This window comes from Phacochoerus africanus, chromosome X (genome assembly GCF_016906955.1).
Source record: "Phacochoerus africanus isolate WHEZ1 chromosome X, ROS_Pafr_v1, whole genome shotgun sequence".
In the NCBI taxonomy this organism is placed as follows: Eukaryota; Metazoa; Chordata; class Mammalia; order Artiodactyla; family Suidae; genus Phacochoerus; species Phacochoerus africanus.
Window position 1 is genome coordinate 96,532,551 of NC_062560.1, and position 144,179 is coordinate 96,676,729.

At 40.1% G+C, this 144,179-nt stretch overlaps 1 protein-coding gene across 3 annotated transcripts; it reads right to left on the reverse strand.

The window, feature by feature from the left end:
• Positions 1-25,314: 25,314 nt before the first annotated feature.
• On the reverse strand, positions 25,315-87,885 carry LHFPL1 (LHFPL tetraspan subfamily member 1). 3 transcript variants are annotated; one of them, XM_047764830.1, is made up of 4 exons: positions 87,659-87,885; positions 77,687-78,082; positions 64,755-64,853; positions 25,315-26,276 (listed from the first exon to the last, which is right to left on the reverse strand). In XM_047764830.1, exons 2-4 carry the CDS (start codon positions 78,066-78,068, stop codon positions 26,095-26,097), a joined length of 663 nt encoding a protein of 220 aa, XP_047620786.1. In that variant the 5' UTR covers positions 78,069-78,082; positions 87,659-87,885; the 3' UTR covers positions 25,315-26,094. The 3 variants fall into 3 exon arrangements, with proteins under 3 accessions (XP_047620786.1, XP_047620785.1, XP_047620788.1); XM_047764829.1 differs by having other exon boundaries at positions 77,687-78,325; XM_047764832.1 differs by lacking the exon at positions 64,755-64,853 and having other exon boundaries at positions 77,687-78,325.
• Between the last annotated feature and the right edge of the window lie 56,294 nt (positions 87,886-144,179).

The window sequence follows — 144,179 nt, forward strand, 5'->3', positions numbered from 1 at the left end:
AACAATACATACACGCACATATACTCACACATGTGGTAAGTATGATGAAGGAAACAAATCGGGTGCCATGACGGAGAAAAATGGAGTTGGGTTTATTTTAAATTATCAGGGAAATTCACTCTGAGGTGGTCAGCTGGAAAGATAGAAAGGAACAAGCCATGTGAAAAGCTGGAGAAAGAGTACAGCAGACAGAGGGAAGAGAAATGGCAAAGGGCAGGAGGGAAAGGGCTTGGTTAATTCATTCAATAGAAAGGAGACCAGTGTGGAGTAGAATGAGAGGGGAATCAAAATGGAGGAGCAGGAGGATGTGGAGCTCACCTCTTCCCAAAAACACATCAAAAATACATCTACATATGGAACAATTCTTATAGAAAATCAACTAGAAACTGACAGAAGAATTCATATACAATCAAAGCTGCATGAATGATCTCCATGTAACCAAGTAGGATGGGGGAAAAAATCATCCTGATGGGACCAGCAACTCTGGAACATACATACAAAGGGCAAAAAGTCCACATGGGCTGACCCACACACTGGGGAGCCCTCTTGATTCCCAAGAAATATGCTGGAACAGACAGAGGGGCTGGAAAAGCTTAGCGTCTACTCAAGAGGAGTGTACACATGCTGGCTTGCTAAAAATCAGGAAACAGAGCCCAGCACTGGCTACCACCTCCCCACACCTCCCAGTCCAAAGTACACACCAGGCAGGGCTACACATATGCAGAGCTGCTAAATACTGAATCTTGGGCAGACAGGCTCTAGAAGAGGACTAATCTAGCTATGTGGAAACAGCATGGAGGACCTGGAGTTTGGTCTGGGCAGAACCAGAAAACCCTTTTTGTCAGCCTGCACATGGTAGAGGTGGGTCTGGCTATGCAGTTCACTGTCAACCAGTGCATGGCAAGGACAGGTCTAGTTGCAGTGGATTTTGGCATATGCATTGGTGGTGCCACAGAAACATACATCCAGGCAGACTGCCCCTGGGGAAGAGTACATAGTGGTTCATTTTTTGACAGGAAAGCTTTGGCTCTGCTCACCCTATACTGCAGCTTGGAGCTGGATCTGGGGCAGACAAATCTTGTGAGAAGTCTGCCCAGAGGCCATCCAAGTCCCAGGCAGCAGCACAAACACCTTGATACCTAAGGCCAGTACTCCAGCCATCAACATCAGCCCACTCCACACCACAACCTCACACTAGGTCTGGGATGAATAACAGAGAAAGAGATATGACTTTGGGCTGTTTCTGGGTAGAAGTATGGATGCCTTCTTGGGTGGTGAATAGTTTTGCTGTGACCACATAGGCTTCACTTGCTTCAGCAGTCACCTCTTTTGGGGAAAAGCATGCACTTGAGGGTAATGGGGACTGATAAAATATGACCTTCAGAGATTTTACTCCAACAACTGGGGAGCAGACCCTGCCCCTGACAGGCCTGTGACAGCCACAAAGCAAAGAGGAGGCCCCACCCAACATCTCACACAGGCTCCGGACACTGCAACACCAAACATAACCCCTAACAAGAGGATACAGACAGAACACTCTGAAGAAAGACAAAGCTGGCACCCACACCAAAACCAGCCCTTGCACCAAAAATACTGGATTCACACAGTCTACACAGAGATGCTCGCACATAAAAATACCCTTTTAAGACCACAGTAGATAACCATTTCTTCTAAATTCAGAGACAGGGAGAGTTAAGTAAGGGAGAGTTAAGTAAAATAAAAAAGCAGAACTACTCCTAATTAAAAGAACAGAAGAACCCCCCCCCCCCCGAAAGAACAAATAATAAAACAGGCCTCACCAGTATACTAGAATCCAAATTCAAAAAGGAGGTAATAAAAATATGAAAGGAATTAAGAAAGTTATAAAAAGAAATGCAGATCACTCTAAGAAGGAAAGGAAACTATAAAAGATGAGCTAATCAAAATTAGACAACTCAATTGCTGAGATAAAAACCAATCTAGAAGAAATGAATAGTATACTAGATAACATACAAGAACAAATAAGTGGCACTTGAATAAATTATGGCTGAAAATATCACAAAACTAAAGAAGGAAATAATCCAGGTATAGGAAGCACAGAGGGTCCCAAACAAGATGAATTCAAACTGACACACATGAAGACCTTTCATAATTAAAGTGGCAAAAGTTAAAATTAAAACAGAGGATTCTAAGGAATGCAAGAGAAAAGTGGAGTCAGTTACAAGAAAACCCCCCAAAGGCTATCAGCTGATTCCTCTATAGAAACTTTGCAGGCCAGAAGGGAGTGGCATAATCAAATTCCTGAAAGGGAAAAACATGCAACCTATGATATTCTACCCAGCAAGATTATCATTTAGAATACAAGGAGAAAGAATTTCTTAGACAAGCAAAAACTAAAAGAACTCATAAATACTAAACACACCCTTAAAGAAACAATAAAGGGTCCTCTTTAAATAGAAAGGTAGCAACAATCTATAGGAAAGGGAAAATCACAATAGGAAAGGCAAATAAGTAAAAGGATTGAAGGCCACTTAAATAAGCCAGTACGTAAACTAAAAAACAATTAAAAATTGTAAAAGCTATTATAGCTAAAATAAACAGTAAAACAATTAAGAATGAAGTTGTAAAATAGGACATTAAAATCACAAAATGTAGGAGAGGGAAGCGTTAAAAATCTTTTAAATATGTTTGAATTTCAGTGACTAACAGTTTAAAGGAAATAGATATACTTATGGATCAACATACTTGAACTCCATGGTAACCAAAAACCAAAAAGACACAATAGATTCACGAAAACCAAAAAGAAAGGATCTCAGCTTGCTACAAAAGAAAATCATCAAACCGCAAAAGGAAAAACAAAAAGAAAGGAACAAAGAAAACCTACCCAAAATACTGGAAAACAAGGACTAAATTGTCAATAAGTACATTCCTATCAATAACTACTTTAAACATCAATGGACTAAATGCTCTGATCAAATTACACAAGCAGATGTGATTTAAAAAAAAAAACAAACAAGAACCTGTAATATGCTGCCTTACAAGAGCTCACTTCAGGGTCAAAGACACACAGAGATTGAAAGTGAGGGTTTGGAAAAATATATTTCATGCAAGTGGAAATTACAAGAAAGCAGGGATAGAAACAGTCATATCAGACCAAGTGGACTTTAAAATAAAGTCCATATAAAAGACAAAAGACATTATATAACAAAAGGGGGATCAATACAAGAAGAGGATATTACATTTGTTAACATACACACCTAACATAAGAGCATCTAAATATATAAAACAAATATTAATGGACATAAAGGAGGAAACTGACAGGAATAAAAAAATAGTAGGAGATTTTAACACCTTACTGACAGCAATGGACAGATCCTCCAAACAGAAAATCAATAAAGCAATAGAGGTCCTAAATGACACAACAGACCAGTTGTATTTAATTTACACCTGCAGGACACTATATCCAAAAAACAGATTACACATTCTTTTCAAGTGTACATGGAATGTTCTCTAGGATAGACAATATACTGTGTCACAAAACAAGCCCCAACAAATTTAAGAGGGTAGATTATTTCAAGCATCTTTTCTAACAACAACAGTATGAAACTAGAAATCAAACACAGAAATAAAAACAGGAAAAGAACACATGGAGACTAATCAATATCCTATGAAGAAAGCAATGGGAAATGACAAAATCAAAGAAGAAATCAGAAAATACCTTAGGACAAATGGCAAAGACATACAACCTTATAAAATCTATGGGATGCATCAAAAGCATTTCTAAGAGGGAAGTTCATAGCAATACAGACCTTTCACAAAAAAAGTTTAAATCTCAAACAACCTAACCTATCACCAAAAGGAATCAAGAAGGACAAACAAAACGAAGTCAATTTTTTTTTCCTACTGTACAGTATAGTGACCCAGTTACACATACATGCTTACATTCTTTTTTCTCTCATTATCATGCTCTGCCGTAAGTGACTAGACATAGTTCTCAATGCTTAACAACAGGATCTCATTGCTAATCCACTCCAAAATCAATAGTGTGCATCCATTAACCCCAAGCTCCCAATCCATCCCACTACCTCCCCTCCCCCTAGGCAACCACAGGTCTGTTCTCCAAATCCATGATTTTCTTTTCTGTGGAAAGGTTCATTTGTACTGTATGTTCGATTCCAGTTATCAGTGATATTGAAAAAATAAAAATAAAAAAAATTTTTAAATTAAAAAAACCCCATAAACTCAGCAGAAGGAAAGAAATAATAAAGATCATAGAGGAAATAAATAAAACAGAGATCAGAAAGCAACAGAAAGATCAATGAAACCAAGATTTATTTTTTTGAAAAAATAAACAAATAGACAAACCTCTAGCCAGGCTAAGAAAAAAGAGAGGACCCAAATAAGAAATGAAAGAGGAAAGAAAATAACTGATATCACAGAAATACAAAAATAAATCACAAGAGAATACTATGAACATTTATATGCCAGCAAATTGGGTGACCTAGAAGAAACAGACAAGTTTCTAGAAACATGCATCCTGCCAAAATTGAGTCAAGAATAAATAGGTAATTTTAACAGATCAGTCATCAAAAGTTAAATAAAATCTGTAATTAAAAAAAGACTCCCTACAAAAAAAAGTCCAGGACCAGACAGATTCACTAGGGAATTTTACCTAACACACAAAACAAAACTCATACCTATCCTTTTCAAAATATTCTAAAAGATTTAAGAGGAGAGAACACTGCCAAGTTAACTCTATAAAGCCACCATCACCTTGATATCTATACCAGAAAAAAGACACTACAAAAATAAATTACAAGCCAATATCTTTGATGAATATAGACACAAAAACCCTCAACAAAAATTAGCAAACCAAATTCAACAATATATAAAAAGAATGATACACCACGATCAAGTTGGATTTATTCCAGGATCACGAGTATATTTCAATATAAAGAAATCAAATAGATGTGATACACCACATTAACAAAATAAAGACAAACCACAGGGTCATCTCAAAATATGTAGAAAAAGCATTTGACAAAATTCAATATCCATTTATGATAAAAAAAACTCTCACCAAAGTGGCTATAGAAGGAATATATTTCAACATAATAAAATCCATTTACAACAAACCCATAGCCAAAATAATACTCAATGGCGAAAAGCTGAAAGCCTTTCAGGAACAAGACAAGGATGCCCACTCCCATCACTTCTATTCAACACAGTACTGGAAGTCCTAGCCACAACAATCATACAAGAAAAAGAAAGGTATCCAAATTGGAAGAGAAGACATTAAACTGCCACAATTTGCAGATGACTCCATATAGAGAACCCTAAAATCTCCACAGAAAAATTATTAGAATAAATGAATTCAGCAAGATGGCATGATACAAGGTTAATATAAAAAAATCTGTTGCATTTATTTACACTAGCAATGAAATATCATGGAAACTCCAACCAAAATTGTGTGATAATATATGGGGAAAGAATCTGAAAAAGAATAGCTGTGTGTATATGTATAGCTGAATCACTTTGCTGTACAGAAGAAATTATCACAACATTGTAAATCAACTACAATAAAATTTTTAAAAATGAAAAAAATTACTATGTTGTACACCTGAAACTAATACAATATGGTATATCAACTATACTTCAATAAAATTATTTTTAAAATATCAGAAAGTTAAAGTAAAAAACATCCCATTTAAAATTGAGTCAAGAAGTTCTCACTGTGCATCAGGTTAAGGACCTTGTGTTGTCTCTGTGGCAGTGTAAGTTTGGTCCCTGTTCCAGGCCAGTGGGCTAAGCATCTGGCATTGCTGCAGCTGTGGTGTAAATTGCAGCTGTGGCTTGAAACTGGCCCCTGGCCTGGGAAACTCCATGTGCTGTGGGTGCAGCCAAAAAAAGAAAAAAAGTGAAACAAAAAATACCTAGGAATAAACTTAACCAAGGAAGTGAAAGGCCTATATGCTTAAACCTATAAAACACGGATAAAGAAAACTGAAGCTGAATCAAAGAAATGGAAAAAATCTCATACTCTTGGATTGGAATAATTAATATTGTTAAAATGGTCATATTACCCAAAGAAATCTATAGAGTTAATGTCATCCCTATTAAAATACCCATTACATTGTAACTAGAACCAAAACAAATAATCCAAAACTCATATGGAACTACAAAAGACCAAGAATTGCCAAAGCAATCTTGAAAGAAAAGAACAAACCTGGAAGTATCCCCCTCCCAGATTTCAAACTATACAACAAAGCTATAGTAATGGGAATTGCATGTTGTTGGCACACATATAGACATATAGATCAATGGAACAGAATAGAGAACCCAGGGAAAAAAACCTACACACCTAGTCAATCTACAGCAAATGAGGCAAGAATATACAGTGAAGAAAAGACAGTCTCATCAACAAGTAGTATATTGGACAGCTACATGTAAATCATGAAATTAGAACATTCCCTCACACCAAATATAAAAATAAACTCAAATTGGTTTAAAGCCTGAAATATAAGACATGATACCATAAAACTCTTAGAAAAGAACACAGGCAAAAATTTTTGGATGTAAATCATAGCAGTATTTTCTTACATCAGTCTCCCAAGGCAAAAGAAATAAAAGCAAATATAAACAATTGGGACCTAACCAAACTTAATTTTTGCATAGCAAAGCAAACCATCATCAACAAAGCAAAAAGACAACATATGGAATGGAAGAAAACATTTGCAAACAATGCATCTGACAAGGGGTTAATATCCAAAATATACAAACAGCTCATAAAAATATCAAAAATAAACCCAACCCAATAAAAATATGTACAGATGACCTAAATAGATATTTCTCCAAAGAAGACATAGAGATGGCCAGTAGGCACATGAAAACATGCTCAACATCACTAATTACTGGAGAAATGCAAATCATAACCACAATGAGGTATCACCTCACACCAGTCAGAATGGCCATCATCAAAAGGTCTGCAAATAGTAAACACTGGACAGGGTATGGAGAAAAAGGGACCGTCCTATACTGTTGGTAGGAATGTAAATTGGTGTAGTCACTATGGAAAACAGTCAAGGGTTTCCTTCAAAAAAAACTAAAAATTGACATACCATATGATTCAGATATACCACTCCTGAGCATATATCCAGAAAAGATGAAAAATCTACTTGAAAAGATACACATACCCAGATGTTCATAGCAGCATTATTTATAACAGCCAAGACATGGAAGCATCATGTCTTGAAGGAACCTAAATATCTATCAATAGACAATTGGATTAAGAAGACATGGAGTTCTTGTTGTGGCTCAGTGGGTAAAGGACCCAATGTTGTGTCTGTGAGGATGCAGGTTTGATCCCTGGCCTCAACTCAGTGAGTGGGTTAAATACTGAATATTGCCATGGCTGTGGCATAGGCCACAGCTGCAGTTCTGATTCATCCTCTGGCCTGGGAACTTCCATATGCTGTAGGTACAGTTGTAAAAAGAAAAAAAAAAAGATGTGGTATATATTATACAATGGAATATTAGTCATAAAAATGAAATATTGTCATTTATAGCAACATGGATGAATCTAGAGAACAGTATGTGTGAAGTCAGTCACACAGAAAAAGACAAATATTATATCACTTATATGTGTAATCTAAAAAATAATACAAATTAATCTATATACAAAACAGAAACAGACCCTGACATAGAAAACAAACTTATGATTACCAAAGGGGAAAGGGAATGGGGGGAGGGATAAATTAGGAATATGAGATTAACAGATATAAACTACTATACAGAAAATAGATAAGCATCAAATAATTACTACATCCAATGTCTTATAACAACCTATAATAGGAAATAATCTGAAATATTTATTTATTGCTATAGACCTATATTATAAATCAACTATAATTCACAATATTATAAATCAACTATACTTCAATATTTAAAAAAAGAAAGGCGACTAGGGTACCAGACTTTGTATCAGATTTTGTTGGTGGTCTTGAAAAAGAATTTTTATTTACTTTAGGTTCATGAGAAGTCATTAGTTTTTAGGTGCCAGAGTGATCTGATGTAAATATTAGTATGCAGGATCATTTTGACTATTGTGTGGAAAATTAATTAGGTGAAGATAAAAGTGGACACAGAGTGACTACTTAGTAGTCACTTGCAGTTATTCTAGTGATAGAAAATAACAGCTTAGCTTTGGGCAATAATCATGGAAGTGATGAGAGATGGTCAGATTCAGCATGGATTTTCATGGTAGGACTTAGAAATTTGCCAATGGATTGGAGGGTGACGAAAAGAGAGCAATCAAGAATGACTCAAGGAGTTCCCGCTGTGGCACAGAGGTATCAGTGGCATCTCTGGAGCGCTGGGATGCAGGTTCGATCACTGGCCTTGCACAGTGGGTTAAGGATCTGGTGTTTCCAGGCTGCAGCATAGGTCGCAACTGTGGCTCAGACCTAATCCCTGGCCCAGGAATGGCAAAAAAAAAAAAAAAAAAAAAAAAAAAGACTCTTAGGTCTTGGTCTGAGCAATTGTAAGAATTGTGAGGCCATTTACTGAGATGGAGTATGCTGTTGGAGTAACAGATTTGCAGAGAAAGTATCAAGAAGAGTTCTATTTAGGTCATGTTCTACTTGAGAGGCCCAGAAGACCTAAAGGGAGACACTGAATTGGCAATCTGCTAAATGAATCTGGAGTCCCAAGGAGACAGCAGGGCTAGATATGTAAATTTAGAAGTCAGAATACAGATAGTAAATAAAACAAAGGAGCTGGATGAACTCACTTAGGAAAAGAGTCTGTTTATTTTGTTTCTTACCTGCTCCTGTCCCACACTAGAATATAAGCTTTATGAGGACAGGCATTTCTATTTACTGGTGATTCTTTAGTCCCTATAATGGTTCACTTATAAAAATTCATTGAATCTGTAGAATTAGCGATTTTAAGTTTATCATTAAACACCTCTCAATAAATGGCACATGGACCGGCCCTAACCTCCTATACTTGGTTTCTTCCTCTTCTTTTTTTAACTATATAAGTTTCAGGTAACTGCATTATAATTTGACATCTGTATACACTACTAAGTGATCACCACCACAAGTCTAGTTACCATCTATCACCATATTGTTGACCCACTACCTCAATTTCTCTTACCCCCAACCCCCTTCTTCTCTGGTAAACACTAATCTCTTCTCTATGAATTTTTGTTTTATTTGTTCATTCCTTTTGTTTTAGATTCCACATGAGTGAAATCATACAGTACTTGTCGTTCTCCATCTGACTCATTTCGCTTAGCATAATACCTTCAAGATCCATCCATGTTGTCAAAAATGGCAGGAATTCATTCTTTTTTAATGACTGAGTAGTATTTCATTATGTATATTATACCACATCTTTATTCATTCATCCATCATTGGACACTTATGTTGTTTCCATACACTGGCTATTGTGAATAATGCTATAATGAGCATAGGCTACATATTTTTTCAAATTATTGTTTTTGTGTTCTTTGTGTAAATACCCAGAAGTAGGATATCTGGGTCATGTGGTAGTTATATTCTTAATTTTTTGAGAAATATCCATACTGCTTTCCACAGTGGCTTGAGCAATTTACATTCCCACCAACAGTGCACAAGTTTCCCCTTTTCCCACAACCTCTCCAACATTTTTTATTCCTTTTCTTTTTGATAATAACCATTTTGACAGGGGTGAGGTGATATCTCATTGTGGTTTTGATTTGCATTTCCATGATAATTAATTAGTGATATTGAGTATCTTTTCATGTGCCTATTGGCTATCTACTTATCCTCTTTGGAAAAATGTTTATTCAAGTTCTCGGTCCATTTTTCAATTGGTTGGTTTTTGTTGATGTTGATTTGCACAAGTTCTTTATATATTTTGGATATTAACCCCTCATCAAATATGATTTTCAAATATCTTCTCCTATTCAGTATGTTTCTTTATTCTTTCTTGTTTCTCTCATAAAGTCATATTCACTCATAATAATAATAGTCATCACATTTCCAAGTTCCAGGGAGAGTTATTATCTGGTCATATTTGCTTATCCTAATATGTTCTTCTCCATGAACTTCCTTTGCCTAAGCTTTGTGACTTTTTTGCTTGCTACCACTCCCACTTCTTTATCCTAGTACCCAATAGAGGGGACTCATAAAATTGAACTCCTCATGGGGGTATCTGAGTCATGGTCATGTTGAAAATTGGCATAGTCTACCTGGAGAGGCAAAATGGGATAAATGCAGTAATGCCAGATTTTATCACACTCCTCAAGGCAAATCCAGCTCACTGCTTAGATTTATTATCTAGAACATGTAACTCTAGTAAATGCTCCCAGGATCCTTGTAACCCAATTGTAGTGTAATTTTCTTCAGAAACTTTAAAACAAACCCTTACTGCATGTGCAATCTGAGTGCCACCAAACATGATGTGACATTAAGTTAATTCTTCAAAGCAGACGACTCGTGTTCATTCAAGACAGTACTCAATGACAGTACCATTAGAAGGTGACTTCCCTGAGCTCTTCTCTTTATCAGAAACACACTGAACAAGCTGAAAAGTCAGATGACTGGTGTTACTGTAGAGTAAGGATATTGTTTGCTTTAAAAATTGATAACAGTTTAGCAGGCCATACAGCCTGCAATGGAGCACAGTCATTTCCTAAATCAGTCGGTCCAACCCAGCTCAGAGACTAAGTCACAGGTAGAAAAGAAGAGAAACATGCTTCTGACCTGGGTTGATGCGGTAACTTTTTATATGATCTTATGGACTCTCATTTCTTCCATGAATGCGTTCTCTAGGTCACTATCAGAGAAATTTCTCCCTAGGCTATTCGCATACTTAAAAACCTCTAGTGGCTTCCCAATAGCCTACCACCTCCTGAATTCCTCTGGCAGCTTTTCAAGACCACCATCATTTGACTCCACCTTACGGTCTAGTAAATCCTACCCCTCTCACCAGATAACGCCCCCCAAAAAAACACACACACACACACACACATATACACAGACTTGTTCTGCTTATCTAGTCACACTGCTCCACCACCAGCCCCTTTCCTCCATCCTTGGGTCACTGCTATACTCATTCCCACTTCTATGCCTTTGCTTAAACTGTAGCTTCAATCTGGAACACTTTCCTTTCTTTGAATAAACTGAAATCTTGCATTTCCTTCAAGGTCAAGGTTAAAGCCAACCTTTTCTGTAAAATATAGTCCCTCGTGATATTTTCCTTCCTTATGGTTCTCTAGTTCTCTCATATATCTTTCATGTATATCTTTTTTTTTTTGTCTTTTTGCCTTTTCTAGGGCCACTCCCGAGGCATATGGAGATTCCTAGGCTAGGGGTCTAATTGGAGCCATAGCCACCGGCCTGTGCCAGAGCCACAGCAACGCAGGATTCAAGCCATGTCTGCAACCTACACCACAGCTCACGCAGCGCAGGATCCTTAACCCACTGAGCAAGGCCAGGGATCGAACCCGCAACCTCATGGTTTCTAGTCGGATTCATTAACCACTGAGCCATGATGGGAACTCCTTTCATGTATATCTTTATTATCCATCTTAAAATCTGCCCTACCCATTATAAAACTTTCTATTCTTTTTAGATCTTCCAGAATATGTATGAGGCTGGGCAAGCCATAGATACTTAATGAATCCTTGCTGCAGGAATCTTAGCATTCTTAACTCTTTCCTATAGTAAATAGTGAAGGGAAGACAGATGCATAGCTCTGCCTCCCTCCCACCAGTGCCAGTATCATAGTGAGGTTCTCCTTTTATCCATTCTATGTATTGAGTTTCAAACTAAGATCATATTTGAAAAAAAAAGGGTTCCATTTTTTTAAGTACAAAACCTACTAATATAGACCATCCATTAATTTAACACTTGAATGAATGCCAATATGGCCAGCACTGTGCTAAGCATTCCTATGTGCAACTGGGAAAGGGTTGGAATTTTTAAGGAATTATACACACCAAGGATTTGGAAATATAGAGCCAATGGGGAAGGACTTTCTGGGAACCAGATTAACTTATCACCTAGTGTTTGAGGTACTAAGAAGGCATAGATGATGGCTGTCCATCTCTGTTCTCTCAGAGGGAGAAACACAAAAAGAGTAGTGTATTCTTTCCCTAGTGCATTTCACCAGCCCTTCTCCCACTGCCCGGTTCCTTGCCATTCTTGCCACATCAGAATGATGGGGGCCTTAGCTTCTTGCATCTCAGAATCAGGCCAGACATCTTATGGTGCCAAGCTAGTTATTTTCTGTTTAAAGCATCAGGCTCCCCTGTGGGCACTAGCATTTCTGCGTCTGCTCACATTGCAGGATGTCTACATGAAATCTTCCTCCTGACCCTCAAGGTCTACTGGGAGACTGAGTTGGCATCAGGAAACTGTTTTTCCTATAATTCATTCCTGTAATACTGCATGCCAGGCACCTGAAGCAAAGTGTCCTGCTGCCACCACCACCAGGCAAAACTGAATCATGTGCAGACACCAACGCCCCAGGCTGCTGGCTAAGAATAATATAAGCTCAAAATAACCTGCAGTATCCCCAGTGGACTTTGTCGCCTCCCAGCCTCCTCTTTACCACTGCCTATGATTGGCTGAAGAGCCAGGTAGACGACTAGTTCCTGAGCCCTGAAATAACATTGACAACAGAAATAAATCTCCTTCCCAGGTTAGAGGCTCATCTAAGCTGAAGGAAAAGATGTTCAATCATTCTGCCACTTACTCAGCTGTACTCAGGATTTCTAGTACAGGCTTCAGGAGATTTTAGACCTCCCCAGGCCAAATGGGAGGTGTGTGTGTTTGAGTAGTGGAGGTTCCAACAGGGTGGGAGAGATAATTAGGCTCATGGCAGAGGAGAACAAGGAGGTCTGTGCCTATGAGCTCAAACTTCTGGTACCCAGGGCCCTGGTCTTTACAAATAGACTGGTGTTTAGGGGGTCTGAATGACAACTACAGCTGTGTCTGGTTAGTGAGAAGCCAAGGTTGCTAAAGATGGGGGTTCATCTCTGACCAGGAGAAGTCACACTACTCCATACCACTTCTTCCAGAGCTGAGAGCACCTTTTCTAAGAGTGAGCATAAAGCAGGAGGTGAAAGCATTGGTGATTCCTAATCTGAATCCCACTTACCAAACAATCTGAGAGCTGAGAGTTCCCAAGGTCCTGACTCACTATTCTCATGGTTCCCCTCAACTTTCACCACAGAAAATGCATTTTCCTGTCACCTTAGCACCTAATGGTAGTACCATAGGATGGATTAAGTACTTGATTCTACCAGCCAAAACCAGAAGATACAGGTCCTTTTAGGAGTAGAAGACTTAACAATAACAAGAATTAGGGATGTGTGGGTATGTAAGACTGCAGGTCTTATTGACCTTCAGTGACCTGTGATATCAAAACCAGGGATTCTAAGAGGAGGGAACAAAGCAGTAGAGCATGAATATCATGAAAAACATACCAAGCCAGAAAGACAAAGATAAATACCATATGATATCACTCATAACTGGAATCTAATATCCAGCACAAATGAACATCTCCTCAGAAAAGAAAATCATGGACTTGGAAAATAGACTTGTGGCTGCCTGATGGGAGGGGGAGGGAGTGGGAGGGATCGGGAGCCTGGGCTTATCAGATACAACTTAGAATAGATTTACAAGGAGATCCTGCTGAGTAGTATTGAGAACTTTGTCTAGATACTCATGTTGCAGCAGAACAAAGGGTGGGGAAAAAATGTAATGTATACTTGTAAGGATAACTTGATCCCCTTGCTGTACAGTGGGAAAATTAAAAAAAAGATACCAAAGTTGTTATGATCCTCACCTTGAATTTTATATCCATTCAATTATAGCAAGTTACCCTTATTAATTTCCTAATTCACTGAAGAGACGAAAATGGCCCAGATAAGTAACATGACCTACAAAAGGCCACCTAGCGGAGAGTCATGCCAGAATCTGCCTGTATCCTCAAGTGTACATACCCATCACTGTTAACCCACTTTGACCATGAGAATAAGTGACTTAGAGCAACTGTCATCCAGCACTGAGAATCAGGGCTTGAAAATAATCTTCCTTCACATGCATATTCATCAGCTCAGGCTACCACAACAAAATACCACAGCTTGGGTGGCTTAAACAATAGAAATTGATTTTCTCATTTTTATGGAGTCTAGAAGTCAAGATTAAGGTATCAGCAAGATTGATTTTTTCCTGAGGCCCTTCCCTTTGGCTTGCAGATGGACACTTTCTCACTCTGTTCTCACATGGCCTATTCTTTTGTACATGCTTCTTGGTGTCTCTTCCTCTTTTTTATAAGGACACTAGTCCTATTTGATTAGGGCCCCACCCCATGACCTTATTTATCCTTAGTTATCTCTCTAAAGTCTCTATATATGTACTGCACGCTAACCCATTGCGCCACTGGAGCTCTAGCTTGCTAAAGTCTCTAGTTCCAGACAGAGACACATTGGGAGTTAGGGTTTCAACATATGAATTGGGAGCACAGTTCACTCCATAACATGAAAACTCTGTGACAACTGGGTACAAAGCATGTTTATCCCCAGTCACCCTGCATCTATGAAAATACTTTTCAACATTTCTTCCCAACCCCATGCCACAAAGTCCTTCCTCCGCAAGAACCATCACTGCTGCTTCCACAAATCACATCTCTTCCGCTCTTCTCCAGCCCCAAAACATCCTGTCCCCAGTTCTTCTGCCTAGCCTGTGGCGTCTGTCTTTCACATGTATTTTTCATATATGAGTTCTATGTTCCCCCAGAAAACCTGTTAGTTCCTTAAAGGCATAGCTCAAATCTCCTGTTTCTTTTTCTCTCTTTGTTTTTGTGTGCGTGTCTTTTTAGGGCCGCACCCGCAACATACAGAGGTTCCCAGGCTAGGGGTCGAATTGGAACTGCAGGTGGCTGCCACCTCCCAGCCACATCTGCAACCCACACCACAGCTCACGGCAATGTTGGATCCTTAACCCACTGAGCAAGGCCAGGGATCAAACCTGCGTCCTCATGGATGTTAGTCAGATTCGTTTCTGCTGAGCCACGATGGGAACTCCAAAAGAACAGGGAAATCTCATGTTTCTTTTGGAGCCCAAGAACAGGTAGCTAATGCCTGAGCACACAGGGGGCACGTGTACTAAAACCACATCATGCCCCATTTAATGACATGACATGAAATGACAGTAAATGTCAGAGCCATCCAGAAATGTTGACTGAGTGACTACCGAGGGACAGGAACAGGGTCACCACATCCTTATTTCTGCTCCCTTTTTTAATCTTTTCCAAACACCATGGAAAAGGTCTTGCTCTCTGCTTCTGTTAGACAGTTCTATTTTCTACCCTTACACTCTAGGCAGTGAGAAACTCAAATAAGAATAAAGGGCATTTATCTCACTCTGAGAGGCTGAAGGTTTTTTTTTTTTTTTCCTGCTGTTGCTTCTCTGAAGCTCTCACTCTCCCAACAAAACAGCTCAATAGCAAAAAATGAAATTAAGAGTAGGAGGCAGGGGAAGGATGGAAGGAGGAAGAAAAGAAAGGAATGGAAGTGGAAGGGAAAGCCAAGCCAACATTACAGTGCCATTCTGCCCAGCTGCCCAGCTGCCAAGAACAGAAAAGAGACTATATTTTGCAAAGCATTTGTAAATACAGCCTTTGTCTGGACCAAGACCCTAATGAGAACTGAAAGAGGAGTGAGCCCTTTTCCATTCTCATGATTATGTTAAAACTGTAACTTCATCACCTGGTTCCTCATCAACCCAAGAATGAGGGCAGCAAAGTGCCTGGTGGTTTATTTTTATCTCTTATATCATCTCCACTATCCCAGAGGGAGCCCAGCCTGGCTTATTTAAGACCACACAACATTGCTATTAAAAACTCGTGTGTGCCTGAGGGACCCTTCCTTTGGGTTGTAGGGGAAGAGAGAACCTAAGCTAAACGCCTTGGCTGGCTGGACCTTGTTTTCGAGCCTTTTGCTGAAGAGTAACAGTGAACCAGAGAAGCAACTCAATGACACTCAAAGTTCAGTAGGCACACTGAGCAACTGCACCTGGCCCAGGGAGCTGATTTGTTACCAGTTCACAGTTTTGGAGTACTTACTCTACTTCACATTAGGTTATAGTGGGAGTTTTACATAAAGATGACAGGATCCACACCTTCAAGAGCTCCATGATCGCGGGACAAAATTAATTCAGTAGTATATTAGTTTTTATTGCTGCCTAACAAATTACCATAAACCTTGTGGCTTAAAATAATACCCATTTATTAGTTCACAGTTCCGTGGGTCAGAAGTGCAGCGTGGTGTGACAGGAACTTCTGCTCAGGGTCTTACAAGTTGTCAGCTGAGCTGCATTCTCATCTGGAAGCCCGGAGCTCTCTTCCAAGCTTGTGTGGGTTGTGGCAGAATTTAATCCTTTGCAATTATAAGACCTTGGTCCCTATCTCCCTGCTGACTGTCAGCCAGGGGCCACTGGGCTCCCAGAGGCCCCCTGCATGTTTTCTTAGGTGGCCCCCTTCATATTCAAGCTGGCAACAGCATTTCACATCCTTCTCCTGCCTCAAATCTCTCCAGCTTCCCCTTCTGCCTTTTCTGTCTGCCCCAGCTGGAAAAAGTTTTCTGCTTATATGGGCTCGTGTGAGTAGATTAAGCCCAGCGGGCTAATCGCCCCATCTAAAGGTCAGCTGTGCTATATAACAATTTAATCCCAGGAGTGATAGCTCGTTATATTAGGAGGTTCAAACTGGATGTATTTTTAGAATGATTCCTACAACAAGTAATAAAAAGAAACATGTATATGTGTGTGTACCCACTTATACTCTTTTCCCCTCCTCTTCATTATTCACAGGTTTACAAACCTGAGTCCATAAATCAATACACTTCCAGGATCTAGCAATAGTCAGAATTTTCTCCAATGCCTCCTCCTTTGTCATGATTCTAGAAATATAACAGATCCTACTGTTCCCATCATTTCAGATACTAGCATAGTCCTTGAGTTTAAACCACAAAGGAGTGAATTTACAGTTGTGGTAGAACACTACCTTGAGAACACATTCTCCCTTAAGGTTGGCCAGAAGAAAAGATTGTTTCATTGTTGTTGTCATTGGTTTTACAAGAGCGCTCAACGGTGTGCTGCAGTGCGTGGTGGCCATTTATATTTCATGAGCTCCCCCAAACCCCAAATCTCTTTGTGTTGCTGATTTTTAAAGTACTTTAGTTCAGCTAAATGCTCATGATCTATCATTTAGAAATGAAATGGTGGAGTTCCCGTTGTACCACAGTGGTTAACAAACCCAACTAGTATTCATGAGGATGTCGGTTAAGGAGCTGGCATTGCCGTGAGCTGTGGTGTAGGTCACAGATGCGTCTTGGATCCGCATTGCTGTGGCAGTGGTGTAGGCCAATGGCTACAGCTCTGATTCGACCCCTAGCCTGGGAACCTCCACATGCCACTGGTGCGGCCCTAAAAAAAGACAGAAAAAAAGAAAGAAAGAAAAAAAAATGGGTTTCTGGCTATTGTCACATTTGATAGTCTGATTTAAACTCAAAGAGAAGATTGCAAGTGAAGTCCTGAAAGCAGGATATGTTACAGTTATGGTACAACAGGGGGTATAGCAGGGAATCAGTTTGGCTAGAGGGCTACTGCCCACACATTGCTGTGACTTACAGAAGTAAAGATATGTGTGGTATTTTTCAGAACCCAGTAGAGATGGAAAAGAAAAATGATTAAGTTTGCAGAATTTTGTCTTTTTAGGGCCACTCCCATGGCATATGGAAGTTCCCAGGCTAGGGGTAGAATCAGAGCTGAAGCTGCCAGACTATGCCACAGGCACAGCAGTGGCAGACCCGAGCCTTGTCTTCAACCTACACCACAGCTCAAAGCAATGCCAGATCCTTAACCCACTGAGAGAGGCCAGGGTTCAAACCCACATCCTCATGGATACTAGTTGGGTTCATTACTGCTGAGCCACAGTGGGAACTCCCGAAAAATGGTTATGTTTGAATGGTAGTAGATCAGTCATGCAAACGCTAATAGTCCTTGGAATTTAATGTATATAGGACTCTAGCCTTTTTCTTTCTAAAAGCGACCAGGGAACAATAATATTACTGAGGATGACCCTCATAGATATCTACACCCTCTGAGTTATGCTTTATTACCTATCATACATACATATACCATGTATATTTACATGGATTCTTTTGAGTTCCCTACTACCCTGTAAAAACAATTGCTGTGCAAAAAGAAAAAAAAATCTCTCTTCATATTTGCTAATTGAAAACAATCTTAGTCTGGCAAGAGTCTAAAGTAAGGAAAGGCAATTTTGCTGTTAATGAGTTAATGTTCTACACTACTGCTGACTCCAGCCTAAAAGTATGTTGTGGAGATGTGCCGGTCCTGGCTAAGAAAGCAGAACTGTGAAAGAGCTTAGAGATCTGTTGGGAAGTATAGTGTCAGAGAAAGGAGGAAAGCTTGTATAACAATGAAAAAGTCCTCTTCCCCAAGTTGTAGCCCAAAGAGTTTAGAGTTTGGTTCAGGATTCTGGAATGCTACTGGGTCAGAATTTTGTATAAATGAGAGCATGTCTGACCTAGAAAAGAGAGATGAAGTATATAGAGTTTAGCCAAAAAGGGATTTACATTTGGGGACAGGGGCAAGGAAGCTGAGACAGAAATGTGGCATTAGACTGGGGGAAATAGTGACTTTACTCTTAAAGGGTGCACACAAAAATCTCACAGACTCTGGGACCCAGGGCAAAATCAGTAATTTGATAGGAGCCTGGGTCAGACTTACCTGCTGGTCTTGGAGAGCTTCCCGGAGAGGCAGGAGGTAACTGCAGCTCACCCTGGGCACATAGACACTGGGAGCAGCCATTATTGGGAGTGCCTTCTACCATAGGGATACTGATGCTCCTCCCTCTAGCTTATTAGCCCAGGGCCCACCTCTTCCAGGACCAACAGCCCATAGGCGCCAGTGCTGGGATGCCTCAGGCCAACCAACTAATTGGGCAGGGACACCGCCCCACCCAGCAGCAGACAAGTTGCCTTAAGGACCCCTGAGCCCACAGCTGCCTCTGGACGTGGTCCTGCCCACCAGAGGGCTCAGGATCCAGCTCCACCCACCAGTCAGCAGGCACTAGCCCCAGACTCCCCTCGGCACTGGCCCTGCCCTCCAGGAAGGCTGCTCTAGCCTTTGGACCAGCCTCATCCACCAGATAGCAAATACCAGGTGTAAGAAAACCTCAATCCTGCAGCCTGGGCACCCAACTTGCTTACCAGCAGGCCAGACCCTCTCAGACCAGTTGGGCCTGGGCCCTGCCTATTAGCAGGCCAACACAAGCTTCAGGAGACCCTGAAAGTAGATCTAGGTATTAGCAGAGTTTTAAGTCTCCAGCTGATTCCAATTTGCAATTAGAGCTGTGATCCACTGGCATAGATCAATGCTTTTCAAACTTTAATGAATATGAATCACCTGGGGATCTTGCTAAACTGCAGATTCAGTAGGTCTGAGGTGGGACCCAAGATTCTAAATCTCTAATGTACTGCCATGCTTTTGGATTATAGCCCACATTTTGTGTAGCAAGAATATAGAGAGTATTTAAAGCCATGAGATTGGATGAACTCGTCAAGGGAGTGGGTATAGATAAAGAAAAGGCAAGAAAACTTATTGTTTTTCTTTGTCATTGGTTGGAACCAGGCAAGATTAAGATTGTCAGACAAATATATTACAGGTGAGGAGGGGGCAAAAGATGGGAACATTTATTCGAGGTGATTACATTGATGAACTATGGGCTCTAGATTAGGTAAGTAGGATGGAATCAAAGAGCTAATGGAGTAGGGATATTAAAGAACATGAGCTGAAAGGATAAGAAGTGATGGCCAGGAATGGGAGGCTTGAAATCTGGATTTTGGTGATGGCACATTTATTGCCAATACCAAGACTGGGAGCAGCAGAGCTTGGATGGAAGAAAAATATCATTGGACGTTAAGGAAGTCAAAGAACTTAGAGGTCAAGAAGGTGGCAGAGTGGTTCTTGTGGATGTTAAAGGTGCTAAAAGGATGACAGAAACAGGAATAGAAAAAAGAAAGTGACCCAGGTCCTGAAGTCTTCAATGAATGCAGAGATGACGAGGAGGTCAGCAGATTGTCAAAAATGAAGATGGGATACCACGGTCCAGGGGCCCCCAGAGATTCTGACTCAGTGGGACTGGGGTAGGATATAAGCATAAATTTTTTAAAATACTTCTCAGAGCATTCTAATGGTATCCAGGATTCAAAATTACTGTGTTAGGGTAATCAGCGCAAACTGAAAAGTATGGGGCCATCGGATAATAAATGCCTTCTATAGCTCCTGCAGAGTATGGAGGCTAACAGCAGATAGGAGATGCTGTCTTAGAAAGTTTTCTAGGAGTTTCTGTTGCGGCTCAGTGTTAATGAACCTGACTAGTATCCAAGAGGACACAGGTTCGATCCCTGGCCTTGCTCAGTGTGTTAAGGATCTGGTGTTACATTCAGCTCAGAACTGTTTGGGCTGGGATTCAAACCTCAATCTATTTGACTCCAAAACCTGAACTGTCTTCACTTTACCTCGTTGTCTGGCATGGGGCTGGGGGGGGGGGGCAGTATTTCAGCTCAGAATATACAAAGAGATATCTCAGAAAAAAAATGCAAAGTTCTCCCAAATGAGATTCTAATAGGCCACCATGGGAGGAGGCAGTGTGTCTCTGGAATGATTCCCATGTTGACCTTGTCATCCATCCCTCTTTATTCCCCTTGCTCTTTCTACCTGCTTTGTTTCCTCTCTGTAGTTGCCACTACCTCTTCAGGAAGTAGGGGCACTACAGGAAAGGGAGCTGACATCTCGGGCTGCCTTCATGAATGCCAGTTGACCTTGATGCCCTCCTCACCCAAGGACTGTTCTCTGGATCTTCTTTTCTGGACAGGGAGGAAGAAGCAGGAGACAGTGCTGCAGTCAAAACCAAGCATTTTGTCTCCCCCTACTTCTGCCTCCTGGCATATCAACAGCTCTATATAATGAAAATCGAAATCATTTGTGTGCACACATAGCAACTGTTTGTTTGCTGTTAGCTTTGAGGACTCAGTGGGGGTTCGATGCATTTAGAGAAGAGATCAACACTGGGAGGGTCTAATCTCATAAGTAGATGAAATGAAAATTGAAGCCAAAAGGTACTTCTCTCTCTATCTGAAAGTGAGGCCCGTAATACATACCCTTCAAGTTCAGCCCCCATCCAGCTCAGAAAATGCTTCTAAACCAAGGACACAGGGCAGAGAGCACTTCTTGTAACGGTCCTGCCTTCTATCTGCTGAAAAAGCTTTACTAGGTCTGGTTGGAGATTGATCATGAGCTCTAGAAATAGCACCCCTTTCCCCCCAAGCCACCAAGTGTGTTGCCTTCCATCTTTTACAAGATGCATTCAATGTTGGTTTTCTTTCAATTTCCATCTTTTCTCACCATGAAGCTGCCTTGGGACTGAACACAATCCTGAAGCTTCTCCACATTAGTATTTCCACCAAGAATGAATGTCCACTTGAAGGAAGTGTCCTTATCACACTTTGAAGAGGCCAGACCTCCCTCTTAGTGCAACTTGTTGGACAGTTTGTAGAGCCTCTGCCTGCCAGCATCTTCCTCATCCCCTCATCCTCCCAGGGCTTCTCATCCAACCCTAATCTCGTATCAGCACCTACTCTTGCAGAAGCCAGAACTCCCTTTCCCAGAGGCCAGAGCCCATCCATTTTGGTTCACAGCACATGTTTCTGCCTACAGGAACTCTCTGCCTGGAAGTCACCAGCATCTGGAAGTCAGTGGAGACAGCTACTGCCCTGGGAGGAGGGATAATGCAGGGTGACCTTATGCAGAGGGCATCACTTAAGACAGACCTGAGTAACTTGACATCTGTGATATACCAAGGGCCACCCAAGGTGGAGAAATCATCTCTCTACAGACATAGAGGCATGTCAATTGGGCAGCTGCTTCCATCTTACATTCTTTCCTAAAGGAATGTCCTACTAAGTAGACCCAAGAAATATTCTGTTGGTTTTGAGCTCGCCCATGTGAACATCCTCCCACCTCTTACCCCTCTCTACACACAAGATCTTAGTGGTTCCGAGGGTCAGAAAGGACCCATGGTTAGGCATTCATCTGTGTGCACAGGCAGGGAGAATGCCAGCCAGCGAGGCGTAGGGCAATCCACTCTGTCCCTGAGCTCCTCACTTCGCTCCTCCAAGCCTTCCCCTGAACCCTGACCCTGACCCAGACCCCTGGGGTCATCTCCCTCCCTGCTTAACAGCAGCCAGGGCAGACAGGCTTAGCTTCCAAGAGTCTGCTCTAGGCCATGGTGGGGTGGGGGTGGGGGACAGAGTAGTCAGACATCTATGCAAAAACAAGGCTTGGCAGGAAAGAAACCAGACACAGGCAGGGAGGAATTTAAATTCAAATTGAACAAGGGGCTGGATCCCTCTTTGAATATAAGCCCCTGCGGGCCTGGTTTCTTCACAGGAAAAAAATCCCTTTTAAATCCTATCCCCTTTCCTTGGTAAAGGAAAGAAAACATTCCGGCTAACGCATACCTTATACAAGGTGACAGTCGTTTCAAATGGTTCTTTTGAATTAACCCCTTGCTGCTCAGTCTCCTCTCTAGGGTGTGAGTACAGTACAGTGTGTTAAGGTATCTGGGCCACAGAGGGCAGCAAAGCATTGACTTCCTGGGAAGCAATGTGTAAGAGAATGAGAGCATCAGGAGATAAGAAAACTCACTGAGCTGTTTTTTTCCACTTGCCACTCACACCCCCAAGGTCCATTCTCTGCCTTTCTCTGTTATACCCTGTGCCAAAGGAGGCTGACCTCAAGGGACTGGCGACAGTCTTTTTTTGCCAGCTAGCCTCTGGCTGGGGTCTGGTTTATGGCGGCCACTGGTAGGAGATCAAAGGGTGGGAAAAGAGGAAGATAAAGATTTTATGTGCCTGTCTCCCTCCCAGCTGCAATGCATTTAAGTAGAGTTCACTGTGTGATACCTAAAGACACAGCTCCTATTAGGCAGCCCCTGTTGCACCATTGCAGTTCTTGCTGGGTTCCAGTAACATGATTTCTTCCCCTTGCTCCTTCAGTCTTGGGGGAAGATAATAGCTGCCCACCATTCATAGTCTCTGTATGCCTCACCATCACTGTATATTCCCTGAATTCTACCCACACCACCATAGTCCCTTCATTAATCCCATCTAGCTAAGTTCCTTGAGTCTGCCATCCATTTCCTGCCAATACCATGACATAAACACTTATATCACTTTCACAAATTCCATCCCAGAGAATTCCAGAAAGTTTCCTAGCCTGAGAAGAAAGATAACCTGATCTGACTACCTTTTCTAAAGAGACCAACTTAGGAGTTGTCCAGTGGCCTAGTGATTAAAGGATCTGGCATTGTCATTGCTGTGACTTGGGTCGATGTAATGGTTTGATCCCTGGCTGGAGCGTAGAACAAAAAAAAAAAAAAAATGAATGAATGAATGAATAAAAATAGAGACTGATCTGCCTTTTCTCAAGTTTGACATATGCTCCATACACCGAGCTCCTAAATTGTTTGCATTATTGTGTCTACGCAATGAAAATGAAACGTAAGCCTGTTCTATTTTTACTTTGCTTATTCTAAGTCATCTTTCTCGGGGAAAGGGGCTACTGCAAACCTAATTACATTGCTTCCCTCCCAATGAGGTATGTTCAACTTGCTTTACCTTAAACACTTAATCCAGTTCCATGGGGAAATAATACTTGACATGAATTCAATCATCGATTCCTTACTATCTGCTATTCCTATTCCCTATTTGGTGATAGCCCACATCCCAGAGTGATCATCCCAAAATTTTCACTTCTCCTTACTTGCACATATCCATTAGACACCAAGTGCTGTGGGAGCTACTTCCTAGTTATCTTTTTAAAAATTTTAATATGCTCTATTTAACCCAATATATCCAAAATATTATCATTTCAACATTTACTCATTATAAAATTAACAAGATATTTTAATTATGGTATGTAACAAAATGTTCTAAATATCTTCTTTCAAATCCATCCATCTGCTCCAGCCCCACAGTCAGTCCCTTAGTTCAGAACTTGATCTTCTCATACCTAGATCATTGAAATATCTATAGTCTCTCTCTATTATCTTTCATTTTCCTCACATTAGTCAAGCTGATCTTTGAAAATACAAATATGTTCATGTCACTTCCCTTTCAATGGCCCTCCTTTAGGATAAAATCCGAACTGCTTATCCTGGTGTAGAAGATCCCATTCTTATTTCCCTTTTTAGCTTCATCTTGTGATGGTACCTTGTTTTTTTTCATGTCTCCATGCCCTGCTTTCCACGTTCCCTTGTCTAGTACACACTTAGCCTTTGCTGACTAACACCCCCTATTCATCTCTCAGACTTCAGCATCATCTTTTCTAAAAATATTTCCCATGAACCCCTCCACCCCAAGTTGGTTTAATAGTCCCTCTATGTGATCCTTTACCCTGCATTCACTTAGTAGTGCTTAACACACTGGCAATTATTTAACTACATGTCTGTCAATACCTTTTCACTTTTAGAGTGAGAAACTGTATCTTTATCTTCTTTCCCCAGTACTTAGCATAGAATACAGCATACAGGAGGATACTCAAAATAGTGTGTCCTGGGTGAGTGACTAAGTGAATCAATGAGCTCATGAATGGAGTATATGCTTGAATTTGCTTACCTACATAAGACTGATATATGGACCCTAACCCTTCTTGGGTTGGCATATAATTAATGAGAGACGTTTTTTTGCCATTTTTCTCCTTCCAGGTAGGGCTGTACTGGGCTATACCCAAACCACTCTGGAGTGATTAATAATAGAAACAGATGAGCTGGCCTTTTGAGTCACAGGCCCTCCCTAGTCCCTAAAGCTATAGTTATGGAAGAATAGAGCTAGGCTGGAATTAATTAGGGAGGAGAGGGGAGACAAATTCTGTCCCTGAGAGACACCAAGTTCTTCTACACCATCCGTCAGCCTTCAGCACAGATGGGATGGAGGCCATGCCTAAAAATATGTCAGCCCTAGGTGACATCAGGACTGTGTTCTTTTATGTCTAACTCACCCCAGATGGAAGGGAAAGCACTTGATGAGTAGTAGTGTTTGAAACTGGCAGAGAAACGTATTGTGCTAGGAATTACTATAGGGGCAAAAGGCCACTGTGGATTTCCTTGTCAGTAAAAATAAACTCTAATAGAAATTTCAATAAGGAGCCAGCAGAAACATCTTTTTCATCATCATTTTGAATTTGTGTTTATTGAGTGCACAATATATTCTAGTCTCTGCTCAGAACACTTGATGAACACTATTTTTTGGTATCAATAAAGGACTAGAGAATACTTGCCACTATTTTGAAGCCAGTCACCCAGCCAGAACACAAAATGAACTCTTATGAATATTCTAAAGCATTTAGTAAGGAAGAGATCTTAGGCTTTATGTAAGCATTCCTGATTCGTGTTTTCCCCACTAGGAGTTGCCCTCCCCACAAGTTTCCTCACAACTGGAAAGGAAGAGAAGCAGGGAAAAAAAACAGGAAGAATTGAGGTATGGTCCTGAGAAAGTCACAAAAATTTAGGCAATGGCACTCCACAGATGTTTAGAGATGGCAATAAACATCATGGAAGGGCCAAAGGAATGGAGTGGTAGGAACCAGCCTTGTCCATTTCCTAGCCCCTCCCTATACAAGTGTTTTTACCCATCCTTTGAGCTTTGGGGCAAGTGAAGAGCTCCTTGATTGTACAGTTACCTTTCAGTTGAGGATCTTTTTTTCTTATTTTATATGAAGGATGAGGTTGGGGCTTGGGTAGTCCATCAGCTAGGTTAACATTTGAGAGTATCATTGTTCTTAATGAATTTTGTAAAGAGTCACTGACCCACTGGCCTAAGGGAAAGTGAAAATGAATGACTGGTGAGTTGAAAAGCATACAAACTCTGGGTTATACTACTGTCAAGTGATTAGCAACTGGCTTAGTCTTGGTAGCTCTTTTCAAGGCTCCCTTCTCTCCTCTTCCCCACTCTCTCCAATCTTCTGCCAAAGCTCAAGGTTTGAGGCAGTGGTCAAGCTCCATGGCATAAGAATTGGTGTTCCTCATGATGCTCTCCACCAACATGACAGGCTTGGGGTTCCTTCCAGCAAAGCAAGAGAGCCAGGTGCAGATCAACATGGCTGCAGCTGCTCCACCTCCAGCACAGTAATAGGCCCAGCCAAGCCTACAGGTACCTATGGAAACAGGGACAGAGAGTTAGATTACCTTCTCTTATATTCTCTTTGAGATGTTAGGGTTAAACTGAGAGTAAGAAACAAGATGCAACCAGGCTTACTCTTTTCTCCTTTCCTCCTTTGCTGATAGCTGGTATTAGTTTTAGCAAAAGATTATAAAATTTTATTCTGTTAAAGTAGGAGCCTGGGGATGGTGTGGGTGGTGGTGGTGGTGGTGGTGGTGATGATGCTAATGACAATGATGACAAGAACAACTCGATCAAGTGTCAAGAACAAAGGTTAGCTCCTTAGACACATATCTCATTGATCATTGCAGTAACTATACAAGATTGGTACACTTATGATCCCTGCTTTATACAAGATGAAGCAACCAAGGCACAGGTTAAGTTAATTGTGAAAAATCACACAGATAGAAAATGGTAGAGTCAGGATATAAACCCTGGCTCAGCTTGACTCTATAGCGCCACATTATTATTATTATTGCTGTTTTAGGAATGCACCCGTGGCCTATGGAAGTTCCCAGGCTAGGGATCAAAGCTTCTGGCCTTCAGCCACGGCAAAGCCAGATCCAAGCTGCATCTGTGACCTACACCGCAACTCATAGCAACACTAGGTCCTTACCCCACTGAGAAGGGCCAGGGATGGAATCTGCATCCTCATGGATACTAGCTGGGTTCATTTCCGCTGCACCACAAAGGGAACTCATGAAGTGCCACATTATTAACCACATTTATATAATACAGTGCATGGACTGTTTTAAAAGAACTATGTTCTACAACATAAGGAAATTTGCAGGCAAAATCAAATTTCTTGCTCCTTACTACATGTCTCTATCCTAACCTAATTTTTCAACATCCAGGAAGGAAATATGCATTGGAATCAAAGCCAAGTTTCTAAGGGCTAGTTTCAGTTTGAAGGATAATGGGAAAGGTCACCTGACCAAAAACATCTACTGCGCCATTTATCATTCATTCTACCAGAGGTAGTTTCTTTCCTTTGAAATATTTGAGTTTTTTCTGTCTATGGCCATAGCACCCTGAACATGCCCGACCTCATCTGAAGTATTTGAGTTTTTTCAGAGATCCGTCAGAAAAAGTCAATGCCCCCAAAAAGAAAAAGAGCTACTATATTACAAGGGATCAGAATAACAAATGCTAAAATCAAGTGCTTAAGCAAAAAGGACTGCAGAAATTTAAGCAGATGCTCAGTGATAGAAAATTGCAAATGACTTCTGAGGAAAAAGCTGGGCAGTGACCCTCACCTATCTCACAGATATATATTTTCACATATATACCCAGGGATAGAATTCCTGCATCACATAGTACTTCTATTTTTCATTTTTGAGGTATCTCCATGCTGTTTTCCATAGTGGCTATAGCAATTTACATTCCCACCAGCAGTGTATGAAGGTTCCCTTTCTTTCATATCCTTTCCAACATTTGTTATTTGCAGACTTTTTGATTCTGACAGGTGTGAGGTTATGTCTCATTGTTCATTTGAATTTCTCTGACAATTAGTGATGCTGGGCATCTTTTTATGTTCCCGTTGGCCATCTGTATATCTTCTTTGGTAAAAAAGCCTATTCATACCCTCTGTGCAACTTTGATTGGGTTGTTTGTGTTTTTGATATTGACTTGTATGAACTATTTGCATATTTTGGATATTAACCACTTATAGGTCATATCATTTGTGAATATTTTCTTCCATTCCACAGGTTGTCTTTTGTCAATAGTTCGCTTCTTGTTTTTTGTTTGTTGTTGTTGTTGTTGTTGTTGTTTTGCTGTGCAAAAGTTTTAAAGTTCAGTTAGGTCCCATTTGTTTATTTTTGCTTTTATATCTTTTGCCTTGGGAGGAAGATACAAAAAAAAAAAAACTGTTGCTACAATTTATGTCAAAGAGTGTTGTGCCTATGTTCTCTCCTAGGAGTTTTATGGTTTCAGGTCTTATATTTAGATCTTTAACCAATTTTGTGCTTATTTTTGTTATATGGTGGAGGAAATCATTGTTTTACATGTAGCTGTCCAGGTTTCCCAGCACCACTTATGGAAGAAATTATCTTTTCCCCATTGTATATTCTTGCCTTCTTTGTCATGGACTGATTGACCATAAGGGTATAGGTTTATTTCTGTGCAATATATTCTGTTCCATTGATCTATGTGTCTGTTTTTTTGGGGGGAGGGATATTTGTCTGGGGATTTTTTGTTTGTTTTTTTGCCAATACCATGCTGTTCTGATTACTGTAGATTTATAGTACTGTTTTAATTACTACAGCTTTGTAGTATAGTTTGAAATCTGGGAGGGTTATACTTTCAGGTTTTTTTATTTTTTTGCAAGATTTATTTGGCAATCTTTGGAGTCTTTTGTGGTTCCATGTGGATTTTAGGATAATTTCTTCTAACTTAGTGAAAAAAGCCATAGGTATTTTAATAGGAATTGCATTAAATCGGTAGATTGCTTTGGGTAGCATTCCAGTTTTGCAATATTAATTCTTCCCATCCAAGAACATGAGATAGCTTTCCATTTCTTCATATCACTTTCAATTTCCTTCATCAATGTTTTATAGTTTTCAGAGTATAGGTCTTTCACCTCTTTGGTTAAATTTATTCCTAAATATTTTGTTCTTTTGATGCAATGTTAACATAGATTTTTAAACTTTTTGGATGGTTCATTAACAACCTATAAAAAAGCAATAGATTTCTGTACATTAATCTGATATCCTGATATCACTTACTAGTTCTAATAGTTTTTTTTTTATGGAGAAGTTAGGGTTTTTTACATATAGTATGATGCCATTTGTAAATAGTAATAGTTTAACTTCATTCCAATTTTGATGCTTTTTATTTCTTTTGTCTCATTGCTGTGGCTAGGATTTCCAATACTCTGTTAAATTGAAGTGGCAAGAGCAGGCATCCTTGTCTTGTTCCTAAATTTAGAAGAAAAGATTTCAGGTTTTTACTGCTAAATATGATGTTAGTGTGGGTTTGCCTAAATGGTCTTTATTATGTTGAGATATGTTCCCTCTATACCCATTTTGATGAGGTTTATTTTTTATCATGAATGGATATTGAATTTTGTCAAATTTTTTTCTGAATCTATTGAGATCATAATGTAATTTTTATCCTTCCTTTTATCAACTTCTTTATCACATTGATTTTCATCCTTGCATCCCTGGAATAAACCCCACTTGATCACAATGTATGATCCTTCTCATATATTGCTCATACATTTGGTTTGATAATATTTTGTTGGGGACTTTTGCGTCTATATTCATCAAAGATATTTGCCTTCAGTTTTCAGGTTTTTTTGTAGTATCTTTGTCTGCTTTTGGTATCACAGTAATGGTGGCCTCATATAATGAATCTGGGAGTCTTCCCTACTCTTCAGTTTTTTTTTTTTTTGAACAGTCCAGAAGGCTATGTATCAGCTTTTCTTTATGTTTGGTAGAATTCCCATGTGAGGTCATCTGATCCTGGGCTTTTGTTTGCAGAGAAGGTTTTTTAAAAATTTTTATTACAAATTCAATTTTACTACTAGTGGTCATTGTATTCAAATTATCTGCTGCTTCTTGATTCAGTAATGGAAAATTGTATGTTCTCTTTCTTCTTAAGCTATCTAATTTGTTGGCATGTAATCATTAGTATTCTCATTATTTTTTGCATCTCTGTGGTATCAGTTGTCATTTCTCCTCTTTTGTTTCTTATTTTTCTTATTTGAGGACTCTCTCTTTTCTTCTTGGTGAGCCTGGGTAAAAGTTTATCCATTTTGTTTATCTTTAAAAAAAACACATCTTGGTTTCATTGATCTTTTTTATTTTTTAAATATCTCTTTTATTTATTTCCTCTCAGATTTAGTATTTCTTTATTTCTGCTAACTTTGGCCATTCTTTGATCTTCTTTTTCTTTTTTTTTTTTTATTTTCCCACTGTACTGATCTACTTTTTCTAATTCCTTTAGGTGGTTGATTAGATTTTTATTTGAGATTTTCTTTTTTCCTGAGGAAAGCCTGTGTTGCTATCATCTTCCATTTTAGAACTGCTTTTGCTCATAGATTTTGGAGTGCTGAGTTTCCATTTTCATTTTTTTTCAATTTTTCTATTTGATTTCTTCATTGACCTTTTGTTTTTTAGTAGCATGCTGTTCTAACTCAACATGTTCATTATGTTCCTATTTTTATTTCTATAGCTGATTTTGAGTATTATACCATTATGGTCAGAAAAGATGCTTGATGTAGGAGTTCCTGTCATGGCTCAGTGTTTAGCTAACCTGATTAGCGTCCATGAGGATGCAGGTTTGATCCCTGGCCTCACTCAGCAGGTTAAGGATCTGGCATTGCCATGAGCTATGGTGTAGGTCACAGATGTAGCTCAGATCCAGCATTGCTGTGGCTGTGGCGTAGGCTGGCAGCTATAGTTCCAACTGGACCCCTAGCCTTGGAACCTCCGAGTGCCACAGCTGCAGCCCTAAAATACAAAAAGACGAAAAAAAAAAAGATGCTTGATATAATTTATAATCCCTTAAATTTGTTGGAGCTTTTTTGTGATATAGTATGTGATCTATCCTGGAGAACATTCCATATGCACTTAAAAAGAATGTATATTCTACTGTTTTTGAATGTAGTGTTCTATACATATAAATTAAGTCAAACTGGTCTATTATGTTATTTAGGATCTCTGCTGCCTTATTGATTTTCATCCTTGTGCTTATGATTATTACAGACAAGACCACAAGACTGGTGGACTGGATGATCTGTCTAGATGATCTGTCCATTGATGTCAGAGGGGTGTTAAAGTCTTCTAATATCATTGTATTATTGTCAACTTTTCCATTAATGTCTGCTAGTATTTGCTTAATAAATTTAGGCACTCCTGTATTTGGTGTATATATGTTAATGAGCATAATGTCCACTTCTTATAGTGATCCTTTCATCAATATATAATGCCCTTCTTTGTGCTCATTATAGCCTTGTTTTAAAGTGTTTTGTCTGAGAGGTGTTTTGCAACCCCTGCTTTCTTATCATTTTCATTGGCATGAAATGTCATTTTTTATCTTCCCTTTCAGTCTGTGTCTTTCCCTGAAATGAATCTCTTGTAGGAAACATACTGAAGGGTCTTGTTTTTTTTTTAATCCTATCAGCCACCATATCTCTTGATCAGAGCACTTAGTTCATCGATATTTAAGGTAATTACTATAAGTATGCACTTGTTGCTATTTTATTCCTCATTTTCCAGTTATTTTTGTAGTTATTCTTTTATCATTTATTTTTGGTTTTCTCATTGTGGTTTAATGATTTTCTTTTGTAGTATGCTTGAGCCTTGAGTTCCTTTTTTTTTTTTTTTTGGTTTTTGTGTATCATAGGTTTTTGATTTGTGGTTATCATGGGTTCATATATATTGACCTATAATGATATCTACTTGTTTTAAATTAGTAGTCATTTAAATTCAAACACATCTTAAAAGATATACATTGTTTACTCCCTTCCCCTACATTCTGGGGTTTTGATATATTTTACATCCTCATGTTTATCATTTAACTATTTCTTGTAGTTATAGTTGCTTTTTATATTTTTTTTTATCTTCATACTGGCTTATTTAAGTTGCTGATCCTTTCCTGGTGAGAGTTTTCCCTTTCCTATAGATTCAAACTTCTCTTCCACTTGGAGAATTCCCCTTAACATTTATTTTCAGGTAGGTTTAGTTTTAATGAACTTTTAGTTTTTGCTTGTCTGAGTTCTTTATCCCTCCTTCTATTCTAAGTGATAATCTTGTGGGTAGGATATCCTAGATTGCAGGTTTTTCCTTTTTAGCACTTTGAATATATCATGCTACTTCATTCTTTCTTGCTAAGTTTCTGCAAACAAATTAAAAAACTTTGGGGATATCCTTACGGGGATTCCCTTGTGTATGACTCTGATTTTTTTTCTTTCTGCCTTAAGAATTCTCTCTTTAATTTTCACTTCTGCCATTTTTTGTCTTTTTTTGAGGGGGACACAGCCATAGCATATGGAACTTCTCAGGCTAGGGGTCAAATTGGATCTGCAGCCACTGGCCTACACTGCAGCCACAGTAATGCCAGATCTGAGCCATATCGGCAACCTATGCTGCAGCTCGTGGAAATGCTGGATCCTTAACCCACTGAGCAAGGCCAGGGATTGAACCTGCATCCTCATGGATACTAGTCAGGTTCTTAACCTGCTGAGCCACAATGGGAACACCCACTTTTGCCACTTTAATGTATGTCTTCATGTGGGTTTGGGATGTTCACCCTGTTTGGAATCATCCATGCTTCCTGTACTTGAATTTCTGTTTCCTTCTTCAGGTTGAGAAGTTTTTAGCCATAATTTCCTCAGATACATTTTTGATGCCCTTCTCTCTCTTATCTCTTTCTGGGACTCCTATAATGTGAATGTTGGTATGCTAAATGTTATCCTAGAACTCTCTTAAGCTGATTTAAATGTTTTTAATTTATTTTTCTTTTTGCTGTTCTGCTTGGGTGATTTCCATTATTTAACCTTCCAGATCACTTATGCATTCTTCTGTATCACTTAGGTATTGATTCCTTCTAGGTGTGTTTTTATTTGAGCTATTGAATTCTTCATTTCTGATTGGTTCCATTGTCTTTTTTTTTTCCTCTTTTTATGGCTGGCTGCAGCTACATATGGAAGTTCCTGGGACAGGGGTCGAATTGGAACTGCAGTTGAGACCTCTGCCGCAGCTTGCAGGAATGCCAGATCTTTAGCCCACTGAATGAGGCCAGGGATCAAACCTGCATCCTTACAGAGGCAATGTCTGGTCCTTAATCTGCTGAGCCACAACAGAAACTCCTGATTGGTTCTCTTATATTTTATAGTTTCTTTCTAAAATTTTCATGGTGCAGTATTTTTTTCCCTAATTCAGTTAACATTTTTATTACCAATGCTTTTAATTTCTTTATCTGGTAAACTGTTTATTTCTATTTCATTATTTTTGTTGGGGGTTTTCTCTTGCTCTTTCAATTGACAGCAGTTCTTTTGCATTTTATTTTGCTTAACTTTCTTTATTTTATAATGATTTTTATTTTTTCCATTACAGCTGGTTTACAGTGTTCTGTCAATTTTCTACTGTTACAGCAAGATGACTGAGTTACACATACATGTATACATTCTTTTTTCTCACATTATCATGCTCCATCATCATTTTGCTTAACTCTCTATGCCACTATGAGTTTAGGTGAAATAGTTATCTACTGCAGTCTTGAAGTGGTATTTTTATGTGGGAATGTCCCTATACAGACTGCGTGTGCACAATACCTTTGTTGGGAGAGTTGGATTTGATGTGGATACAAGTCATGTTTTTCCTCAAGGTGTGCTGACAGCTATCACTTGCTAGTGGGTGGGATGGATATTGAGGGGCTACAGCTGGAGCTGGTATGAAGAAGACTTCCCCTCTGCTCAGTGCCCATCACCATCCTAACAGGCAAGGGATCTGATCACATGTTGCTAGAGCAGAAGCTCCATAAGTTCAAGCCCAAGCTGGCTCTGTTGCCTTTATTTGCATTTTACTCTCTCCCCATTTCAGGACCCTTGCCCCAGAGGTGGGGAATGCTGAAGCAAGGGGGCCCCATGCAGGCTCTCTGCTCATGTCAGCAGCAGATAGAAATCTGAGTTGTCTCTGATAAACTTCCCGTGCAGGCACTCACAAATGTTTCTCTGCTCAGATACAGCCTGATATGTAAGTCCCCTTTGTTCCTTACAGCTGATCACTACCCCAGCCTCTGCACCCCTGCCCTGAGGTGGAGCTTACCCACACCACAGGGCAGAAAAGGGCTGTGTGGAATCTCAGTGTGTATTGGAGGGTGAGCTATGGTGGAGTGGTCACTGGCAGAGTTCTGGGCTGCTTCTGATGCATTGCTTGAATAAGCACCGACCATAGCTACTGCTGCTCCACCCAGGGTCTGCCTCAGGACCTGGTCACCCCTGCCTCCCATGGTTGAGTCTTCTCCTCAGTCATGGCTGTCCCACATACAGCGCTGCACTGTTACTTGGAGTGAGTGGGGCTGCAGTGTTTGCTTGGCTCAGGTTGTGGCTCTACAAGGCAGTCGTGGGAAGCTCAACAGCCATTAGAGCAGATCTCTCTCTTCTCTGCCTAGAAAGCAAGCACGCATGCATGCATGAACACATGTTCCTCACGAGTGGAGTCCAGCCTTCCCACAGCTGTCTTGTTAGTTCCAAGGGTTCTCCAACCAGCCAAGGTGTTTTGTCTCCTATATGTAGTGCCCCAGGACTAGGGAATCCAATATTTGGCTCTCACCACTCACTTCTCATGTCAGGAGAGCTTTGCATTCTCCTTTTTCCTCTGAATCCCTTCCCAGAGGCATAGGTCTTGACTCGATCACTTTTCTTCCTTCTACCCCTACACAGATATCATTCATACAGCCTTAGTTGTACAGGAATCCTTCTGCCAGTTTCCCGATAGTTTTAAGTAAGAATTGTTCCAAATATATATGTACTCTTGATGTTTATGTAGGGGGAAATGAGCCTCATGTCCTCTCACTCCACCATCTTGGCTGATCTCTCCCCATGACAATTTACTTGTCAATAACCAGTCTTTTTTTTTTCACTTGGTTCACAGTGAACCTTAATTTTCCTTCTTATAATTGTCTGGATGGCATGTTATATTAAGAGTCTGATTTAACCCCAAGATAGGCTTCTTTTCTTTTCCATTAGGATCAAGCTAATTTATCCCAAATTTTCTACCTCAAAAATAGTCTTTCTACCACCAAGTTATCACACACACTGCCTCTCCATGCCACAAAGTTTCTTTCCTCTTATTCACCAATTCATATCTTCCTCAGAACATTCTTCAGGACTCAGAACCTCCAGGAAGCCTTCCCTGAATAACTCAGTGGGCTCAAGTCACCTCAACCAAGTAGGCCACCAGGAATTCATGTATATACCCTTTACATGGGTGTACTTGTTAGGCAAAATGCTGGAAGGAAGATTTTCATATATGTATTTTTTGTCTGTCCTTTATCCCCTTCCAGACTGTTGGCTCAACAGTATAAATGTATTTGTTTCTTTCTTGATAATGCCTCCAATGCTCTGTCAACAGTGGGTGCTCAGTATGATTTAGCCTAACAATACTTCAAAGATAGCCATACTTGCATTTTAAACACCCAGATCCATGACTTTCATTTTGAATTAAAATTTAAAACCATCCATAGTAGTAGTCTGTCTGTTTCTGGAATGTGCTATAAGGTCATGCGCATTATGTTCCCTTTGCCTAAAATGCTTACTGCATGTGCACATGTATACATACACTTCCCACCACTCCCTTTGCCTAGTCAATGTTTAATCACTTTTCAGAGCTCAACTCAATCATTCGTTCCTTAATGAATTTTCCCCAGACCTCCCTAAAGCCAAATTCCGTCATCAGAGGCCCTCATTAGTACTGTGCACCTTTCTTTCTGTACTTGAATTGATGAATATATCCCTTATACCCTCCCATGGCAAGTGTCAAATCAGTTCTTCAGAGAAGATGGTACTTTACCAGTAGACTTATACAGTCATATGATTTCCTGAACTCCCACAGCCCCACCCAAAATCGTGGTGATAGCCAGACTATAATAACTATCAAAACAATGTCATCATCAGAGTAGGGGCTGAATTTGAAAAAGAAGTCTTCTTAAAGAAAGGAATCTAACTATCTACAAAGTAACCTCAACATGAGCAATAATGGTTGAACTCTAGGAAGAGTAAACTGAAGAATGCCATATTGAGGCAAATAGCCAATAGATCTGGATCCCTCCTACAACCTTGTCACACCTACCCTTAGACACTCATTCATTCACTCACTCATTCACTCATTCAGTAAAAACAGGAGGTTTTATACAATGTTTTGGGTTTTCTAGTGAAAACTCTAGAGATGGGCAAACCTTCAACTTTTGCCATTCTTGGGAGGAAGGCTACAGGCTCTACTACACCCATTTCACAGACAAGAATGTGAGGCTCAGTCAACAGCTCCAGGAATGCTCTCAGAGGCAGAGATAGAGGCAGGGATCCAGATCAAGTCTCTTTACTTTCAATCTGGTTCTCTGCTCTCTACTGTTTTTCTCATCCTCCTGAAAGTCAGTTTCCTCTTACAGGACCTGTAACCTGTAGGCCCCAAAGAGGGGGCTCCTAAATCAATTTGCAAGAGATTCAGTTGAACTTCTCTCCTAGCCCTGCCAACCAAAATCTCCTGTGCTTACATGGCAGAGTAGACAGGAGCCAGCACTGGTGTGGGCCTGCTGTCAGGAAGCTTGCTCCTCTCTGACATACTCTCAATCTAGTCTAGACAAGGCATCTGAAGTCTCATTCTATTTTTTCAGTTGCCTCTCATGTCACCGCCCCCCCCCATTGGAGTAGCAGGGCTTTTTTTTCTATTAGATACATGCACCCTGGGAGTAGGAAAAGACTTGTTTCTATAACTGAAAGGAATAAATATACAGCATACCATTACCCCCAAAGCCTTAAGCAGGAAGAAAGCTGCCAAGGTGGGCAGCTCTGGAGTGACGAGTTAGCAGGAAAGGCCTTAATAAACTTTATTTAAGTCAAGTCGGAACCAGGTATCATTGGGCTAGGAGCCAACACCAAAATGCCTCCTTTGCCACCCCAGTGCAGACACCTATGAGGTTACTGAACAGCATCTAACCCCAAGGCTGCTGCTACACAGGAAACAAAAGAGAAATAGAGGAAATATAGCTTTTATTCAATCCTCCCTCCACAAACCTACCTGTTACCTGCTTGAGGGAACAGAGAGGTTACATTACTAGCATTGCAAAAGGGTAAAAAGGAGAAACCTTTTAAGAACTACATTTCCAAGTTGAGAGCTGCTGTCATTACTTATCTACTCCACAGAAAGCTTGGACACAGATCTGATGGCCTACAGAAGAACTCATGTTTTCTATGGAAGGATGCAAAAGTAGGGAGCAGTGGCAATTAGCTACCCTACATTACCTCCAATCACCTTTTAGTGAAGTCTCGTGGACCATAACCAATCCCTAAATCCTATTCCTTGAAGTAAAGTTGATCCTTCTATTTATCTGAGAAATATTTATTAAATACCTACTACATGCCAGACATTTTGAATACACCATTTCATTTGATTCTCACAACAGCCGTGATTAGTTACATTTACAGCTAAAGAAACTGAGTCTCAGAAAGGTAAATTACTTTACCAATTTATGAGTATCAGAGTTAAGATTTGAATGTCATAGTCACAAGTCCGTGGTCATTCATTTCAACCACGCCAGGAGAGTGGAGTCAAGGATACAAATTACTATGTTTCAAGTTTTATGAGAAAGCATGATATTTTCAACTAATCACTTCACCTTTCTGGATGTCAATTTCCTTTTCTTAAAGTGAAGGGAATTTTACTGGAGAGATGTCTAAGTACCTTCCAATTCAAATTTTACATTCTACTATGAATGTGATAAATGCTTTAAGAGACATATGATTAAAGCATTACATTAACATCCAGGGAAGGAATTATTTGTGGCTGGGAGAATTCAGGCTCAGGTAGGGTTTTATAAAGAAGATAACATTTCAACTAGACTTTAGTAGTGGAAAGTGGGCCTTCTAGGCGGTGGGAGTGGCTGGTGTAAGCAAAGTTACATAAGTGAGAAAGTAGACCACATGTTTCAGAAACAGCATTACATTCAGAGTTGTTTCAGAAAAGAAGCTGTATATGGCAAATAATAATCTGAATCTAGATCAGGAAGGACTATGAAATTTGTCATATTTCCAACAAGGAGTAGGAAACAAAGGAAAATTTCTGATCAGAGGATGATATGATAGAGCATAGCTTCTCAACCTGGGTATAATTGACATTTTGGGCCCCCAAATTATTTGCTATAATGAGGGCAGTGGTTTGTGGGGAGGATTGTTTGTGCATTGTAGTACCCTGGCCTCAATCTACTTGGTGTCTGAAACATACCCCCGCCCCCATAAACACACTGAACTGCGGAAACTAAAAATAACAACAGATATTGCCAAATATCCCTTGGGGTAGAAGTGGTGAGGTGGATTACTTTCCATTAAAAATCAGTGAGTTAGAGGTACGGTCTGGGAAGTTTAACCTAAAAATTCTGTGTGAAAGGGACTGGAGACAGAGACTGGTTAACCAGAGGTCAGGGATGCATAAAGCAGCCTCCCACAACAACAAAAAATTATCTGGCCAAAAAGTCAGTATTTTCAGGGTTGAGAAACCATCAAATTAATCTTGATTACTGAAAGATTATCCCCAACAGAATGGATTATTCTCTCTTAAGAATAGCTGTGCATGGTTCCTTATTGACCTGGGAAGCTGGTTGGAACTAGGGCATGGTCAGCCTTGAGCATTCTAGTGTGCTAACCCAGGGAAGCTGGGGAAGGTCAAGGACAGAGAACTCATGAGGTATTGAGAAGGATTTATTGACTGTTTGGGAGTCAAAAAACTAGAGTTTTTAAAGAAATCTCTTAACCCCACTGGATCTAAGCTCTCTCACTCCTAAAATGAAAGAAAACAATGAAATACCTGGGTAAAATAGAACGATAGGATCAAAGAAGTTTTTGTGATCCCCTTCATAAATAGCCAGGCTCACTGATATCTTGTCTTTCAGATTGAATGCACTGATTCTGAGGCTCCATGCTAGAATTGTTCCAGGGCCTGTGTCTTCAGAAAATACTTCAGTGAGCTGACATTACCCCTGGGCACTATGTCTACATATATGCAAAGGTATTTGTGAAGAGAAAGATTAGGTGGCAGGATGGGGGTAGAGAAGAGGTCCTAACTGCAAATTAGCTTTAAGCAAAGCTTCTGGATAAGCCCTGAGATAAGCCTGTTCCTTTTTATGCTCTTCTGTATCATTTCTAACACCCTATCTGTGAGTCATTCTATTCCAGTGTTGAATTTGCTGTGACAAGATCCTTCATAAAAGTTATTAAATCATCACTCAGCAGTGGGCCTGACATTTAAATCAAGACATGTTGCTTTTATTCCAAGTTGCAAATCAAATTGTTTTGGAGTTTGACTCTGTTTCCTTTGATTCAGCATTAAGTTATGTTACTATATTTCTGCTGTTTAGAGAACAAACTGTCACTGTCTGCTACTTAAATTGACCCCCTCCCAGTCCTGTGCCCTTCTGGGACGTGGTATCTGGCCAGATGTCAATGGTTTGTGGTGAGCTACTGGGAAGAGTTAGCAACAAGCTGATGTTTTGGTGGGGCCCAACACTGGTGTGAGGGTCAGAGTTGGGAATCAGAGTAGGAAAGAGTCTGACAGAATATTTCTTTGCAGGTAGGCATGGTCATAGTTCCAGCTTAGAAGCCAAAAATACCAGAGAAGTAATCCAAAAAAAGAGTCTTCATTGGAGGAAGAAATAAAAGGCATAAAAAGAGAGTGTGGCCACTTTGGAAGAAAGTTTGTTTCTTAGAAAACTAAACATGCTCTTAGCATATGATTCAGGAATCATGCTATTTTGTATTTATCCAAAGGAGTTGAAAACTTAATGCCCACACAAAGACCTGCACACATATATTTACAGCAACTTTATTCATCATTGCCAAAACTTGGAAGCAACCAAGATGTCCTTCATTAGGTAAATGGATAAATAAACTGTGGTACATCCAGACAGTGGAATATTATGCAGTGCTGAAAAATAAGCTATCAAGCCATGAAAAGACATGGAGGGACTCGAAATGTATATTACTAAGTAAAATAAATCATTCTGAAAAGTCCACATACTATACAGTTTCAACTATATGACATTCTGGAAAAGGAAAAACCACAGAGGCAGTAAAAGGATCAGTGGTCACCATGAGTTAGGAGCGTGGGGTGGGGAATGAACAGGCAGAGCACAGAGGATTGTTAGAGCAGTGAAAATACTCTGCCATAAAAAAGAAAAAATAATGGCATTTACAGGAACATGGACGAAACTAGAGATTCTCGTACTAAGTGAAGTAAGTCAGAAAGAGAAAGACAAATACCATACAATAACACTTATATGTGGAATCTAAAATATGGCACAAATGAACCTATATATAAAACAGAAACAGACTCACAGACATAGAGAACAGACATGGTTTCCATGGGGAAGAGGGGAGGGAGTGAGATGGATAGGGAGTTTGGGGTTGGTAGATGCAAACTATTACATTTAGAATGGATGAGCCATGAGGCCCTACTGTATATCACAGGGAACTATATCCAATCTCTTGGGTTAGAACATGATGGAAGATAGTATGAGAAAAAGAACATACATATAGATATGTACAGCTGGGTCACTATGCTGTACAGGAGAAACTGGCACAACACTGTAAATCAACTATTCTTTAATAAAAAATAAACAAAAACCACAAAAAAGGAAAAAATACTCTGTACAGTACTATAATGATGGATGCATGTCATTACATATTTGAGTGAGATAAGTCTGTCTTTTGTCCAAAGCTATAGAATGTACAACACCAAGAATAAACGCTAAAGTAAACTATGGACTTCAGGTGGTTATGATGTGTCAGTGTGTGTTCATCAGTTGTAACAAATCTACCCCTCTGGTGGGGGATGTTGATAATGGGGGAAGCTATGCATGTGTGGGGATAGGTGGTATATGGAAAAATCTATATACCTTCCCTACGTTTTTGCTGTGAACCTTAAAATGTTTACCAAAGTCTTAATTTAAAAAAGGAGAGTGAGCTAAGTCTGTCTTTTAGGTTTCTCAAGTCTTCTCTTTTAGAGAATCATCTGATGGAATTCTAGATCCTGAAAGGTTGGAGAAGACAGAGAAGCAAGGATATAGCAAGCACATAGCAACCATTAACACCTTGAAACTGACTAGGGCTAGATGAAATGTAATGAAATTTTCAGATACACAAAGTTTCAATTTGATGAAAGCATTGACAAAAGTCAGGTTCCAAGAGATAATACTCTAGAAAAAGATTTGCTTATAACTTTGGGATCAGTGGTAAGATGCCCTGAATATTAGTGTGGTAGGGGAGAGGCTGATGGAGGCAAGCCTTGGAGTTGGGCAAGAAGGAATAAAGATGTTTTAAGAATGTAAACTCCTCAAGGGTGTAGAGAGGGGACTGAATTCCTACACAAATATGAGATTCAAATTCTAGGAACTCGTGGAGATAGGCTGTTGGAGGGTGGTACACTAGACTACAAAGAGAACAATATTAACACCTGGGTATTTTGTTTAATATATTCCAATAACCAGGGAATTTGAGACTCTGTTCTTGCCTTAGATAGGCAAAATAAGGGGAGGAGTGACTGACTGCAAGGATGGAAGAAGACCTCCAACAGGAACCAGCATATTGCCCTCAACCTCACCACCCAGAGCAGAAGGACTGGACAGATATGTAGAGATATCTCTCTGGGAGCCACCTGAAGGGCCTTCACAGCCATAATCATATTAACTCAGGCTTCTTGCACTTGCCCTGAGGGCAAGACCCTCAGCTACAGAGAGACACCAAGTTTCCTTTGGAATTCTATGGAGTGGGTGGGGAGGACTATAGAGAGATAAAGGAAACAAAGAAGCTAAAGGAGGATCAATGCAGTAGGTGGAAGAGCATGGGAAGAAAGGCAGGGGGAGCTTGTTTAGATAACATTAGGAGAAGATTAGAACTCTTGAGAACACTCATGATGCACAGGGACTGTGGAGTGGAGAGATTGAGATGTTTAGCAGACCTCTTCCTAGTGAGGCTCTTATTTTTTCCAAAGCAGACCCAGCTCAGGAAAACCAGGTGCTTCTCCCATCACTGTGGGATCATCTAGTCTTATGAAACCAGGGCTGCAACCCACCTCCCCGGTTGCTATTTGGTGTGTGTGGTTGATGTGGGAGTGGAGGGCAGGACAGTGAGGTAGAGGGCAGATTAGTATCTGTTTACTCAACATATTTTTGCCACGAGGACCTGAATTTAGTGCTAAGAAGACAACAGGGTTTTGGAAGAGGCTTGCGGTCCCATCTGTTCAGAGAGATACTGCTGACTTTAGGGTCTCTATAGGTAGCAGCATAAAATACATTTTCAATGCAGCCAAGACCAAGGCAAATGAGCAGAGAACCTTCTCTGCTAGATTCAGCACAGATGAATAATTGTCAAAGATAAAGCAAAGTCAATGAATTCCAAAGCAATTGCCAAATACTCTTCCCCCTACCACACTCTCCACAGCCCCAGTAAAAAGATAGTCTAAGCCATGAGACTAGGTGAGTGGGCTGGGTGTGAGTGTCAGTAGAGCTCAGATGGGAGGCCCAGAACCTACTGAAGATTACAGGGGCCTATCAGGCTTCCCTGTCAGAGAAGAGGCCAAAAACAACAACTAAATCAAACCAAACCAACAAATAAAAAAAATCTCTGAAAATTTCAGGAGTTCAGGTAACTGTGTTATTGCTAGTAGCCACTACTAGCCTCAGTCAGGTCTGTTAGGGAGGTAAGAGAGTCTGAGTTGCCAATTCTCTCTTGGTCCATCCCAATGCTCTAAAGACCGGGGCACCTGCTGGAAAGACAGGGTAGCACTCAGTAAAGAGCCAGATTCTCATGGTGACAGAGATGCCCTAATTTGGTTGATTTTTTTTCTCTCTCTTATACAAACTTCTACTAAACAAATTGAGTCCTTCTATTGAAGTCTTCTCAGCCACGACTGAGCATTTGCTTCTGACCTATCCTCATGCTTTGTCAGCCTGTCTTTCCTATTTATATCATTTCTTACACAGCTAGCCTGAGTTTTAACTACTTTGTTCATATTTTTATTCCATTGGGGGTGAGGGAGAAAAAGTTAGTCTCAGGCCAGTTTAAACTATGCTACTGGGTCTTTCCCAAGATTGACCCCACCCCCCCCACCAGCCTGCCCCTGAAAAAACCTCCACGTCACTCTGTCCTTTGAACAGTCCATCAACTACACTTGGAGCAGCTTCTCAGAAGAGCTCTGGGAACTGCTGCAGACTAAATGTCTCTGTCCCTGCCCCCCCCAATTCATATGTTAAATGCTAATGCCCAGTGTGATGGTATTTGGAGGTGGAGCCTTTGGGAGGTGATTAGGTCATGAGGCCAGAGCCTTAATTAATGGGATTAGAGCCCTTATAAAAGAGTCCCAGAAGGCTCCTTTGCCCCCTTCTGCCATGTGAGGCCATAGCAAGAAGAGGGTCATGAATGAAATTAGGAAGCATTTCCTCACTAGACATTGAATCTGCTGGCACACTGATCTTGGATTGCCCAGCCTCACAAGTGTGAGAAGAACATTCTATTGTTTATAAGCCATCAGTCTTTGGTCTCTCTCATAGCAGCCCAGACAGACTAAGACCGGTACTCGCCACAAAGAGATAGGTTAAAAAAAAAAAAAAAACAGCTAAGCAAGTATCAGACCTATTTGACTCAGCATGAGCTCTCTAGGACACTTGGCCTCAAAAAATTTGGCCCTTGTCCTTTAACGTCTGCTCAATAGACCTCTTCTTGTATCTACTTGAACTTTCTCAGCTAAGTAAATATGTAACTGGAATAGAAATAGCAAATATTGGTCAAATGCATCCATGTACCAGGCACTGTGTTAAGCTCTTTAAACATTTTATTCTCATGTAAGATCAAAAAATCAGAAGAGTGAAAGGGTGCCATAGAGAGATGTGGAATGAGTAAAAAGACCATTAGTATGACAAGTGTTATGATATAAGCGATAGAAGGATACATATGAGGGGCATTAAATCCAGTTTAAGGGCAGGGGGAGTTTTCAAGAGAAAGTAGAAAGTTAGGAAGGTGAGGAAGTTGAGAAGGGTATTTCTATCAAAGGTATTTTCAGAGGGGCTGGGCAAGACAAGCTTGAGCGATGATGGAAGTAATGACCAAGGTCCCTATAGACCATGCTAAGGAATCTGGAGTTTATCCTGAGCACAATGGGGAATCATTGATAAAGAAAGAGAGGGGAGTTCCCGTTGTGGCGCAGTGGTTAACGAATCCCAGAACCATGAGGTTACGGGTTCGATCCCTGGCCTTGCTCAGTGGGTTAAGGATCTGGCGTTGCCGTGAGCTGTGGTGTAGGTTGCAGACGCAGCTCGGATCCCGCGTTGCTGTGGCTCTGGTGTAGGCCAGTGGCTACAGCTCCGATTGGACCCCTAGCCTGGGAACCTCCATATGCTGCGGGAGCGGCCCAAGAAATGGCAAAAAAAAAAAAAAAAAAAAAAAAGACAAAAAAAATTACAAAAAAAAAAAGAAAGAAAGAGAAAGACATCAGATTTGCATTTCTGAAATATCACTTTGGCCACAAAATGGGAGACAGATGAAGGTGGTAGTGTGCAGTATTTTAAGGAATAGGGGGGAGAGAGAGAGAGTCAGGGGCTATTTTCTGTAGTCCAGATGATAGTGATACTAAGGGAAAGGAGATAGATTATAGAGTTCTCATCATATGCCTTTGCTAGGAGCATTTATGCCTTATGATTACCATCATCATGGTTTGGGATTGACATTACTATGGTTTATTTGTTAGATGTCCCTTGCTTAATGTATATTATCATGTCTCCTCAAATAAACTGCAAGCTCCTTAAAGGCTCTATTCTTGTAATCTATTAATTACATAATAGTGTTCAATTCAGTACTGTGTATATAGTGAGCATCCAGAATATGCTTCTTGAGTGACTATTATATATTTTTGACATAATTTTCAAATATTTATGAGTGCTAAAAGGCCAGACCTGGCGAGCTGACCAACCTCAGAACTCAGGAGTGAGTACACCCTCATTCCAGCCATTGACTTCACCCCATAACCAGCAAGGCAAGCTTTGAGCATCAGCTGTTTGCATCTATGCTCCATTGCTCAATAGATGTACACCACAGAGACTTTCCTGGGGCCCAAGTTCCCTGAACAACGATCAATGCCACAAATAGTAAAATATGCATATAGCACTTTACAATTCACAAGGCAATTTTTCCATCCATGATCTCATTTAATCTTTCATTTGTGTTATGCATTCATCAAGTCCCAGCCAGAGGCAGGAATACTATTGTAGAGGAATCAAATGAGCATCCAGATGAAGTGTTTAACCATGGTTCCCACTTAGACGATAGAACCATGCACATGTGTGCTCTGTTAAGTCATGTGGTACATACAAGGAGAAGGGCCTGGGGATGAGGGTTACAGGGAACTGCATTTAAAACCATGCCCTGTCATTTATAAACCAAAGCTCTAGGTAAGTGATTTAACTTTTCTGAGTTACAGGTCCCCCATGGGTAAAATGGAAGTGATACCACCTACCTCAGAGCACCTGTGACAGTCAAATGAGATGACACAAATAAAGCACTTAGCACAGCACCTAGAATGATCAATACTTCTCAGCTCCTTTTTCTCTCAGGTAAACACTTTTCAGCTAGTCTACCAGTTCCCAAAAATGTTTGGGGAGAACTTGACAATAAGAATCCTAGGTCCTACCCCATATCTACAGAATCATTATCTCTGGGAAGAGGGCCCACATGATTTTGACGCACAACTCAGTGGGAAACCACCTGAACTAGACCATAGCATTAGCCCAAACTGGTCTAGCTTTTACATGAAAAGTAGAAGGGAATCAACATTTATTGAGAATCTACAATGTGCTCCACACAGTGCTAGTGGCTTTCACAAGAAAGCTATGTTTGTGTCCAGTTCCTCCCAACTCACCTGGGTAGGGCTTGGTGAAGACAGTTTGAAAAAGTCATACGACACAACAGACAGACATATATTTTCACCCTCATAACACTAACTTTGCTAGAAAATTGCTCATAGGATGTGCAGGAGTTGTCTCTGGTTTTCTTTCCAGTTCCTGCCTTTGAAACATATTTCATTTTATTTAAAAAAAAAAAAAAAACACCTTCTGGGGAAGTCTAACCTTAAAAATTATAACAATAATAGCAGTTATCATGACCATTTATTGAGTGCAGACCCTGTAATAAATGTTTTAGATATATCATTTCATTTTATTCTCATGAGAGCTCTGCGAAATAATTGCCGCTGTATTAACACCCCCAATTAAAAAATGATTTCTGGGAGTTCCTGTTGTGGCTCAGCAGTAAAGAACCTGACTAGTATCCATGAGGACGTGGGTTCGATCCCTGGCCTTGCTCAGTGGCTTAAGGATCTGGCATTGCTGTGAGCTGTGGTGTAGATCACAGACTTAGCTCAGATCCCGTGTTGCTGTGGCTGTGGCGTAGGCCGGTGGCAACAGCTCCAATTCGACCCCTGGCCTTGAAACCTCCACAGGTGTGGCCCTAAAAAGACAAAAAAAAAAAAAAAAAAAGGTTTCTGGTTTTAAAACAAAGGCTTAGGACATAGTATAATTCCAGAATAGACAGGGAAACACAAACACTCACTAAAGGTGAGGAGAACAACGAAAGCTAATGCTGAGGTTTATAGAAGAAAATCAAGTGGAGGAAACAGAAGCAAAGAAATTAAAGGTGAATCACATTCTTTGACCTGAGGACCAGAGGCAGGGCCAGGAAAAAAGCATAGAACAGAATGAATCTGCCTGACTTTACTGCCATCGTGTGGTGGTCTGATGTACAGACAACCGGTTCAAGATTCTGCCCTCTTGTTTTAGTCAGTGAATCTACTAGACTCTGCAGGACACTGGGAGGGGAAATAAGGCCACATTATGCTGAAAACGTGCTCTTAGAGCCTTGTCTCCCTCTTGAGTCACCAGGCTGGAAGTCACCTTAGGAATCAACTACTTCAGCAGTAAATACCTCTTCTCCTATGGGCAATTTCAAGAAAGACGGAAATATTTATAAGCCCCATCATTTTTTCTACTCAAAATGAAAATGGCTTAGCACTCCATGTCATGTATCGAGTTTCATTACTTAAAGTTTTTCTCTATTTTTAATAGAAGTCGGTCAGTGAGAAAACTAGCACTATATATCAGCTCCTGAAAGTAGATGGAGGAGGAAGTTAACAGATCAGCTTTCTCATTTTTTACACTTGTGGGGCATTGTTTTCTTAAAGCACATTCACATAAATTTTGTCATTCCGTAGCCAAAACAACTTCTGAGGGTAGATAAAAATCATCCTCACTTTAGTATGTAGAGGAATTCCTATCATGGCACAGTGGTAAGAAACCTGACTAATATCCATGAGGATGTAGGTTCGACCTCTGGACTCGCTCATGGGTTAAGGATGCAGCATTGCCATAAGCTGTGGCGTAGGTTAAAGAGGAGGCTCAGATCCTGCGTTGCTGTGGCTGTGGCATAGGTTGGCAGCTGTACCTTCAATTCGATCACTAGCCTGGGAACTTTCATATGCCACAGGTGTGGCCCTAAAAAGGGGGAAAAAAAAATCTATATGTAGAATCTAAAAAAATCAAACTTATAAAAAACAAAGACTAAAGTGGTGGTTACCAGGAGTTGAGGAGGATGAGAAAATAGGATAGATGCTGTTTAAGGATACCAACTTGCAACAAATATTAACTAAGCTCTAGAGATCTAATGCACAGTACAGAGAATATAGACAACAATACTGTATTATAATCACCAAACTTGCTAAGACGCTAGAGCATAATTATTCCAACCACTAAAAGTATATAAAAATTATAATTATGTAATGTAATACAGATGTTGATCACTACAGAGGCAATTATATTACAATATATGTATCAAACTAACATGTACAGCTTATATTTATACAATGTTGTATGTCAAGCGTATGTCAATTTAAAAAAACACTAAAGATGAAAGGAAATGACTTGGCTATTGGTCACAGAGTAAAATGGTAACAGAGCCACCCTACAAGTTGTTCATGCCACTCCACAAGACATTTAGAGAGCACCAAGAGTGTGCCAGTCACCAGGGATATATAATTGAATTAAGCTGCTCTCTCACCCACCGACTCCCTCTTGCCTCCTCCAGCTTAGCACAGCTTCTCCTCTGGGTGGAGACTCCTTTCTGCATGGGCCAGGAGGGCAACTGAGAAGCTTTAAGCAACACCTGAGACATAAGTTTTCCAGAAGGACTGGCTGCCCAGGGCATTCTAAGCAAACGCTTAGAATGAATGAGTTGCTTTCGGCAATCCCCCCTTGGCCAATCCCTGGCCCCCAGTCTCCTCTCCTCCAGGAGGGCTGCTTAAGTAGACTGGTTTATCTCTTCACTACCCTGGTTTTTTAAGAACAAAATAAATACGAAATTAGATCAAAGATCTCACCACAAAGGTAGGCAGGTCACGACAGGGAGCCAGGTAGGTATCTGGGGCCTCTGGTTGTTCATCAGTCTAGTCCAATGCTCTCCATGTAAAAACCGGGGAACCAAACCTGAGTGGGACAGGGATGTGCCCAAGCAGGCTTAGGAAAATTAAAACCTAGTTGCTCTGATACCCAGGAGAGGGCGGTTTCTACCACACTCTGCTGCCCCTCTGTGGACATGAGGATGCATTAAGCTGCCTCATTGTGCTCTGGTGAGCACAAGAAAATGCTGTCCATAATATGAGAAGGAAACTGACAGAGAGGAAAGGTAACAGGAAATGCCTGTAAACTGAACCCATAAAGGCCAAACCCAGAGTCACCGTAAAAGGCTTTGAACTGGCAAGAATGAGAGGAAATGATGGGAGAAAAAAGGAAATGTGCTTCTGAGACAGGAAACACAGGGAGCACACACAAGGTCATTAGGTAGCCTCTGTTGTGGGCCTTTGTCAAGTTGAGTGTGTCCCACCCCTGCCCACAGAAGCCAAGCCTGGGGCATCCTCTCCAAAGAAGCTCTTAAGAATTGGATCTTTACCTACTAACAGCAAGTTATATTTTATGCAACCAAGTGAGCTAAATGTTTTGTATGTATGTTTTACTTCATTTAATCTTCTCAATAACCTTAGGGAGAAAAATATTTTTATCCATTCCCATTAATGGAAGGAAATACAGAGAGGTTGAGTAGTGTGCCCAAAAATGCACAGCTAGTAAGTGGTGGGGCTCACATTTGAATTAACCTGTGTGATATAGATCCATCAAGCTATACAGAAGTGGCTCTTTGTGGTAATAGGTGCTTTTTCTGAAAATTCAAGTGTTAGAGACCTTTTTATTTCAACAACTGGTATCATAATGATGACTATGATGATACCAGACAACTTTTGATTGGTTGCTACATACCAAACACGGTACTAGGTGTTTTGCATGTGTAATGTCATTTAGTCCTCATAATCCCAGAACCCCAGGAGGTAGCAATAAGTTCCCAAATGCTGAAAAACTTGCCAAGGTCACAGAGCTAAAGATGTAGGTATGATAAAGCTCACTCTCACCACTAGGCAATACTCACGTAGGTTCTTCCCTGGCTCCCGCTGTTGATGATGCCAATTAGAGGCTTGGTGTAGAGTAACTAGAAGGTGAAGTTAAATGCATCTATTTAATGTTGAACTGAGATGGATTCATTCGTGTGGGATCAAGTGCACGAAATCTATATTTGATGACTAGAGTTCAATTAACAACCATCGAAATACCTTTCTCAGCTTAAATCTTTCATTTACTTTAAGTGTGGGGAAATTTGCACTTGGCTGTTGCTATAGGAGCCTTTGTCTGACTTTCCCCTTCTTATTTAATAGGTAATTCATTCAGTAAATACTGGATTGCCATTGAGCAATATCTCAGTGCATGTGACAGCAAACTAGACCCAAATCCCTGGTTGTGGTGGCTTAAGAAAGTCACCTGTGCTTCTCGGGTTTCAATAGCTTTAGTGAGTCCACTGATTGATCTGCAAGGTACCTCCTATTGTAGGTTTCAGTTCAAGCTCATGATTAGGTTTTTTAATCTGTTTAAAATATTTGATTAATTTCTTATTTTTATTTAGATATAATTTAAATATATTATTTTAGTTTCAGATGTATGACGTAATGTTTCACTATATGTATATATTGTGAAATGATCACCACAGTAAATCTAGTTAACATCCAGGAGTTCCCGTCGCGGCTCAGGGATTAGCGAATCCTATTAGCATCCATGAGGATGCGGGTTTGATTCCTGTCCTTGCTCAGGGGATTAAGGATCCTGCATTACCATGAGCTGTGGTGGAGGTTGCACACTTGGCTTGGATCCAGCGTTGCTGCAGCTCTGGCGTAGGCTGGCGGCTACAGTTCCAATTGGACCCCTAGCCTGGGAACCTCCATATGCCGTGGGAGTGGCCCTAGAAAAGGCAAAAAGACCAAAAAATAAATAAAAAAAATAAAAACATCCATCACCACACATAATTATACATGTTTTTCTTATGATGAGAACTTTTAAGATCTATCCTTTTTTTTTTTTGTCTTTTTTTTTGCTATTTCTTTGGGCCGCTCCCACGGCATATGGAGGTTCCCAGGCTAGGGGTCGAATCGGAGCTATAGCCACCGGCCTACACCAGAGCCACAGCAACGCGGGATCCCAGCCGCGTCTGCAACCTACACCACAGCTCACGGCAACGCCGGATCATTAACCCACTGAGCAAGGGCAGGGACCGAACCCGCAACCTCATGGTTCCTAGTCGGATTTGTTAACCACTGCGCCATGATGGGAACTCCAAGATCTATTCTTTTAATAACTTTCAAATACATAATACAGTATCATTAAAAATAGTCACCATGCTATACATTACATTCCCAGGATTTATATATCTTACAGCCAGAAATGTGTACCTTTTGACACCCTTTACCCATTTTGCTCAATCCCCACTCCCTGCCTCTGGCAACCACCAACCTGTTCTCTGTATCTCTGAGTTTGTTTTCCTTTGTTGTTTGTTTTTTTTTTCAGATTATAAAGTATTTGTCTTTGTCTTACTTGAAACTTAGCACAATATCCTCAAGGTCTATCCATATTGTTGCAAATGGCAAGATTTTCTTTTTTTCCATGGCTGAGTAATATTCCATTGTATATATACCATATTTTCTTTATCCATTCATCTGTTTATAGACATGTAAATAGCTTCTATGGCTGTTGTAAATAATTCTGCAATGAACAGGCATATATCTTTTTGAGTTATTGCTTTTGTTTCCTTTGGATAAATACCCAGAAGTGGAATTGCTAGATCATATGGAAGTTCTATTTTTAAGTTTTTGAGGAAACTCCATACTGTTTTCCATAGTGGTTATACCAATTTACACTCCTACCAATAGTGAACAAGTGTTCCCTTCTCTCCGCATCCTGCCAACACTTGTTATTTCTTATATTTTTGATAATATACATTCTAACAGGTGTGAGGTGATATTTCATTGTGGTTTTGATTTGCATTTTGATGATTAGTGATGCTGAGTACCTGTTCCTGTACTTGTTGGAAATCAGTATGTCTTTTTTGGGGAAAAAATGTCTATTCAGTTCCTTTGACTTTCTTTCTCCTTTGTTTCTTTCTTTCTTTCTTTCTTTCTTTCTTTCTTTCTTTCTTTCTTTCTTTCTTTCTTTCTTTCTTTCCTTCTTTCCTTCTTTCCTGGGCCATCCCTGCAGCATAGGAAGTTCCCAGGCTAGGGGTTGAACCAGAGCTGCAGCTGCTGACCTATGCCAGAGCCACAGCAATGCCAGATCTGAGCCACATCTGTGACCTATGCTGCAGCTTGAAGTAATGCTGGATCCTTAACCCAGTGAACGAGACCAGGGGTCGAACCTGCATCCCCAAGGATACTAGTCAGATTCTTAACCCTGTGAGCCACAACAGGAACTCCGACCATTTTCTAATCAGATTTTTTTTATTGACATATATTAATTATTTATATATTTTGGATTTTAGCATCTTATCAGACATATGATTTACATATATTTTCTTCCATTTGGTATATTGCCTTTTAATTTTGTTGATGGTTTTCTTTGCTATGCAGAAGATGTTTAGTTTGATGTAGTTCCACTTGTTTATTTTTGCTTTTGCTACTTTTGTTTTTGGGGTCAAATCCAAAAAAAAATCAGTGCCAAGACCCATGTCAGGGAGCTTACTTCCCATGTTTTGTGCTAGGAGTTTTATGTTTCAAGTCTTAAGTTCAAGTCTTTAATCCATTTTGAATTAATTTTTATGTATAGTGTAAGGTAATGGTCTACTTTGATTCTTTTCCTTGTGGCCATCCAGTTTTCCCAATAACATTTATTGAAGAGGCTGTCCTTTTCTTGTTATATATTCTTTATTCCTCTGTTATAGTTTAACTGGCCATATTCATGTGGGTTTATTTCTAAGCTTTGTATTCGCTTCCATTGATCTATGTGTCTCTTTTTATGCCAATACTATACTGTTTTGACTGCTATAACTTTGTAATATAGTTTGAAATCAGGAAGTGTGACGCCTCTAGCTTTGTTCTTTTATCTCAAAATTGCTTTAGTTATTTTGCTCTTTTGAAGTTCCAGACAAGTTAATTTCTTCTTTAAATGAAGAAAAAGAATAAAGGGACTCAATCCCCTAAACTCAACCCATGATTCTGTTGAGAGAGGGCCAGGTAAGTGATCTAGGGGAGTAGAGCAGTCATGAGGGTAGGAATGGGACAACAGAGGACCTGGAAAATGGACTGAGAGATATGAGAGGAGATCCTAGAAAGAGGAGTCTTAGAAAGAAAGAGTTCAAATTTTTGGAGGGCAAGGAGATTGAGATTCCTTTTGCAACTGTAAGTTTTTGTTTTCAAATCTGTGCCTTTTCCACCTACCACCTGCCAGATCATTTATCATTTATATGACTACCCCCAACATGATCTCTTTCTCTCAAGAAGAGATAAGAAGTACATATGGAGTACACAGATTTGTGGTTGCCAAGGGGGAGGAGGGAGGGAGTGGGATGGACTGGGAGCTCTGGATTAGTAGGTGCAAACTATTGCATTTGGAGTGGATAAGCAATGAGATCCTGCTGTATAGCACAGGCACTATTTCAAGTCACTTGTGATGGAATATGGTGGATGATGATATGAGAAAAATAATGTATATTTATATATACTGGGTCACTTTGCTGTACAGCAGAAATTGACAGAACATTGCAAATCAACTATAATAAAATTTAAAAAAACTATTAAATATAGAAACATGGTCCTACTGTATAGCACAGGGAACTATATTCAGTATCCTGTGATAAATCACAATGGAAAAGAATATGAGGGGTTTGGGATGGAAATGTTGTAAAACTGTGTTGTGATGATGGTTGTACAACTATAAATATAATAAAATTCACTGAGTTTTAAAAAATAATTTCAAGATCAAAAAAGAAAAGAATATGAAAAAGAATGTGTATTCATATACATATATATGTATAACTGAATCACTTTGCTGTATAGAAGAAATTAACACAACATTGTAAATCAACTATACTTCAATAAAATTTTTAAAAAAAGGTTAACTCCTGAAACAAAGAAAAAGTACATAAGGAGTAGATATCCCAGAAGACCAGAATGAGGCCCTAGGTAGATTGTATATGATTTTAGAAAGTGGAACACAAAAATTTTTATATATATCTTTATATCTTGCTTCTATGATCAAGTCTGCAGGACAATTTAAGTGACTTTATTAGTGCAAATCAAATCTAGAGGCATTTTAAAATTTCCCATGTTTATCTATTCAATTGAGAACTACTGAGAATCCCATCAGGTCCAGCCACTGTCTTATTTATTTGTATTCTGATTATACTAAACTATTGACAGTGAACTCAGGCTGAGCACAGGTGGTGGGAGCAGGGTGGAGACAGGATGCAATACTGGGTACTTCCCATGGTGTTTCAGATGTTTGCTTCTGAAAACAATAGAGCTAATGTGTATCTTAGGGAAAAAAAATTTTCAAAGACTCAAGATACACTGTCACCAACAAAAAGTAAAGTCATTGTAGCACACCCAAGACCGTGAATTAGAAGACAGGCTCCGCTCACAGTTCTTAACTTGCTATTTGACCTACACAAATCACCTCTCCATATCTCAGGGTTTCCTAATTATAAAATGGGTGTACTTCCATCTGCTATGCATGCACTTTTGAGGAGCAGATTAGATCATAGGCATGAGAACATGTTGCAAATGCAAACCATTGATAGCAGATACATAAAAACCTTACCTTAGAATTACGTGCTGCTGATAACACAATGGTCTTAAAAGCTTGCTTGAAAATACCTATGTACCATTAGAAGTATTTAGGTTCTCTAAATTTTCCATGGGGCTTATTTGTGTGTCCAGTGCTTAGAGGCCATTGTATGTGAAGGAGTGCCCTAATAGTTTTGTAGATCTAAGAGGATTTTGAAAATCACAGAAAAGCTGGAATACATGTATAAGGAAATCAGTTGAAATCAACTGAAATCTCTATTCAAGGGTCCTGCTCTTTGCATCTTCATTTTGTCAAGGATCTTGCCATTCTGTATCAATCTGTCTCCACAATAGAATCATTAATATCATCATTGAATGATCTGGCCATCTTAGTAAAACCCTCTCTTCATCTCACATTCTCCTCCAGCTACTGCACAGCTTCTCTGCTCTCCTTCAAAGCAAAGCTTTTTGAAAGAACTATCTACACATGCTGTTTTCATTTTCCTCATCTCAAAATACCTCTAATAGCTATAACTCCAAAACTGCTCATCTAGGTCACTTTTGTCTAGGTGACTCCAATAGCTACTTCTCTATCCTCACATAGCAACTTGCAGCAGCATTAAACACTATGCCCTTTTCTTTGACACATTCCCTTTCTCTTGGCTTTTGTGACACCACACACTTGATTTTCTCTAGCTCCTCCTTCTGAGTCTCCTTAGTAGGCTCTTTCTTTTCTATAGAGGAGTGTACCAGACCCTCGAGTCCTGCTGTACAAAGTGGTAGTCACTAGTCACATTGTGGCTATTTCATTTAAATTAATAAAATAAAATTGATTAATAAAATTAAGTAAAATACTAAAATTAAATATTTCTTAAATAAAATTTGAATTAATAAAATTAAAAATTCAGTCCCACACACCTAACATTTCAACTGCTCAACAATAACCAATGTCTTGTGGCTAACACATGAAACAGCAAGACACAGAACATTTTCATCACTGCAGAAATTTCTACTGGATGGTATTACCTAGACCAGACTTCTAGAATTCAAATTACAGCTCTGCCACTCTACCAGCTGAATGACTTTGGGCAAGTTACATAGTCACACAGAAAAAAAATCCCTGCCCTCATGGAATTTATGCTACTCTATAGGAAAAATTTAGGGTGTGTCTAAAATGTAGAGTGGAGATCTGTAAATATTGATAGCTCTCCAAGAGATACTGGTAAGTGAAAAATGCCAAGTGCAGAATAGTATAGATAGCTAGACGGTTAGATAGATACATAATATGTTCTTGGTTGGACAAACTAAAGATATGCAGAGAAACATACATTCTTACATTTATTGAAAATTCTGAGATGGCCAACAAGCACGTGAAAAAATGCTCAACATCACTATTAGAGAAATACAACTCAAAAAACTACAATGAGGTACCACCTCACACCAGTCAGAATGGCCATCATTAATAAATCCACAAATAACAAATGCTGGAGAGGGTGTGGAGAAAAGAGAACCCTCTTCTACTGTTGGTGGGAATGTAAATTAGTACAACCACTATGGAAAACAGTATGGAAGTACATCAGAAAACTAAACATAGAACTATGACTCAGCAATCCAACTCCTGGGCATAAATCTGGACAAAAATTTCCTTGAAAAATATACATGCACCTGCATGTTCACTGCAGCACTATTCACAATAGCCAAGACATGGAAACAACCTAAATGTCCATTGACAGATGAATGGATTAAGAAGATGTGGTACATATACACAGTGGAATACTACTCAGCCATAAAAAAGGACAAAATAATGCCATTTGCAACAACATGGATGGCGCTAGAGACTCTCATACTAAGTGAAGTAAGTCAGAAAGATAAAGACAAATACCATATGATATAACTTAAATCTGGAATCTAATATATGGCACAAATAAATCTTTCCACAGAAAAGAAACTCATGGTCTTGGAGAACAGACTTGTGGTTGCCAAGGGGGAGGGGGAGGGAGTGGGATGGACTGGGAATCTGGGGTTAATAGATACAAACTATTGCCTTTGGAATGGATAAGCAATGAGGTCCTGCTGTCTAGCACTGGGAACTATATCTAGTCACTTATGATGGAGCATGATGGAGGATGATGTGAGAAAAAGAACGTACATATGTATGTGTGACTGGGTCACTTTGCTCTACCGTAGAAAATTGACAGACCACTGTAAACCAACTATAATGAACAAAATAAAAATCATTTAAAAACAGAAAAAAATTCTGGAGAGCTACGAAAGGAATGTAATGGTCTCTTTGAGGAATTGTATCAGGGTCAGGAAAAAGACCAACTTTGCATTTTAAACCTTTATGTACTGTTTCATTTTGTCACATATGTAAATTACTTTTGATTAAAAATAATTTTAAATTTGTATGCATATGATTTGGTATTTGTCTGCTTACACATTATTGTATAACTAACCACTTCCAGAACACAGTAGCTTAAAATAACGGCCATGCTGTTATATCTCATATACTTGGCAAGTCACAATTTTATCAGAGCTCAGCTGAGCAATACTTCTGCAATTGGCATCAAGAAGGGTCATTCAGTGGTATTCAGATGGCTAGTATTGGAGGGTCCAGGACTGCTTCATTCACATGTCTGGTGCCTTGGCAGTATTGGCTAGAAGTTTTGACTCAGCTGAGCCTCTCTCTGTATCCAAGTATTTCCAGGACTTTCCATGTAGTCTCTAGCAGAGTAGTCATATAATATAAAAAATTATATGATGGCTCAGAACTCCAAGAAATCAACATGGAAACTACAAGTCCTTTAGAGGTTAGACCTAGGACGACTTTGATGTTACTTCTGCCATACTGTATCAGTTAAAGCAGTTCTAGGTAGGCCAGCCCAGATTCAGGGGATAGAAAGTAGAGATAGACTTGGCCTTTCTATGGGAAGAGTATCAAAGCATATATGACTATCTTTTTTACTTTTCGGCCACCCCCATGGCATATGGAAGTTCCTGGGCCAGGGATCAAATCCGAGCCACATCTGTGATCTACACCACAGCTGCAGCAATGCCAGATCCTGAACCCACTGTGCCAGGCCAGGGGTCGAACCAGCACCTCCAAAGAGACAAGCTGGATCATTAACCCACTGTACCACAGATATCAAGATTGCTGCTTTAGTACAAGTTATATCTGTGATAATTCATATTAGGACTAAAAGCCATAACTGTGGAGATAGTTTAGGGTAACTTGAATGGGAAGCATAGGGAAAGAGAACTTGAAGATATGAGTGTAACATCTTCACAATGGAGGTTGCAGGAGGCCATTCAAAATGTCAGAGTGAGGGAGTTCCCGTCGTGGCCCAGTGGAAACGAATCCGACTAGGAACCATGAGGTTGCGGGTTCAATCCCTGGCCTCGCTCAGTGGGTTAAGGATCTGGCATTGCTGTGTCCTGTGGTGTAGGTCGCAGACGTGGCTTGGATCTAGTGTTGATGTGGCTGTGGCGTAGGCCAGAAGCAACAGCTCTGATTAGACCCCTAGTCTGGGAACATCCATATGCCGTGGGTGCAGCCCTAAAAGGACAAAAAAGACAAAAAAAAAATCAGAGAAATCTAGTCATTTACTCTAAGATCACCCTGGCCAACTGGTAATGCCTGCTTCTATTGTCCCCCGCCACGGCCCCCGCCCCCTTCATCCCTTTATCTCTCTTAAGCTAGGCAATGTCAGAAGCTTTGTTCCTCAGGTAGGGTCCATGTCTTTCTTGGCTCTCCCTTCCCAAGATGCAGAGCACATAGTGGAGTATAGAGGCTACAGCAGAATCAAAGTAATGAATGTCATCATTTGACCATCTGCCCTCCAGCACATTCTACTCTGCTATCTTGTAAAGAAAACCATTAAACACTGTGTTAGGTACCTCAATATACCTTTTTATTATTCACTGTAAGAACAACAATAGAGCAAGTATTATTGGTATTCCCTATTTTATAGAGAAGGAAACTAAGACACAGATATCAAACAACTTTACTCCATACTACACAGATGGCAAAGCCTGTATACCAGCTGAGATCTTTGACTCCAAAGCCTATGATATTTCAGTATACATGCTGCCTATCAAGTAAAAAAGAACAACAAGCCTGTACACCGGACACTCAAGGTACTTTTCTGCTATTTCACTCATCTATCCATACAATATATAATGTGTGCAAGGATGCTCCCATACTGCCAGAATCTCCAGAGTGTTAAAGAAAGGTCTAAGGAGAAAGGCTGTACTTCTAGCACTGGCATTCCCAAATATTAGTATCCACAAGCTTGGAATTCATATCACATTGTGAAAGATTTCCTTTTAATACTATTACATGTTTTACTGCTGCTCCTGGCACCTCTGTGTTGCAAAAGAACAACGGTTAATAGAGTTTTCATTGTCATGTATGTTTGGGGATCTGACTAGAAATGGTGGGTTAGGAATAACACAGGTTGTCTCATTTTTTTTCAGTATTAACCAGAAGTTGCTAAGATAGAGGCATGTAATTGGAAAATATGGGCAGGAGATGTGGGCCTCAGGAGAATGAGAGACACCTAACACAATTGGAAGAATGCAATGCAATTCAAAAAAAGAACTGGGAGGGTTTGACTCAGGCAGGATTCTGCAATCCTTTCATCCCTTCAGTGTCACAGAACAATACAGTGTCAGGTACACTAAGGAGAGTGGAGCTACAGCCCTTAGGCAAATGTACAGTGCTGCGCAGAGGGTAAGTAAAGGAGAGAAATGCAATGGAGAGAGAAACAATAATTTTTAAAAACTGAGTAAAAGAAAGAAGAGAAAAGGAACTATCCTGTGGTAAACAGAATTGAAGGCTATCAACTTGGGAGAGGCGACCACATACAAAATTGCCCATTTGGGAACTAGGTCCTTGGTGGTGGTAATTGGTGCAGAAAACTGCCAAATGACATGTAAATCACATCTCTAATTTTACATTTTGGCATTTTATATTAATCAAAGTGGCAAGTCCTTCTATTAGAATAAGTTGCTAATACCCAAATCCAACCAATACATCACAAGGAAGAAATCTCCAAACTAATATTCCTAGTAAATATAGATGTAAAAATCCTCAACACAATGCTAGCAAAACAAATCCAGCAACATATATAATGGATTTACACACTATGACCAACTATTATTTATACCAGAAATTCAAGGTTGGTTTAACATATGAAAATCAATCAATAAAATACATATAATCATCTCACTAGGTGTGAAAAAAAGCATTTGACAAAATCCAGTACTTTTCATGATGAATACACTTACACTAGGAATATATAGAAGGGAATTTATCAACTTAATAAAAACCATCTATAAAAAAAAACTAGCCAACATCAATATTTATTGGTCAAAAACTGGAAGCTTTACCCTTAAGATCAGGGATATGACAAGGATATTCACTTACAAGTTCTATTCAACATTGCCCTGGAGGTTTTATACAGGGAAACTATACAAGGAAAAGACTGGAAAGGAAGATGTAAAACTCTCTCAGATGACATGATCTCATATGTAATAAATCCTAAGTAATCTACTAAAAAAATCATTAGAATTAGTAAAGGAGTTCAGCAAGGTTGCGGGATACAAGGTAAATACAGAAAAATTATTTGTATTTCTATACACTAACAATGAGTAATCCAAAAATAAAGGAAACATTTGTATGTATAACATCATCAAAAAGAATAAAATACCCAGGAATATATGTTACCAAACAAATTTAAGACTTATATATTGAAAATGACAAAATATCATTTAAAAAATTAAAGATAACCTAACTCACTGGAACATCATCTTGTGTTCATGGGTTGGAAATCTTAATATTGCTCAAATAGAGATACTTCCCAAACTCAGCTATAGAGTCAACACAACCTTGATCAAAATCCCAGCTGTTCTGCAGAAATTGACAAGGAAATTCACATGGAAATGCAAGGGACCCAGAATAGCCAAAACAGTCTTCATGACCTTAGATTTGGCAATACTGTATTCTTAGCACAAGCAACAAGAGAAAAATTAGATAAATGTGGATTTCATCAAAATTAGGTACTTTTGTATTTCAAAGGATGTCATCAAGAAAGTTAAAATACAACCTACAGAATGAGAAACAGTACCTGTAAATCATAAATCTGAAAGGAGTCTTTTTTCCAGAATACATAAAGAACTCTTACAAATCAACAAAAAAGGACCCAGTTAAAAACCAGCAAAAGATTTGAATAGACATTTCTCAAAGATATAGAAATAGCCAATAAATAAATGAAAAGATGCTCAACATCATCAGTCATCTGAAAATGCAAATTAGTCACAATGAGATACTACTTCACACACATTAGGATGGCTATAATTTTTTAAATGTAAAATAAATGTAGGTAAGGTTTTTAGAAAATTGGAACACTTGTGCATTGCTAGTGGAAATGCAAAATGAGGCAGTCACTTTGGAAAATAGCCTTGAATTTCCCCAGAAGGCTTAAATGTAGAGTCAGCATTTGACCCAGCAATTCCACACCTATCATCCTGCTACCCAAGAGAAATAAAAAAAAAAAAATTCTATACGAAAGTATGTACACAAATTTCTATAGCAGGATTATTCATAATAGCCCCAAAGTGGAAAAACCCAAGTATTCATCAAACAATAATTGGATAAATAAAATGTGTTACATCTATATAGTGGAATACTATTCAGCCATGAAAAGCAGAAATACTGGTGCAAGCTACAACATGGATGAACTTAAAAAACATTATGCTAAGTAAAAGGAGCCGGACACAAAAAGTTGCATATTATATGATTCTGTTTATCTGAAATGTCCAGTAGGCAAATCTAAATTAAGAGTGGTTGCCAGGGGCTGGGTTCAGGGTGTAATGAAGAGTGGATGCTAATGGGGAAGGGGTTTCTTTTTAGGGGATATGGAAAGATTCTGGAATTGAGTAGTGGTGATGAGGGCACAACCTTGTGAATATACTAAAACTCACTAATTGTACACTTTAAAAGGTCAAATTTTGGAGTTCCCATCATGGTGCAGTGGAAACAAATCCAACTAGGAACCATGAGGTTGTGGGTTCAATCCCTGGCCTCACTCAGTGGGTTAAGGATCTGGCATTGCCGTGAGCTTTGGTGTAGGTTGCAGACACAGCTCCGATCCTGCGTCACTGTGGCTGTGGTGTAGGCCAGCAGCTGTAGCTCCGATTGGACCCCTAGCCTGGGAATCTCCCTATGCCGCGGGTGCAGTCCTAAAAAGCAAAGATAAATAAATAAATATATAATTCACATACCATAAAATTTGCCCATTTATTTATCAATAAAGCTGTTATTTTTAAAAAGTAGAATTATAGGACTAACAACCAATGGGAGAAATGAGTTAAATCTTCAGCTTTTTCTACCTTGGCTGGCAGCATCAGCAGCATGCTTCTTTTTTCTTCAGCACCTACCCCCAAGGTATTTACTCATCCTTTCATCTATGGTGGAAGTATTATATTTGCTAGTCAGCCCAGCCCTGAGCCAGGAACACTGGACAGGCTGGGGTCTACATGCATCATATATTCTATGTAGCCCTTCCCTTATGCTATGTTTGTACAGGAAAAAAACTCTTTCCTCCGAAAGTGGGTTAAGTGAAACTCAAAGAACCATCTGAAGCAACAGAAAGAAAAGTGAAATATTAGAGCATAAGCTGTAGGGAATGTGTGGTCTCATTGTTACAAAATCCTCTCCTCCAATCAAGAATACTCAAGGAAACCCAGACATTTCCCCTCCTACTCTCTCTCATCATGGTAGGTTGGAAAAATAGTTTGAAATCTTCCAGTTAGAGTCTAACACAGTCCCAATTCACAGTAGTGAACTTACGCCATTCTCAGTGAAGTTGGCAGCCCTAGGAGAGTCCATAGCTACTCCTGTCAGCCATTTTAATATTTAATACCTTTTGTCATTAACATATCAGTAACAGTGTGAAAATGCCCATAACAATTCCCAATGTTTAACCAAAGTTTCTAATGCATGATGTAAAACAATTTACCTCTTGTTATATCCTCAATGGAGAGTGAGAAGAGATACTGTTGATTTGCATTTGGAAAACAGTGCCTAGAAGAAATACTAATGGGGGTAAGATGTATTCAGAGGATGACAGATCAGTAGTCTCTAAGAATTTGGAATCCCTTTATAGATATGGTTGCCCCAAATCAGTCACATGACTCTGGGTAAAAGTGCATAAATGATGTGGAGAGACATAAAGTAGAACGCAAATTGGTACCCCACTATGGAGAACAGTATGGAGGTTCCTCAGAAAAATAAGTATAGAGCTACCATATGATCCAGCAATCCCACCCCTGGGCATATATCCAGACAAAACTTTCAGTGAAAAAGAGACGTGCACCCCTATATTCATTGCAGCACTATTCATCATAGCCAAGATATTGAAACAACCTAAATGTCCATCGACAGATGAATGGATTAAGAAGATGTGACACCAGGACCCATCAAACTCCAAGAAGAAAACATAGGCAAAACACTCTCTGACATCAACATCATGAATATTTTCTCAGGTCAGTCTCCCAAAGCAATAGAAATTAGAGCAAAAATAAACCCATGGGACCTCATCAAACTGAAAAGCTTTTGCACAGCAAAGGAAACCCAAAAGAAAACAAAAAGACAACTTTCAGAATGGGAGAAAATAGTTTCAAATGATGCAACCGACAAGGGCTTAATCTCTAGAATATATAAACAACTTCTACAACTCAGCAGCAAAAAAGCCAATCAATCAATGGAAAAATGGGCAAAAGACCTGAATAGACATTTCTCCAAAGAAGATATACAGATGGCCAAGAAACACATGAAAAAATGCTCAACATCGCTGGTTATAAGAGAAATGCAAATCAAAACTACCATGAGATACCACCTCATACCAGTCAGAATGGCCATCATTAATAAATCCACAAATAACAAGTGCTGGAGGGGGTGTGGAGAAAAGGGAACCCTCCTGCACTGTTGGGGGGAATGTAAGCTGGTACAACCACTATGGAGAACCGTTTGGAGATACCTTAGAAATCTATACATAGAACTTCCATATGACCCCGCAATCCCACTCTTGGGCATCTATCCGGACAAAACTCTACTTAAAAGAGACACGTGCACCCGCATGTTCATTGCAGCACTATTCACAATAGCCAAGACATGGAAACAACCCAAATGTCCATCGACAGAGGATTGGATTCGGAAGAGGTGGTATAGATACACAATGGAATACTACTCAGCCATAAAAAAGAATGACATAATGCCATTTGCAGCAACATGGATGGAGCTAGAGAATCTCATCCTGAGTGAAATGAGCCAGAAAGACAAAGACAAATACCATATGATATCACTCATAACTGGAATCTAATATCCAGCGCAAATGAACATCTCCTTAGAAAAGAAAATCATGGACTTGGAGAAGAGACTTGTGGCTGCCTGATGAGAGGGGGAGGGAGTGGGAGGGATCGGGAGCTTGGGCTTATCAGACACAACTTAGAATAGATTTACAAGGAGATCCTGCTGAATAGCATTGAGAACTTTGTCTAGATACTCATGTTGCAACAGAAGAAAGGCTGGGGGAAAAATGTAATCGTAATGTATACATGTAAGGATAACCTGACCCCCTTGCTGTACCGTGGGAAAATAAAAATAAAAATAAAATAAAAAAAGAGAAAATGAAAAAAAAAAAAAGAAGATGTGGTACATATACACCATGGAATACTACTCAGCCATAACAAAGAACAAAATAATGCCATTTGCAACAACATGGATGGCGCTAGAGACTCTTATACTAAGTGAAGTAAGTCAGAAAGAGAAAGACAAATACCATATGATATCACGTATATCTGGACTATAATATACAGCACAAATGAACCTATCTACAGAAAAGAAACAAACTTATGGACTTAGAGAACAGACTGTGGTTGTCAAGGGAGAGGGGCAGGGAGTGGGATGAACTGGGAGTTTGGAATTGGTAGATGCAAACTATTGCATTTGGAGTGGATAAGCAATGAGATCCTGCTATATAGCAAGGGGAACTATATCCAATCACTTGTGGTAGAACATGATGGAGGATAATGTGAGAAAAAAGAATCTATATATATGTACCACTGGGTAACTTTGCTATACAGCAGAAATTGACATAACATTGTAAATCACCTACAATGAAATTTTTTTTGTCTTTTTTTTTCAGGGCCACACCTGCAGCCACAGCAATGCAGGATCCGAGCCGCATCTGTAACCTATACCACAAGCTGGACCCTTGACTTGCTGAGCAAGGCCAGGGATCGAACCCGCAACCTTGGGGTTCCTAGTCAGATTCGTTTCCGCTGCACTACAATGGGAACTCCAATAAAATTTTTTTAAAAGAAGTAGAATTTATGTTCCACCCTTGTAAATTAGCAAGGCCACTTGAGTCTGACCAAGCCACCATTTCCCACAAGCTAATATAGTGGCAGACTCAGGCAAGCACCACTAGCAAGTACCAGTCTCTCCAAGAGCACTTTGAAAAACAGATTCCCAATGAACCATCACTGCCATCCTGCCCAGGCCACCTTACCTAACTGAAATTGATTGGAGACATTCCCACATGTTTGCATTACCTCCGGGCTATTCCATCCTAAGGGGTATAATGCACAGCCTGAGCTTATCAGCAATCCTGGAAAAAAAAAAAGCATACACACAGGTAGAAAAAAAATATAACAAGTTTTCTGTCACCCCAACATTCCCTCTGGATTAGCTCAGCTCAAATTCTGCCTCTTCCTCTCAGAGTTTACCTTTTCCCTTTCACTCTAAATGTCCATAACACTACCAGCTCAACAGGATTCCTTTGCCATGCTGGAGGTGGTGAGTTGCAGTATGTTGTAGAAGGGACGACTCATAAAGAAAGGACAGTATTGGGAACTTGGACAGGCTAATGTACTTTTCACAGCCAAAAGGTTTTTGACAATGACCTCTTCAGCCAGACTCCTCTTCTATCTTGGTATGATTTACAGAAGGTAAAGGTAGAGACTGCTACTCCTTCCTACAATTCAGCTTTTTCTAAGAGTTAAGTCAGTCCCTACTAGTTGAAGGTAGGTCATGATTTCTGCAACTTCAAGTCAGCTGCCAGACTGTGATCTACAGAAAGTATACACATTATGTAGGCTTCTCCCAGAGAGTGAGGCATCACATTTACCTCTTCCAGAAACATTTCCTTCTTCTGAGAAATCATTCCAACTTCATGCTAAGCATTCCAACTTTCTTTGGCTTCTAATACCTTCCACTGTGCCCCTTGCCTTCATCTCCATCTCATTTAGGTCATTTAGTTACCCCAGGGAGACTCTGTGTGATTTTAGTGATAACCTTACTTTTCTGACCAGAGATACAAATCTGGCTCAGCTTGCTGACACTGCTGTTTAAGGACAACTGCCTCATCCACAGCTTTTGCTCACTGCCTAAGTTTATGTTTTATAACCTATGACTGCTCCTGTGCCTTTGGTGACCATGGCTTGTACTAAGCATTGGTATCTGACATAAAAACAAGATTCATTGGCCAGGAATGCTCTGAAGAGAATAGCTGGGCCAAATTCTTGTCCCTGGAAATTTTAATCAGGAAATGTAGAGATGCAGAGCTATTACCAGATGGAGCAGAAGTTAGGGAAAAACACCAGGAGGTAAAATCAAGTCTAAGTCAAGTTGAAGCTAAGTTCATCCCAAAATTATGAATGGACATCAATTCTGCATAACCTGAGCACACTGATTGGTAGAGGTAGAGAACACAGTGGCAGGAAGCAGATCCACCATGAGAGAAAAATCCATACTTCTCATGAAAGAGCTAGAGAACCCAATCCTTCCCAATGGCTTTCCAGTTCCACTTTTCTTATAAGAAACCCCCTTTTCATTGGGAAAACTCGAGTAAGTCTCTGTTACTTACTCCAAGAAAGCCTAAGTACAAGAATTCTATACTCGAGTATAATACCAAAGGTCATGGGATAGTCACCAGCCACATGTGTGGATGTAGAACCTAACACACAACACAGAGCTTCCACAAGGAAGGTGTCTCATTAGTGATGACTGGCTGGCATATTTAGAGGTTCTGGAGCTCTGTTTCAGCCAGTGAAATGCAGGATGCTCCAGGGACTGTTGGCCTCACCTTAACTTCTCTTTTCTCACTGAGGAAGATTCCATATACATTCTGAGAAGCTAATAAGCCCACTTTGCCTTCAGCGGAAGGCTTGTGGAAGCTCTCAAAGCACTCCCTACGCTTATCTGCAACATGGCAACCAGCTGTTCTCAATACTCAGTGAGGCCAGAGAAAAAGACAAGGACCTAAGGGAAATATCAAGAAGGGTTTAAACAGAAAAACAGAACTTTCTGACAGAGTTTAGAGACTAAAAGAATGACCAGTTAAGTTTAGAAATTCCCTCCAGTGGAATGCTTAAAATTAGAAGACACTGTTATCTTTCTCATAGTCTTCAAGGAAATGAAACTGGTCACTCAAAAGACTTTTCTAGGCTCTGGAATTTATCCAGTGACAATTGAACAACACTTCTATTTTTTAACCACTGATAAACGGAAACCCTACAATATGAGGAGATATGAGCCAGAGTTTGCTTGCGAGCCCAGGGAATACGCAATGGGTTAAGGATAAAGTTGGAAAGGAAACCTAAGCCTTTTCCTGCTTTCAGTGTCTACCTTCTGAGAGAAGAGTTAATAAAAAGTGAGCTTTCCCACACAGATGAGGAAGAAAAGAACACGAGTTTATTAAAGAAGTTCTGTTTTCCAACCTCCACATTCAGATCCCTGGGACTAGCATGAACTCTGATTTCTCAAGCAGGAGACTGTGCTGGCCAAGAGCCTTTCTTAACATATCAGGAGGCTCCTTCCAGCTTCTTCAATCCCCCTGCTCCTTAAACCTTACTACACCAAGGAGTTCAAGTAGGGATTAATTACCTCCTCCAGGAAACCTTTCTTCACCAATCCCAATGCCCACCCCAGGCTAAGTTTCATATTCTTTCCCACTGTTCCAGTAGCACACTGTGCTTACTTTTGTGATTAAAATATTCTGTGATGGAGTTCCCATTGTGGCTCAGTGGTTAACGAACCTGACTAGTATCCATGAGGACGCAGGTTCGATCTCTGGCCTTGCTCAATGGGTTAAGGATCCAGCGCTGCCATGAGCTGTGGGGTAGGTTGCAGACACAACTTTTATCTGGCGTTGCTTTCTTTGGCTGTGGGGTAGACTGGCAGCTACAGCTCTGAATTGATCACTAGCCTAGGAACCTCCATATCCTGTGAGTATGGCCCTAAAAAGACAAAAAACAAAAATATTCTGTGATATATATCCTTCAACAACTGTTTGTTGTCTGCGTCTCTAACTAGAGTGTGTGTTCTTTGAAGGGTGGGGCCATATTTATCCTCAACTATACACCCTTGGCACCTGATGCATAATAATTGCTAAATAAATGCACCTGTTTCAGAGTATGCTCTGCCTACCCACTGCCCAAGGGGGAAGGCTTCTGAAGGGGTCTCCAGAAGCTAGGGGATCATCCTAGGGGTAGGAGATCATTCTAGACACCTGATACAGCCATAGTTTTTTTTTTTTTTTTAATGGTCGCACCTGTGGCACATGGAAGTTCCCAGGCTATGGGCCACAGGCCTACACCACAGCTCACAGCAATGCCTGATCCTTAACCCTCTGAACAAGGCCAGGGATCAAACCCGCATCCTTATAGATACTAGCTGGGTTCATTACTGCTGAGCCATGATGGAAACTCCCAGCCATAGAATTTTAGAAAAGGAAAGCCCTTGGAGATTACCTATTCCAATCCCTCCCCATTACAGATTGTGGGTGTTGAAACCCAGAGAGGGAAAGCAATTTATCCAATATCACATAGCTAATTGCTGGCAATGCTTTTTCTCATTAATTAGAGAGTTCCTTAGAAGTTCTGTCCTTCTAGAGACAGGTGTCCAGAAATGACCACCTCTTGATAACAATATCTCTAGCAGGCACTAGGAATGTTATTGGTATTAGAGCTGGATAGACAGCACAACATGATGGCTTAAGAGAACAGTGTATTATCTACTTGCATGTTGCTAAGAGAGTAGATTTTAAATGTTCCCACCACAAAATAATTATGTGACATGAAGAATGTGTTATCTGGAGTTCCCGTCGTGGCACAGTGGTTAACGAATCCGACTAGGAACCATGAGGTTGCGGGTTCGGTCCCTGCCCTTGCTCAGTGGGTTAACGATCTGGCGTTGCCGTGAGCTGTGGTGTAGGTTGCAGACGCGGCTCGGATCCCACGTTGCTGTGGCTCTGGCGTAGGCCGGTGGCTACAGCTCCGATTCAACCCCTAGCCTGGGAACCTCCATATGCCGCGGGAGTGGCCCAAGAAATAGCAACAATAACAACAACAACAACAACAAAAAAGACAAAAGACAAAAAAAAAAAGAATGTGTTATCTAACCTGATTGTGATAATCACTTCACAGTATACATGTGTATCAAATCATCATGTTGTACACCTTTCACTTACACAATGTCATATGTCAACTATATTTCAGTGAAGCTGGGGAAAGACAAAGAGAGACAGAGAGAGAGAGAGGGACTAGGTTGTGTAGTCAGTCAACACTTAAGTTCAAATTCCAGCTCTGCTACCTAGAGACTGTGTGACTTTAGGCAAGTAATCTTCGTGTGCCTCAGTTACCTCATCTTTAAAATGGGAATAATAGTATCTTACAGGGCTGTTTCAAGAAGTAACACTCATAAAGTGCCCGGCACATAGAAAGTGCTCAACAAAGCTTTGGTAGTAGTAGTAAATAGCAACCTCTCCCTCTGGCTCCTCTCTCACTTTCCACTTATAGTCTCCATGCTAATTTCTCCCTCACCTTTTCATCCTCATAATAAACAGATGGAAAGTCAAAAGCTGAAAAGGTCTTGATTTATTTTTTTTTAATTTTTTTTTTATTTTCCCACGGTACAGCAAGGGGGTCAGGTTATCCTTACATGTATACATTACGATTACATTTTTCCCCCAGCCTTTCTTCTGTTGCAACATGAGTATCTAGACAAAGTTCTCAATGCTATTCAGCAGGATCTCCTTGTAAATCTATTCTAAGTTGTGTCTGATAAGCCCAAGCTCCCGATCCCTCCCACTCCCTCCCCCTCTCATCAGGCAGCCACAAGTCTCTTCTCCAAGTCCATGATTTTCTTTTCTAAGGAGATGTTCATTTGCGCTGGATATTAGATTCCAGTTATGAGTGATATCATATGGTATTTGTCTTTGTCTTTCTGGCTCATTTCACTCAGGATGAGATTCTCTAGCTCCATCCATGTTGCTGCAAATGGCATTATGTCATTCTTTTTTATGGCTGAGTAGTATTCCATTGTGTATCTATACCACCTCTTCCGAATCCAATCCTCTGTCGATGGACATTTGGGTTGTTTCCATGTCTTGGCTATTGTGAATAGTGCTGCAATGAACATGCGGGTGCACGTGTCTCTTTTAAGTAGAGTTTTGTCCGGATAGATGCCCAAGAGTGGGATTGCGGTCTTGATTTAAAAGCTGCCTGGTTGGAGTTGTTATCTTGCAATTTTTCACAGGCACCAGGCCAGAGACCAGGAATCCCTGCCAGGTATGCTTTCTGCCCCAGCGCCCATGGCTCCACGCTCTGCCCAACCTGCCCTAACACCCTTCCCATCCCCCATCCTACCTCCTGCCTTTTAGACCAGTGAACACAGCACGTTGTGAACATACTTCACGGAGACATTGGACTTGTAACTGACAGAGGATTCAATTACATTTGCTCACAGATGGGGAAAGACATCCTGGGAGACATTTTTTTTTTAATGAAGTCACTGAGTAATTTATCCTCAATTATATTTGTCCCCAACAGTTTCAATCAATTTGGGTATGTGAAAATGTGCTTGAAATAGGAACATAGAAGTCATTTTCCAGTGACAGGCCCTGCCACCTCCTGGAAGACTGCAGGCTTATTAAAAATGTAGATTATTGAGCTTCACCCATAGGTATTTGATTCAGTAACTGTATCCCAGGAATATGCATTTAAAAAACACTCTAGTGATGCTGATGCATCTGGTCCTGCTATATAGACATAAGAAAAAAATCACTAAAAATAGTAAAAGCAGGAGCTCTAGCGGCAGAGGAAACTAGTTTAAATGCCAGCCTTGTCATGTGTGAGCTATAGCCCTGGCCCCTACTTCGCTACGTGTCATTCCTAACTACAGGTTTTAGTACTCCTCCAGCCACATATGCCCCTTAGAGAAGTCTGTCCCAACTGCATATGCTCAACTGGGTACGTTCCTATTCTCACTTGCTTCTAGAAAGGGAAGGCTCTTTACAGTGTCTTACCATCCTTACTCCCCCACTGCACATGTGCAGGTAACCAGTGAGTTGCCATCTTGCTTCCCTTTTTCAACTGCTCCTTCCACAAGAATCCCCTATCACAAAAAGTACCAAATGTGCTCCCCAAACATGGTTGCTATAGTTTTCATCCGCTGCCCTGACCAAGCAGAGGCCTGTAATTTGACACTTTACTCAGCTTCAGCCGCTGTGGCAACTCAACACCAACACAAACCTTCGGGCGCACAATCTCAGACAGACCTCACAACACTCCCAGCAGCTACACCCCAGCTGCCCTCAATCTTCCCCTGCTTTCAAAATTACTACTTCCCCATATCCCGACAGCTATGTAGCCCCCTCTCCCAACCACACATTCTCAATTAGCTAGATGCCTAATCTTTGTCTCTGGGCAGGGAAAACCTCCTCACCTGGGTGTTATCAACTCCCTTTACCCACCACTCCTCCCATTCACAAGTACAACTGTTGAGCGGGCAGCCCTTTTGATGCACTTCACACCCCATTCCCAAATATTTGTCCAAATATGGCTGTTTGGTGGTTTGAATTGACTACCCTGAGCAGAAGTCTCATGTGGGTTAATTTGCTATTAATTTGCTCAATTTATTGCTTTTGTAGCAACTTCAACTCAAACATAGTGGAAAATTTATGTCTGTCTTCCAGCTATATCCCAGCTTTCCTTTCCCAGGGAACTCCCTCACTCAACTCTCTCATTCATTTGACTGCATATTCTCTCTCAAAGTTATAAGACAGTTCACTTCTGCTAGAAATGTTTAAAGCAGATCAGGGGAGGCTTCCCAGAGAGGATACATTTGACCTGGCCTTTCAGAGACAGATATTTACAGGCAGAGATGGAGGAAAAAGAAATTCCAGAAAAAAATTATGAAGAAAACTGAGCAGAGGTTCTCAAATGTTAGTGTGTACTGGAATCCTGCTGGGCAATGATAAATAACAAATCCAAGAGAATAGTTACTTCTGCTGTGGCGACAAGGATATGAAGGAGACTCAACCACACTGGCAATATTCTATTTCTTAAGCTGTGTATGCATGTATCTGAAATATTTCATACTATACTTTTGACAATAAATCAGCCTGAGAGGCTGTATTAAAATGCAGAGTGCCAAGCATCAATTCTGATTAAGTAGGCTTAGCACAGCACTAAGGAATCTGCATTTAACAAGTACCCCAGGAAATTCTCATACAAGTGCTTCATGAACCACTCTGAAAAAAAACCATTGTGATAGTATCTCTTCTCCAAAGGGGAAAAAAAATCAGTAACACCAGTGTATAAAGCCCAGGGTCAGAAGCCCTGGACCTTATTCTCTGCTCTAAATTGCTACATGAAAGTCAGAAAGAGAACGACAAATACCATATGATATCACTTATATCTGGAATCTAATGTATGGCACAAATGAACCTTTCCTCAGAAAAGAAAGTCATGTACTTGGAGAATAGACTCGTCGTTGCCAAGGGGGAGGGGAGGGAGTGGGATAGATGAGTGCTCGGGGTTAATAGATGCAGACTATTGCCTTTGGAATGGATTAGCAATGAGATCCTGCTGTGTAGCACTGGGGACTATGTCTAGTCACTTACAATAGAGCACGATAATGTGAGAAAAAAGAATGTATGCATGTATGTGTAACTGGGTCACCATGCTGTATAGTAGAAAATTGACAGAACACTGTAAACCAGCTATAATGGAAAAAAATAAAAATCATCATATTAAAAATAATTTAAAAACAAAAAATAAATAAATTTGCTACATGAGTCTTTGCTAGTAGGTAAACTTCTTTAAGTACCATTTCCCAGACAGAAAGCTACTTTTATAATCCTTGTTCAGCATGTTAGGGAAAAATTAAATGGTGCCTGCTGAAACTCTGGAAAACTTTCCAGGCAATGCATGGTTTCCAGAGAAGAGAATGGTTCTTAGAAAACAGCACCTTTTCCTTGAATCAAGTTCTCATGATCTGTCTCCAGTGGCAAAATTCGTTCAGCTTGAAGCATATAGCATCAGGACCTTACACGGAGGAAAACATTAGTGCCTGTCTGGGTATATTGAATTCTATCTCCTTAACTAAGGGAGGAGGAGGGGTGGACTGGGGATTTGGGATTGGCATATGCATACTGTGGCATATTGAATGACTGGCCCATGGGGACCTGCTGTATAGTACAGAGAACTCTACCCAATATTCTGTGATAATCTATATGGGAAAAAAAATCTGAAAAAGAATGGATGTATATAACCATCACTTTGCTAGTAGAAATTATCACAAAATTGTAAATTTTTATACGTCAATAAAACTTTTTTTTTTGTCTTTTTGCTGTTTCTAGGGCCACTCCCGTGTGGCATATGGAGGTTCCCAGGCTAGGGGTCCAATCAGAGCTGTAGCCGCCGGCCTACGCCAGAGCCACAGCAACGCAGGATCCGAGCCGCGTCTGCAACCTACATCACAGCTCACGGCAACGCCGGATCGTTAACCCACTGAGTAAGGGCAGGGACCGAACCCGCAACCTCATGGTTCCTAGTCGGATTCATTAACCACTGCGCCACGACGGGAACTCCCAATAAAACTTTTTTTAAAAAAGAAAGTTCCCATTGTGGCTCAGCAGGTTAAGAACCTGATTAGTATCCGTGAGGATGCAGGCTCGATCCCTGCTCAGTAGCTTAGGAATCCAGCGTTGCTGCGAGCTGCAGTGATGTTCACAGATGGGCCTCAGATCTGGTATTGTTGTGGCAGAGGACAGCAGCTGCAGCTCCATTTTAACTCCTAGCCTGGGAACATCCATATGCCATAGGTGTGGCCCTAAAAAAAAAAAAAAAAAAATCCATCCAGGGTGGTGTTCTCACTTGGGTTGGGGAAAGGGAACACAGCACATACATCAGAGTCACTGGGGAAATTTTTCAAAACATGCAGCCTTCCACCTGTTGCTGTGTGTATCAGTATGGAAGAGAGGACTGGAGAGTTGGGGAGTCCACATTTTTAAAGCACCTTAGTTGATTCTGCTACATTCTCTGCTCTAGAAAGATTCTTGGCCTCCCCCGAGTAACCTGATCCAAGATCTTACAGTTTTCCTTGCCAAGAGTTCCTTACATTTACTTCTCACCTATTTCTTCTTGGGTTAGCTCTCACTGAAGGTAGAGGATAATTCAAAAGCATCTTGCATATGTATGCACAGGGGAATGTAAATAATGACCTTGCTCTCAGGGACCCGGGGCCAGCTGGTTGGAAACCTCAGCATCCCCGGGGTCGAAATAATCTCCTGGCCAGATGTTTCCTTCACCGGTTGGAGCAGGGCATGAAGGTCCCAGTGGAAGGCTCTCTGGACTCTACACTTGTCCAGCTGGATCAGCTGCAGGTGGAGCAAATGGGACCCAGGGGCCCCATCAGGTCACCTTGCTGAGTATGACTCAGGCCAGCAGCTCTTTATTTCTTCCTGTCTCTCCCACTTCCCACCGCTCATGTCTGTGGGCAGCTGCCAAACTAGGGAACAAAAATCAGGCACGGGGAGGGAGTAGTTCTTAATGGATACTCCATCTCTTCAGTGGTTTGGGGTCTGGCAGAGAGAAACCAGACCTGAAACAAATTGGCTCCCCACTCCCCACCCCCGATGTATTTTGGTTAATGCAGCAGCTGCAGAGAAGCAGCCAAGCCTGGAGCAACAAAATCAATTTCTCTCAACTGAACAACAAGCTTAAACTTCACCCCCATGGCTCATTCTCTTGTTTTTTTTTTTTTTTTTTTTTTTATCCATGGAGCTCAAAATGCTGTTCAGGCTTGGCTTCCTGCCACTAGCAGAGCCCGTCTTTGAGGGGTCAGATCCCAAGATCTCTGAAGAACCTTGGACAATTGTTGTGTGCCCAGGGGCTTCTACAAAATATACACTCAAGCAGTCTTCACCATTCCTTCACATCTGATGTAAACTTGACAGGCACCAGTTTCAAAAAAGGAGGTGGGAATGACTCTTAGTTGGCTGGTATTATGGATGGGAGGCTTCGGAAACTTAGTGGCCTGTCCAAAATCATTTCCTTGCCCAGAGATAAACCTTGTAGCACATCTTGGGTCTTGAAACTTTCTCTGACTACCGTCAAATGGCATTTTATTCTTGAACTCTTTTTTTTTTTTTTTTTTTGGCCACATCCATGGCATATGGAAGTTCCTGAGGCCAGGGATCAAATCCGAACCACAGCTTTGACTTATGCCATGGCTGTGACAACACCAGATCCTTTATCCACTGTGATAGGCCAGGATCAAACCCAAGTCTCAGGAGTGGCTGCTGCAGGGATAATGCTGGATCCTTAATCTGCTGCACCACAGTGGGAACTCCTATCCTTGAACTTTAAAGACCCTCATATAAGTAAACACTGTGACTATTTTCCTATGAGCAAGAGTCAGTGGGAAACATAGAATGGCAGAATCATGTGAGATGAAAATGATACTGATGCTTCTACTGCCTTATGACACCTACACTCAACCAAAATTCTTCCACATTCAGTCTTTGAGTGTCTAAATCTCCATCATCTACCCTCTTCTTCCCCAAAAAATTTCCTTTGAGTTTCTGGACCTAGAAGGCGACATCAACTAAAATGTATGATATGGAGAATCATAATGGCTTTATACAAATCTCAGTCAAAGGGTGCAAGGTGGGAGTAGGAGCTACTGTCAGTGCTTCAAGTCTGATGGAGGCTGTAGCTATGTGCCTTCTAAATCCTACTAGTTAGCCCCTTCTCACTCTCTGCTGGAAACTCTTGAAAAGCAATGGATATGTGTATATGTATGAGAGGGTCACTTTGCTGTACAACAGAAATTATCACAGCCTTTTAAATTAAGTATACTTCAATAAAACAAAAAAAAAAGAAAAGCAAGTGAGACGAAGTTACCACTCTCAAGTCAGAAGGGAAGAAAACTCAGGGTGCTAAGACCTTTGAATGGAGGCCTGGGAAAAAAGAAAAGGATGTGACTGAACCCAGCTTTCACATGACCAACTTATCCTAAAATACACTAGCTGTTGCCTTAGCCATCCATACGTTCCTTCTTTACTCTGTAACTGAATAACTGCTTTGTGCCAGGCACTGAGCTGGGCCCTGGGGCTATAAATATGAGTTTCAAGGAAGACCATTTTCTCCCTCCAACCAAGTGTCACTTCCTGACATAATGTGCCCATAGACGTGCCGAGCTACACAGACTTTGAAAAATTTATGGTTTCCAAAGGAGACAGTTCGGGGGGTGGGGGTATGTGCTGGGGTTGTGGGATGGAAATCCTATAAAACTGGATTGTGATGATCATTGTACAACTATAAGTGTAATAAATTCATTGAGTAATAAAAAATATTTAAAAAAAAAGAAGTGTTGAGCTAGCCATGACATGCTCAAGAATGCAAGTGAAAAGTCAGTCTGCTTATAGTTTGTTTATTTGTGATATCTCTGGAGTCCCCAAAGGGAGATAAATTGATTGGCTTAGACCAGCCTTAGTTAACTGGTTCTGTCCCATGTTTTTCAAAGGGAAGAAAGCAATTAATCCAATGACTTTCCAATGTGGACAGAAAATAGTTAATAGTTAAAGAGGGCAAATAAAGGAGGCTAGAATATTCAAATTTAATTTTTTTACAATTAAAAAATGAGTCTGAGGAAAGAGGGATACAGAAAATATCAGCTTAACTGGTACAACAAAGAGAATCTGGTGCTTTTTATAAAAAGGCCAGGAAACCATGATAGCTTAGCTTGGGGTTTTTCAACCTTGGCATTACTGATACTTGCCGCCAGATACTTATATGTCTTGGGGAGTGGGCAGCTGTCTTGTTCTTATGCATTGTGAGATATTTAGCAACAGCCCTTGCCTTTACCCACTGGATGTCAATAGCACCTTCCCCAACTTGTGATAGCCAAAAATGTCCCAAATTGCCAAATGTCCCTGGGGTGGGGGGAGGTGCAAGCAAAATCATTCCCTGTTGAGAAGCACTGTCTTAGCCCATCACTACCATTTCACCCTCAAGGTCACCTGAATGCAATCATGGGAGAGAAGAAAGAAAATTATGATCTGGGCTGTCTTACCAGTGAACAAATTCAAGGAAAGAAGGGAAGTGAACACAGAGAGGTCACTGTCACTTGCTTACAGCCACAGGGCAACTTAGTGAAAGAGCCAGAAGTGGGATCTAAGTTTCCTGGCTCTAGTCACTCACACTGTGCTGCTAATGGAGATGAAAGTCATAATGAGGAATCATTCTAAAACTTTGTGGGCAACAACAACAAACCAGCAATAGGTTCTACCAGCACTTTTTTCCAATGCCCCATCGAGGTGTAAAAAACTAGCTCACACATTTACATATGTATTTGTCTTTCAGTCGAAACTGGCTTTTTCTTCTCAGTTCAAATTAAACTGCTCCCATTGCCTTCCTACAGTTTGCCATTTTCGCATTTTGCTCTTTCCTAGCCTATCCACACACTACTAGCATTCCAGGTCTCCTGCACTAAATTTAGAGGGAGCCGGAATGAGGAAAAAGATAAATAGGGTGTCAGGGCCACAAGAAACCTGGATACACTGTTAATTGCTACCAGACAGGGCTAGCCTTAGATGTAGGCCAAATGAGCAGTCACCTACAGTCACCTAGCACTTCACTATTTGAGACATTTTTTTCTTTTTTTTGGGGGGGGGGTGTTGGTGAGGACTGTACATTAAACTCTTGTTAGTAATTAGCACCTGTGCATGCATTTATCAGATCACTATCCTCTGAGATAACTACCAGAGATCAGGGCTTTTAGAGATGAAATTTGTTTTGGAGCAGTAATACTAGAGTGTAGGTTGCCACCCCTGGAAAGCAGACCTAATACTCTTAAATGGGCAGCCTGCGGGCAGAAGAAGGTGATGAGAATGAAGGCTAAAAAGCAGATCTCAGCTCCACCTACTAGACAATCCTGTTGTGAATGAAACCTTATGTAAATTGCACTTTGGGAAGTCCTAGACTGTTTATTTCAAAGGAGTCCCCATTCATAGCCTTAGAGTTGGACAAAGGGGAGAAACTGAGAGTGGATGTCCCCATAAGGCAACAGTCTCACTACCCCTGCCCCCCCAAAGCTCCCCTGCCCCCTCAAAGCTCACTACCCCTGCCCCCAATCCCAGCAACACAGTCTTACCTCCCACGAACTGTGCAGCTCCCATGCAACGTCCCATCATTCTGGAGATGAGCTCCTCCATGCAGCAGCCCAGGACAGCAGCCAGTGCCACGAGGAGCAGCAGGGCACATCCGGCTCCTGTCACCACCGTGCACATCTGCCAGGCCAGGCTTGGGATGGCACTGAAGCTGGCATAGCGCCCACACTCTTCCACCATGATCAGACTCTGCCCCTCTCCCCTCACAGGGTAGTTGCACCTCCGGAATGTGCTGAATGACACCGGCTTCCCCAGCTGGGATCCAAAGAGCCAGTAAGGCAGGAAGTAACTGGTAGAACTGGCCACAGCAGTAACAAGGGACAGGAAGGCCCAAAGGGTCCCCAGCAGAGTCAGGCTGCTCCTCATGGTCCCAGGTTTCTCTGCAGGGATGGGGAGATGAGTTGGGTCACAGCACCAGACGCAGAAAGTTATCATGTAGGCTTCACTGGCCTATTTTTCATCTGGCTGGCCGGTCCTGGGGCTCAGTCATATGCTGCTTGGCCCTTGCTTCTGAACAAGATCATTGTCTCAAGGACCACTTGGGTCCCAATGGGATTCTGCTTTGTTGAACTTTTCCCGTCTTCCCTTCCTTCTGCCTGATTCAGAGGTCTATGGTCTTTAGGCTGCAATGGAAGAACCACAGAACCGAAATAGTGCCTGTTCTGCCCATGCAAAGACAGCCCAATCAAACATCTTTTAGTTCTTGACATCCAGCCTGGAACAACTAGCAGGAGGGAAGCCTGAACAAAACCAAGATGGTCCGGAGAGCCTCCCAACTTCTGGTGGAATGGCCTTGAGGACCTGAAGTCCTGGAAAGAAGCAATACCTCAAGAGGGCCAGGAACCACGTTGTTTTCAGAGAGTGACGGAAGACAACTCACAGGGCCTGCCACTACTACAAGGGAGAAGAGGAAAATGGAGCTCACCACGGAATTATAGGATGTGCCCCCTTGACCTTGGTAGGATGTCCAAGAGAGCATTAATGTGGGCATTCACAGTACTACATGAGCTAGGTTGTAACGAGCAAATAAAATAAGAGGCCTCTGGATCAGTGATAATGAACCCAAGTAGTATCTATGAGGATGTGGGTTCGATCCCTGGCCTTGCTCAGGGGGTTAAGGACCTGGCATTGCCAAGAGCTGTGGTGTAGGTCGCAGATGAGGCTCAGATCTGGTGTTGTTGGGGCTATGGCTGAGGCTGGCAGCTGCAGCTCCAATTCGACCCCTGGCCTGGGAACGTCCATATGCCATGGGTGCGGCCCTAGGAAGACAAATACAATACAACACAATACAATACAAAACAACACAACACAACATAATACAATACAAGAGGCCTCTAGTCTCATACACTATGCTTATCACTGAGTGAGCACTGTTTACTTTTTCCCCAAAATCAAAATGGGGAGCACCTTTCCAACCAGTGAGGTTTAATACTAGGCTGTCTACTGAGAAAAGCTGCGTGGTCCTTTGCTGAATATAGTCAAGAAAGCTTCTCATCCCTCTGAAATGGATTGGGTACCCCCTTCCTGGAAGCAGGAACAGATATCTATAGCTAAAAGGGCCTCTCAAGGTGCCTTTTAGAACAAGTCATCTCAGATTCAAGACACTGCAAGTCTTTTTAGATCTAATCTCCTGGGCCCATCTCACAAATGGCTTTCACAGACCCCTCTGTCAAAAACCAACCACTTCCCTCCCAACTCCATTAATCTGCCATGGCTTTCTGGCCTGTTTCTCAATTAGGGCAGCCAGAGACCACACTGCAGCTTGCTGACAGCACTGTGAACTTCTCCAGCAAGCAGCTGGTGGAGTTTGTTTCAGAAACTTCTCCATGATTCATCACCATGGCTTAAAGTTACAGGTGGTGGGAGAGGGGTTCAGGGGTTGGGAAGGCAAGGCAGTGGAAGTGCTCAAACAGGCCATTTGGGGTCACCACATTGTCAGTTTGGGACACTGTCAGGAGAAAGCAAAAATTGTACTCAGGGTCTCAGGGACCTTGCCCAGCCAGGAGCTCTGTCACAACCATCCTCAAACAATGCTTGGCACAGAGTAGGCACCACAATTCATGTTTGTGTAATGAAACCCATTTTATAGAAGCATCCGATTTCCAGGGACCTTAATGAATCACCTAATTTAATCTTCTTGTTTTACACATGGGGGAGTACAGCCCTGTAAAGGGAGAAATGATTTTCCCCAAGTCCAGTTAGCAAGGAGCCACGCTGGAATAAGAAATCCAACCTGCAGATTCCTAGGCCAATATTTTTGTACTACACAGTGTTAACTCCCCCTCCCCTATCACTTTACTGATGGGAATATGGAGAGGAAATGATTCACCCAAGAGTAAAAACTAGTGAACTACACTGGCCGGACCAGAGCCCAGTTATTTGATTCTTAGTATAATGCTTTTTTTCCCCTCCACCGCAATTCCCCTCCTGAAACATATGTATTGTGTGCTATATGTTTTGTGCAGGAAGGGAGCAGAGACCATAAATTGCAGGTGCTTACTTTGGAATGTTAGGGCTTGGGAAGAAAGTGCCCTAAGCCGGGCCCCAGGGAATGAGGCTTCGTGCCTGAGAGCGGGGGGAATGAAAGAAAGATGTGATGAGGGATTGAAAGCCAACAGGAGAAGTAGAACAAGTTTTGAGTAATTCCTGTTCAAAAGCAGGTACGCTTGGCCACAATGAGGTAATGCCTCTGCTTGCTCTATTAGAGCACGTAAGATTATGGAACGTGCAAGCAGCCCTGTTTTACGAACTCACTTCCTGGTGAAGAAACCCAGGCCAAAGGATGAGAGGACACAAGCTGATAAACAGCTGCTGGCTGCACCATTATATTCCCTCCCAAGTCTGTTATTTCGTGTGCTCTGCCCAACAATCATATTAAGCTGGTAGGAAAGATAGGGCCCCCAATTTACAAATGAGCGAGTAGAGGGTCAGAAAGTTGAGTGACTTGCCCAAGGTTACACCATGATTCAATGGCAGAGCCATCATATCTCACTTTTCCTCCACCTCCAACCTTCCCCCATATTCTTCCTCATCACCCCAAAAGTATTCCAATGAAAAACCTCCATGGTTTCCCATCCAGGATTTCAAAAACTATTTAAGGATGGCAAAAGATTTAGAGGGGAAGGACAGGGCAGGAAGGAGGAAGGCCATGTTCTCTAAGCAGCATTTATCTAGAAAGAAAAGGGTACTAGCTGTCTCACATTTGTAGTCAGAACTAACCTCATCTTCCCCCTCCCCCCATGAATGTCATCACCTTGAGATCCAAAGTCCCTGTATGACAGCCAGTAGAAAGGAAGAGAACTTAAGCAGAGAAATGGACTCTATCAGTGAGTGGTACCCAGATGATACTAAAATAAGAGGAGAATTGTGATATAAGGTTATCATCATCTGTGACAAATCAAGCTGTTTAAAAAAAAACCCTACGAGACTACAAATTACTGTTAACATAATTTTATTTTTAAAAAATGGCATTTTGAAGCCAAGATGTAAGAAGGCATAATCATAAAGTTCAGTTGAAAGTAAAATATTTTTAGCTTTACAAAAACCCATTGGCCTTCAGAATTTTTTTTTTTTTGTCTTTTATCTTTTTAGGGCCACACCCTGCAGCATATGGAGGTTCCCAGGCTAGGGGCAATTGGAGCTGTAGCCGCCAGAGCCACAGCAACACCAAATCCAAGCTGCGTCTACTACCTACACCACAGCTTACAACAATGCCAAATTCTTAACCTACTTAGCGCAGCCAGGGATCGAACCCGCATTCTCATGGATGCTAGTCAGATTCATTTCCACTGAGCAACAAAGGGAATTCCAGCTTTCAGAATTTAAATTAAATACTTTCAACTTCAGGAAAAACCCATTGTCCTTATTTCATTTAGGACTAGGATGTCCAACCATCCTGGTTCATTTGGGACTGAGGGATGCAGGACTGTCAGGAATAAAACTAGGAAAGTCTCAAACTTGGCTGAGTTAGACACTCTATTTAGGGCTAGAAGTGTGGTGAGTCAGCACCGTCCATGGGCAGCAGGTTGAGAATCAGCGCCACAGGTAATTTTCTAATGTTCTCTCTCCAGGACTCAAAAAATATAAAGTGAAAAGTGATTACGAAATTTGCAGTTTCCATTGTGGCTCAATGGTAACAAATCTGACTAGTAGGCGTGAGGACATGAGTTCGATCCCTGGTCCTGCTCAGTGGGTTAAGGATCCAGCATAGCCATAATCTGTGGTTGTAGGTCACAGACATGGCTGGATCCATCATTGCTGTGGCTGTGGTGTAGGCTGGCAGCTGCAGCTCTGATTCAGCCCCTAGCCTGGGAACTCCCATATGCCTCAGATGCACACACCCGCCCCCAAAAAAGACCAAAAAAAAAGTGATCATGAAATTAAATAATGGAGAGATGCCATTTTTATATTTTGAATGTAAACCTTTCTGAATCATAGGCTTGACATCATGCAGTCAAGAAGGAGATCTTGCTTGCTCAATATTTTCTGTGCACAACATAAGCTCCAGCCCAGCTTCTCCTGTGGCTGGATAGGGAGGCAATGGGCCATGTGGAGTCTACATGCACATCGCTACATGTTCACATGTACTACACAGGGAAGTGCATTCAAGAAAATGCTTTTATAGCTACTACATCACCTGCAGTGGATTAACCTCCCTTCCTGACAGCCCTCCAAAGCAATCCAAGTTCATTCCCAGGAGCTAGCCAATTCTCTTTACATTCACATAAATAAAAGTTGCACACAGGAGTTCCCCGGGTGGGTTAAGGACCCAGCATTGTCACTGCTGTGGTGAGGGTTCAGTCCCTGGCTCAGGAACTTCCACATGCCATTCGAGTGGCCAAAAAAAAAGAAGTAGCACATAATGCTATACCTCATTCTATCTCTATCCCTCTTTTATATTTTATGGAGCAACAGCTTTATTTCCCTGTCCTGGAATGTCTAGCCACACAGCCACGCTAGATTTAAGAAACCAAGTACTCAGCCTGGTGCTCCTGCTAAGTGGTCCAGGAACCAGGCATTAATAGGATTCCTACTGACCCTCTCTCTTCAGCTGTCCCATGACCCCTCATCCCTTAGTTGCTCTAGCTCTTAAATGGGTCACAAGCCTATTTCCAAGAGTGGTTGTATGAGTTGCACTAAGTGTGGCTAGAAAGCTGTAACGACCAGGGTGGAGGCATGAGGTCTGTTCTAAATTTCCTATTTTTACTAAAGACTAGTGGTAAAAATACAATTGTCATTCTAACACAGTTGCACGGGTAGACATCATTTCAGCTTATAAGATGCAGGAAACCCACATAAGCCTTACATGTCTAACAGTTATCTATACTGCTTTTAAAGAACTCTCGAGGAGTTCCCATCATGGCGCAGTGGAAATGAATCCAACTAGGAACCATGAGGTTGAGGGTTCAATCCCTGGCCTTGCTCAGTGGGTTAATGATCCAGTGTTGCCCTGAGCTGTGGCATAGGCTGCAGACGCAGCTCAGATCCTGCGTTGCCCTGGCTGTAGTGTAGGCTGGCAGCTATAGCTCTGATTCGACCCCTAGCCTGGGAACCTCCATATGCCATGGGTGCAGCCCTAAAAAAGAGAAAAAGACCAAAAAATAAAAATTAAAAAAAAAAAAACCAAAGAACTCTCGAGAATTCAATATCCTATGAGAAACTGTAATGGAGAAGAATATTTTAAAAAGAAAGTATAGATATGTATAACTGAATCACTTTGCTATGCAGCAGAAATCAACATAACATTGTAAATCAACTATACTTCAATTAAATAAGTAAATAAATAACTAGAGGAGTGGCCCCTACAATTTTTCCCAGTAGCTTGACAGCTCTCCCTGTCAATACCTTGTGTGTTATGACTCCTTTTAAACCTTTTTCTGCTGCAACTTAAGACCAATTCTCCAATTCTCTCAGAGGAAACGAGAACAGCTTGGCCACTGTCCTCCAGAGGAGAACTCTTCATCAACTCAGATGAACACAGATTGCTGGGACCTTACATTTAGAATTTCTCTCCCCAAATGAGCACTCTGCCTCTGCCTGTGGTGTCTCATTGCCAATCCTATAATCATTTGTTCTCACCTTTTCACTCCCATGTGCACATACTCCTCTATGGGCCCTTAGTTTCACTTACTGAAACTGCAAACATTGCTCTTTTATGTTTTGGGGGAGAAAAACAAACCAAATTCTTCCAATACCATACCTCCTCCCCAGTCCCCACAGAAAGAAAAAAAGGCTCAAATCCTTTTGTCCCCACTTGAGCTTGTCACACCACTTCTGAGTTCAGGACAATGCTGCCTTCCCAAGGCTAACAGGGGCCAAGCAAAGAAACCAGTGAGTTAATGACCAGAATGGGAAGCGGCCAGAAATGGAGATTCTGACTTGGAGCTGCTGAGGAAAGTGGGACTACAACACTCCTGGTTTGGGACAGGTTTTTGAGGAGTGGTTTGTTGGCAAAGGAATATGAACAGGCCTTTCTCCTCACACTCCAGGGCAGTGTGCACAGACTACCTGCCAACCCTGTGATAAATACATTATACTTGCTGTTGAGACATCATTAGAAAATAAGCACTATGCACAGACATGTGGTTCCAGCGGGTAGAGTCCAGAGAAATGTCTTCCCTATGTCAAGATGGGTATATACAAAGCCTGACCATTCTCAATCTTTCTGCTTCAGACACAGCCTGAAAATCTACAACCACTTTCCCAGCATTTCTCTCCTTCTTTTCTGCCACCTGAGTCCCCCAGAAGTTTCTCTTCCTCTATGTATCTCTACAATGGGAATTGCTACAGGCTCTCCTCTGCTCGAAATCATCTCATGATTTAGCTACCCCCAGGGCTTTGTCTCCCATTTGTATCTTGGTGACTTAAAGAAGACCTCTCTTTCATGGAATTCCCCTTGTGGCGCAGCAGAAATGAATCTGACTAGCACCTATGAGGATGCAGGTTCGATCACTGGCCTTGCTCAGTGGGTTAAGGATGCAGTGTTGCCGTGAGCTGTGGTATAGGTTGCAGATGCAGCTCAGATCTGGCATTGCTGTGGCTGTGGTGTAGGCCAGCAGCTACTGTTTCGATTCTCGATTCTACCCCTAGCCTGGGAACCTCCATATGCTGCGAGTGTGGCTCTAAAAAGCAAAAAAAAAAAAAAAAAAGAACTCAATTTCTGTAAGCTTTATTGAGTTATCATTGATATATGAAAACTCACACATATTTAATGTATACATCTCAATGAGTTTGAACATATGCCTGCATCTGTTATACCATCATCACAGTTAAGGTACTAGACATATTCATAACCTTCAAAAAGTTCCTCATATTGATTCGTGGGTTTCTGTGTGTTTTAAAAACACTTAACATGAGCTCTATCTTGGTAATGTATGTTAAAGTGTCCAACACCATATTGTTAACCGTAGGCACATAGGTATACAGAAGAGCTCTAGAATTTATCTGGCAAAACTGAGACTTTCTATCTACTGAGAAACAACTCCTCATTTCCCCCTCTTCCAGCCCTGACAACCACCATTCTACCCTATGCTTAAGAAGACCTCACTTTCAGCTTAAGTCTTGTCTCCCCCCCCCCCCCCGCCCCTCTGGGAGATCTTTAATGATTTTTTTTTATTTTCCCACTGTACAGCAAGGGGATCAGGTTATCCTTACATGTATACATTACAATTACATTTTCCCCCACCCTTTCTTCTGCTGCAACATGAGTATCTAGACAAAGTTCTCAATGCTATTCAGCAGGATCTCCTTGTAAATCTATTCTAAGTTGTGTCTGATAAGCCCAAGCTCTGTTTGAATCCTCAGCTTGCTTACTTATCATCTTTCTAAGTGTTCTTCCTCCTTTCATACTTTTTTTATTTTTCAGTCTAGGGTAGAAAGACTAGAAAACCTAGCTGTGTTGGGTTTCTTTCTTTCTTTCTTTCTTTCTTTACATCTCTCTATCCTGAGGTGAAGATGTCCACGAGCAGGTAAGGCATGAGGAGGCAGGAAGCCAGGAAGTAAGTGGAGAAGGAGGACCAGTTGAGTCATCAACGACCTAGAAGATCAGTTCTAACTAATCAAGATGACCATGCAGAGACAGAGAGAGCCCAGAAAAAAAGAACATCTGTGTTAAGTCCTGTGCTATTCCCTTTCTCTCAAGTCTGAGGTTTGAAAGGTGGGAGTTGGAATGATTCTCCTAAATTTCATGAGATTCTCCCTTCCTTGTAAAATAAATACTGCTGACTGAGCTCCCCATCTGTCTTCTTCTTTGGAAAGAGGGCTCTCAAGTAGAGATATTCATCCCAGTTCTTATTCTGGACAGGTGTCACTATTTTTAGTGACCGGGAGTCCTATCTTACACCCTCCACCACTTAGGAACTGCTCCCACCAGTCTGCTCTGGCAACACACTGTTAGGTCCCATCAACAATAGACTAACTGGTAAAGCACTTCCCCATCCCCTTGGGTTCATAGCCCCAGCCCTGCTATTGTTGCCCAGTAGTCCCTCTACCCATGGCCTCCAAAGCAAATAAAATGCCACCATAGCCAACATTCTCCATTCAGTAAATCCGGCCAGTGTAGGGAGAAGTGGGCTGAATGCTTCTCCAACCACTTGGGCAGACACAAGAGGCAGCCTGGCATATTAGGACTATTTCTCAAGATGGGGTCCCTAACCCCTCTGCATCAGAACCACCTTCAATGCTTGTCAAAAATGCAGACTATGACATAATTTTAGGATTCACTGAATTAGAAGTTAGAGGATTTGCATTTTTTTTTTTTTTTTTACATGCTCAGTTGACCTGGATGGAAACTAACGATTGAGAAATACTGTTTTAATGGACGAGAGTTCAAATTTTGGAATCCAGATCTGGGATAGGGTCCTGCGGTCTGCCCCTTACAGGTAATGTGAACTTGAGAGGATCGCTTAAAAATCTCTGAATTTTCATCTATTAAACAGAAATGATGGAACATAAAGTTCAAGTGAAGAAACATCTGTCGTATACTAATAGCAGGCTAGGTGTTAATTCTCCCACTGACCAGAGAGAAGAGTTCATCCTCTCATAAGTAATAGAGAAGACTCGAAGTCACCCAAGAAATACATTCTGCGATAATCCATGTGGGAAAAGAATCTGAAAGAGAAAGGATGTGTGTACATATATATCTGAATCCCTTTGTTGTAGAGCAGAAATGATCAAAACCTTGTAAATCAACTAGACTTCAATAAAACTTTTTTAAAAAGTGGAAAAAAAGAAAGAGAATATCATTCCTCTCCCCTCTTTCTTTCCTAACCAGTCTCTCAGTGATTTCTCCTCGCTCATAGACTTCTTTCCGCTTTCTGTTTCCAACCACAAAACAGAATCATTTGACCCAGTGTTCCTTTCAAGAATGGATTTTGAGTTAAACTACTTCAGGTTTTTCTGGAAATCATCATGCTTGGCACACAGTAGGAACTCAAATATTTACTGAGCAAATGCAAGCTTTATTTCCAGCCCAGCTCACTCTGCATTTCCGTTTAACCCCATCATCCTATTTCAGTACCATAACCCCAATTTAGGCAAGTCTGAGAGCTCAGCCCAGCGTATCAGCAAATCTAATCCACTTTTATTTCTCTAGACAGGTCAGAATAAAATCCCTCCCTCCACTCCCAGAGACACTGACTTCCTCTCCTCAAATTACCAACTCCCCTGGGGAAACCAGCTAGCATTTAACCCTTAGGTTTTCACATCATGTCAATATGAAATAGGAATCCAGCCCTGATTCCTCTTAGCCTCTGTGCAAACAACAGACTTGAGGAAGTTAAAAAAAAAAAAAAAAACGCACCAGGCTGCCTTTGGGAAGAAAACAGCTTCTCTGAGCTGTGAGATGAAAGGAAGGGAAGCCTAAGAAAGGAAGGGGAGAAGCGGGCCTGAGCAAAGGGAGAGCAAACAGTTACTTATCCAGCTGTTTCAACTGCATTTGGCCCAAGTTGCAAATTTACCTTCTGACCACGAAGGCTGATTGACTTGTTCCCTCTCTTCGGACTCAGATCTGAGAAACAACTTCTCCTCACAGCTTGTCAGAAGAGGATGGGAATCCCAGCTGCTCTTTGCAGTGATGCCTGAAAATCTTGCTTTACCTTTGGGAGAGAGGGGCGGAGTCCAACCTAATGGGAATTAACTCCAACCACGCTGGAGGCTTCAAAGTCAGTCTCAGACATGCAGGCACTTGAAGTGGCTTAGCAGGCTCTGAACCCCGCACCGCCAACCTCATGGCTGCCAAGTCAGCTGTGTGTGAATGCGAGAGAGAGAGAAGGAGAGAGAGGGAGTGTGTGTGTGTGCACGAACGCCTGTGCGTGCCCACACTTGACCTGCCTATCCCTCTCACTTCCTCACCTGCTGCCCAAATGCCTGCTGAGGAATGGAGAGGCTCTAACTCCAAAGCCCTAAAGAATCTCACCATGGATATTAGGACGCAGACCTGTGTGGCTGGAAATGACTCAGAAGACACAGGCCTAAAGGGAGTAAGACAGAAGAAACCCCTTTTCTCCAAACGGATTTCCACTGTGTGATGGGGAAGATGCTATCATAGAGCCGTCTATGGCTCCAAGATGTGACAAATTTACATTTAAGAAACTTAAAATCACACTTTGAAAAGGATAAATAATACCTTTTTAAAAACATATCAGTACATTTGGAATGGATGGGCAATATACAGCGCAGGGAACTGTGTGTGACTGGGTCACTTTGCTGTACAACAGAAATTGAAGAAACATTGTAAATCAACTATACTTTTAAAAAAACCTTTGGGAACTATGTCTAGTCACTTATGATGGAGCATGATAATGTGCAAAAACAGAATGTATACATGTGTGTGTAACTGAGTCACCATGCTGTACAGTAGAAAAAAAATGTATTGGGGAAATAACTATTTAAAAAATAATAACAAAAAAAGAGCAATAAAAACAAAAAACCTAATGAGGAAGTTCCCATTGTGGCTCAGAGGTAACAAACCCGACCAGCAACCATGAGGACACAGGTTCAATCCCAGGCCTTACTCAGTGGGTTAAGGATCTGGCGTTCCCATGAGCTGTGGTGTAGGTTGCAGACACAGCTCGGATCCTGTGTTGTGGTGTAGGCTGGTGGCTACAGCTTCAATTCAACCCCTAGACTGGGAACATCCATATGCCGTAGGTATGGCCCTAAAAAGACAAAAAAAAAATTAATAATAATAATAATAAATTCAAACAATTTAAAAACCTAATGACAAAACCAAAAATAAATAAAAAATAAAATTTAAAAATAACAGTACTGTCTCTCAAATAACAGTACTACCGGAAGTGTCTAATATCCTCAAGCACTAATAACTGCTTTTGTGTTTGAGAAAAGAGCTGAGAAGTCTGGAGATTAACGGAGCTTGGCCTGACACTCTGTTCCAACCTGATGTCGTCTCTTCCACCTGTAACGTCCCTGGTGGACCATATTTACTTCGGGAAACTTGTTACCTTCTACCTTGTATTAGTTTTTAGCCTAGGTATCTCATTTCATCTGAAAGTTGCCTTGTGAACAGGGAACTTTGCTGAAGAAGATGAGTTATAAGAAGGAACATTTTGGGATGGAAATGCTATAAAACTGGGTCGTGATGATCATTGTACAACCATAAATGTAATAAAATTCACTGGGTAATTAAAAAAAGAAGGAACAGTAACTAGCTTAACTTGATGGCGCATACCAGACTGAGCCAAAGTATCTTCTCTTCTGTAATGGCTCACTTGCCTTCTCAGAATGCTATGAAGATTACAGGCCTATTATCTTGCATTTTGTGGCAATAATTCAAAATATGAGAGGAAATGAACTAGCGGTTTGGCACATTCATTATACCCTGATTATTTACTGAAGTTACTAGGGTTTTTCCTGCCTGCTGTGCATACAAGCGGGCATCCTGTCTTTTCAGTGATACAGCCTTATATTCATGCATGCATGCATATGTCTATTTTGCTACTTTCCATCAGCAGTTTCTAACCATTTTTTCTCTGCCCCAACAAACTGATAAATCACATTCTCATCTGTAATAATGGCTTACTAAGGCACTTTCTGGGGGAAGGGAGAAAAATGACCCCCTTAGGTGGAATGTCAGACTTTTAGCAGTGTAAGCTCCTGAGGTAAGTTTTATAATCTCCCAGTTAGTGTCCCCTTAAGAACTACTGCTTCAGATAAAGGGCTGTCTAAAGAGAAATGCTAGACCCTCTCTCATTAAAGACAAGTCAATATTAACAGACACACAATAGTTGTGTGTGAGATAGGCCTGAACATTTTGACGTCAGAAAGATAGTGATTCTACTCTATAACCTGATAGTGCCTTTTGCTTAGTGGCTACACCTGACATTTGGGTAACTGATAACTAATTGCAACTCTAAGAAGGGCTCATTTTTACTGACCTCTTTTTCTCCTCTTTTCCCTGTGCTTCCAGTTCCCTTAAGGGGAATACTATGGAAACTTAAATGTATGCTAAATAATGGTCAAATGTATTGGATAAAATTTTGTTTTCTGTTCTTTTTTTAATTAATTAATTTTGGCCACACCCACAGCAAATGGAAGTTACCGAGCCAGGAACTGAACCCAAGTTACAGCTGTAACCTACACCACAGCTGCAGCTGGATCCTGAACTCACTGCACTGGGCTTGGGATTCAGCCTACGCCACCATGGAGATGATGCCGGATCCTTAATCTCTTTATCACAGTAGGAACTCCCATTGTTTCCTTTTAATTTAACAGTTGATGGTTGTCTCAGGGAAAAAAAAATTGCTTGCATCTTGTGCCTCTTGATATGTTTTCATCTAGAAATGCTCTTCAGCTCTGTTTCCATAAGAGCATACGGGAAAGATCGAGAAAGAAACACTTCTTGTTATTTATTTAGGGGATAGGATAATATATAATATTTTTAATAATGCTGAAATGGGTATTGGCCAGGGACCCAGGGAATACCTAAATTCTGCCTTTGATCAGTCTGGAATAAGAGATCCTGCAAAGATGAGATGTGGTGACAGGTCATTCTGATACATATCCCTACCCCCTAGTCCTAGTTTGCAAAACACGCTTTCTACAATAGAATTTCCCCAGCAAAATCAACACTCCCACAACATTTTGCAGTCTAGACAAGGGGTTAGCAAGCCAGAGTCTGTGCTATGCACCAAGTCCAATAGGCTGCCTGTTTCTGTAGTTATTGGCACACGGCCACAACTTATTCATTTATGTATCATCTATAGCTGTTTTCATGCTACAAGTGCAGAGTTGAGCAGTTGTGACAAAGATCTTATGGTCTACAAAGCTTAAAATATTTACAATCTGGCTATTTACCAAAAAAATATGCTGACCACTGGTTTAGACCCACACCAATAGATTACAGTAGAGATATTATGTTGTTATGAGAAAGGGCTTAAAAAGGGAGGGAGGGAAAGTGAAAGAGAAGAGCTGCTTGCTTTCAGCTTTGTTAAGGTGCCAGTCAACCCTTGCCAATTCTTTAGAATCTCTGATGTTAACAATGCACTAGAGATTAGTATAAGCCAAATATTCAGTAAGCTTGTGAAAATGTATTTCTGTTAACTATCCTTTGAACCTGTGTTTAGGTGGTTCACCAATATACCGTAAGTTTGGGGGTTTGGTTTTAATGATAATTTCATTGATAGATAAGGCACATATCATGAGATTCATCCTTTTGAAGTATAGAATATGTTTTTTTTTTAGTATATTCACGACATTGTGCAATCCATCACCACTATCTAATTCCAGAACATTTTCATCACCCCCAAAACAAACCCCACACTTATTAGTATATAACTTATTTTTTCCTCTTTTGTCAGAGCTGCTTCTTCTTTGGAGGCTACTTGGGGTTTTTTCAAAAAATAAACTTTCTTATTACTATGGCTCTAAGTTCTATTCTAGTCTTACAGGAAGGGACCATTTATCTCCATCGCCCTTGAACTTTGGAGAATTTACATTATGTGCTTACAAATTTAAAACCACATAGACTCCATGACCTGTCGCTAGTGATGGCTGAATATGGAAAGTATATCTTGCTTTTACTAGTTTCACTTCTGGACTAAAAATCTAGAGATGAAACATATTTCTTTTTTGTTTAAAAATTATAACTGACAATCCTTTTGTTGAGTTTCCTTATTCACCTCAGAGGACAGCCTTATAGTGTCACCAGCGATGTGGTGTATGGGTAAATATTTAATAACTGGCTTTGGGTGGCAGGGGAGCAAGAGAGCCCTGATTCGTGGCATTTGCTGACCCCCATGATCTACATATTCCCACCATGGCAAATTTCAAGCTTTCAACCTAAAATAAATGAAAATAGAGTTGAGAAGATATATACACAGTCTACTCTCATGAGCTGGTATAAGCCACTTCCGGCACACTTCCGGAAGTCACATTCAAGGACTTACTTCAATCTTGGTTTGTGTAGATTTATAACCTATACACATTAACCAAAATACAATAGGTATCATAGTTGTTTATGGGTTGCACATGGACTTTTCGCTACTCACTATACACTATGTTAGCTGGCACTGAAACATTTCCAAAAGCTTTCGCTGCATCAACTTGAAGGCTTTAGAGTACACCATGTGTATTATTCAGAAGCAGATCAAAGAGAAATTGTTCATGGATCTTGCTGCCTGCTTTAACAACTTTTGAGAGAGAATCTTTATTATATTTTTAACAGATAAAAATAAACCAAAAAAATAAAAAATATAAATAAACCAGATGGTAATCTCTTTAAAAAAAAAACTTAAAGTACCATATTTGTAGTCCACATTGTACAGGGTAAATTAAACTAAACTGCATTACATTAACCACTGAGTATCTCCTTATAAGCCCACTTTTTTGAAATTAACTTTTAAAAAGAGAAAATACGGCAAAATTTTCTGTCAACATTTTAAATGAATCTCTTTTAAAAGTCCTGTGTGGGAGTTCCCATTGTGGTGCAGCAGAAACGAATCTGACTAGTATCCATGAGGATGCAGGTTCGATCCCTGGCCTCGCTTAGTGGGTTAAGGATCTGGCGTTGCCATGAGCTGTGATGTAGGTCACAGATGTAGTCCTGATCCCATGTTGCCGTGACTGTGGCGTAGGCTGGCAGGGGCAGCTCCAATTTGAGACTTAGCCTGGGATCTTCCATATGCCACAAGTGCAGCCCTAAAAAGCAAAAAAAAAAAAAAAAAAAAAATTCCTATGTACTAGGTGGGGAGAATCCATCACCCATGCTGATTGTTTCCCTTTTGGAGAAAGGCAACCTGTTAACAATTACTTGCTAATTGCCAACATGTGTCAGGCTCTGTGTCAGGTGCTAGAAACATGAATTAAGAAGATCTTTGCCCTTATGATGTTTCTATTCTACTCAGAGATTCAAAAGAGTAAATAAGCAAACAAACATGATTATAATAGATAGCGATGAATCCTGAGTTGTTTAAAAGATAGTGATATCGGGAGTTCCCGTTAAGGCACAGAAGAAATGCATCCAACTAGTATCCAGGAGGATGAAGGTTCGGTCGCTAACCTTGCTCAGTGGGTGAGGGATCCAGCATTGCTGTACGCTATGCTGTCAGTGAGAGATGCAGCTCAGATCCTGTGTTGCTGCGGCTGTAGCATAGGCTGGCAGCTGCAGCTCTGATTTGACCCCTAACCTAGGAACTTCCATATGCCACAGGTGCGGCCCTAAAAAGCAAAGAAAAAAAAATAGTGATATCGATAGAGTAATGAGAGGGAGACTTACCCTAAATAGAGGAATCGGGGAAAGCTTCTCTGATGTGGCTTGGAGCTAAAAAGCTGAAGGGTGAGAAGCAAAAGAAGAAATGGAAGAAGTTGGGTAAAGATTGTAAATTCAAAGGCTCTGAGGAGGGGGTGGGATCAGCATGTTAAGGAACAGAAGGCCAGTGGGGCTGGAGCATGGTGACCCGAGCAGGAGTGGTACCAGGTAAGGCTTGAGAGATAAGCAGAGGGCAGGTCTACAATGACAGGCTATGGGCAGGCCTCCATGAGCTCAGTGTGATACACACACACACACAAATAGACTGCAAACATAGGCAACTGTGACAAAATGGGGTAATAAACCGTAGGCTGCTGCCGTAGCCGGTCTCCAGTCTTCAGGCCTCTAAGATCACACAACTTCACATGTACCTCTATGAAAATAGGAGCAGATACAAGGAAACAATGGCCACCAACTCATATTTTTATCTCAGGGCTTCCAAAGTGCTATTGTTCACAGATTTGTTAGTAGTAAACTGAGGGTAACCACTTAGGCCTGAGGTTTACTACTCTATCACTTAGGCTACATTGACCTAGTATAAGACATTTTCCTCACCAGTCTTTGACCTTTGACCAGGCTTCCTGGTCTGGCCAGCTTAGAGCAATGGGAAGACATGGCCTTGTTTAAAGAATTATCTGATTTATATTTGAAAACTGTCTTCTTTGTAATATTAGCATTCCCAGGTCTCAGGTCTTCCCCAAAGCTTTCATCTTCTCTCAGTGATCATCTTGCATTTATAACCACCAAACTTCACTTATCGTTTCCCTTTTGGCCCATGCCATCAAGGTATCCCAATGCTGACTAATTATGAAATTGATGTGCCTAGGACCGGGAAGGTCCTCTCTCTCATGTTCCAGTTAATCAAAGTTTAACTAGACTTCTATTCCTAAGGCAGTGTCCTAAATATTGGTCTACATAGTTGAAAGAACAACTGTCTCCTCTCAAGTCTCTCAGCAGTATTTCTGCTGTCATTCTTCTGCATCCCACCTCTCTTATCTCAAAGCCATCAGTGTCTCTTGAAGCCTTTCTAGCACTAACACCCTTGTCTTCACAGTCAGCAAAATCATATGGGTGAGTAGCCTCTGATAGCATAACTGATTTCTAAACTACCATGATTCACTTCCCATAGGCTAATCTAACTGGGTTATAAGAGTTTCAGTGAAATAAGAGAAACAGCATTCCAAAACCAAGAAATCCTTATTATCCCTGCTGCCTCTGATTCCCAAAGCAAGTCACAGAGCTTTGCCAATTTGGGAACCCCACCCACAAAGATTGGTTTCTGGGCATCCATTTGGTTATACAGTATTATTATACTTTCCTGGCTTGCTGAATGGTGGAGCCAGCCAAGCCATTCCAAAAGACCTGGGCAACCACAGTACCAAAGGACACTAAAAGAGCTGAAAGGGTGAGTGTGCCTCCAGCCATTTCAGTGCTGGCTTAAGAGGCTGGAGGAAAAGTGAGGGTTACAGGATTACCAAAAAAAAAAAAATGCTTAGGAAATGAGATGTAGTGCTCAGGAAATACATGACAGCCTATTCCACAGGGGAAATCTGATAGGGCTAGTGGCTAGCCAATAGAGACAGTACTATGAGCCAGACTACTTGCCCATGAAATCCCATGAAGCAACAGCTGCAGGAAGGAAGGACCACACAATAAGAAAGGCCCTGCTCTAGGAATTTCAGCCTTGCTCTCTGGGTATGTATTTGGGTGCTGGAGTGAGACCAGCCCAGGGCATATTTGGGCATTGGCCTAGTTACTCTGCAGTGTATACAATGTTTTCTTGTCAGCTGTCAGTAAAATACAATTGGCAGCCCAAAAAAACTTTGTTCAATCTCTTCCTGGACTGTACTTCTGCTTTCTGGAGGCATCATAGGCACATCTGTGATTCTAAAATGCCTTCCATCTAGAAGACCTGCCCACAAGACTGCCAGCATGGATATTTGTTGGGAATGTGGGGCAAACACTGCCTAATCTTTGCAAGCAGGACTTGCCTTTTACTTAGCAACTAACGCTTAAATTTGAGTAATACAGTTGATCCTTGCAACAGCCTTGTGAAGTAGACATTATGTATCTGCTCTGAGGGAAGAAAATTGGGGATTAGAAGAGTTAAATGACTTTACCAAAGCAGCAGAGCTCTTATGTGATGTATTCAGAAAAGGACTTGGAGACAGAAGATAGGTTGCATGGGAACAGAGGGGAAGGGCCAAAAGGAGTATTGAGGAAAATGAATTAATTATGGCATGAACCCTACATTTCTGCTTTGAGAAACTGGGTACATGGAGATAGCCTTCACTAAAATAATAACAAAGGCAGATTGCAGTATGACCTCCCTACACCCCTTTGGTGATGGACAGTGAAGAGCAGTCATTGAGCTCAGCTTGGCTATTAGGTTAGAAGCATCTCTGGAACATCCTACTTCATAGTAAATAAATAGATAAATGAGTCTGGCGCTCAGAGGGAAGTTCTTGACTGAAAGTTCCAGTGTGGAAAACACAAGTCCTAAGAGCAGATTACAAGATCAAGGTGTTTGTCAAACATGAGAGCCAAGTTCATGAATAATCCTAATAAACATGCACATTTAAAGGACAGGTAAAGAGACAAGGACCTGTGAAGGAGACATAAACTGCTTAGTCCTCCTCTCACCGTCCTGTTTCCCACATACCACAACCTCTCAATAACAAGAGCTGGCTCAGGAAGAACTGGCTCAGGAAGGATGTGCGGATATGGAGGTTGAGGCGGACAGAGTGGTGAAAAACCCTTCAGTGTTAAGTGCTTTATCGACCAACCATTGTCCAGAGGTAATCAGGGATGAGCTGTGAGAAACCAATCTCCCTCAGAAATACAATAGCATCTCCAGCTTGTTTAACAAGTCTCTTTCATTTTTAATGAGTTTTAAGGGGCCACTTTGTAGCTGATGTTTGCTGTGCTTGGCAAAAAGCCATCAACTCTGGCACCACCTTTTTTTTTTTTTTCCCCTTGAATTTAGAGAAATTTCAAGGAATGTCAGGGAGGCTGAAAGCAAGTTCAAGCACCTTGGATTTGGCCTTGAACAGTCTCCTGTGCCTTTCTCCTTTACTCTTGTGGGATACCACAAGCTAAATTAATGCTGTGGGAATCACTCCACAAATCAAAGACTCTGTGTTTGACCTTGGGGAGTGACTTATACCCTTCCCAGAACTTAATTTTCCCACCTAGGGAAAGAGTTTAGAAAATTAAAAACCAAACTCATATACAATGGGAACAGATCTTTTATTAAGTACCACAATGGCTTGAGGGACATTATTGTCAGTATTATACTACTGATGAGACCACTCTATTCATTCTACAACGAATTGTTGACCAGCTGTCAGGCATCAGGCATTGGAAATACAATAATAAATTGTATCAGGTAAAAAGACCCTTGCTCTCACCAAGGTCTCATTCTACTGGGGAAGAAATTAAAAAAAAAAAAAAAAAAACAGGTGAACAATTAATGAAGCAGAGTGATAAGGTCTAAAACAAAGATAAAATTTGGTCATAAGATAGAGTGTTGGGGTGGAGTAGGACAATTTAGATGAAGTAGCTGAGAGAGGCTCTGAGGGGATATTTGACATGAGAACTAAAAGAAGGAGCCAGGCATGAAAAGAGCCAAGGTAAGAGACTGCCTCAGAGGAAAGACAGATGCAGTGGACATAGAAAATGAACAGACTTTAAGTATTAAAATGCTCAGAGTGTTTAAGGTACTAAAAGCAGATTAAGGACAACTGGAGGGCCACAAGCAAAAGAGAGAAGCTGAACTCCTACCTCACACCATATACAAAAATGAACCCCAAATGGATTAAATATCTAAATATGAGAGCTAAAAACATAAAATTCATAGAAGAATACTTCAACTAAGTCTTCATAACCTTGGATTATGCAATGTGTTTTAGATATAACACCAAAAACACAAGTAACAAAATTTAAAAAAAAAATAGATAAACTGGCCTTTGTCAGAATTAAAAGCTTTTGTGGGAGTTCCCATCGTGGCTCAGTGGTTAGCGAATATGACTAGGAACATGAGGTTGCAGGTTCGATCCCTGGCCTTGCTCAGTGGGTTAAGGATCCGGCGTTGCCGTGAGCTGTGGTGTAGGTTGCAGATGCGGCTCGGATCCAGTGTTGCTGTGGCTCTGGTGTAGGCCGGTGGCTACAGCTCTGATTCAACCCCTAGCCTGGGAGCGTCCATATGCCCCGGGAGCGGCCCAAGAAATAGCAACAACAACAACAACAAAAGACAAAAGACAAAAAAAAAAAAAAGATAGTAGGAAGACGACTCAAGGAATGGAAGGAAATGTTTGCAAATCCTATATCTGATAATGGCCTAGTTTCCAGAATATATAAAGAACACTTACAACTCAATAACAAAAAAAGAAAACAACCCAATGTTAAAATGGGCAAAGGACTTGAGTAAATATTTCTCCAAAGAAGATATGTGTGTGGCCAATAATCTTCTGTGAATGTAAAGTCATCTAGCTGCTGTGGAAAACAGCTTGGTATTCCGCAAAAAATTAAAAATAGAGTTACCATATAACCTAGCAACTCTATTTCTACCTATATGCCCCCACCAAAAAATAATAATAATAACAGGTGTTAAAAATTGTGCATGAATATTCACAGCAGCACTTTTCATAATTATCAAAAGTTTTAAACAACTCAAGTATCCATCAATTGATGAGGAGATAAACAAATGTGGTATAGCCATACAATGGACAATTAATCATGTATAAAAGGAATGAAATTCTAACACATGGCTGAACCTTGAAAACAAACATAAGACCAAATAAAATAAGCTAGATACAAAAGATCGTATATCAAATGATTTCATTTATATGAAATGTCCAGAATAGGCAGAGACAGAAAGATAGTGTTTGCTAGGGGCTGGAGGGATGGGTGAAGGAGTGATGGCTCAGTGGGTACAGTGTTTATTTTAGGAATGAAGAAAATAATCCACAACTAGATAATGGTGAAAGTTTCACAATTCTGTGGTTATACTGAAAAACATTTTAAATGGCTGGATTGAATGGTATGTGAATTATATCTCAATAAAGCCACAATCACCAAAAAAGCAGGCTAATGTTATAGGAGAGTAGCGAGGGAAAGTGATAGAAGGGGCAGAGATGGAATTACCAACAGATATCATCCTCCTAAGGCTCCACGCCTAAGGTTCCCTCTAAGGCTTTTAATGCTAAATACATGCTGAGTACCATCCTTGGCCTCTGTGCTAAGCTCAAGGCCTCTAAACTAAAAGATCAGAGAAACTTCTAACACTTTCAGGGGAAAGAATACTTTTACTTGTATCTAGAGCAGAGGTAGTCCAATTACCCTCCCCAGTCCTATCCAGGACGGAAGCTTCCTCCCAACCCCACTAAATACTCCAGGGACATGAATCCCATCAATGAAGCAATGGAGAGAGGATACAATATGCTTTTTCTAAAATAATGCCATTTGGAGCAACATGGATGGCACTAGAGACTCTCACACTAAGTGAAGTAAGTCAGAAAGAGAAAATCAAATACCATATGACATCACTTATATCTGGAATCTAATATAGGGCACAAATGAACCTTTCCACAGCAAAGAAACTCGTGGACTTGGAGAACAGACTTGTTGTTGCCAAGGGGGAGGGGGAGGGGGAGGGAGTGGGATGGGATGGACTTGGAGTCTGAGGTTAATAGATGGAAACTATTTCATCTGGAATAGATAAGGAGTGAGATCCTGCTATATAGCACTGGCAACTATACCCAGTCACTTATGATGGAATATGATGGAGGATAATGTAAGTAAAAGAATGTGTGTGTGTATGTGTGTGTGTGTGTATATATATATATGACTGGGTCACTTTGCTGGGTCACTTTGCTGTACAGTAGCAATTGACAGAACACTGTAAACCAACTATAATGGAAAAAATAAAAATCTTAAAAATATGTTCATTATAAGGACATGGAGTTTAAAAGGTTCCAACTATATAACATCAAAAGTTCTACTGTCTAGAACAGTAGCCCAAGGGTCACCTTGGCTAATATTAACAACTACATTTTCTTAAATGCTTATTCTATGCCAGTCATTATGCTCAGTAAGTTTACATAGGTGTATCTCATTAGATCCACACAACCATCTAGTAAGACTTTTATACATTTGTATTCCCAGTTTGACAAGTGAGGAAAGTGAGACATAGCTGAGTCAAAACCTTGCCTAAGATTTCACAGATCAGAAGGAGTAGCCAAGTTCTATCAATCTAAACTTGCTCTTAAGCTTCCACGTCCTACTACCCTGTCTCCTCTGACCCCCAGGGGTGCTCCTCTTTGTGGAGATCCTTCTAGAAGTTAGGGGTATGTTCCTAACACCTTTTATTCTTTCTCTGGTTAATTTAGTGGGATAAAGAGACAAAGTTTTGGTCAACAGAAGTATAGTGGATGTCTTAGAGGAGACAGGCAGAATATCAGAAATGTCCTATCTGTATACCTTCATGATGCTGCTTCTCTAACCCACCTAAGGTTTGTGAGAAAAAAGATGAAGAGTATTTTGGTCGTCAGAGTTCAGGCTTTGTTTCGCTCACCACATAAAACCTTTACTCTAGAACTGTAGCTTAAAGGTGTCTTTACCTAGCAATCATTGTTTAGAAATACTAAGCAATCATTGTTAACAAAAACTAAGTTCTTACTATCTAGTAAACACTGTGCTAAGTCCTTTTCCATAGAGTATCTCATTTAATAGAACCTTGTGTAAGAGGTACTATGTTATCCTTTTTTATAATTGGAAGTACTGCAATATAGCTGTAACAAACTTATCCTAGATCACTCAGCTCGTAAAAATGCTGAAGTTTATGTCCACTTTCAGTCAGTCAGATCTTAGAGCCCTTGACTTTTTAAAGTTTTTTAGAAAATTATGGTAAAACCACATAAATAAAAATCTATTTATCTTAACTATTTTAAGTGTACTGCTTAAAAGTGTTAAGTATTTTCACATTGTTGTGCAAAAGATCTCCCAAACTTTCATTTTGCAAAACTGAAATTCTATACCAATTAAATAAAAACTTCCTTTCTCCTCCCCAGGGTCCCTATTAATCATCACTCTACTTTCTGTTTCTATAAATTTGACCTAGTTTAGATACATCATATAAGTGTATTTTTACAATGTGTCTATTTTTGTGACTGGATCATTTCACTGAGCATGCTGTCTTCAAGGTTCATTTGTGTTGTATCATGTGACAGGATTTCCTTCCCACTTAAGGTTGAATAATATTCCACTGTATGCATGTCTTAGTCTGTTAAGGCTACTATAACAAAATACCTTAGACTGGGTGGCTTAAACAACAGAAATTTATTCCTCACAGTTCTGGAGGCTGGGAAGTCCAAGATCAAAGTGCCATCAGATTTAGTCTTTGGTGAGGATCTTCTTCCTGGTTCATAGGTGGCCATCTTCTCACTGTGTCCTTACATGGCAGAAAGGGCAAGGAAGTTCTTTAAGATCTCTCACATAAAGGCATATATCCCAGTTGTAAGCTTTCCACCCTCATGACCTAATCAACTCCCAAAGCCTCCACCTCCAAATGCCATCATATTGTGAGTTAGGCTTTAACATAAGACTTGGGGGAGATACATTCAGTCTCTAGCAATGTATTGCCTTATCTGACCTTTATACCAAGGTAATGCTGTCCTCATAGAGTGAGTTTAGCAGTGTTTGCTCCTCTTCAGCTTTTCAGAAGCGTTTCAGGAAGATTGGTATGAACTCTTTAAATATTTGGTAGAAATATGCAGTGAGGCTGTCTGGTCTTGGGTTTTTGGTTAGGAGGTTTTTGATTACAGATTCCATATTCTAACTTATCGGTCAGTTCTGAGTTGCTGCTTCTTCATGATTCAGTCTTGGTAGGTTGTGTGTCTCTAGTAATCTATCCATTTTTTCTAGCTTATCCAATTTTTTGGTACATAATTGTTCACAGTTTTTTATAAACATTTAAAATTTTTTTCTACCATCATTTATGTTGTCTCCTTTCTCATTTCTGATTTTAGTTAGTTGAATCTTCTTTCTAAGTTAAGCTAGCTAAAGGTTTGTCAATTTGTTGATCTTAAAAACAAGAATTCTGGAGTTCTTGTCACGGCGCAGTGGGAACGAATCTGACTAGGAACCACGAGGTTGCAGGTTCAATCCCTGGCCTCGCTCAGTGGGTTAAGGATCCGGCATTGCCATGAGCTGTGGTGTAGGTCGTAGACGCGGCTCGGATCTGGAGTTGCTGTGGCTGTGGTGTAGGCCGACAGCTACAGCTCTGATTAGACCCCTAGCCTGGGAACCTCCACATGCCACAGGCATGACCCTAAAAAGACAAAAAGACAAAATAAAATAAAATAAATAAAATAAAATAAAAATAAAAAAGCAATCTGTTCATTTCATTGATTTTTTTCTATTATTTTTTAATTTTCTGTTTTATTTGTCTCTGCTCTAGTTTTTGTTACATTCTTCCTTCTGCTAGCTTTGCATTTAGTTCTTCTTTTTCTTTTTTCTTTTTTTTTTGTCTTTTTCTAGGGCCACACCCATGGCATATGGAGGTTCCCGGGCTAGGGGTCTAATCAGAGATGTAGCTGCTGGCCTACTCCACAGCCACAGCAACACAGGATCCGAGCCAAGTCTGCGACCTACACCACAGCTGACGGCAATGCCGGATCCTTAACCCACTGAACGAGGCCAGGGATTGAACCTGCAACCTCATGGTTCCTAGTCGGATTCGTTAACCATGGAGCCACGATGGGAACTTCAGTTCTTCTTTTTCTAATTTCTTGATATGTAAAGTTAGAGTGTTGATTTGAGATCTTTCTTTTCTATGTACACATTTACAGCTATAAACTTCTCTCATCACTGCTTTCACTGCATCATAAAAGTTTTGATATGTTGTGTTTTTATTTTATTTGTTTCAAGGTATTTTGTAATTTCCCTTGTGACTTCTTGTTTGACCTATCTGTTGTTTAAGAATGTGTTGTTTAATTTCTAAATATTTGTGGATTTTCCAGTTTTCATTCTGCTGTTGATTTCTATTTTCATTCCATTGTGATTTGGAAAGATGCTTTGTATGATTTAAATCTTTTTAAATGTTAAGACTTGTTTTTCCATGTGTATTTGCGAAGAAAATATATTCTGCCATTGTAAGATGAAGTGCTCTATATATGTCTATTATATTTCATGGGTCTATGGTGGTGTTCAAGTCCTCTATTTCCTTATTCATCTTCTGTCTGATTGCTCTATGTATTACTGAAAGTGGGTATTCAAATCTACTATTATTGTGCTTTTATCTATTTTTATCTTAAATTCTGTCAAAATTTACTTCATATATTTAGAAGCTCTGAGGTTGGTGTGTAAATATTTATAATTATTTTTACCTTCTTGATGAATTACCCATTCATCGTTACACAATATCCTTTGCCTCTTGTAACAGCTTTTGTTTTTTGGGTTTTTTTTTATGTTTAAGTTAAATGATTTTATTCTGATCTTGTAACAGCTTTTGCCTTAGTCTATTTTATCTAATATTAGTATAGCCATCCCTGCTCTCTTTTGCTTACCATTTGCCTCAGAGCCCTTATTTTCAGTCCCTCACATTGCATTGTTTCCCTTCAGGAATCCTTTTGCAGCATGAGAGAGGCAGACTTGAGTTCCTTCTAGAAGTTAGGTGTGCATTACTAAGATATTTTATCTTTCCCAGAAATTAGCAGACTAAAGAGCAAGTTCTAGAGTCATCTAGGGGTCTGGCTAGCCCCCCTCAGAGAAGAAGTTCTTATAGATTATCTGAGAGGCTGGCCGTACATTCATGAGGTCATTTATCTAAAACCTCCCTCTGCTACTATGTCACCACCTCTGATCAATGAGATGGTGTTTCAACAACCCAAGTTCTTTTTATAAGGGTGTCTGATATTTCTTACTACTGAAATAGAACAGAGTACAAAGACTCTCAATGCTTTGAGCCTCCGTCATCTCATCTTTTGCCAAGAGTGCTCTGTGATCTTAAAATCCAGAGTTGGCTGTGGTCAAGGCTGATACAGTTCTTTGAAGTCTTTTCTGTGAGGGAAAATCAAAGTATAAAATGAGAATTCTTGCTTGATCTATAATCAACGTCTCTGAAACCTAGGTCCTCTGAACTAATGTAAGACTCTGCTTTCAAGGTGAACCTTGTTGCCCATATCTGAGTGTTTGGCTTCCAAGGCTACTCCTGGGCCCCTCTATGGAGTAGAACCCTTCAAAGTAATCTCTGAGAGCACTGCTTATAAGGAAGACCACTTACAAGCCAGGACAGTGCAGGAAAATTAGTTCCTGCAGCTATCAGGGTATCAGAACGGTGATACACACTTCCACTTTTATCCCTCATACCACAGCCAGCTACAGTTCTCACTGACTTCTATCCTTTGCAGAACAATATCTTCCTATAAATGCAAATATTCAGGTTGACCATATCTGGCTTTGTGCCTGTGGCTCTTTGATAGAAATAGAGCTAATAATAGAGTTTTATGTGAAAATAGAGAGCTGAATGACATCAAATAATCATGAGGCATCCTGCTGATTAATGGGTCAATTGTCCTGAAGGTCATCTGGTCCGAGCTTGGCTAGAAATCATTAAAATGTGGGTTGTTATACAAAGCAACAGCTGCCTCTTCAGAGCTTCCATTTTAGCCCAGAATAAGAGATGACAATCAAATTTCTGACTCACAGATTGACTGTACCTTTCATTGAGGCTTGCATCAGCTTTTCTTCATGTTTCCTAAAAAAAGAACTGATATTTGATGCATACAACTCAATTTTCCCTTTGCGGGATTCCCACATACCCAATCTCCAGGTGCTCTTTTTCTTACTCAAAGTAATTTCTATTAAAATTGACCTTTCCATATATATCAAAATATAAAAATGTAGAGTATATAGAAACTGTAAAGTTTACTGAACCACTTGTGTATAAGCTCCCGGTTTTTCCCCTAGCTTTTCTTTCTGTCATTTATTTTGTTTTCTTCTTTGGCACAGGGGTAGGGAATGTTTTCCAATATTCTTCTTCGGCAAAAAAGAAGGCCCTCAATAGATACATTGTATCACTGAAAACAAACAAAAGCCTTGCCACAAGAGACAAACAAATACACAAAACACATCACTGGAAACAAAAACATCTTTGGTAGGTTTCAGTGTGGAAGCTCCCATTTTAGTGAGTTTTTAGTGTGTGTAGTGTTTGTGTGTGTTTTGTTTTGTTTTGGTTTTTGCTCAATTAATTTTATTTTCCTTTTTTAGTGAGAGGAAGCTATTATTATCTTTTAGTAATAGATGACCACTTTACCTTTGCTAAAGCAAACATTCAAGACAGATCAGAAAGTTTAAGAAACTTCCTCACTGATGACTGCCTATTCTGGGCCTTCTGCTTATCTTTTCCTTGAATCGAGCCAATGGGCCCTCTAACAGGGGGTTGGCCTTCCCAGGAGGTCTTCTGTTTCTTGAATTTTCCCAGCTTTTTTGCTAATTTATTTCATCTACCCCCTCCCCTCCCACATACTCACAGGAATCAATATTCCTGAGAGACTCCTTAGGCCACACCATGTAAGACATTTAAGCCATAAAGTTTTCTCTTATAGGTCCTGGCATCACACAAAGAAATTGTGACCTTCATGTGTGTTCCCTGCAATTGATATTTTTTGCTATTATTTTTTTTAGTTTTGAAAATGTTTCTTTTATTTTAAAAATATCTTTTGTTCATCAGCCAAGATGAACCCCTGTGGGTCCTAAAAACTTAAAAGACTTTCTCACCAGTGTCTACCTATCCTTTAACCTTTACATAATAGCACACTGTACCCCTGGGTCAGGCCAAGGTTCTCTCCTTGGGGCAGACATGGCACTCTTGGGATTTACAATTTAAATTATGAACAACCTGGGTGGGGGGTCAATATGGTAGAGTCCTCTGTCTCCATTCTTTTGCTTTCTGGCAAAGGGATGGATTTCTTATCTTTAAAACATAACAGTGCCATGTGGTTAGCCAGACCAAGTGTGCAGCACGCATTGGAGATATTTCCTCATGGATGACTGTATACTCTGAAGTCCCAAATGTTTTAATCTGACAATTCTTCTCCGTCTTGAACCCTAACTTTAGGTCTACCCAATGGAACCTCTAAACAAGGAGTTTGCCTTTCCAGGAATTCTCTACCTTTTGGGTTGTTTTACGGATCGGAAGCCAGAATTTTGGCAAACTTCTTTCTTGTACCACCACAAAAATCAGCATTCTCCCTTCATTATCCAATGAAGCCATAAAATCTTTTTCTAGTGTCCTGGTGCCACAAAAAGGAATGGTCGCTTTCAGGTGTTACCTCATGAAGGGATACTAATAGTTACTATATTTTTTGAGTGTTATAATTTTTAAAATTTCTATTTCAACATCAGGACCTCAGTCATGTGGTTGGTCAAGGTGAAATAATTTGTCCTAAAAGAGTCTCCCTCATCAATGTATACCTATTCTGTTATCTTTATTTTGTTTTTTACTTTTTTTGCTGAGATATAGTTGATGTGCAATGCTGTCGATATACAGCATGGTGATTCACAATTTTTAAATGTTATACTCCACTTAGAGTTATTATACATTGTTGGCTGTATTCCCTGTGCTGTACAATATATCCTTGTAGTTTATTTATTTTATACATACATAGATATACATTATATCTCTTAATCCTCTACTCTGTCTTGCCCCTGCCCCCTTCCCCACTGGTTTGTTCTCCGTATCTCTGAGTCCTTTTCTGTTTTGTTATATTCATTAGTTTGCTTTATTTTTTTTTTTACATCCTACATATAAGTGATACTATACAGTATTTGCCTTTATCTATTTGACTTGCTTCACTAAGCATAATAGCCTCTAGGTCTACCCATGTTGTTGCAAATGGCAAAATTTCATTTTTTTATTGCTAATAATCCATTATTCATTCTTGCAGTCCACCCACTGCCTCAGGAATCAGTGGTCCCTGACAAATCCACAAAAGTATGGTGGTTCTCAAGAATTATCCATGAAAGGGATACTTCTTAGTTGTCTTCACTTTTTGAAATTTGTGCATGTTTTCTCCTATTTAGACATGAACCCCTAAGCCTTCAGTCAGCCAAAGTAAAAGCTCGGTGGATCATCATGTAAGCTTGCAGACTCCCTGTCCAATGTCTCAAAGTTCTGTAATTAACAATGATTTGCTGTTCCAAGAGTGTCCCCAGAGTGACCCTCTAGCCAACAGATTCCTGTCATTCTTCCTTTCTCTCATTGTTGGCTTAGATCCTACTCCCAGCCTTGTTCCAAAAGAAACACACACACTCAATGTGTCCATAAGAAATGTGTAGGTCTCTCACAGGCATGTAAGTATACAAGACTGAAAAGACATACATGAGAGCTCCTTGGGGTGTTTTTTCTTGTATGTAGGATATGTGCATTGTGCGAGGGAGAATTCATGGCTTTTTTTCATTATTTCCTTATTGCCTCTTTAGAAACATCCCCACTGGTATCTCCATTCTGTGTAATTTTTTTTTTTTTTTGTCTTTTTGTCTTTTCTAGGGCTGCACCTGCAGCATATGGAGGTTTCCAGGCTAGGGGTCTAATCAGAGCTATAGCCACCAGCCTACATCGTAGCCACAGAAACACCAGATCCAAGCCACACCTGCAACCTACACCACAGCTCACTGCAAAGCCGGATCCTTAACCCACTGAGCAAGACCAGGAATCGAACCTGCAACCTCATGGTTCCTAGTTGGATTCATTAACCACTGAGCCATTATGGGAACTCCCATTTTGTGTAATCAGAAAACAGCAACACATGCTGTCCTCTTTGGTCTGGCAAAGCTGACCTTCCTCTACCTTGAGACCATCTTACTGTTTCTCTTCTCAACACCAGACTTTTATTTCTAGCCTTTCCCCAAAACATTTAAAAAATAAAAACTTGTCTCCATGAAACACAAATTCATTAAAATGCAGGCATAAATGACTTAAAACTTTGAATATCATAATCTCCCCTTATCCCATTTTTTAATAACTTTTTTTTTTGTCTTTTTGTCTTTTCTAGGGCAGCTCCCACAGCACATGGAGGTTCCCAGGCTAGGGGTCTAATCAGAGATGTAGCCGCTGGCCTATGCCAGAGCCACAGCGACTCAGGATCTGAGCCGCGTCTGCAACCTACGCCACAGCTCACAGCAATGCCAGATCTTTAACCCACTGAGCAAGGCCAGGGATTGAACCCACAACTTCATGGTTCCTAGTTGGATTCGTTAACCACTGAGCCACGACGGAAACTCCTCCTTATCCCATTTTTTATGAGGTTTTTTTTTGTTTGTTTTCATCTTTTTAGTGCTGTACCCATGGCATATGGAAGTTCCCAGGCTAGGGATTGAATTGGAGCTGCAGCTGCAGGCCTACAACACAGCCACAGTGACACCAGGTCTGAGCCATGTCTGCACCCTATACCACAGCTCACGGCAAAGTCTTAACCCACTGCATCCTCATGGGTACTAGTCAGGTCCATAACCCACTGAAGCCACAATGGGAACTCCTTTTTGGTTATTTTTAAATAAAAGATTGGATTTTTTTTTTCTAGCTTGTCTCTTTAAAGATATATTCTACAACATAAAGATAGATTGGCCCTATGTGTCAAGCAGAGGTGACTTTCTCTTAGGAGGTATAAATGACTGGGATGGTGCCCTATGGCAGCCCCTTCCTTTTTTTTTTCCTCCTCACCCATGGTATGTGGAAGTTCCTAGGTCAGGCCACCTCCGCTGGACAGCCTTTACATCCATAGGCTTCCTATTTATGAGATACTGACCATAGAGGAAATAAAAATATTTCCTCAGCAAACTTTCTAAGTCAATTGCATGGAGGTATAAATGGCTGAAAAAATTCAGCCTGGTAACCCATGTTTTCATTCATTTTCCCTTATTTCAATGAAAGGAGGGGATTGGTTCCTTTCAAAAAGCATAATATGTCACAGTTAGGTAGTGTAAGCATGGTCTGTGTATGTGAATTGTCGAGGTTTCCTCACTGAGCACCATGTATTATTCAGCCATAAATGTTATAGCCCTAGTAATCTTGCTTCCAGAATTTGATTCTAGCCAATAAACCAATGAACAGCCATCTTACATTCCCAGGCCATTCTCCTTTTTTTTATCATTAGAAATCAGCATTTTTTTCCATTCTCACCTTTCCTTGTACCCCACCTACCACCACAGGAATCAATATTCCCTATGATCCCACAGGCCTCCTTCCACAGACCACATGAAATATAAGGTCCAGTGTTAGCTACCCGGGTAACAAAGAAAATCATAGCGGGTTTCATGTATTACCTTTCTAATGAAGAATTCTTCTATAAAAATACAATGTGAATAAAAATGTAAGCCACACATGTGAGTTTAAATTTTGCAGCATCTTACATTTAAAAATGAACTTATTTTTAACAATATATTTATAGCAATACAAATGTTTTGATATATAATCAAATATTAAAATTTATTAATGAGATAGTTTACCTAGTATAAAATTTTGTATGTAGTCTGCACTCAGAGCATATCACAATTCAGACCAGACATATTTCAAGTGCTTATTAGTTATATGTCACTAGTGGCTTCTGTATTGGATATCACAGCTCTATGTGATATCTTTTGTTGCTTGTCTAAATCTTTTTGAGTTATAATACACATACTGTCAAATTCATCCTTTTAAAGTGTATAATTCAACACTTTTTAGTATGGTCACAATTTTGTGCCAAAATCACCACTATTTAACTTCAGAGCATTTTCATCTATGCAAAAAGAAATCTTTTACTCATTAGCATGCATTCCTCTCTGCCCTGTCCAAGCCCCAGGCTACCACCAATCTACTTTCTCTCTGTGGATTTACCTTCCAGACATTTCATATAAATGAAATATAATATGTGGCCTTTGTATCTGGCTTCCATCACTTACAACATTTTCGAAGTTTATCCATATTTTAGCTTGTCTTAGAAACTCATTCCTTTTTTATGGCTGAATAATATTCCAGTGTATGGCTATACCATATTTTGTTGCATCCATATATTGGTTGATAGACATTTGGATTCCTTCCACTCTTAGGCTATTATGAATAATGCTGCCATGAACATTCATGGACAAGCTTTTGTATGGACATATGTTTTTGTTTGTGTTGAGTATATACTTAGGAGTGAAATTGCCAGCTCATATGGAAACTCTATGTTTAACATTCTGAGGAACTGCCAAAATGTTTTGTATATATAACAGCTAATCATTTTACATTCCAACAGCAAGGTATAAAGATTTTATCTCCTTCACATCCTCACAAATACTTGTAATTTCCAAATTTTTTATCATAACCTTCCTAGTGGATGTGAAGTGGTATTTCATGTTGGTTTTGCTTTGCATTTCGAATAGATGATGTTGAGAATTTTTTATACGCTTACTGGCCATTACTACATCTTTTGTGGAGGAATGTCTATTCATGTATTTTGCCTGTTTTTTAATTGGATTATTTGTCTTTTTCTTTTTTTTTTTTTGTCTTTTGTCTTTTGTCTTTTTTGTTGTTGTTGTTGCTATTTCTTGGGCCTCTCCCACGGCATATGGAGGTTCCCAGGCTAGGGGTGTAATCGGAGCTGTAGCCACCGGCCTATGCCAGAGCCACAGCAACGCAGGATCCGAGCCGCGTCTGCAACCTACACCACAGCTCACGGCAACGCCGGATCGTTAACCCACTGAGCAAGGGCAGGGACCGAACCCGCAACCTCATGGTTCCTAGTCAGCACCACGACGGGAACTCCTATTTGTCTTTTTCTTATTGAGCTATAAGTATTCTTCATTTTCTGGACACTGTACCCTTAAACACATGATTTGTAAATATTTTCCCCTATTTTGTCCACTGTCTTCTCATTTTCTTGATGATGTAGTTTGAAGCAAAAGGTTTATAATTTTTATGAAGTGCCACTCATCTGTTTGTTTTTTTCTTTTGCCACTTTTACTTTTGGTGTTATATCAAAGAAACCATTGTCTAATTTAAGGTCATGATGACTGACAACTCTATTTTCTTATAAGATTATTTTTTTCCATTTTTAAAAATTGAAGCATAGTTGATTTACATTACTTTGTTATTTTCAGGTATACAGCACAACGATTTGGTACTTTTGAAGATTATATTCCATTACAGGTTAGTACAAGATATTGGGTATAGTTCCCTAAGCTATATAGCAAATCCTTGTTGCTTATTCATATCGTGTATAGTCGTTTGTATCTGTTAATTCAGTACCCCTAATTTGTTCTTCCTCTCTCCTCTTTGGTGACCATACTATTGTTTTCTGTGACTGTGAGTCTGTTTCTACAGTTTTACCTCTTACATTTATGTCTTTGATCTAATTTGAGTTAATATTTTAGTTAATTTTTTTATATGATGTGAGGTGAAGCAGGGGTCCAAATTCTTTATTTTGCATGTGTATATCCAGTTGTCCCAGCACCATATCTTAAAAATACTAGTCTTTTTTCCCCATTGGATGGCATCAGTACCCTTGTCAAAAGTCAGTTAACCAGGAGTTCCTGTCGTGGCTCAGTGGAAAAGAATCTGACTAGTATCCATGAAGCCGCAGGCTTGATCCCTGGCCTTGCTCAGTGGGTTAAGGGTCCGGCGTTGCCGTGAGCTGTGGTGTAGGTTGCAGATGCTGCTCGGATCCCGAGTTGCTGTGGCTGTGGTGTAGGCCAGCGGCTACAGCTCCGATTCGATCCCTAGCCTTGGAACCTCCATATGCTGTGGGAGCGGCCCAAGAAATGGCAAAAAGACAAAAAAAAAGTATTTTATAATTTTAATGATATTTTAAATGAAATTGTTTCTTTAATATAATTTTAGATTGTCATTATGAGCCCATAGCAATAAAATCGATTTTTGTGTCTTGATCTTGTATCCTGCAACATTGCTCAATTCTAAAGGATTTTTATGTGAATTCTTTAGGATTTTCTATATACAGACATGTATATATATAGAAATTAGGAATTGTTTTACTTCTACTTTTCCAATATGGATGTCTTTTTATACATATATATATAATGATTTTTATTTTTTTCCATTATAGCTGGTTTACAGTGTTCTATCATTTTTCTACTGTACAGCATGGTGGCCCAGTTACACATACATGTATACATTCTTTTTATTTTATTTCTTTTTGTTGCATAATGGTCCTGACAAGAATCTGCAGTATAACGAAGAATAGAGGATGGTGAGAGCAGACATTCTTGTCTTCCTCCTGATGTTAGAGGAAAGTTGCTGTCTTTCACTGAGTGTGGTATCAGCTGTGAGTTTTTGCTTATGTGCTTTATCAAGTTGAAGAAGTTTCCTTCTACCCCTACTTCCTTGAGTATTTTTTTTATTAAGAATAAATGTTGCAGATCCACCTATCAGAGTATTGACAATAAAAAGAAAAATAAACAAATGGGACCTACTCAAACTTCAAAGTTTCTGCACAGCAAAGGAAACCCTAAACAACACAAAAGGACAACCCACAGAATGGGAGAAAATCTTTGCAAGTGAATCGACTGACAAGGCATTAATTTCCAAAAGTTATAAACAACTTCTGCAGCTCCATACCAAAAAAAAAAAAAAAAAAAACAACCCCATCCAAAAATGGGCAGAAGATCTAAACAGACAGTTCTCCAAAGAAGACATACAGATGGCTGAGAAACACATGAAAAGATGTTCAGCGTCACTCATTATTAGAGAAATGCAAATCAAAACCATGATGCCAGAATGGCATCATCACCAGCCAGAATGGCCATCATCCAAAAGTCTACAAACAATAAGTGCTGGACAGGGTGTGGAGAAAAAGGAACCCTAGTACACTGTTGGTGGGACTGTAAATTGGGGCAACCACTGTGGAAAGCAGTATGGAGATTCCTCAGAAAACTAAACACAGAACTACCATTTGATCCAGCAATCCCACTCCTGGGCATCTATCCAGAGAAAACCACGACTCGCAAAGACACATGTACTCCAATGTTCAGTGCAGCACTATTTGCAATAGCCAAGATATGGAAACAACCTAAATGTCCATCAACAGAGGAGTGGATCCAGAAGATGTGGTACATATACACGATGGAATATTACTCAGCCATCAAAAAGAACGAAATACCAGCATTTTTAGCAACATGGATGGACCTAGAAACTATCATGCTAAGTGAAGTCAGCCATACAATGAGACACCAACATCAAATGTTTTCACTGACATGTGGAATCTGAAAAAAGGACAGACGGAACTTCTTTGCAGAACAGATGCTCACTCACAGACATTGAAAAACTTATGGTCTCTGGAGGAGACAGTTTGGGGGGTGGAGGGATCTGCTTGGGCTGTGGGATGGAAATCTGATTGTTATGATCATTATACAACTACAGATGTGATAAATTCATTTGAGTAATTTTAAAAAATGGAAAAAAAAAAGAATAATTGTTGGAGGGAATGGGATGGATGGGCAGCCTGGGGTTAATAGATGCAATGAGATCCTGCTGTATAGCACTGGGAACTATGTCTGGTCACTTATGATGGAGCATGATAATGTGAAAAAATAGAATGTGTACATGTCTGTGCAACTGGGTCACCATGCTGTACAGTAGAAAAAAATTGTATTAGGGAAATAATAATTAAAAAATAATAATAAAAAAAGAAAAAAGAATAGATATTGGATTTCATTGAATGCTTTTTCTTTATCTATTAAGACGACTGAGTGTTTTTCCTCTTCTTATTCTATAAATATTGAGTATTATATTAATTGATTTTTATATGCCAGATCAATCTTGCATTCTTGGGGTAAACACATCTGGTGTATAGTTTTTTTTAATATGTTCCTGTATTCAGTTTGCTTGTATTTTGCTTAGAATTTGGGGCCTATATTCATAAAGGTTATTCATTTTTAGATTTCTCTTCTTGTTATATATTTCAGTCTAGTTTTAGTTTTAGCATGATACTAGCCTAATAGAATGAGTTGGAAGGTTTTCTTTACTCTGAATTTTTTAGAGTTTTTTTTTTGAACAAATATTACTAATTCCTTTAAATGTTTGAAAATTAACCAGGGAAACTAATCTGTGGAAAAATTAACCAGGGAAACTAATCTGTCTTAGGCTTTCCTTTTTATTACTAATTTCATTTTTTTTTTGGCTTTTTATAATTTCATTCTCATTTTCTATTTCTTCTTGAGTCAGTCGTGTCAGTTTGTGTCTTAGTATTTTTCCTTTTCATTAGGTAATCTAATTTGCTGGCATTCGATTGTTCACAGTATGATATTATAAACAGTTTTCTTTCTGCAAGGATGTTAATAATGTTCTCTGTTTAATTCATTTAATTTCAAATTTACTAATTTGAGTCTTTTTCCTTTTCTTTGGTTAAAATAAAGTTTTATTAATTTTATTAATATTTTAAATATTTTTATTACAGTTGATTTACCATGTTCTGACAATTTCTGCTGTACACCAAAGTGACCCAGTTTTATATATATATATATATATATATATATATATATATATATATATATATACACATTTTTTCTCATATTATCTTCCATCACAAGTTTAGATGTAGTTCCCTATGCTATACAGTAGAACTTTATTACTTATCCATTCCAAATTCAATAGTTTGCATCTACTAACTCCAAACTCCCGGTCCACCCCACTCCCTCCCTCTCCCCCTCAGCAACCATAAGTCTGTTCTCCAGGTCCATGGGTTCATTTCTGTTCTGTAGATGGGTCCATCTGTGCCTGATTTTAGATTCCACATATAACTGATATCATATGGTATTTGTCTTTCTCTTTCTGACTTACCTCACTTAGTATGAGAGACTCTAGTTCCACCCATGTTGTTGCAAATGGCATTATTTTGTTCTTTTTATGGCTGAGTAGTATTCCACTGTGTATATGTACCACATCTTCTTAATCCAGTCATCTGTCAATAGACATTTAGGTTGTTGTCTTGGTTACTGTGAATAGTGCTTCAATGAACATAGGGGTGCATGTATCATTTTGTGTTTTTTTCTTTTCAAAAAAATTTTTTTTTCTTTTTAGTGCCATATTTGCGGCATATGTAAGTTCCCAGGCTAGGGGTCTAATCGGAGCTGTAGCCACCCACCTACACCACAGCCACAGCAACACCAGATCCAAGCTGTGTCTGCAAACTACACACCACAGCTCATGGCAACGCCAGATCCTTAACCCACTGAGTGAGGCCAGGGATCGAGCCCACAACCTCATGGTTCCTAGTTAGATTCGTTTCCACTGTGCCATGACAGGAACTCCACATGTATCATTTTGAATGAAAGTTTTTTTCTGGATATATGCCCAAGAGTGGGATTGCTGGATCATATGGTAGTTCTATATTTGGTTTTCTGAGGAACCTCCATACTGTTTCCAATTTAAAGTGGTTGTACCAATTTACATTCCCACCAACAGTGTAGGAGTCTTCCCTTTTCTCCACATCTTCTCCAGTATATGTTATTTGTAGACATTAACCTTTTTGAAGAAAAAAAGTGGTTTTGTCTATTTTCTCTCTTGTTTCTCTATTCTCTATTCCATTACTTTCACTCTAATCTTTATTATCTCTTTGTTTTGCTTACTTTGGATTTATTCTCTCTTCTTTTTCTAGTTTTATAAGGTGGAAAGTTTGGTTATGATTTGAAATCTTTCTTGTTCTTTAATTTTATTAATATTTTAATTTTCATTTATCTCAAAGTATTTTCTAATTTCTGTTATGATTTCCTCTTTGACCTTTTGGGTTTTTAGAAGTTTAATTTCTACATATTTATAAATTGTCCATTTTCTTGTTATTGATTTCTAATTGCATTCCACTATGGTCAGAGTACATAGTCTGTACGATTTCAGTCTTTCTAAATTTATAAGGATTTGTATTACAGCCTAATATATGCTTTATCCTGGGGAGTGTTCCATGAATCCTCATGAATTCCTCAAAAGAATATGTGTTAATTGGTCAGGTATAGTGTTAGGTATAGTTGTTTTATAGTATTATTCAAGTATTCTACTTTCTTGTTCACCATCTGTCCCATTGTTTTATCTATTTTTGAAAACAGCATATCTCCTACAACTATTGTTCATTTTTCTATTTCTCCTTTCAATTTTGAGAATATTGCTTTATGTATTTTTGCTCTTTTGTATGGCATAATTGTTTATAATTGTTACATCTTTTGATGGACTGGCCCTTTTATCATTATGAAATGTACTTCTTTTTCTCTAGTAAACATTTTTGTCTTAGTCTATTCTGTCTGATATTACTACACAGTCACTTTAGCTCTCTTTTGGTTACTATTTGTATCTACTATTTTAAAAAACAGTTTACTTTCAACTTATTTGTATCTTTTAATGTAAAATGTGTCTCTAATAGACAGCATTCATTGCATTGTGTTTTTTAATTCATCTTGCCAATTTCTTCCAATGAAAGGGTATAATCCATTTATATTTAATGTGATTACTGACATGTAAGATTAGTTCAGATTAATATAAACTTAATTTTAGTATTTTATAAAACTTTTCTCCTAGATACCTCTATTCGCTCCCTCTTCTTTATGCTATTACTGCCATATAAATTCAGTTATACTTTGTTTTTTGTTTTTTTTTTTGTCTTTTTTTTTTTTGCTATTTCTTTGGGCCGCTTCCGCGGCATATGGAGGTTCCCAGGCTAGGGGTACAATCAGAGCTGTAGCCCCCGGCCTACGCCAGAGCCACAGCAACGCAGGATCCGAGCCGCGTCTGCAACCTACACCACAGCTCACGGCAACGCCAGATCGTTAACCCACTGAGCAAGGGGAGGGACCGAACCCGCAACCTCATGGTTCCTAGTCGGATTCGTTAACCACTGCGCCACGACGGGAACTCCTAAATTCAGTTATACTTTGAATGCCCACTAACACAATTTATAATTATTGACTTATGAATTTGCCTTTTAAACCATATAGAAAAAATCATTTTTAAAATGCATTTAATTATATGTTATATCTACTTAAATAGTTACCTTTTTCAGTACTTAGGTCTTTCTCAGATCTTTGATGAGCTGCACACAGCCTGAGCAGGTGTGTGGCCATCTGGACTCCCAGGAATACATGAGAGCATTTTAAAGTCAATGAATTTGGACATTTCATTCTCCAGTTTTTCATTTTAAGTTTTTGGTTAATCTACTTCTTTTTGTTCTAACTATTATCCACCATTTAAGGCAATCCTGAAATTAAACAATGCTGTAAATATTTTGGATAAATACCCCTAAGAAAAAGGCTTTTAGCACTATGTGAGCTCTGAGTACCTCTTTCCAAGTAGGGGCATTCCAGAATCAGTCAAATAACAGCAGTTCTTTGGGAGTGAGGCTTTGAAGCAGCTGTAAAACTGTCCTGCTCTCTCCAGTGATGCCATCATGTTGGTTTTTATTGTGATTATGAACTATTGGTTTTCAAGACTACCACATAGCTGGAAAGAATGCAATGTAAATAAGAGATGTTAAAACACCACAAACTCACTGTTCTAATCAAGATTGAGTCATTTTTTCTTGAATAAACATTTCCAAAATTGCCATAAGCCTTTGTTAATTTCCAGATCTCTGAAAAGTTGATTCTGACACATTTTTACCTATTTTCTCATTGCTTTTATGGAGGAGAGAATTTTCAAATGTCCTTTGCCATTTTTGACAACATTAGCCTGTTATTTAGTTTTCACAGTTATTTATTGCTTGTTTGTTTCTTCAATTTGTACAGAAGTATATGTCACTGGATCAGACAAGGTGGTTGATCCCCTGTGGATCCTGAAGTCAGAGACTTCTTTTCCTTTATTTGTCCTATTACCCCCTTGGTTAAGACAATTGACTCTCCTACAGCCTTCACACTCTTGGGCTACCTAATTAATAAGATCTTACCTTAAGTGGAAAAAAAACCCATGAATCTTCAGGGAACTACCTAGATAGTTACTGACAAGGCACCATATATGGTTGGGAGTGATCCATGTGGAAGCTTGTTTTTATTTTCCTCTTTTTTGTGATACATGGAAAGAATTCATTTTGTTTAACAGAGAATAATATCTTTTATTTAATTAAACCAAACATCGTAATCATGCATATTTAGAAGTTTTATATGTTTCTTCACTGAGGCATATGCAATTCTGCAGCCTTGTTCCAGTGTCTTGGCTTACTCTAGTGAACCCTTGTTCCACTTGTCCTTCGGGTTAAATATTCACTTATTTTTTCTTTTCATCTATGAGTTACCAAAACCTACAATAACCTCCTTCTGTTAATTTGTATTTTGTTTCTAGTATCTGCCCATAGGAACAAATGACAACCATAAAACCCTAGGAAATGAACCACACCACCACGATATATGATTGGGAGGCTGCATGTGGTATGTCAAAGCAGGTTTTAAATTAATTTACCAGATTTATTTTTCTTGATGGACTATCCTTTTCTCTAGCTCCACCTAAAATCATATGGTCACCCAGGGTGAAGACACCCTGGCCAATGTCCCCTGTGCTACAATCTTTTCATGACAGTACCCTGTAGCCCTGGGGTCCAGCTGACCCTCTAGATAGCTTCTTCAGCCTCTGGAGAAAGGCCTGCAGAACACCCCCAGGGGCTCAAAGGAGACTTTTGGGCACCATTCAAGTAGGAAGACCCAGGTTCTTCCTCTAGGTGCAGCATATGTGCTAATGGTCAAGGCCAAGTATTCAGAAGACTCTGAACTGAGACGGAACCTGGAGCCTCTCTGAACCTTTCCCATTGCATTCCTGTTCCTCTTCCCATTGCCCAAATCCATAGTGATTATCCATCAAAGATGAGCAAATTAGAGCCTTCCTAGGACCAGATCTGAGATGAATACCTAGGCAGGAAGGAGTTATCATCCATAAGGCAGCGGTACTTCCACACCTGTCTTAAAGAAGCATAGTCTCACCTGAAGAGCAACATAGAATGTGAGTGGTTGCTGACCTCTAGACATCTAGTCCCAAGAGTGTGGTAGAGTTTGATACAGGAATGCATCTGTCTGGAGTTCCCGTCATGGCACAGTGGTTAACGAATCCGACTAGGAACAATGAGGTTGTTGGTTTGATCCCTGGCCTTGCTCAGTAGGTTAGGAATCCAGCGTTGCTGTGAGCTGTGGTGTAGATCACAGATGCGGCTCGGATCCCATGCTGCTGTGGCTGTGGCGTAGGCCGGTGGCTACAGCTCCAATTAGATCCCTAGCCTGGGAACTTCCATATGCTGCGGGTGTGGCCCTAGAAAAGGCAAAAAGACAAAATTAATTAATTAATTAAAAAATAAATAAGGAGTTCCCGTCGTGGTGCAGTGGTTAACGAATCCGACTAGGAACCATGAGGTTGTGGGTTCGGTCCCTGCCCTTGCTCAGTGGGTTAACGATCCGGCGTTGCCGTGAGCTGTGGTGTAGGTTGCAGACGCGGCTCAGATCCCGTGTTGCTGTGGCTCTGGCGTAGGCCGGTGGCTACAGCTCCGATTCAACCCCTAGCCTGGGAACCTCCATATGCCGCGGGAGCGGCCCAAGAAATAGCAACAACAACAACAAAAGACAAAAGACAAAAAGACAAAAAATAAATAAATTAAATAAATAAATAAATAAATAAATAAATAAAGGAATGCATCTGTCAAGGAGGTCAATTCCCACAGGAAAGAATTATCATTCAGGAGGCAGCAGGACTTCCATACCTGTCTGGCACAAACACAGATACATTAGAGGACTGTTTCACTCAGGAAGAGCAGCCAAGGCCATCGTTGCTGGGAATGTGCCCCTTGGGCACTTAGGAGCCCCACCTCTCTGACAAAGGAGGCCCATGGATCTGGCAGAGTCTGGTCAAGGAACGAGAATGGGACTGCTCTCCAACAAGTATAGAAAATGATGGTCTTCAGACAGAAAACACATCTGAGCCACAGGATGGGACAGAATAATTACACCTCATGCTAGGAGAGCCCATCTGTTCCATGCCTGTGTGGAGAACAAAGGGATTCTGATTGTGAGGAAAAATGACGAACACACTGAAGGTCAGGCTGTCAATGACCAGGCTCTGCCCTTACTAGGCCAGTGACCTACATTTTTCCTTTTAAAGGCCTGTCTGCATTGCACAAATGCTCTCTCTCTCTGGTGCTGAGTCTGAATTAACTCAGCTTGATTGTGTGACTTCTTTCAATGACAAGATATTTCCTTTGCTACACCGTTACACACTATTCACCATAATATACTCTATATTATACACTAGAGTCAGACTGCGTTTGCTCAGCTTCTCAAGTCGAATGTGTGTGGTCCACCAATTCTATATAGAAGGAATAAAATAACAAAATTCCATTTGCCCACACAAGTATCTCATGGTGTATCCAAGGTAGAAGATAGAAGCTTTCAAACTTTGGGCTTCTGAATTATGAATACCCTGCTTCAAGAGCAAAAAATAATCACTATCTCAGATAACTAAATGAATTATCACTCTCATGAAGTTATCAACGAAAGGGAAGCTTCCTTATAGTAGCTTGTTTTTCCTTCTTTTTATAGTGAAAAGCAAGAATCCCTATCTTTGGAGTTCCCATCGTGGTGCAGTGGTTAACAAATCTGACTAGGAACCATAAGGTTGTGGGTTCGATCCCTGCCCTTGCTCAGTGGGTTATGGATCCGGCATTGCCGTGAGCTGTGGTGTAGGTTGCAGACTCGGATCGGATCCCACGTTGCTATGGCTCTGGCATAGGCTGGGGGCTACAGCTCTGATTAGACCCCCTAGCCTGAGAACTTCCATATGCTGTGGGAAGCCACCCTAGAAAAGGCAAAAAGACGAAAAAAAAAAAAAAAAGAATCCTTATCTTTAATGAAGAATATTGTCTTGTAGTTAAAGCTCATATCTGTATCTATTAAGTCATTTTAGAGCTTATCTTCTGCTGGCTGAATACTCTGCAACCTTAGTTGGTATAATATGATTAACTGCATGACCTTGGGCAAGTCCCACCCAGTTTCCTCATCACTAAAGTGGAAAATCTAGAGAAGAGAAGGGACTTTTAAATTTTGCTGAGTATGATCTACATAAGAAATACCTTTTACAAGGAGACCAGATTTATTGTCTAGAAGTCAAAACCACCTTTTTGTAGACCAGGACCCACAACTATTTGTGGGGAAAGAGACTGATAGATTCTGTTTTTCTTTTTAGGGCCATACCTGTGGCACATGGAAGTTCCCAGGCTAGGAGTCACATTGGAGCTACAGCTGCCTGCCTACGCCACAGCCACAGCCATGTCAGATCCAAGCTGCATCTGCAACCTACACCACAGCTCACAGCAACACTGGATCCTCAACCCACTGAGCAAGGCCACAGATCAAACCCATATCATCATGGATATTAGTCGGATTCATTTCCACTACACCACAATGGGAAATCCTGTGATAGTTTCTGTTTTATTTACTATTTAAAAAAATATTGCGGAGTTCCCGTCGTGGCTCAGTGGTTAATGAATCCAACAAGGAACCATGAGGTTGCGGGTTTGATCCCTGGCCTTGCTCAGTGGGTTAAGGGTCCGGCCTTGCCCTGAGCTGTGGTGTTGGTTGCAGACGTGGCTTGGATCCCGCGTTGCTGTGACTCTGGCGTAGGCCAGTGGTTACAGCTCTGGTTCGACCCCTAGCATGGGAACCTCCATATGCCATGGGAGCAGCGCAAGAAATGGCAAAAAGACAAAAAAATAAAATAAAAAATATTGCTCATCGTGACCTATGAAACTGACTTTACAGTCCAGTAAGGATGGTGACTGATAGTTTAAAGAACATGGAACTCTAGGGCCTTTAAGATATTTTTTTCTGCTCTAATGTTCTAAAAATCAAAGGTATATGTTGGAAACATGGCAAAACAAAATGATGCCGATTCAAAGCTCCAGTCTTACTGAGTCTCTCTTTGACCTTCCTCAGCTTGCCAGCAGTAAAAAGCAGCTTGCATCTCCAGGCAATAAGGTCATCTAGACATGGGCCCAGGCTTAATCAACCCCCACAATGGCCACACAACAGCCCTTAGCCCATGACACTTAGCACCTCTAAACCCTAGCATTCTCACTATAAAAGCAAATGATAATGCAGACCTTACAGTTTGTTTTTTTGTTTGTTTGTTTTTGTCTTTTTTTTTTTTTTTTTTTTTTTAGAGCCGCACCTGTGGAATATGGAGGTTCTCAGGCTAGGGGTCTAATTGGAGATGTTGCTGCTGGCCTATGCCAGAGACACAGCAACACAGGATCCGAGCCATGTCTGCAACCTACACCATAGCTCATGGCAGATCTTACAGTTTGTAATGAGGGTAAATAAGATCTTGAGGCTGCATTTACAGTCTTTGCTTTTGCTTTTATGTATCTTCCTGTGACCTAGACCATAAATCTCAGAAAAACAGAATTTTTTGTCCTTTGTTTACAGACGGATCTCAAGGAACCTGGCACATAGTATATATTCAACCAAAGTGTTGAATGAATGACCTAGAAAATGAGCAATTCAACTCAAGATTCAACTCAATTTGTACTTCACTGAATGAATTTGTTTCTATGGTTTTATTGCCCCTAGAATCCACAGGAAATGATTTACCTCAAGTGCAAAGTATATACTGGAAGTTACCCTTTAATTCTATTTCCTAATTCACATTATATGTTGTCCACACTTGCCGGAGTGATACATATATAATACATGCCAGAAACACACACATTGCCAGTGACATGCAACTTCAAAATTTAGCTTCTCTATAAAATGTAGGATTGCAAAGTCTATCCCTTTGTCAATTCAATCATTTGTTTGAAATTTAAAGTTCTAACAAAATGAATCTACCCAAAGATGAATCAACCTAATAATCGAAATGTATATCCAAGTAACTGACTAAATATATAAAATATGAAGCTAAGTAAATACCTTCTCAAAAATGTATAAGAAGCATCCATCCTCTCCCATTTTCTACTCATTCCACTGTCCCAGCTTGAGAAATAGTAATATGTTGCAGCCTAGGGTAAACTCATGAGATCCTTAAATGACCTTGGAGGTTGAATTACTACCACACCAAGTCTCTCGTGACTCCATTTGAAAAGTTGTACATAGTTAAACATTAGGAGACAAAAATGTTAGTCTATGCCTATACTCATAAAAGTTAGAATACACAACCATAACCAAGACCTAAATGTGACCACAGCAATAGCTTCCTTTAGGTGTCCTCAGAGAAAATATTTTCCAGGCAAAAACAATGCCTTTTTTTATAATCTAGACTTCTGTTGCCAGCATAGACCATGGGAAGCTATTCAGGTGTTATATGGGCTGAAATAGACAAATGGTCAGAGAAGATGATTCTTAGAACAATGTTGCCTTAACTTGGGACAAGCAAGAAGGGAAACCACCCAAGAACTAGTGTAAGACTCTGGTTTTAGCTTAAAATACATTTTTAAAACTATTAAATTAAATATTATACATATGGTAACAAAAGTCAACCCTCCCAACTTGGTGATTGTATAATAGAAAATATCCATAATACCACTCTGGACATCACTCAAAGGTAGAATACATGGATTTGCCTTTGCAGTTCTAGTGTACTAATGGGGACTGATCATTTAAGCTGCTATGAGAGGCTTACCCTAAAGATCAGAATGCATCTGTTTCTCTAGATGTTGATGAAAAATACTTTTTTGTTGCTTTTTGTTTTTAGGGCCCCACCTGTATCATATGGAAGTTTCCAGGCTAGGGGTCAAACTGGAGCTACTACTTACACTACTTACGCCACAGACACAGCAACATGGGATCCGAGCCATGTCTGCAACCTACACCACATCTCATGGCAATGATGGATCCTTAACCACTGAGTGAGGCCAGGGATCGAACCCACATCCTCGTGGATGCTAGTTGGATTCATTTCCACTGCACCAAGATGGGAACTCAAAAAAATGCTTTTGTGTATGTATTACCTTCTAAAATATCTTCTGATCATGGAAAGAGCATAAATTGTTCAATACAAAAGGTGTTATAGGTGCTTGGGATACAAAAATCTAGAATGACCCATCATCCTCATGGAAATCCAATTCAATTAGACTTTATTGAATATAGTATTGCAAAATTGCAGAGAGAAACGATTGATCCAGCTAGCAGCTCTGTCAAGACCTCTAGTTAAATGATTGCAACTGAAGGTATCACAGGTACCTTCTTTACCAAATATGGACTTGAACAGGATTAAAGCTTTATGAATTCTCATTATCCAGAGTCTAGCATCTGTGGACATGCACTGTGGAAAAAATTACCATCAACACTTTGGACTTGCCCTGAGTCCTATGATCATTATCACATGTGTGACGTTTGGAAATAGTACTTACATGGGGCTTCCAAGTCGAATGGTACTCAAGGTGTTCCCTTGAAACCCTGAGGTTGGCTTCCACCAGCTATGCTCTAAAAATTGAGGAGGTTGTCCAAAGCAGAATCAGTCAGCTGAGCCCAAGGGCTGCAGAGCACCATCATGAAAAGATTGCAGCACAGCTAGACAATGGTCAGGGAGTCTCCGCCCTGGGTTACCACACAACCTCAGGTAAGGCTAGAGAAAAGAAAGGTTTACCAATCAATCAATCAGATGGTCGCCTTGCATTTGAGAAAATAGACCTCTTCACAGCCTCTTCTTTCTTGAGTGGTTTTTTTTAGGCATTTCCGTCTTCTTACAAAATTTGAAAAAAATTTCACTATCACCACATACACACATACACCCCAGTCATTGGATCTTACCAATAAGGTCTGTTGCACATATCTCAAGTCTTTTAATTCTCGTGTTTTCTACAAACTTTGTGCTTCATAGTATCCCAAAGTCGAACAGAGCATGGTCTCTATCTAGTAACACAGTCCCCTAATGAGCAAGGTAGCCCACTGCACTAACCTGCTATCTACAAAGCACTCTACTGCCTGTATTCTCCACAGTGCCCATTTCCTGCTGTTCCTTACCTATCCCTAGCACGATATCAAGGTGTTTTTATCCCTGAGCCACAAGAACTTGTTTTCTCCTCTGGAATTCTATGTTAACAATGGACTTATTTACACTACTTAGTGACTACATTAATAAGAGCAATTTAAGCACATAGCTTTTGTTTGTGCTATTGTACAATAACTAAATGCTTCTTTAATTAATTGATTAATCATTTTAGGGCCACACCCATGGCATATGGAGGTTCCCAGGCTAGGGGTCGAATCAGAGCTATAGCTGTCGGCCTACACCACAGCCATAGCCACAGCCACGCCAGATCTGAGCCATGTCTGTGACCTACACCACAGCTCAGGGCAATTCTGGATCCTTAACCCACTGAGCTAGGCCAGGGATCAAACCCGCACCCTCATGGATGCTAGTCAGATTCGTTTCCACTGAGCCACAATGGGAACTCCCTACCTTATTTTATTTTTCTCATCATCACTGACCAGAACTCCTCTTGGGATAGTCCCACAGTGGTATCCATCCCAGATCACTGTAAGCACGCCTGTATTTCAGGATGCTAGAGAGAGACCTTTCCAGCCTTGAAAGAGGACTCTTCCTAAGACCACAGGTAAGAGTTAGGCAAGTACATGCACTTTCGTTATACTTAAGGTGAAGACTGACATTTACTAGTGAAGATTTACAGATTTATAAATGGGACTTTTGTCACATTTTCACTTAGAAATCCCAAATCTAAAGATAGTAAGAGTGAACTACCTCTCCACATATATAAATTCTTACAAGAGCATCAAGCAGCTGCTAGACACTCACTCCAAGGCTTTCTAACAGAGATTTTAAATGTTCCTGTGAGGAGTTCCCTTTGTGGCTCAGCAGGTTAAGGACTATACTAGTATCCATGTGGATGCAGGTTTAATCCCTGGTCTTGTTCAGTGGGTTAAAGGATCTGGTGTTGCCATGAGCTGTGGTATAGCTTGCAGATGTGGCTTGGATCCTGCGTTGCTATGACTGTGGCATAGGCTGGCAGCTGCAGCTCTGATTCAACCCCTAGCATGGGAACTTCCATATGGTTACAGGTGGGGCCCTAAAAAATAAATAAATAAATACTCCTGTGAACCTCACCCTACCCTCCACCACTTCAGCTGAGTTAGATGGGAGAAGTACATTGAACTAAATTAAATCATAGGAGTTGTGAATGATGGGGTGACTGGGGTTTTCCCCACAGTCTGGATAGTTCCCCGAGCTAAGAGATGGGGAAAATTGAAAGCGAGAAGTATGTGTATCACAAAATAAAAGCCTGCATCCTGATTCTTAGCAGTGTGGACAGTGAGGCCTCATGACTTCACAAAGGAAATGGCTATGGAAAGTGTGTTCAAGATAGGGCCTTAAGAAAGCCCATAAAATATACCCATGTTCCAAGAGAAAGATTACCATATCCCAAGAAAGCAGTGAACAGCAGCCTCCTGCTGGGCCTCATGAGTCATCAGACAGTGACAGCAGCAACAGGGCTATGGCAACTTGTGTGAACTAATAGACAAGACTAGATGGCTCCACTTTTCTCTCCTCTCCATGCCTTAGTATTTGTAAGCTTTCATTAGAAGTTGTGTCAATTACTCAGGCTGATTGTTGGGTGAGGGTAGGCTCTTAATAAAGACAGAAAAAAATTTTGAGTCCCCATTGTGGCTCAGCGGTTAACCAGTCTGTATCCATGAGGACGCAGGTTCAATCCCTGGCCTTGCTCAGTGGGTTAAGGATCCGATCCAACCATTGCCAGATGAGCTGTGGTCGCAGATGCAGCTTGGATTCTGTGTTGCTATGGCTGTGGCATTGGCTAGCAGCTATAGCTCTGACTCAACCCCTAGCCTGGGAACCTCCATATGCCGCAGGTATGGCCCTAAAAAGCAAAAGCAAAATTTTTACTGGGGTTAATGGAGAAGGGAAGAATGTAGCAGGGGCTCCAGGTACAATTTGAGCATTATCGGGATAACTTGGTGAGGCTGGAAACATATTATGCTAAGATCTTAAGGGTTCTTCAGGGAAAGAATCATATGGCAAGATGAACAGATTTGATTCAATGGAAATAAATTAGTATTTGAGGACGAGAGAGGAAGACTATGATTACAGCATGGTGAACATTAGATTGTATTTTAGGTCAGGCTTCATAGACTTCAGTCCGAATCCTTCAGCAAGGGGGTGCAGAAAGCAAGTAAATCTCCGTAGAACATTGGAAACCAAAGAATCAGCAGCATGTGTGCCAACAGCTTGGGCCACAATATGATGCACTATCTCTGGCACAGGGTCAGTACTCTAAGTCAGGCATCTGCAGCACTGTCACAATGAGGGATTCAGCATATGCAATGTTGCCTTCGTCCAACAAAGAATTTAGGTATTGGTGTTACTTGTGAAAGCATCGGCAACCTGGAGCTATCTGTGGAGAGTAGCAGCAAAATACATCTTAAAAATAGATAAGGACAGAAATAGGTTGAGATTCTTTAGAGGGAGATAGTTGCAAGCTGGGCAAATTAGTCAGGAAGCTCACTTTTAGGATGCTATTCGGTTCCCCACAGTGTATTCCAACTCCATTTTACCATCTTGGTCAAGGCAAGCAAGAAATGGATACAGCCTGGACAATTACAAGGGAGGAGATCAAGAAAGAAGAATCGACTTTGTAGTAATAGAAAGAACAAGAGTGGGCAGCTGGAAGTAATAAAACCATGTGAGATTCTAAAGTTGATTGATGGGAGTTCCCTTTGTGGTGTAGCAGAAACAAATCCTACTAGTATCCATGAGGATGCAGATTCAATCCCTGGCCTCACTCAGTGGGTCAGGAATCTGGTGTTGCCATGAGCCATGGTGTAGGTCATATACACAGCTTGGATCCCTCATTGCTGTGGCTGTGGCAGAGGCCAACATCGGCAGCTCCTATTCGACCCCTAGACTGGGAACTTCCATATGCCATGTGTGCAGCCCTAAAAAGAAAAATAAATAAAATAAAATAGTAATAAATTGAAACTCTTCCAGAAATACCTGCATGTATTTCCACCTATTCGTAAAATTTAATATGTTGGTAATTATTTCAGCTATACTTCAAAGAGCATTCTAGAATCCATCAGTCCCTTACCCTTCCATGCTATCTGCCTTGTCACCATACCTAAACATCTGTTTTGTTCATATCTGCTGAGTTCTGCAAACAAAGTTGGCTCCACTACAAATGTATGCCATTTAATCTGAGTTTAGCCTAACCACTGATTAGCAATTCTTTATTTGTCCATCCCTGTGTTGATACTCCTCAAGCAGCTGTTCAAATTATTTCACTTTCCATAGGCTCTCAATCCACAAAGAAATCAAAGGAAAGAAACAGAACAATTGCAAAAAAGTATAATTCATGAAAATGTACCTTAAATAGGACTTAAAACTGCATATTAAAAAAGGAAATTGATCCAACCAAAACAACAGAGACATATTCTAGTAAAATTACTGGAGTTTAAGGAGAAAAAAGTCAGTAAAAAGGACAAAATTGCTCATAAGGGAGAAAAAGCCAGATTATTGTCAGACTTTGATAACAAATCATTATGCTAGCAAGAAATGGAATGGCATATTTAATATTCTCAAGGAAAGGAAAAGTGAGAAGAAGATTGTATACCTAGCCTGGCTTTCAAATAAAAAGGCTACAAACACATTTATCAACATGTGAGAATTAAGGGAATATTGTTCCCACAACTCTCTCCTTATATTAGAGAATGAGTTTCTAACAACCAAAATATCCAGAAATATCATCAACCTAAAGACTGATGGCATTGATCATTAGCGGCAGCTAAAATGATAGAAAAGAGAGGCAACGAAACATTGTGTACCTTCAAATAGAACACATCGCCACCTAAGAAGCCAAGAGAAAATAAATAAATAAACCCAGATCTGATCCAGCCTATAGAACCAACTACTAACCTACAGGAAATTCAGGACTGACAAACATATTAAACTGCAACAGAGGATGTCATCAAGTGAAATCAAGACTGTGGGAAACTTTGGAGACAAAGGACACCATTTATTCAACAAATAAATTACCAAAAAAATTTAGTCTCTAGATTAAGAGACTTATGGGGGAGGGGGAAGGATCGCTAAACTAGTGCTTAGAAATGAACATTTAGGTGATAACCCTATAAAGAAAGTAAGGAAGGAATTGCTATAACAGTCAGGACTGATTACTTTTGAGAAGAGGAAAGGGGTTATGATCAGGGTAAGCAGATGGCAAAATTCTATTTTTTTAACCTAAGTGGTGGTTATAAGGTTGTTGGCTTCCTAAGAACTAGGTGACCTATACATTAACATTATGGAGTTTCTTGTGTCTGTTAGATTTTATACTAAAAAACTAATTTTAAAAATATACTAGAGGAGTTCCTGCTGTGGCACAGTGGGTTAAGAACCTGACTGCAGTGGCTTGAGTTGCTATGGAGGCACAGGTTTGATCCCTAACCAGGTGCAGTAGGTTAAAGATCCAGTGTTGCCCTAGTTGCTCAGATTCAATCCCTGGCCAGTAAACTTCCAAATGCCATTGGTGCGGCCATAAAAAAATACACTGTATATTGCTTCATATAGATTATATTTTCATGTTACAGCATTGAAATATTAATAGCCAGCTCAAATACACACAATTTTACATAGCAGGGCATGTCTAGAATGGTCTAGTTGCTTAGGAGATAAAGAAAAACTCAGGCTTTATCCAGAATCCTGCAGCAAAAAAAGTGAAGAAGAAAAAGCAGCAGCAGGATGAGGAGGAGGGAAAGGAGGAGAGGGAGCAAGGGAGATGAGAAGAGAAAAAGAAAAAAAGAAAAAGAAGAAGGAAGGGAGGGAGGGAAGGAGGGAGAAAGGGAGGGAGGGTGGAAGGGAAAGAGAGAGAGAGAAATAGAAGAAATAGAGAAAGAAAGGAAAGAAAGAAGAAAGGACGGGGGGGGGGAAAGAGGGAGGACGGGAGTGATGGAAGGAAGGAGGGAAAGGGAAAAGGAGAGGAGGGATAGGGAAAGGGGGGAGGAAGCCACAACACACAACCTCCTGCCTTGTCTATTAGAAGTCTCATCATTTACATTATTTCTGTTGTAAGTGGAGTTGTCTCATGCTTACAACAAATAAGCAACAGAGAACTGTTTAAGAAAACAGTGTGCACAGGGAGTTCCCGTTGTGGTACCATGGAAACAAATCCAACAAGTATCCATGAGGATGCGGGTTTGATCCCTGACCGTGGCTCAGTAGGTCGGGGATCTGGTGTTGCCGTGAACTGTGGTGTAGGTCACAGACGCAGCTCGGATCCACACTGCTGTGGCTGTGGTGTAGGCCAGCAGCTGTAGCTCCGATTCCACCCCTAGCCTGGGAACTTCCACATGCTGCAGGTGCGACCCTAAAAAGACAAAGTTAAAAAAAGAAAAGTGTGCACAAATACAAATCCTACCAGTTAACAGAAATGCCTACAGAAGACCAAAGCTAAAAAAAAAAATCAACAGCTGTGTCTGGAATTTTTATAATATCTTTCTAAACTTTAAGTTCGCAATGCTATGGTTGTACTTCAAAGTACAATCATATGGTTAATGGAAGACCAAATTACCTGGGAGAAGATTTGGGCTAGCCCCAGCTTTGCTTTAAATTAAATCACTTAAAACTTTGAGCCCTTTTCCTCAGAAGATGAGTGACACCAAAATTTTCATGTAGCTTTATATCTCTAAGTTTTTTAACAAATTGATTTTGAGCAGTATTATCTTTCTATGGAGTTAGACAATAAAGCTTAAAAGCTCTTCGCAATTAGTTAACTGTAGTTGAAAACTGCTTTAAGAGAAATAAGGTTAAGATACATTAGCACTTTAAGAAAAACTTTTAAATATAAAAGTTTTAGCTAAATATATAGTCACTGGTATTCCAAGGAGCTTCTATTTCTGAGATTGTCTTTCTAGCACAGTTTTGGAGACTTGAGATACTGTTCTGTAAAGACCTAGAAAAGCATTGGAGTTCCCGTAGTGGCTCAGTGGTTAATGAATCTGACTAGGAACCTTGAGGTTTAAGGTTCGATCCCTGGCCTTGCTCAGTGGGTTAAGGATCTGGCATTGCCGTTATCTGTGGTGTAGTTTGCAGACGTGTCTCAGATCCCACATTGCTGTGGCTCTGGTGTAGGCTGGCTGCCATAGCTTTGATTAGACCCCTAGCCTGGGGACCTCCATATGCTGTGGGAGTGGCCCTAGAAATGGTACAAAGACAAAAAAAAAAAAAAAAAAAAAAAGACCTAGAAAAGCATTGACTTGCTATATAATGAAATACACACCTAAGAAATGGGGGGGGGGAGGGGGGAGAAGCAAGCCAGAATTCTTTTTCAGATAAATTTCAAGGCCAGATTTTTAACCTCAACTTAATCTCTGGAAACAGTAATGTTTACATTCAAATTATAATTAGCATTGTCGTTTATAAAAAAGTTCTGAAAGCAAAAATGTTTCCTAGCAGGAAAAAAAAAAATCTATGGATTGAAAATGCTTATAAACCACTAACTGACATTAAAAGTGTTCCAAACCCACCCTCCTACCACCATGAGAAAAGTCCAGAGCATGTCCCTAGATTGACCTCACTCTGAATGCCCTTCTTTAATATGTTTCAACTGCCATCTCACTTAGAAAAATAAAATGCAACCCCTAACCTCCTTCAAATGCTCACTAAAATTATTGTAATAAATTCAACTTCCTTTTTGATGTCTTACCCATCTGGAGAAAGCCTTCAGCTGTCAGTTCAGATTCTGATCCTTCTGTTGCTGCTCTTAACTGGGAATGGGGTGGAGGGTTTTGCTGCTCACTGGCACTTCTCAGAAAAGTCCAGTGGTCCAGTCTTCAAGGTCTCTGCCTCTATATTGCTGACCTTGCAGATTGTGGTCAGCTGACCACTATCTGCACATATTTCTACTCACATGAAGATCTGATCAATGATTCCAGCCTACCTGAAATTCTCTCCCCTATATTAGTTGCCCATGTTTATTTCCACTGTAAGATTTCTAGCTGCTCATCCATAATTGGGATTCCCTGGCTTTCCTTTCCACTAAGAAAGCAGATTTGCTTTCTATTGTAGTTAGAATTTCCTATCCACTGACAGATTTTTTTTTGTCCACTACCACTGTAGCTGAAGTTTCCTGCCCACTTTAGATGTCCTTTTTCTTTTCCACTGCAACCCAGGATAACTTACTGTCAGAATTCTAGCTTCCTGCCAACTCTGACAAAAGACTTCCACCACTTCTATTACAGCTTGCTATTACCATACTCTGGTATTTTCCTCATACTAAGAGATTCTATCATACTCCTAGCTATTTTTCTTCACCAAAGTTGCACTTGGAGACAAAATTCCAATGCCAGTCACATCCACATAGTCTTTTTGATAAGCAAGTAGTATATAATACAGCTTATCTGGCCATCTATTTGCCTCTCCTTGTTCTTCAGAAAGCATTTACTTATATGGATCAGACAACATTAATAACTAGTCTAGAAACAAATGTCACTGCAATTCATTTGAGGTGATACTTTTTGCTCTCTTCCTTTAAATTAGAATTCACTTATATTGATCAAGCCCCATGACTAACTTGCCCATGATCTTTTACCACTGGAATTAATTTTGGTATTAGCATTTGTTCTCCTTCCTTTTCAAATAAGCATTTACTTATCAGGATTAAACAACACAAATTCTAGCCTAAAACAAACATGGCTTTGTGTAATTTAGGGAACAGCTTTTTTCTTCTCCCTCTTCAGAGAAGGGATTGCTTTTATGAATTAAAACCCATGAATACAGGCCTACCTTGGAGATGTTGTGGGTTTGGTTCCAGACCACCACAACAAAGCAAATTTTTTTTGTCTTTTTTTTTTTTTTTTTTTTTTGCTATTTCTTGGGCCGCTCCCGCGGCATATGGAGGTTCCCAGGCTAGGGGTCGAATCGGAGCTGTAGCCACCGGCCTACACCAGAGCCACAGCAACGCGGGATCCGAGCCGCGTCTGCAACCTACACCACAGCTCACGGCAACGCCGGATCGTCAACCCACTGAGCAAGGGCAGGGACCGAACCCGCAACCTCATGGTTCCCAGTCGGATTCGTCAACCACTGCGCCACGACGGGAACTCCCTTTTTTTTGTCTTTTTTTTTTTTCAAAGCAAATATTGTAATAAAGTTAGTCACACAATTTTTTTGGTTTCCCAATACAAATAAAAGTTATGTTTATACTTTACTGCAGTTTATTAAGTGTGCAATAGCATTATGTCAAAAAATGTGCATACCTTAATTAAAAATACTTTACTGCCAAGAAATACTAACCATCATCTGAGCCTTCAGTGAGTCAAAATCTTTTTTCTGGTAGAGGGTCTTGCCTGGATGTTGATGGTTGCTGACTGATCAGGGTGGTTGTCTCTGAAGGTTGGGGTGGCTGTGGCCATTTCTTAAAATAAGACATTAAAATCAAACAAAAAGAATAAAATACTTAGGAATAAACTTAATCAAGGAAGCAAAAGATCTATACTCTGAAAATTTTTAAATATTGATGAAGGAATTTGAAGAAGATACAAAGAAATGAACAGATATCCCATGTTTTTTGGTTAGAGAGTTAATATTCTTAAAATGCCCACAGTACCCAAAGCAATTTACACATTTAAAGCAGTCTCTATCAAAAGATGAATGGATAAAGAAAATGTGGTACGCGCGCACACACACACACACACACACACACACACACACACACACACAGGAATATTACTCAGCCATAAAAAATAATGAAATAATGCCATTTGGAGCAACATGGATGGACCTAGAGATCATCACACTAAGTGAAGGAGAAAGACAAATACCATATGATAACACTTGTATATAGAATCTAAAATATGGCACAAATGAACCTATCTACAAAACAGAAACAGACTCACAGACATAAGGAAGAGACTTGTGCTTGCCAGGGGGGTGGAATGGACTTTTGGAAGAGTGGATTGGGGGTTTACAATTAGCAGATGCAAACTGTTATATATAGAATGGATAAACAACAAGGTTACACTGTACAGCACAGGGAACTATATTTAATATCTTGTAATAAACCACAATGGAAAAGAACATGAAAAAATGATATGAATCATTTTGCTATACACCAGAAGCTAACACAATATTGTAAATCAATTATACTTCAATGAAAAATAAAAAATAAAGCCATCCCTATCAAAATACCCATTATACTTTTCACAGAACTAGAACAAATAATTCTAACATTGACCCCAAATAGTCAAAGCAATCTTAAGAAAAAAAATAACAAACCTGGAAGTATCACACTCCCTGACTTCAGAGTATACTACAAATCTACAGTAATCAAAATAGTATTGTATTGGCACACACACACAAAAAAAACAGACACAGATTAATAGAACAGGATAGAAAGCCCAGGAATAAATCCATGTACCTATGATCAATTAATCTATGACAAAGGAAGCAAGAATATACAATGGAAAAAAGACAGTGTCTTCAATAAGTAGTACTGGGAAAACTGGACAGCTACACGTACAAAATAAGATTAGAACATTGCCTTACATACATACAAAACTAAACTCCCATTGTGGTGTAGCAGAAATGAATCTGACTAGGAACCATGAGGTTGTGGGTTCAATACCTGGCCTTGCTTAATGGGTTAAGGATCCAGCATTGCTGTGAGCTGTGGTGTAGGTCGCAGACGTGGCTCAGAACACGCATTGATGTGGCTGTGGTATATGCTGACAGCTATAGCTCCAATTTGACCCCTAGCCTGGGAACCTCCATATGCCACAGGTATAGCCATAAAAAGCAAAGCTTTAAAAAAATAATAAAAAATAAACTCAACATTTATCACTTTTATAAACAAAAATATTAAATATAAAAAATAAAATGAACTTATAATGAATTAAAGACCTAAATATAAAACCTGAAATATAAGCAGAACACTTTTGACATAAATCATACCAATATTGCAGGGGTGGGGCAGGACCTGTATCCCAAGGCAAAAGAAATAACGCAAAAATAAACAAATGAGACCTAGTCAAACTTAAAAATTTTGTACTGCAAAGGAAACCATCAACAAAAATGAAAAGACAAACTACAGAGTGGGAGAAAATATTTTCAAACAATATGACCACAAAGGGCTAATATCCAAAATATATAAATATCTCATACAACTCAATATCACAAAAAACTAAACAACTCAATAAAAAATGGACAGAAAAGCTAAGTAGACATTTTTCCAAAGAAGACATACAAATTGCCAACAGGCACATCAAAAGATGTTCAACATTGGAGTTCCCATTGTGGCTCAGCAGTTAACAAAACTGACTAGTATCCATGAGGACACAGGTTCAATCCCTGGCCTCATTCAGTGGGTTAAAGATCTGGCATTGCTGTGAGCTGCGGTGTGGGTCGCAGACGCGGCTCGGATCTCATGTTGCTGTGGCTGTGGCATAGCCCAGCAACTACGGCTCCATTGGCCCCTAGCCTGGGAACCTCCATGGGTGTGGTCCTAAAAAGAAAAAAAAAAAAGATGTTCAACATTGCTAATCATTAAAGAAACACAATCCAAACCCACAATGAGATATGGGTTTCAGAATGGCTATCTTCGAAAAAAATATAGGAAATAACAAATGTTGGCAAAGATGTGGAGAAAAAGGAACAATTACATACCATAGGTGGTAATGTAAGTAGGTACAACCACTATGGAAAATAGTATGAAGGTTCCTCAAAAACTTAAAAATAGAACTACCACATGATCAGACATTCTACTCTCAGGCATATATCTGGAAAAAATTCTAATTTGAAAAGATAAATGCATCCCAATGTGCATAGCAGTACTGTGTACACTAGCCAAGGCATGGAAGCAATTTAAGTGTCCATCAACAGATGAATGGATAAAAAGATGTGGTATATATACACAGTGGACTATTAGCCATAAAAAGCATGACATTCTGCCATTTCCAACAACATGGATACACAGAGAGTATTCTGGTTAGCAAAATGTTAGACAGAGAATGACTAATACTCTATTATCACTTTTATGTAGAATCTAAAAAATACAATAAATGGATGTATGTAACAAAACAGAAACAGACTCACAGATATAGAGAACAAGCTAGTGGTTACTGGTGTTAACCCCAAACCAGGTGTATGGGATTAAGCGATACAAACTACCATGTAGAAAATAGATAAGCAACAAGGATATATTATATAGCACAGGGAATTATAGGAATTATAATAACTTTCAATGGAATATAATGTGTAAAAATATTGAATCACTATGTTATACACCTGATACTAAGATAATATTGTAAATAAACTAAACAAAATTCTGATACATGTGAATAAAAATATTTTAATCCACAAAAAGAAAAAGAGAAAGGCGATGAAGTTTGCTTCATTAATTGATTCCTTTCATGAATGATTTCTCTGAAGCATGCAATGCTGTTTGATAGTACTTTACCCACAGTAGAACTTCTTTCAAAATTAGTCAATATTGTGGGATGGAAATCCTATAAAATTGGATTGTGATGATCATTGTACAACTATAAATGTAATAAATTCATTGAGTAATAAAAAAGATTAAAAAATAGTCAATATTTTGTAATGCTGCTGCTGCTTTATCAACCAAGTTTAGGTAATATTATAAATCCTTTATTATTATTCCAAAAATCTTCACAGCATCTTCAATGAGTAGATTCTATCTCAAGGAACCACTTCTGTTGCTCATCCATAAGAAGCAGCTCGTCATCCATTTAAGTTTTATCATGAGACTGCAGCCAATCAATCACATCTTCAGGCTCCAACCTTAATTCTAGTTCTCTTGCTGTTTCCACCACATCTGAAGTTCTTTCCTAAACTGAAGTCCTGAACCCCTGCAAGTCATCTGTGAGTGTTGGAATCAACTTTACACAAACTCCTATTAATGTTGATGTTTTGACCTCTTTCCTTGAATCATGAATGTTCCTCATGGCATCTAGAATGGTGAACTCTTTCCAGAAGGTTTTTCAATTTACTTTGCCCAGATCCATCAGAAGAATCATGATCTATGGCAGCAATAGCCTTATAAAATAGATTTCTTAAATAATAAGACTTGAAAGTTGAAATGACTCCTTGATCCATGAGCAGTAGAATCCTGTGTTACCAGGCATGAAAACAACATTAATCTCATTGAACATCTCCGTGAGAGCTCTTAGGTGACCAGATGTATTGTCAATAAGCAATACTATTTTGAAAGGCATCTTTTTTTCTGAGCAGGAAGTCTCAACGGTGGGCTCAAAATGTTCAATAAACGATGCTATAAACCGATTGCTGTCGTCCAGGCTTTGCTCTTTCATTTATAAAACACAGGCAGAGTGGATTTAGTATAATTTTGAAGAGCCCTAAAATTTTTTGAATAGTAAATGAGCATTGGCTTCACCTTAAGATCACCAGCTGCATTAGCCCCTAATAAGAGAGTTAGCCTGTCTTTGAAGCTTTGAATCCAGGCGTTCACTTCTCCTCTCTAGCCATGAAAATTCTAGATGGCAACTTCTTCCAATAGAAGAATGTTTAATCTATATTAAAAAACCTGTTCTTTAGCATAGCTACCTCCATGAATTATCTTAGCTAGGTCTTCTGGATAACTGCCACAGTTTTTATATAAACACTTGCTATTTTACCATGCACTTTCATACTGTGGAGATGTCTTCTTTCCCTAAGCTTCATAAACCAACCTCTGCTACCTTCCCTATCTCTCTCAGCCTTCATAGAATTGAAAAGAGTTAGGACCTTGCTCTGGATTAGGCTTTAGCTTAAGGGAATGTTGTGGCTGGTTTGATCCTCTATTCAGATCACCAAAGCTTTCTCCGTATCAGCAATAAGTCTGTTTCACTTTCTTACCATTCATGTGTTCACTATAATAGCCCTTTTAATTTCCTTCAAGAACTGTTCTTTGCATTCATGACTTGGCTGTTTGGCACAAGAGGCTTAGCTTTTGGCACAGCTTGGTTTTTGACATGCCTTGCTCATTAAGCTTAATCATTTTCAGCTTTTGATGTAAAATGATAGATGTGCAACTCTTACTTTCACTTGAATACACAGAGGTCGTTGCAGGGTTGTTAACTGGCTTTCAATAGTGTTGTGTCTCAGACTTATCTAGAGCCTCAAGTAATAGGGAGGCCCAAGGAGAGGGAGAGAGATGCAGGAATGACCAATTAATGGAGCAGTCAGAATATATACAATATTCATCAATTAGATTTGCCATTTTGTATGAGCATGGTTCATGGTGCCCCAAAACAATGACAAGAGTAACATCAAAGATCACTGATCACAGATAAGCATAACAAGTATAATAAACAGGAAAAAGTTTGAAATAAAGTTTGAGAATTACCAAAGTCTGATATAGAGACACAAAATGAGCAATGCCGTTGGGAAAATGGTGCCTATAGACTTGTTTGATGCAGAGTTGACACAAACATTCAATTCTGAAAAATGCAACATCTGTTGAAGTACAATAAAATGAAGCATGCCTGTAATTCATACAGAATCCAACATCATTTGGATTGATTTTGGTAGTGATGGTTTTTTCCCTCCTTCAAATAAGCACCTACCCTGGGCTTTGAGGTTTTGTCTATTTCTTTGTTCAGTTTCAACCTCTAGCCTTGCTATTTTCTTGCACCATTTTTTTTTCTTTTCTTTTTATGGCCTCACCTGTGGCATATGGAAGTTCCTGGGCAAGGGGTTGAATCAGAGTTGCAGCTGTGGCCTATGACACAGCATACAGCAACACCAGGTCCTTAACCCACTGAATGAGGCCAGGGATTGAACCCATACCCTCATGGAGACAATGTTAGTTTCTTAACCCACTGAGCCACAATGGGAACTCCTTTTTTACTCCATTCTTACTCTTCTACTCTATTTAGCACTCTATTTCACCTCTCCACCCTGTAAGAATACAAGATACTTGAACTTGCCATCTCTAAATTACTTGATTATCTGGTTTAAGAAGTATCTAGGCTGGCACATTCTAGCCTTGGGATTGGATGTACAGAGTCCACATTTTAAAATATAAAGTAGCACTGTGTGTAGCACTGGGAACTATGTCTAGTCACTTATGATGGAGCATGATAATGTGTGAAAATAGAATGTGTACATGTTTGTGTAATTGGTTCACCATGCTGTACAGTAAAATAAAAAAATTGCATTGGGGAAATAACTATCAAAAAATTTTTAAATAAAAAGTAAAATATAAAAAGAGAGAAAAGTCACACAAAAGGAGAGCAAGATAGTACAAAGAAGATGGTCCCATCGTGTAGCGTACAATCAGAAAGCCCCAAAGAATGCCAGCTTTGATATAGGAAAGAAAATCCACATAAAAAGGAGCTGTGAAGTTCCTGTAGTGACTCAGTGGTTAGTGAACTCAAATAGCATCCATGAGGATGCAGGTTCGATCCCTGGCCTTGCTCAGTGGGTTAAGGATCCCATGTTCCCACGAGCTATGGTGTAGGTTGCAGTCTCGGCTTGGATCCCATGTTGCCATGGTTGTGGCGCAGGCCAGTGGCTACAGCTGCAATTGGACCCCTGACCTGGGAACTCCATATGCCATGGGTGCGGCCCTAAAAAGACAAAAAGACCAAAGAAAAAGAAAAAAAAAAAAAAGAAAAAGGAGCTGGGCCACTGTCTATTTAGAACCTTAAGAGTTATGACCATATTTGATAACCAGTCTCCCTATCAGGAAACAGTCTCTGACAGGCTCTGCCTTTTATCACATAGCTCTTTTCCAGAAAGTTCTGCCCTCATTCCTCCACCTTCAAAGAAACACTCAGGGGAGGGGATTTAGTTCAGCTATTCTTCACCTAAACACATCTGACCTTCTACCCCACTGTTTGTTTCTTCCTGAATGTTCTGTCTTCATGCCCCTGCCCTTGCAGAAATTCACAGAGAGGGGGGGATTCTGCTCAGTTCTCCTTCAATCAATTACATTCTGAGCCAGCCCCTGATATTTTCCTCAACTAGTCTTCACAGACACTCCAGCTCAGGGTTCTCTGAGTTCCAGAGGCTAAGTTGTTTCATCTCTTCTTCAGAGTCCTGGGGCCAGAGAAGGCTCTGAGGGAAACCTGCTCAAGGGCTATAGCAATGGCAATAGAGGGTGGGGTTTGGAGTGAGGGGCCTCATGGATGCTGCCTCTGCTGTGTGCAACATGTGGCCCTCTCCACAGGACACACATGCGGCCAGACATTCAGGTCCTGAGAAACTGTCCATAGACACAGCTCCTCAGAGGGGGCTGTTGAGAAGAGACCTGAGATCGAACAACTTTCCTCTGGTTTTACCATAGCTCCCGCAAATAATGAAATGAATACATAATGTTGAAATGTTTACTCCTCTTTCAGCAAAATAGTCCCATTTCTAGGGTATGCAGTGATGCTTTTTTCATGAACCAAAATGTAGGGCACAGGAGTTCCCATCATGTCTCAGTGGAAACGAATCTGCATCCATGAGGACACAGGTTTGATCCCTGACCTTGCTCAGTGGGTTAAGGATCTGAGCTGTGGTGTAGGTCACAGATGTGGCTCAGATCTGACATTGCTGTGGCTGTGGCATAGGCCAGTGGCTATAGCTCCAATTCAAACCCTAGCCTGGCAGCCTCCATATGCTACAGGTGAGGCCCTAAAAAGACACACACGAAAAAAAGTAGGGCACATCTCCTGGTGTAAGGACTTAGAGCCAGACAGAAATTTTGGAACTGAGGCTACCTTGTGGGTCCAGGGCTTTGGGTTTCCCGGGAGTAGGTCTAGACTAATTTGGAGGTGGAATGTGAAGTCCAGTTCTCAAAAATGACCATAACTTATTCAGCTGGACTTCATAAGGTACTTATGTGGTCAGTGCTGTATGCTCTCAGATCAGAACTCTCATCATCCCTGCCCTCAAAAGGATTACGGAGATGATGCCAACTCCAACAGATTTATCCTTAAATGTGAGCATGTACAACAGCTGGACATGCAGAGACTCTGATGACTGAACAGTTTTAACATCAAGTCAACAGCCTCAGAGTGATTATTTATAAAATATAAGTTTTGTTCATATACCACTGACTGAAAATCACTGCATATTGTAGAAAATCATGCCTTATATAATGACAGTAATGAGAGATAAGAGTTAGGAACTGGTCATCAAGAAACCCAAGTACTACCATCCACTGGCTGTGACATTCGAACCAATTTAAGTTTCTTAAAGCAGGTTATCTAAATATCTTTGCCAGTTCCATAATGGCCCAGAGCCTCCACCTTGGCAGTTTTGGAAATTCAATAGAGAGGAGAAGAGTAATAATTCAGGGCAGTAAATTGGCACTTGGCTCTATCAGCTCTCTTCAAGTCTAGGTATGCCTGGAAGTAGAGCAAAGGCATCTCAAAGGAAGAACAACTCCTCTCTTTTTCCAGACTAAGAAAGATGCTGTGGTCTACACTGCTATGTTTATTCAAATATAAATGATCACTTTACCCAATGGAACCCACCCAGAACAAGGCTGAGACATTTCTTTTTCATCCAGAACAGGACCTGCACTGGCAACTTCTAACAACAGGCTCTCCAGGGGGAAAAGTGGTATCAATTTGTAGCATCTACATATTTTCATGGTGTAAAGATCTCCAACTGCGACAATAAGCCACCAATGTGATGTCACTGAATGGGGAGTCAGGTAGAGGTGCACAGAATTTGCTCTCAAGAAATCATGTGAGCCAGTTCCAGCTCCATGACCAGAAGTGTAATTCATTCAGAAGAAAAGAGAAAGTTAAAAGGAGAAAGAGCAGTAGCTTCTAATTGTGAAGGGCTCTCATAAAAATGATCTTTACTCATTTATTTTAATGGTGTAAAAAAACAAGTGGACCTGTATATGCAGGAAGATGAGAAATTGGTATGAAATATAGAATTTAAAGTCAATTTGGATTCAAGTCCTGATTCTGTCATTACCGACTTTGGTCACTTAATTTTATGGAGCTTTAGAATCCTCATGTAGAAAAACTTAATATGGTAGTATATGCAGAGTTCTAAGAACAACACATAGCCCACTCAATAAAATATTAGCTCTTACCATGAGCAGCAGCAGGATGATTATCTGTGGAATGGGTATAACGACCAGCCTATTTTCCTCAGAGGTTTTACAAACTGAAATGCTGCATGTGAAAGTAATTTGTAATCTACACACAGTATTCCAATCTGAAGTATTTCCATAATCATGTGCTGACCCCAGAAACTTAAGAAAACTAAATACATTACAAAAGAAAATGTCTGCTTTCTCTAGGAAGCTCTAAAAATAAGAGTCTCATTGTCTATGAAGTATCCTGTCACAATCACAGGGGAGTTTTTAGACTTTAGAGAGCATCTGATCCAACACCCTCATTGTGATGGATGTGAAAAATATTTGCTGAAAGTTTAAGTAACTTAAACTAGGCATTAGCAGCAGAATGAGGATTAGCATCTAGGCCATTTGACTTTCAGCACATCAATATTGGACCCTACACTCTTCAATCACTTGCAGATCCTGCTGACCAGCCATCTAAAGAGGGATAAATAAAAATGAAATTCTTAACCAACATCCTGAGATTAGAAACTAGTGGCAGTTTTGAAAGATGTTATATGTTTAATTCAGTATCTCTCATGATATTTTCTTACAAGGTAGAGAAACTGAAGGATCTGGGTTAATCTAAGTTATTCTTGCTGCACTTGTATTCTGAGGTCACTTTTGCCTATTCTCTTTTTTCTTTTTTTTCAAATTTTATTTTATTAGACTATAGTTGATTTACAATGGTGTGTCAACTTCTGCTGTACAGCATAGTGAACCAGTCATGTATATGTGTGTGTGTATACATATACATAGATAGATAGATAGATTCTTTTTCTCATACTATCTTGCTTCTTTTCAGGGGCAAAAGGAAAGGTCTCCCAGTTCACTGGGATCCAAAGTGTAATTTCATCCACAAAGTCCCATCGCTTCCTTGAGCCTCAGTTTCTTTATCTGTAAAGACAGATGGTTTGATTAGCTAATTCAATTTTCAGTTTCAGAAACATTTATTGAATGTCTATTATGTGGAAAATGTGCTAGACTCTGGAGGAGCCAAGAGAAAGCAAATAAGTCCCTATCTCTGTTGAGTTTAGGAGTCTAATGGAGGAAACGCACACATAAATTACACTACAAATGTAACTTACTACAATTTGTGCAATGACAGCAATATGTACATGGTGCCACAGAGGAGAAAATGACTCCTGGTAATGAGGAAGCCTTCAAATAGTGGGTGACATTTAAGCCAGGTCTCAAAATGTAAGAGCTTAATATGTGAAGAACTTAAGGGATTCCAGGGAGGTGAAACAGCATTCACAGAGGTAGAGAGGCATCAAAGTGCCTGGTTGGTTTTGGTGACATCAAGAAATTTGGGATGATCAGAATTGATTGTCCAGTAATAGTAGAAGCTAACATTTATTAAACATTTCACAGGATCCAGGAGCCGTTCTAGAATCAATATAAAAAAATTAATGAGCTACTTTGCTTTCTTATAAATCTGCTATGTATATACATATACTCTGGATCTCAGTTCAAACCAGCCACCATTCAGGGGCCCAACAGCCATCTGTGACTAGTGACTGCTGTAGTGGACAACCCAGCTTTAAGTGATACTTTTTCTTATGCTCTAGTATTTAGAGGCATTTTGTTGATGCTATTGTTTTGTTGTGTCTTCTGTTTCAAACATATCACAGTTTATATGGTCATCCAAGGTGATCCCCTGTCTATCCTGAAAACTCAGAGACCCCCTAACCAAGCTGTTCCATAGTCTTCAAATGTACTACTCCTTGAGTCAGGCCTACTGATCTTCCTCTGGCAGCTTTTGTGCTCTTGAGCTTGTACAGTAAGTAAGTGAATAGGCAGATCTGGACCTCAGCATAGACCTCATAGCGGGAGATATGCATGGTGACTTATTCATCAGCACATAATGGGAATTGAATCCATAGGAATGGATGAGGTCGGTCAAGGAAAGTGGGTCTATGTTTCAGAATAAGAAACCAAGAGGGCTGGGGGATAAAGAAAGCACCCTCACTGAAGGGTAGAAGAGAGACAAAGAAATAGCCAAGTTATGAGCAGAACTGGGGACAGAGTTGTGTCTCAGGAACCAAGGAAGGAGAATATTTGAGGAAAAGAATAGGCAGAGTTCCCTCTTTGTCTCAGTGATAATGAACCCAAATAGTACCCATGAGGACTCGGGTTCGATCCCTGGCCTTGCTCAGTGGGTTAAAGATCCGGCATTGCCCTGAGCTGTGGTGTAGGTCACAGATGCGGCTTGCATCTGGTGTGGCTGTGGCATAGGCCGACAGCTGCAGCTCTGATTGGACCCCTAGCCTGGGAAGCTGCATATGCCATAGGCACTGTCCTAAAAAGAAAAAAAAAAAAAAAGAAGAAGAAGAAGAGGAGGAGGAAGAGGAAGAAGAAAGAGGCAACAATACCAACTGTTCAAAAGAGGTCATAATGGTTCAGAAGCCTGTCAGCTTTATCATCATATGAATCCATGATCAGTCAACTAATGTGTTTTCAAAGATAACAAATTCAAATGTCTTATTGAAAGAAAAACAAAGCTGGTAGAAGCTTCATGAAACGGCCTTTATTTTCATTTTAGCTAAAAGCTCCCTCTTGTGTCGAGAAGGGGTATTTCTTTGACAGTTGGCAAAAGGTTTTGAGAACATCTGTTGATTTATAGTTTGTTCCTAATGTTCTTCTATAATATTCATTTTTGCCAGGAAATGTGTATGA

Excerpts from the sequence above, each read along its gene's own strand:
- LHFPL1 (XM_047764829.1), bottom strand. The coding sequence starts at position 78,137 with ATGATAACTTTCTGCGTCTGGTGCTGTGACCCAACTCATCTCCCCATC. Across the intron at positions 64,854-77,686 it reads AGCTGCACAGTTCGTGGGAG|GATTGCTGATAAGCTCAGGC; the intron begins GTAAGACTGTGT and ends TTTTTTTTCCAG. Across the intron at positions 26,277-64,754 it reads CTCCAATCAATTTCAGTTAG|GTACCTGTAGGCTTGGCTGG; the intron begins GTAAGGTGGCCT and ends CTGTTTCCATAG.